The 103,231-nt window shown below is 33.7% G+C and overlaps 6 protein-coding genes, 1 non-coding gene and 4 pseudogenes across 9 annotated transcripts; 4 read left to right on the top strand and 7 right to left on the bottom strand.

Annotated features, from left to right (window-relative positions):
• Positions 1-7,339: 7,339 nt before the first annotated feature.
• Positions 7,340-12,117, bottom strand: LOC120199031 (annotated as a pseudogene).
• Positions 12,118-12,872: 755 nt separating this feature from the next.
• On the bottom strand, positions 12,873-18,498 carry LOC120199030 (E3 ubiquitin ligase BIG BROTHER-related-like). Its single transcript, XM_039200245.1, has 2 exons — positions 18,394-18,498; positions 12,873-13,328 (listed from the first exon to the last, which is right to left on the bottom strand). Exons 1-2 carry the CDS (start codon positions 18,496-18,498, stop codon positions 12,873-12,875), a joined length of 561 nt encoding a protein of 186 aa, XP_039056176.1.
• Positions 18,499-22,665: 4,167 nt separating this feature from the next.
• LOC120199088 lies at positions 22,666-25,190 on the bottom strand (annotated as a pseudogene).
• Positions 25,191-25,797: 607 nt separating this feature from the next.
• Positions 25,798-28,646, bottom strand: LOC120199029 (metal transporter Nramp5-like). Its single transcript, XM_039200244.1, has 13 exons — positions 28,494-28,646; positions 28,328-28,406; positions 28,207-28,247; positions 28,051-28,129; positions 27,863-27,967; positions 27,654-27,763; positions 27,307-27,488; positions 27,077-27,146; positions 26,798-26,971; positions 26,616-26,720; positions 26,396-26,527; positions 26,216-26,311; positions 25,798-26,139 (listed from the first exon to the last, which is right to left on the bottom strand). The coding sequence occupies exons 1-13, from the start codon at positions 28,644-28,646 to the stop codon at positions 25,798-25,800; spliced, it is 1,668 nt and encodes a 555-aa protein (XP_039056175.1).
• A 7,887-nt stretch (positions 28,647-36,533) lies between these two features.
• On the bottom strand, positions 36,534-37,100 carry LOC120199028 (velvet complex subunit B-like). The gene has a single exon (XM_039200243.1). It carries the CDS (start codon positions 37,098-37,100, stop codon positions 36,534-36,536), a length of 567 nt encoding a protein of 188 aa, XP_039056174.1.
• Positions 37,101-41,527: 4,427 nt separating this feature from the next.
• On the top strand, positions 41,528-45,481 carry LOC120199027 (annotated as a pseudogene).
• A 12,378-nt stretch (positions 45,482-57,859) lies between these two features.
• Positions 57,860-60,783, top strand: LOC120199087 (amino acid permease 3-like). Its single transcript, XM_039200292.1, has 7 exons — positions 57,860-57,957; positions 58,793-58,904; positions 58,991-59,224; positions 59,309-59,402; positions 59,508-59,722; positions 59,815-59,954; positions 60,042-60,783. Exons 2-7 carry the CDS (start codon positions 58,793-58,795, stop codon positions 60,693-60,695), a joined length of 1,449 nt encoding a protein of 482 aa, XP_039056223.1. The 5' UTR covers positions 57,860-57,957; the 3' UTR covers positions 60,696-60,783.
• A 4,644-nt stretch (positions 60,784-65,427) lies between these two features.
• Positions 65,428-67,560, bottom strand: LOC120199042 (annotated as a pseudogene).
• A 9,684-nt stretch (positions 67,561-77,244) lies between these two features.
• On the top strand, positions 77,245-77,317 carry TRNAE-CUC. Its single transcript has one exon. It is a non-coding gene; the product is annotated as a tRNA-Glu (tRNA).
• A 924-nt stretch (positions 77,318-78,241) lies between these two features.
• Positions 78,242-80,778, bottom strand: LOC120199086 (tetratricopeptide repeat protein 33-like). Of its 3 annotated transcripts, XR_005523419.1 has the most exons (4): positions 80,482-80,778; positions 79,953-80,091; positions 79,171-79,257; positions 78,242-78,743 (listed from the first exon to the last, which is right to left on the bottom strand). XR_005523419.1 is itself a non-coding variant. In XM_039200291.1 (3 exons), the coding sequence occupies exons 1-3, from the start codon at positions 80,713-80,715 to the stop codon at positions 79,693-79,695; spliced, it is 429 nt and encodes a 142-aa protein (XP_039056222.1). In that variant the 5' UTR covers positions 80,716-80,778; the 3' UTR covers positions 79,278-79,692. The 3 variants fall into 3 exon arrangements, 2 of the variants coding, with proteins under 2 accessions (XP_039056222.1, XP_039056221.1); XM_039200291.1 differs by lacking the exons at positions 78,242-78,743; positions 79,171-79,257 and adding an exon at positions 79,278-79,748; XM_039200290.1 differs by lacking the exons at positions 78,242-78,743; positions 79,171-79,257 and having other exon boundaries at positions 79,755-80,091.
• A 10,470-nt stretch (positions 80,779-91,248) lies between these two features.
• LOC120199026 (40S ribosomal protein S15-4-like) lies at positions 91,249-95,513 on the top strand. Its single transcript, XM_039200242.1, has 4 exons — positions 91,249-91,332; positions 94,171-94,319; positions 94,410-94,467; positions 95,248-95,513. The coding sequence occupies exons 1-4, from the start codon at positions 91,249-91,251 to the stop codon at positions 95,494-95,496; spliced, it is 540 nt and encodes a 179-aa protein (XP_039056173.1). The 3' UTR covers positions 95,497-95,513.
• The last annotated feature ends 7,718 nt before the right edge of the window (positions 95,514-103,231 follow it).

Raw genomic sequence — 103,231 nt, 5'->3', positions numbered from 1 at the left:
TCAATTTAATATATAATTTATATTAAATATTTTTCTTTTAATACTATTTGAATTTACATAATCAATTAAGTGGCCTTAATAGCAAAGGAAAAAAAATTATTTTTTAAAGATTTTAGATTTGAGCAGCTCCCCGTTCGCAAGAGTAAAGATCTGTAATGAAGCGTGATAAAAAATTTTAAAGTTTGCTTTTAATTTAATCGTTTAATTAAAATTTAAAATTTATTTAAGTTATAAATCATACTTCTCATGTCCCATTAAACTTGTCCACTATTGATTTTTTGTCAATTTTTTGTAACTTTGACTTATTATCGTTTAAAATTTGCTATTAATAAAAATATAAAAAATATATCTTGAAAATTTTTAATCAAGTAATTATTCAATATATATTTTATAAAATATAAATATTTAAAATAATTATAATCAAAGTTTAAAAATTTTTACTTCAATCTATAAAATTATATTCTAAACTTATAAAAATTTAGAATTTAATTCTAACCCCTGCGTATGTATTTTTAACTCTAACCTCGAAGTTAATTACATATAGATTTTATTAACAGTGTATGATACAAATTATTTTATACAATTAAATATTATAAACATAAAAAAATATTAATTTTTGTAGATGAAAGGCCACCAACAATTTGCATCTTAACCAATGATATAAGATTTAGGTAGGTCAGAGACCTGAACGTTTTAACACTGAAAATGTTGAAATTAGATGCCCTAACGAGAAAAAAATCTCATAATACTATGTATATATATATATATATATATATGCAAATCAGTGCTAGTCATGAGCTTTGTGATCGGAATTGGACTGTGAGAGTTTCGCATATTCGGAGGGAGCAAAATGGGGTTGTGGATAGACTGGTGGCACTAGGACGTGATGAACCGGTAGGGACTATTTTGCAGTCGGCCCCGTCGGATAGTATCTCCGATTTGCTGATGATGGAGCGGATGGAATCCAGTTGATTGTTGTTGTGATCTGTCCTTAACAAAAATAATATTTTTTTTTTATTCAAGTTAGATTCGACAGTTTAATTTATCGTTAACAGATAAAAATTAAGTAATGATTTATTAAGGAGTAATTCATTCGAATAAATACATGTCTAAGCTTGTGATGAATTTGAGGAGATTGTAGTCATTTATGATACATTGATACTACTTTGGACAATGAAGCCAATTGGGTTTGAGAGTAAATGTTTGTTGGTGTTCATTCATGACATGCATTTAATATGATGCGCAGTTGCTACCACACATTTGATGCATCTCTTTCTTATTTCGGAAAACTAATTATTAACCTTGGATTAAAAATATAATTATAACATTTAAGAGTCAAGTATGCAAATGGTCATCGACTAATGTACAGTGATTTATTAAGTCTATCGATTATTAAAAGTTATAAAATATTCCTTCAATTATAGGTTGTTACTTTGTTGAGTCCCTCGACTATTAAAAGTTACACAATGATCATCTGACTATTTATTGTGTTCCAAACTCATCTTTTTCTGTTAAAAATAGACTATATTCTGAGCTAAACATTAACTTGTTAATTGTGATATGATGAAATATAATCTCAAAGTCTCAAACAAAAGATCATATCATAATCATCATGTTAACTTCCAACTTAAACAATCGTAGATTTTTAAACAGAAAATGATGAATTTGAAACATAATGAATAGTCGCTGATCATTTTTAACTTTTAATAGTCGAGTGACTTCACAAAGCAACATTCTACAGTCGGATAATCATTTTGTAACTTTTAATAGTCGAGAGATTTAATAAAATAATACCCTAAGTCAATGAACCATTTGTATACTTTGCCCAAATTTAAATTCAAATTTTATAATTTTTATTAAACTTAGAGGAAGTTGATTGTGAGAGTCAATACGGTCTAAATTATTCATAATTTTATGAATTATCAAACAAATCTGTAGACACACAGGATAAAAATGAAAACTTTAAATCTGAATATGATTTATGCAATCGATTTCATTTGTTAAAGTTTGTATATTTCACGTCTGACAGAGAAGTTTGAAGGATAAAGTTATTTATATCATATAAGACAAATCTTGATATAGATAAGTTATTATATGTTTAAATATATTTTCAATTGAGGTGCATAAAATTTAATTCCACTAAAAATATTATTTTTCTACTCGCCCTGATATTAAAATGTTTAGTTTGAATTGAATTTAAAAAAAATTAAATGAAGTTTGAGTATTAAAATATGACTTAAATAATTTATTTTTTTAATAATTGGTGAATTAATTTTTAAGTTCAAATGATTTAATCCCTTAACTAAGCATAATAAATATTTATTATACATGAAAAAGAAATATATATATATATATATATATATTGTACATGATAAAAAATACTAAATTAAAACCAATTAGTATAATATATTCTAAATTTAATAGAAAAATAAACATGAGTCTACCCGGTCTGAACCATGTTTTATAAAGGTGATTAGTAAGTAAGCATGTATGGTACAATATGTCAATATATAAATCATATTATTATAAATATTAAAATAAAAAGAAGCATCAAAGTTTCTCTATCTAATTTCTCGTAAATTGATATTTTTATAGGAATGGTCGTAGTCATAGTTGAATAAAAATTGTTTCCTTTCTCTTCAAATAATTTGAATTTCTCTTCAAATAATTTGAAAGAAACAAAGAAAAATGAATGGTGGGTCAAATTTTAGAAAAGCTTTTAATATAAAATAAGTGTTTAAATTATGTATCGAAAAATGTTTTAGTATCTAAATTTTTTTCGTTAAAATAGGTATTTAAAGTTTTAAACGTTACACTTTTAGGTGCTAGACACTAACTGCAGTTAAAAATTTACGTTAAGTGACACATGTTACGTTTTGGTGATTTTGAGAATATATTTAAAAAATTAAAAAAAATTTGTGAAAAAAAACAGTCATCCGCCGTGCAACAGCCCTCCTCTCTCCTTCTCCCTTCCCCTCTCCCTTTCCTCATTCAAAAGTCATCGGTCGGCCAACAGTGGCTATCATCGCCGTAGTCATCATCACTGATGTCAACCTTCGATCAAACCCTGATGGTCTTTCGTCGTAATATGCTACCATTTGATGTGGAGAATAGTTCAAAGTTTTGTCGAATTTTAAGCCATCGTCGTCGTTATTCGTCGATTCCGGTCGATTCTAACGTTCATAAGCTACATCGTCGCCACCATTCGAACTAGAGTGCTATTTCGATCAAAACTCAATCGTTCGACGACGACGACGATGGCCGACGACCGTTTGGGTTAAGAAATTGAAATTGGGAATTAGGGATTTGGGTATTGGGGATTTTAGATTTAGGGATTTTGGGTAACGGTAAGGACGACGATTGATCAATGGGTGGGTGAAGACGGGTGGGTGACCGTCCGGCGATGACGATGGTGACCGGAGATGACTGGCGACAGTTGGTAATGGGGTTGAAATGAGGGATTTTAGTTTTTAAGGTTTCTTTATAATTTCAGTAAAAAGTTGGGTTTTTTATAAATAAATTAATTTTTTTCCTTTTTTAATTAAAAAAGATTTTTTATTATTATAAAAATAAAAATAAACGATAGACACCTAAAAGTAAAGTATGATTGAGAAAATATTAGACACATATTTTTAACGAAAAAAATTTTAAACACTAAAATATTTTTCGAAATAGAATTTAGACATTTATTTTTGTATTAAACTTTATAAAATTAAATCCAAAATGAAATATCTAATAAATAGAAGATTTATTTCCCATCATATTATAGTACTAGTTTTGTTGGATAAATACAAATGAATAAATGTGAAATGAAATCCAACAATTTTGCCTTTAATTGGAATCCATTTTTCAACGCAAATACGCGTCTGACTTGGCTTCGAATTAAACAAATGCTTCGTTTTGAAGGAGATGCTTGGCTATTGGAGAAATAGCAAGAGCTTTTGGCTTACTTGCTAATTAAGGAAGCCAATAACATTGGCTATGGGCTGCTGCTTTTTCCCAATATTTTTGTCAACCTTTGTTCTTCTAAACAACTTCGATTTTCTTTGCACCCATTGAAATTATTGGACCAATCGACATAAATAATGAAATTTAAGATTTCTTTTGAAAATATTTTTCTTTTTTAAAATAATTTGTAAACTTGTCAGGGAAGCTTATCATATCATCTTTCTTTATTGATAGTTAGTTAATTAATAATTTTCATCTAATGAGAAATTTTTTTAATCTAAGATAAAACGTTATGAATTAATATACTAAAAGAAATAAAATAGAAATCAAAGTAACACTGTTATAAAACATTAAAGACATTTTTATCATTATGACTCTATTTATAAACTTTAAAACTTTTATGAAATTTTAAATCTTAAACAATAAACTCTAAAATTTTAAATCCTAATTAAAGTAAGTGACGCTAACAGATACAAATATAAAGTTTAAATTTTCTAGAATATATGTATAAAAAAATATAAAGTGAGATATATCTTTTTGTTGAATATAAATTATATTTAATATTTATTTCCATATTGAATTAATGAATAAAAAATATTGTCAAATATATTTTTTTAACATTGATTGCAACTAATTTCAGGGGATTTATGGAAATTGTATACTTTTAGTTTAGTACACTTAAGAAATAATATCTTTAATAATTATTTTCTTTGAATGGTTAATTAGATTTATTCATTCCACAGGGAAATAAAGAGCAAAGACGAGGCTCAATTTAAAAAAAAAAAAAAAAAAAAAAAAACTCCCTAAGCCTAATTAGAAGGAAAAGAGCACAACTTGTCAAATCCGTCACAGAAGTTGTGAACAAAACACGACTAAAACTCATAATGTAGCTAAACCGAAACAAAAAGGATACCAAATTCAACACCAACTGAATTCAAAGGTACTCACAGCTCGAACAAACGAATATAAACTCCAAAAACAAGAAATAGCTATAAACCTTCCTGCATAATTGAGAAGAGAAGACTGCTGCAAATACCACTGACAACAACGTATTTTACTTCCTACACAACACCCTCGTACCTGCAATCCAACCAACGACTAATCTACAATCAGATTCAATGTGTAAACAAGAATTATACCACCTGGAAAGGCGAAATAACTTGCATGCTTCAAGGATAACCACAGATTCAGCCCCCAATGGATCAGACAACCCGATGGACTTTGAGAGGCCAAGTAAAAAACCGAGCCATTATGATCGCGAAGCACTCCCCCAATCCCAGCAGGCCCAAAGCAATTTGACACTGTCACATCCACATTAAATTTCAGTTCGCCTGAAGGAGGAACAATCCAAGAACCAACTGCAGCCCGACGACTGATTTAGGTTTGAAGGACACAATTGTAGGAGAACGTATGAAGTCGTTGAAGGACGTAATTGACCCTAGCGACCTACTTTTGCACCAAACGCCAATTCTAATTAACGCTAAGTCATAGATACACGATGCCTCCCATTGCATACTATTAAAAATAGCTTCATTCCGAGTTGTTAATATAATCCAAACAATACTCGAAAAATGCTAAACTCTAAAACGGTTTGAGGGACGGTTAAATCGGCAATGAATCCCTCAAAGTCAACATAGATTTCAGAGAACTAGGGCAAACCAATTGAATGTTCCAACAACAGTACCAAGTATGCCATACTTTCCACACGACTATGCACTGGCGAAACAGATGGAAAGTTGTTTCCAAATTGACAGAAAACACATTGACTCGAGGCCAATTTACATACTCCAAGCTTCATGAGTTCAACACGAATAGGGATACGATTCTACACCGCTCTTCAAATGAAAAAGTCCACCATTGGGGGGGGGGGCAAATCTGTTTATACCAAATTTCATATATTGTCCTCAGTATTACTAACCGTAAACAATTTCTCACAATACACTTTTGTCACGTTGTATTATGACGAAGACTCAAACTATCTCACGCAATCACTATTAGTGGGATTCCTCGATCCTAAAGGTAAAACATTCATGAAATTTGCCTAACACTCAACCTCTCAATCAAGTCATTCTCTAAAGTATCACAGACCATTCCTATGAACCATTAGTAAAGTTTCCAAAGTCGCTCACTTTCCCCTCCCCTTTAATGGCTACGGCAAAAATACGTGGAAATAATTTTTTCAATGGGAGAGGACTAGGCCAATAATCGTGCCAAAACTCAACATGCCTTTCGTCGGCAAGTACCATATGTAGATTTTAGGTGAAATAGTCTCTCGATTCTTGGAGAGGGTTGATAATACTCTTCTATACCCACGAAGCATTCCGACTTGGAATCGGATTCGGAGTTAAACATCTCGATGTATCTCCCAATTTTGCATCAATAACTCGCCTCCACAGACTATTTGATTTCAACCCATATCTTCATATCCACTTGTTGAGGAAAGCACGGTTTCGGACGTTAACGTCAATGATTCCCAACCCCTCGAGACTTTTAGGTTTGGCTATATTCTCCCAACTTACCCAATGAATCGATCGCTTGATATTTGATCCCCAGAAGAAGCTAGCCATCATCTTATTCAACTTTGACGCAATTGACACCGGTAGTTTAAATAAAGAGATGCAGTATACAAAAGGTTGGCTAAAACTGACCTAGCCAAAGTTCGTCTCCCACTAAACGAAAGTAATTTATCTTTCCACCCGTCAAGCCTAGATTAGACTTTGTCAAGGATGAGCTGCCACATTACTAAAGAATCACGACTCTATCCATGTGAGAGTTCAAGATATGAAGTCGGGAGTGTCTCTACACCTCATTTGATCCTCTCTGCCCAAGTAGAAAGGAGACTGTTATTGGTATTTATACCGAGCAACTTCGTTTTCATCATATTAAGTTTTAAACCTGAACCGATCTCAAAAATTCTCAACAATCTTTTTGTGTTCATTATAACAAGTTTTGAAGCCTCCAAGAACATCACCAAATCATCCGCGAATTGGAGGTGTGTTACCCCTAATCCCTCAGAACCAACTTTCACACCAATGAGAATACCAATTTTAGAAGCTTTAGAGATAAGAACATTAAGCGCTTCACCCACAGTATTAAATAGAAAATGCGAGAAATGGCAGTCTTGGTGCAAACCCCTTTTAATACTGAACAGTCCTGTTGGAAACCCATTTACCAAGACGGAAAGATAAAAATACATAGATTCACCCACTTTCACCATTTAGTTCCAAATCTCATATTTTGAAGGTAAAGGTCCAGCAACGACAAATCAACCGTGTCGTATGCCTTTTTAAAATCAACTTTAAACAAGACCGCTTCAACATTATTTCTCATAAAAAGTCAAAGGCCTCGTTTTCAGTAAGGGCACAATCCATAATCTGTTTGCCAGAGATTAACGCAAACTGTGTTCTGACTACAACCTCGTTAATACATCTCGCCAATATTCTTGATAAAACTCGGGTAACGATTTTATAGACTATCAACCAGCCTGATGGCTCTAAAGTTGTCTATCTGCGACTGAGGAGCACAATGAACTGGATGCAAGAGGGAGTACCTCGAGACAATCATCAATAATGCCGGCTTTCACCATGTCTGATTTGAGTGATGGGCGGTCTTTCCCCAACTTTATGAGTGCACATACGCTAGCTGATGGTTTCTTTCAGAAACCAAGCCAACAAGGAGATCCACAATGTCATATGCTGCTGCAAGCTCCACCTGCTGCTCATTATCTAACAATCTCTCAAAAGCAGACTCCAGCCTCTGCAGTACTAGCATCAGACTGCATAAGAGAAATAAGGGGCTGTATACATTCGGAGGCTATAGGATCTGCTCTAAATCTAGTATTACCAAAGAGAACAAAACAAAGTTGTGCAGCATTTCTTTTCAATTCCAAAGATGAAGCCGAAGACAAGATTTTGTGTAGACTCTCAAGTGGGTTTCCTTCCATATCAGTCATTAAAGTTGCTTTTGAAGCATTCCCGGAAGTTAACTTGATCAAGGCAACAAGAGCAGCCTCTTGCTCACTCTCAGATGCAGCATACATCATGTCAAGCAATGGTTGTATAGCCTGACTGTCTAATTCAGAATCTATAATGTTGTCAGCATAAAAGATTTGATGGAGAGCCCTCACAGCACTGAACCTGGCATTTTTAGAACCCATGCGCAAAACAGCTATAAGTTGATTCAATGAGCTAAGTGATGCTTCATATTGAATAAGTTCCAGATTTCTAAATAATATCCTGAGCAATTCACATATATCAGCCTCTGTCGAGTCTTGAGGGCTCAAAGACAGATATTTTGTTAAAGCGTCACTAGCTCCAGCTTCACCCATGATTAATTTATTTGCATCACTTCCATCTGCAATGCGGGTTAAGAGTTGAACAGAAACCGGAGGGGCACCAGGCCTATCTGGTATTGGTCTCAAGAGATTCACTAAAAGAGGGAAAAAATTCCGTGCAGTAGAGTCAATTCACACGTCTTCAATTTCAAAAAGATGTTGTAATACAACTTGACCGGGATTTCGTACCAGAAAAAATTCTTCAGTCAAGGTAACTAAATTGGGTATATCTGATTCCAAGTAGCAAATCAATGTTATCAATCCAGAAACAGCACCAGAATTTGCAATAGCAAGACTTATTCCCTTGCTTCCGTTACAAACTAGACAAGCCACGTGAGCAGCAAAATATCTGTCAATAATTTCTTCGGATCTCAGCAGAAAAGCAAGTGAAGGCATGATGCGTGTGGTTGCCGGAGACAAAACAACATTTGCATCTTAGAACAATATAGCAAGAAGAAGGGCACTTATCCAAATGCCTTCTGTATCCTCGAATTCTGCCAGAAAATAAACATAGTTTTCAGCTAGGCTAACAAAATCTTAAGCAAGGTAATCTTAAGTATCAACACGGATGATGTTATGTCAATTTTTTTTAGAAAACAGTGGCTTTAGGAATATGGAAATGTATATTTTTATATATTCAGGACACATGTTCCCACTTCCACCCCACAATCATGTCAGCATTATAGCCTTTCCTCATTTTTCCTCTTTGCAGTTAATGTCCGAAGATACCTTTGTCTGTTTAGTTATAAGTATCTACAGCAATGACATATTTCAATAGCATAAAATATGCCTTATCATTGCATAATAGTTGAGACATAAATGGCAACACTTGAATAAGCTCCTGTGAAAGAAATTTGTAATGGATACAAAAGAGTAGAATGCAGCTGAAACTAATTTACGCTAGTGCAAGTATTAAGTTAATGCCATTGCAATATAAGATTAAGGAGCACAATCTGAAAATTGAAAAAGAAAACCAACTAAAAGCTCATAAGTTTATCCTGGGAGTCCCTTTTTCAGAAATCAATCATGAAAATAGCTCCAGAAAGTGTAATAGTGTTCATCCGACCAAAAAGAATGTAAGAGTCAACAAGAATATGATGTTAGCATCAACTGCAGAGATGTGAATTCTGATTTTGTCAAATATGCAGTATAGACGGGGAGAGAATGAGAGAGGGAGAGCCTTACCAGAGGATTGGAAGCATAATTTACAATCTTTGTCTGATAGAACCTCAAGTCCACCAGCTTCCATTATGGTAATTTTGTTCTTTGAGAGGCATGAAGACAGTACTAACAAAACCACAAAGCAATGGTTCCACCCAAAACAACAGCAGGATTGAGAACATCAAACTCCTCGTCTTCACTTTCGACACAGGCACGGATGTCTTCACTGTGAGAGCATAAATTCCATAAAATATGGGCTGCATCCTCCCTTGCCTTCCGAGAACTTAACTCCAGTAACTGCACCAATGGAGGAATCCCACCAGCAACAGTAATGGCCCACTGGCTGTCATCAACCTGATCAGTCAAGATTGCTAACAACTGTACTGAATGCTCTTGGTGCCGTTCACTGGATAAGCCCAACAATGATATGAGCAACTGAATACCTTCTCGGTTACTAATAGCATCCCAAACACTTTGTCACAGCATAAACTGGTTAAAGAAAGTATTAGATGCTCCTGGACATCAGCAGCAGCGATTGTTATGAGTCCGATAAGCACCCTTTTTTCTTCTGCATGATTGAGCCATAGTGAGAGGTATGTGTTACCATATAAGCTTGCCGTGGCCTCAAGGATACGATCTTGGACTAGCATATTATCACAAGGTCTGAGTAACATAACTAATACATCCTCTATCTGTGCTGCATCAAAGGGTTCCTCATCAAGACAAGTAGTCTGCTTAACCAGCATTAGAGCATAAGCAAGTGCTCCAACAATGTCAGCAACTGGTACATCTAAGCGAGAAGATGGTGATAATTTTCCAAGATATAAAATCAAATCAGACATTCCTCCACTAATATTTGCTAAATCATGGGTTGCACGGTGCTGCGCAGACTGCGTATGCTCTCCTTGCATGCATTCTTTGGAAGGAGCAACAACAGCCCTGATAAGAATAGGAACACCATTTGCATCAACAACTGCCTTCTTTGCTGCACTGAACATTGAAGAAAGGGCTTCCAAAGCATCTGCAGCACTTGAACGGACAGAAGTATGCGTTATTTTGACCTACAAGCCGAAGCAATGCCTTGACAGCTCCAGAACTATAACTCTTGGGATGCTATCACTGAATGCCAACATCAATCTGGCCGAAAAGGAAGCTGCATTGGATTGAGCAGCAGCATTATCAGAAAAGAGAACACCCCCAATTATATCTACTCCTCCAGCCAGCCATAAGTGCCTCTCCAATAGTCATCCTTCTCATTGCAAAGGTTCCTCAAAGCCCCGGTAACAAATCATTCTACCACTTTGTCCTGCTTGTTTCTTGGACTGAGTTGTTCCCATAAAGTTGGCACAACACCTTCTGTAACAAATATTTTCATAACAACATGGTCATCTGAAAGACCACCAAAGGAAACTTCAAATATAGCCTCTGCAGCTGCCTTCCGGGCCTCAGTTGATTCAGACTTCAAAAGCGAGAATAATGGCGGAATGCATTCACCTAGAAGAACCTTCTGCCGTAGGTCCTCATCTTTGCATAACACAGTCAGAGTTGAAGCAACATTGAGATTTGCTGAAGGGGTGCCGCTCCTGAGAATGGATATAAACAATGGCATTGCTTGGCCATGGGAACCAATAAGTGTTCTTGCCTCCTTTCTTGCTCTGGCAATAACCACCACACGGGATGTGATAAGTTTTTTCTCACTTGGTGAAGACGTGTAGACATGCAGTTGCTCAATAAAACGAGCAACTGGAGCCACTGTATCAACAGAATCATTCACTCTATTCGTTTCATTTGATTCACTGGATATAAACAGTCGATTCATTAGCAGAACCAACAAAACTATATTTCCAAACCACTTATAATAGTCAGAATAAATGAAAGTATATCTGACCTTTCAATTAAAACTTCAGAGATGATTTCTGCAATTTGCTTGTTATATTCATTTCTTTATCCCATTCGAATAATTTAGTAACTCACCTAGGGTTAGATGAAGATAGGGGTCCCCATTCTCGCGGTTCAGGGGACAGAGTCTTTGACATTACCAACAAAAGCCACTTTAGCTTGCTCCTCGACTATCTGCAGAATCAGACAAGCAAATATTCAACTAAATTAACGATGCATCGTCGGACGAAAGCCGGAAAGATCGACTTATCCTCCTATATTTCTTTTTTCAGTAATAACATTCGAACATAGTACACCCAATGCTCAGTTTCACTACAATTATGAATTACAGTATCAATAAAGAATTTCCTTAACTGAAAAAATAAAAGGAAAAAATTTAGTCAATTTTCATTTCCCAAATATTAAAACATAACAGCTATAAGGCATGATCACATGACCAAATATCATCCAATTCCATATCTTTCGAAGGAAGTATAATAAAGCTGAATTATCTTAATAAAAAAAAAGCCGAATTATCTTTAACACGCTATAAAAGGAAACAAAAAAAAAGTTACCTTTGCTGAAACTGCAATGCCGAAGAACACTCTTTCCTTATGATCAATCCCAAACCATCTTTCTCAGTCCAGAAGCAGTTTCAGCCCTTTTTTTTGTTGAAAGAAAACTCTTTAATTCTTCACCATTTAACACAGTTTTAGTCCAATGTAACTAAAACCCAGAAAATGCAGCAATCCTAAAAGACTAAAATTTTACTGTTCTTTGCTTACTAAGTAACAAACCCAAAAGCTATGATTCCAAAAATGAGAATCTAGTGAAAACTAAAAATTAGATAGTGACTATTACTAAATAAATGTTGCAATTAAAGAAGGTTAATAAGAGCGTTATTATTCTTATTATAATTTTAGTCAATGGAAATCTGATGACAAAAAAGAAATAGGCATAGTACAGAGATCAAATCACAAAAGAATTTAACAGAATCTAGGGTAAGGAAAAACAAGTGTCTTCCTCCTAATTGTCATCATTTTTAAATTTTTTTTCTATAAAATGGAGAAAAAAAAGGGAAAAAAGTGTATTACCTAAAGGAGGACAGCAAATGAATGCTACCCAAATGTAAGCTAACAGTCGCATAGAGAAACAGAGGGAGTATCAGATGGGGCTGCCATCTATTATTTTATTATAATAAACAAACTGCTTTCTAAAATTATACTTATCTGTAAATATCAAACTCAATTCTCTACACATTCTCTTCTTCTTCTTCTTGTAAGAATCTAAACCTTTTATCTCACTCTAGATTGTTAGAAAAAGCTTGGCATCTCTTGGCTGGATGAAAGAAACGTGATGGAAATGCTTAAGTTTGTGTGAATTATGCTTTAGAAAAGGGTTAAGGGTAATGTTGAAGTATGTGTTTTAGAAGGTGTTATGGACATAAGATTAGACTTCAAAATGAAATATTGAAGGATCAAACTTTTTTTTGAGTGAATTTACAGTGGAAGACAAATTAAATAAACACAAGATCTAAAATGGAATTTCAATGCTACAAATGGGGGCAATTCTTCTTCATTCCGAGCCATTTGCTTATGCAATCCGAGTGATATGGATGTTCACAATTAGGAAGAGCAACTAATCCTTCATTGTCAACGTATTCGACTTGACAAATTACACATCGAACAATTCCATTTTCGTGTTCGATGGATCGAAACTTAAACGGCGTCAAGCACGAAGAAAACTCTTCCTCGGATACCCCTTTCTTCACTACTCCTATTATCTCTTCCCAAGCTATCAATTCTTCGTATGAGAAGTTGCCCAAATCAATCTCGTTATCATCTTCATCGTCGTACTCGGTGTCTTCATTGATATCGTTAATATATCGTCCGTCGAGAAATTCTAAGTCACCTTTAACTTCAAAATACTCATAACCGTTATTGCTTTGATCATCATCATTGTCATAATTACTTTCGATGGTTTCGAGCATCGAAGAAATCCCCGTATCCTTGCAATGCCAATACCCAAAGGGAATCAAGATGGGCGAAGGGTGATTGTTTTGCTGATAGTTGGCTTTCCATCGCAATTATATATGTTGAGGGTAACTATTGTGCTGAATGGGACAATGCTAAAGCCTTCTTCAGAAAAAGGCAATTTTCCTGCCAAATATGTTGCAGAGCAAAATACTCTTTATGATGTTTTTAGACGACGACTTGATGCTATAGAAAACAAGATCGTAGCTCTTGATATTCGACTTCAAATCATAGATGCACTATATTGTTAAAACAAAAATTAATCTGTCAAATTGATTTCTTTTTTTCGGTTAATATGTCTGACATTAATATATTCTTAGTCAATTAATGAAGGTATTATAATATTGGGAATCATGGTCTTTCCTGTTTCGTGAAGTTAAGATAAACACTTAGAGATTAATGATAGTAAAGAGAGCACAAGAGTATAATTCTCCAATTTAAAGATTCTTCTACTATACAAAAGAATAGTATGATTATAAGGATGTGTTCACAAAATTTGACTCACACTTGGTGGCTCACTCAAGCTTAAGGAAAAAGACTTCCCAAGCTATCTCTCTTCTATCTCAATGAGGCTTTCTAACTCTCTTAGTATTTTTGGGTTTCTTGGATGGTTAGGAATGAAGTCTCACACCCCTATTTATACTACTCCACCTCCACAATGAATGGTGGAGATTATTTACATCCAAGGGTGGAGATTAATTATCTAGAATGCTCCACACACTCTGAGAAACTCTACACTCTTTCACTCCCTTCCATATTCTTTCATAAGGTTCATTGCAACAAATTTGTTTATTTGTGACATCTAAAATATTGTCATTAAAACTTACATTTATGTCATTATTTGTATTTTGTGACTTAAAATTTGATGTCATGACGAACGTCACGCTAGGTGTGTCACTAAATGTCAAATGTGACAATGTATATATTTTTGTCACTGTCATTTTATAATTTATATTTAATGACAATTATTTATGTCAATAAATAATATAAAAAATTATCATTAATTATTGGTATTGTCACCAATAATATAATAATTTTATTATACTAATAACAAAAAATTATTGTCATAATTTTTATTATAAAATTTAAAAAAACTTTATTAAAATTTTAAAAATGTGAAATTACTATAAAAACCTTTTATTAATTAAAATTTGGACAATTTTTATAAATTAGGAAAAAGGACAATTTGTTTCTAAATTAAGAAGAATAAAATTGTTTATAAATAACAATAAAGGGCAAATTTTTTATAAATTATAACGATTCGATTAAAATGAAGGACAAAACTTTTTCTCAATTACAATAAAGGCCAAAACTTCTCACAAGTTATAATAATAACATTCACTTTTTACAAATTATAATAAATGCCCAAAATTACACAATCATTACATTTCCATTCCCCATAAAATTTTAAAAACCAACCCCAAATCTCGACCATGTCGCAACTGCCTCTGTATCACCACTACCATCAACCACCGACCACCATTATGAAACCATCTGGAATGGGAAACATATTACCATTGCATATCGTATATAAGTAATATATACAACATCCAATAGAAAATAGGAAATGAGTAATAAAAAGTTAAAAAAACTATAAAAGATGGTTGCATTTATAATTGTTTGATGCCTAACTAATTTTCAACATTAGTAGAAAATCATAATTTATTTTTAAGTATTTTCTATGTTTAAACTTTTATCCAGACTCTACACTAAAAATATAGGCTTCCTTTAGGAATCTTTGAAACAATCACATGCATTATAATAAATGTAATTTGCATTATATTTAGAAGGAAAGGGATCATACCTTTTTGAATTCCATTAAGATAGTGATGAAGCATGTTGATTCTGTTATTCATCATCTTGATCGCACTATGTATACCAGTTATATTAGCAACCACTGCTTCATAAGTACAAAGAGTATATGTGTATTCATTAATTATAGAAAATACAAGTGTTCCAACAAATAAGATTTCACATTTCACATAAAATCCTAAGGAAAATAATAGTGGAAGCTTACATTTGACAGTGAACAACGCTTCGATTTGGGAGGAGGAATCGTCTGAACTGCGAAGGGTTAGAGTGCTGCAATAGGGGTGTATGAAGGGACCTGAGGGGTTCGCGAAGTGCTTCTAAACGTCGATGATTGGATGATCAGAAGACGAACGTTGGCTGGTCCATAAGACAGACAACGACGTCTACTAAGGAAGGGAGGTGTGTGGTGCAAGGAGAGGAAGTTAGAGCTGACGGCCTTAGGGTTTTCTCTTTGAAAACCTAACCAGATGTTATAAGTTTTACATATTATATATATTGTAATGTGGTGCACTCGTCATTAATATTTATTTGGTTTGAAAATGGGTTAAGGTTTTAATTCCTGTAAAGTTTATTTTTTTTTCAATTATAAGTTAAAAGGGGAACATTAGAGGTTCAACCCTTAAGCAGTTTAGAGTTCACATTGATGGTCGAAACTTCTAAAATTATGATTTTTTTTGCAAAAACTTTACAAAATTTCTAATTTGATCCAGATTTCAGAATTAATTTATTGATATGAACAATTTTTTATATATCAGTGAAAAGGGGAAATTATAGGTTCAGTCTTTAGGTAGTTTAGATTTCACACTAATGGCTCAAAATTTCTAAAACTTATGAATTAAATGAGAGTCTTTAAAAGTTTTCCAATTTAATATGAATTTCATAATTAGTATATTATAAATCAAATTACAACCAAATAAATTCTTTTAACCACGATGCTAAGTACAAAATCCTTTTTTATATTTAGTCAAAAAGGACGAAATTAGAGGTTCAGTTCTTGAGAAGTCTAGAGTTCATATTAATTTCCCTAAACTTCTAAAAATTATGAATTGATTGCAAAATTTACAAATTTTCTAATTTAATCCAAATTTCAGAATTAATTTATTGCTAAAAACAATTTCCTTATTTGTTTAATATATAAGTTAAAAGGGGAAAATTAGAGGTTAAATTCTTAAGCAGCTTAAAGTTCACTTAATGGACCAAAACTTGTAAAAATTATGAATTAACCATAAAAAATTTAAAAATTTTCCAAATTAATCTAAATTTCAAAACTAATATATTAAAAATCAAATTTAAACAAAACAAATCATATTAACCTCGATGCTAAGCATAAATTCCTTTTATCGATATAAGTTAAAAGGTATAATTAATGGTTCAGACCTTGATTAGTCTAGAATTCATCTTAATTGTCCTAAACTTCTAAAACTTATGAATTAATCGTAGAAACTTTAGTTTACTAATTTAATCTAAATTTTATAATTAATTTATCAAAAAAATAAATTTAAATCAAACTAATTCTTTTAAGTTGGATTTTGTGGAGTGAGACATACAATTATCTTATTAGTACTCGACTTCGACATGGTCAGCTAAAGATTATTTTCAACGAAAAAAGGAGTTATAAATATACATTTACATATAAATATATAGAACACACTAGTGTGTGAAAACTAATCGGCCTAATTGAAATTATGAGAAAAAAACATTTGAAAAATTGTAACCAATAAGATTTTCAATTAATGGCACATCCAAAATTTTATTAAAATTGGCGCCAAACATTATGTGACACAATCTGATGATGTCTTTTAAAATCATCATATAAAAGATGAGCTATAAAAATGAGTAGCAAATAATTTATTTCGTCAAGTTAAACCTATTTTTGACACAAATAAAATGTCACATTTTATGTATTATAAAACATGACATATCAAATTGTCACAAAAAAAATTATTACTGACAAATTTGTAATGTCACTAATTCAAATTAGATCGTCATAATAATAAACCGTCACTAATACTTCAATTTCATTGGAGACGATTTTACAATGTCACCAATTTATCGAAACGTCACTGAAAAGTTTCCCTCCAATTTTTTTTGGAGGTAAATTTTGGCTCCAAATATATAGTGACGAAAATCAATGATATTTTTAAAATTTTCATAAAAGATATATCATCAATCATCAAATGTGACGAAAATTTAAAAAATCTCACATTTTTAGTGTATTTTGTGACGTTATATGCAACGTCAAATATAAATTTTGTCATAAAATGATAAATTTGTTGTAGTGGTTCCACACTCTTCCATAAGGTTCCACACATCTCCAGAATATTCCAGAAGATTCCACACTCTTCTACAAGCTTCTAGAGAGTTCTATACTTCTCTAGAGTTCTTTGGAATGTTCTAGAAAATTCCACATTTCTCTAGAAAGCTCTAGAATTTTTTATAACTTCTCCAATTAAGGAGAGACCCAACAAATCTCCCCCTCTCGACTTAATTGGGAGGTAGTAGCAAGCTGACACCTTGACAACAATCTTCGAACTTCTTTGTCGGTATTACCTTGGACGACCAACTGAGCTTTATATCGAGGCTTTGAGCTGCCATTTTCGGTCTTGATTCTTCAAGGCTCTTCTCCCTTTTGATAGCTCCACAAGTTCATAAGTATGATTCTCATGCAATGATTACATCTATTCTTGCATGGCTCTTCTCCAATCTTCTTTATGACTCTCACCCATTGCTTCTTTATAGCTTTGAGGCTCCCCTTCATCAGTTAGCATAACGTACTCATCTGTATTATACCAAGTGGATGATCTTCTATCTCTCAAGGATCGTCCCGGCTCTGTGCTGTTGGAGATCTAGATTGAGGCTCTTCTTGAGCTGGTTCATCATAAGTCTCCTGGTTGCTTTGTTCTAAAATAGGTTCATGATCTTCAGTATCATTGTTTTCTTGTGTATTATTATCCTCAAATCGAACTAGAGTATGTTCGGTGTTCTTGTTGTTCGGTGTTCTTGTTGCTTATCAATCTTGGTCTCTCTGAATTTTTTGATATCTTCGATTGTTTGGTCTTCGAAGAAAACAACGTCTCTACTACCGACAACCTTCTTATTGAATGGATCCCAAAGTTGATAACCGAATTCATCCTTAGGTGAACGAAGGTAGATTCATTCCTTCATCTTTGCGTCAAGCTTGGCTCTCTCATCTTTGGGTATGTGAACAAATGTCCTACACCCGAATACCTTGAGATGATTATATGAAGCCCTTTTGCCCGTCCAGCCTTCTTTTGGGATACCCCTGTTCAAGGGAACTGATGGTGTAAGGTTGACAATGTCAACCACTACCATTATAGCTTCTCCACAAAATGATTTGGGTAACTTAACATGAGAGAGCACACATCGAACTCTTTCATCAATAGTTATATTCATTCTCTCAACTAGTCCATTCAATTGTGGTGTCTTGGGTGGAGTCCTCTATAGTCTAATGCCATAATTCTTGCAATATGCTTCAAAAGGATCTTTATACTCATCTCCATTGTCAGATCTTACACACTTGATCTTCCGTCTGATCTCACGCTCCATTAGGGCATGGAATTCTTTGAATGCGTCAAGCACTTGATCATTTGATTTTAACAGGTGCACACACACCTTCCTTGACTGATCATCAATGAAGGTGACAAAATACAATGCACCACCTATTGATCTCTCAGACATCGAACACACGTCGGTGTGTACGAGGTCTAGGATGTTTTTTCTCCTTGTGGGCAGAGAAGATCTTTAGAAAGTAACTATGTGTTTTTTTCAGCTAAACAGTGAGCACAAGGATCAAGTGGTTTACCTTTCACGTCATGTAGGAGTTGTGTCCGAGCGAGCATGTGAAGACCCTTCTCACTGATGTGCCCAAGTCGTTTATGCCATAACTCCACATCTTCAGCGGTGATATTTACCTCTCCTTTGCATAGCTTAGCTTGCATCACATACAATGATCTTTCTTTCTTTCCTCTAGTCATTATTAGGCTTCCTTTGGTGAGCTTCCACTTTCCTTCACCAAAGTAATTTATCAGACTAGCATCATCTAGCTTCTCAGCAGAGATAAGATTAAAGCACATGGCTGGAACATGCCTCACATCTTTTAAGATAAGCTTGCATCCGGTGCTTGTTGTTAGGATGATGTGTGTCTTATCCCGACGATCTTGATCCTGTCTTGATTTCCTATTTGCACCGTACCAAAGTCACTGCTTCGGTAGGATGAGAAGAAACTTCCATGTGGAGTAACATGAAATGAAGCACCAGAATCAACAATCCAAAAGCTATCATCATAAGCAATGTTTAGGATATTACCTTAATTAACGAGATATAACAGATCTTCTTTTGATACTACGACATTAGTACTATTCTCTTCTTGCTTCTTCATTAGACTGATTTGGTCTGGCTTAACATTACCGGCCTTCTAGTCTCCCTTGAAGGATCGACATTCCATTTTCTTGTGGCTCATCCTTCCACAGTAGTAGCATGTAATCTTCGAGTGTGACTTGGATCTATCGCGAGATTGATGCGGATCTCGGCTTTTATTGCGTCCACGAGTTTCATTCCTACCTCGATTCTCAGTAATATTAGCTTCGGGATGAATAGACTTACCTCGTTCCATTCTCCTTGATTCTTCACCGAGGAGGCTATCACTAACGATATCCATAGTGAGCTTTCCTTCCGGAGCTGAATTACTAAGTGTAATAACGAGTGTAACCCAACTTTTCGGTAAGGAACTAAGGAGTATAAGGGCTTGCAACTCATCATCAATTTTCATCTCGGTTTTTGTTAATTGATTTACGAGCCCCTTGAAATTATTTAAGTGTTCAATCATACTTTGACCATCCTTATACTCAAACTTCACCAATCGTCGTACTAAATTGACTTTGTTACGAGGCGTTTTCTTTTGAATCATGGACTCAAGCTTTGTCTATAATTCATAAGCATTTGTATAAGTAGAAACATGCTCAAAGAGGGTTTTATCAATATACTTACAGATCATAGCAACATCCTTCTGATTTAGTAGCTCCTATTGAGCATCACTCTTGCCTTCTATCTTATCTTTGTAGATGATAGGCTCATGCAAAGCCTTTCAGTACAGGTGGTCATCCATCATCGGCTTCCAATATGAGTAGTAATTGGCTGTGCTTGAACATGTCTCCATCATGAGCGACGTTATCCTTCATCTTGAACTACACGAGCTAATTACAGCTACGAATGAACCTAGCTCTGATACCACTGTTGGGAATCAATGTCTTTCCCGTTTCGTGAAGTTAAGATAGACACTTAGAGATTAATGATAGTAAAGAGAGCAAAGAGTATAATTCTCTAATTTGGAGATTCTTCCACTATACAAAAGAATAATATGATTACAATGATGTTTTCACAAAATTTGACTCACACTTGGTGGCTCACTCAAGCTTGAGGAAAAAGACTTCCTAAGTTATCCCTCTTCTTTCTTAAAGAGGCTCTCTAACTCTCTTAGTACTTTTGGATTTCTTGGATGGTTAGGAATGGAGTCTCTCACCCCTATTTATACTACTCCACCTTCATAGTGAATGGTGGAGATTACTTACATCCAAGAGTGGAGATTAATAATCTAGAATGCTCCACACACTCTAAGAAACTCTATACTCTTCCACTCCATTCTATATTCTTCCATAAGGTTCTACACTCTTCTATAAGGTTCCACGCATCTCCAGAATATTCCAGAGGATTCTACACTCTTCCACAAGCTTCTAGAGAGTTCTACACTTCTCTAGAGTTCTCCGGAATATTCTAGAAAATTCTACACTTTATCTCCACATCTTTAATGGAATAATAATAATCTACAAATTGGAGAATTATACTCTTGTGCTCTCTTTACTATCCTTAATCTCTAAGAGCCTATCTTAACTTCACGAAGCGGGAAAGACCGTGATTCCCAACATATTAAAGATTTTAGCTTTTGGTTAAGCAAAATCAATGAATTATTTAGATTACAACTAAAATATATATTGGTTTTATACTTTTAACAAATTTGAATTTTTTATTTGAATATCATTATAGCTTTTGGATTTTAGATGTTATCGATGGAGTTGATTCATATGTGAAACGATTTATTAAAAGATATTCTAAATTTAATTTAGTTCAAATAATTAACCCTTAATACATATAATCGAATTTAAACATCCTTTATGACAAATTTTCCATGGTTAAAATAACTAATTTTGTTTATCAATGAAATCACGGCATATAGAATTAATTTCTCTAATTAAATTAATTTAAAGTATTGTTTTTTTTTCGTTGCCCTTCAATTCCAAGGCTTCGCGTTTACTAATCTGAACCGACACAAGTCGCATATTTGACTTCGATAAAATACCTGAGACTTTACCTAAACGATATCAAACTATTTACCACTTGAATAAACCCTTTTGGTGTATTCGATGTCTTCTTCGAAACAACAATATATATTTTATGTTTCCCCCCCCCCTTTCATTTTAACATTGATTTCGTGTTTACAGCTATTGTATTATAGGTTGGAGTAATAAGGAATGGTCTAAAAACGAGAAATTATTTCATAGATCATTTTCATCACATCATCAATGGTTCCAACCAATTAAATATTTCCACGTCAATTATTTTTTCCATGTGATTTGCACACATGGATTCTATTTACCAAATAAGTTTCTCTATTAATGAATATCAAAATTAAACTTAAATTTAGGGATTGTTTTAGAATCTTTATTAATACATATAAAAAAATTCTCTTTCCATTTAAATTCATCCCCCAAATCTTTGTTTTTACCCTCAAATTCATTAAGTTTTTATAGTTTTCGAAAATAAATCATCAAAAATTTCTCTTTTACTTGAAAAATTCCTGAAGCACCTCTTAAAACTTTTGAAAATCTCAAATTAAAACATGCATTAGTCGGTAGCCAATTAACATTTTCTTGGTATTGAGACAAGCTTGTTTTTGTTTTTCTTTACACATTAGTCATGAGCCACCTACAACTACTTGCTGCAGGATTATTACAATTACAAACGATCAAAAGAATTAAACTTGAAAGGGAAAAAGTATGTATAATGATAACTTGGTTTCTTTATGCTTTTCTTCCATCGAGTTACAGGCAATAGGAGTGGATGAGAGTTTAGGATCATATTGAAAGTTTTGACATGTTTTGGTGGAGAAGACAAAGATATTAAAAAGATTCTAAAAATAATACCTAAATTTAAGTTTAATTTTGATATGCATTTCTGAAGAAACTTATTTGGAAAATAGAACCCATGTGTGCAAATGACATGGGAAAAATAATTGATGGAAATTTTTAATTGGTTGGGACCATTGATGATGTGGTAAAAAAGGTCCATGAAATAATTTCTCCTAAAAAAAAACACATACCAGGGCTAATGTTTCTAACCCATAGTCTCCTGGAAAAGTGCCCATAAATAAAGCCTGAATTCAGGATACAGAAAAAAAGAGAGAACATTTCGATAAAAATACAGCACTGGAACATCAATCAACAACTATCATATTAAGATCAATTCATAGCTGTTCGATTATTAATGTTCGAACATTCGGAACAGTCGCAGTAATGCTTGATGGCGAAGTTCAAATAGTTGGTCTCCAAAGGGCTTTGTTTAAGCGATTTCAGCAGTAGTTTCCATTGTTAACGCAACCATTAGTCTTTTATTTTGGCAGATTTTTTCCCTTTAATATCCCAAAAATGTGATGGTAAGAGGGCCTTTTGTGAAGGTAATTCGGCAATAAACAGAAGCGTCTGAGCCCACCCTGCATATTCCCCATATTTGCTTACAAATGCATCTGCCACACGACTGAAAAGCTTCGGTGTCAAACGAGCACCGGCAAGCTCAGGAAGGAGGTACTTCGTAGCAATCTTGCCCATGAAACAAGCAGAAGATTTCCATGTTAGAAAGCATTGATGCAAAAAATAAGAACGAAGACAAAAAGGTAATTTCCTAGTGCTATTATTACTAACCATTTACCAGTATATAACATGATGCTATACTGATCCAATGCATATTCAAGAAGCAAATTGAAGAGAGGAATGACATGATATTAAATTGTGAATTGAAGGAGGTACTCTTCAAAAAAAAATTGAATTTAAATGACCAGAGGTTGTTTATTCTTATTTCAGCATTATAAATGTTCGTAAGCTAAATATCTAATGCCCCTCGACACAAACAAGCAAACAGGTGTACTTCATACATTGCTAGTATTCTAACAAAATCCCCAGCACTCCCATCCACAACAGAGATGGAACTATCGTGCTTTTAGCACTTAACTTTAACTTCAAGTCCGCTTCATTCAACTCCAAGCCAAGTTAAATGAAAAGCAGCGTGATTTTGAAGGCTGAATCCACTTCATGATAGAAGTTGGTCTTGGATTTAAGCACGACCAACCTCGGTCAAGTTGATGGTACAATGCTCACAAATGCAACATGTAAAACACTATCCCTGCAACACGGTTAGCTACATTCATAAAGAATACCTGCCACACATGCGTATCAACCGGAATGGCATGGTGTTGATCGAGGGAGAAGAGAGCAATACACGCTGCCACTTTTGGGACCGACTCCAGGTAAAGCACATAGAGCATCAATTGCCCCTGGAAGATCCAGTTTACGAAGAGAGAGAAGCCATTCAGCACCTCCATTAGGTTTTGATCGTAAAAACTCAACTGTGCCAGTAACGTACTTGGCCCTGTTCACCCACACCATGAAATCCCCACATGAGGCCAAGATTACAATGCAAAACCCGCCCATGTATGCCAGACATAATGAAATCATTTATGATTTACTAGCAGATCAATTCGACGACAGATATTAAGCATCACATTACTGTTTTCACATTTCCACAACTAACAAGAAACAGAAAAAAAACAACTAAAACACAACGGCAAACATGAAAATAATAATAAGACACACCACTAGTACATGAAAATCTCAAAAGCTACATAATCTGAAATGTTAATTGTTAGTGAATCAAAACTAATATAAATATAAAATACCAAAATAATGCATGAACAAGAGCAAGATATATGAAATCTCAAGTCTACTCCTCTGGCCGCAACAAAATCTAGCAGTGAAAGAAGATTCAAAGTGTACTACTGCCAACAAGAAATCACTATCTAAGGAACTTTAGTAGCAAATAACAACTGTATAATCAACATTAAAGCAGCAAGCATGCAATCAAAGAAAAATACAGATAAAGACACTAAAAGAAAGAACAAAATGATCTACCTGTAACCAAAACCAGCCTGTCTAAGCTCTTCCTCAGAGACAACAGATAAACGTTCCAATGAAGGGAACTCATGAAACTCAAACCCACCAACACTGCCCAAATGAGTGCCCAAAGAGGAAATGAAATCCACCATTTTAGTAATCCTCCCAATGTTATTATTAGATGAGCAAAGGAACTGAACCAAGCACTCAAGTGGGTCCTGCCTCAAAACTCGAGCACCCTTCAAATACTCGGCCAGCTCGGCAAACCTGGAATCATTCTCGGAGAAAACATCCCATAGTTTGGCCAAGGAAATGCCCACGTTGAGAAAATCGAGGAGAGCTAGCTTGGCTGCCGACTCGGAAGGGGAGGAATGGATGAAGTAAGAAACGTCGCCGTTCTGGAGGTGCTTGAGGGATACAAGTGGGGCCCGATTGTGCCGGTATACTGAAGCGGGCCGGTTTGTTTCCACCGGAAGGTTTGGCCGGTGGGGAAAGTGAGGGGAAGGGAGAGTTCGGACTGGCAGAGGTTGAGGGGAACCCATTTGGTGTGGGGTTTAGGCTTCCTGGAGGAGATGGGTGGGGTTTTGGGTTGGTGAAGGGATTTGGGCGGCGGCGGCGAAGATGCCTGTTTGCTGGGGACGGTGGTGGAGGCGGAGGATACCGGTGGTGGTGAAGGCGGTCTCGGTCTTTTCATTGCTAGGGAAGGCTTCAGTGAGTGCATTTGATTTCTGTGATCTTTTGCTCCCTTCCCGGCCTCCCCTTTCCTCCAGCTGTTCTTCCTCACAGCCAAAAAAAAAGAAGAACGATCCTTTTATCGGATTAATTTCGTTTCGGTCACTAGAGTTGGATACGTTTTAGCTTTAGTCATTAAAGTTTTAAAAATCATATTTCAATTACTAAAATTATTAATAAATCACAAAATAGTTAGAATTTTTTTTACCAAAACATCCTCTAATCCTTCAGAAAATAGTTTCAGACAGAAACCCTTTTTACTTTTCCTCTGTTTATAAATTATATCCTCATGAATAAGAAAATAGTTTCAGACAACATTCCTTCATATATATATATATACATATATTCTTTAATTAAAAGCATTTAAAAATAATTATGACTCATATAAGCTACCTTCTTCACCATTTTATTTTGGTCGTCCTTTGAATCTGGAATTGTTAGAAGTATCATCTTTTGCAACAAGTTTGTGCTCATATTTAATGCGCGACTAATGATTGTTGCTGTCCTGCCATATCAAGCTTGTGCTTCAGACATGGCTCCGGCATTTATCAGAAACAGGAAAGATATTGTGTTGCCATTTTCAAATGCAAAAACAACTACCATTTGATGCTTAATTTGCAACTAGGTATAAGTTCGTATTATCTAACTTCATACACAGTAATATCTACTCCGGCAATGGGATGTCAGCTAAATCCTGCCTGTAAGGAACAATGTCTGTTAGGAAGGAGTCACCTGGTTTAGTTAGCCCCCTTTCCATTCGAATTTGGGCATTCAAGTCGACATTCTTTTCGGGTTCGATGTACGTTACTGTAGTATCTTTTCGCAAGGTTAGATAGATGATTGCCATGGCGTAGATTGCCATTAGAGGAAATACTAAGATCCCGATGAACACATTCCCCACTTTTGGCAAATCATTATGAATCAGCCAATCTACAAAAGCCGTCGATAGGTAGTAGATGTTGATGGCAATGATTCCGATCCCGAGAATCCATGAAATCACGATGATCTACAAGCAACGATAACTTGATGTGATCGAACATCGGTCGGCTAAATAAACAAGACATGAGAAGGTTGTTTCTTACAATTATGGAGTTCTTATATGGTCCCATCTTGGTTGAGCTGCTACTGAATTTAAGGAGTGGGATGAGAGCAAATGGCAGCTCAAATGAAAGGATCATCTACAAAATCAATAATGGAAACCACTATCACTTCACCTTAAAACATTGAAATCAAATGGAAATATGTTTGGGATATTTACTTACGGATGCAATGATGATCAGTCGACCGGCACCTTGAGATCCACCAATAATGGACACTATCAGACTAGGTGTAATAGCAATGCACCGTGTCATCAAATTCCTCACCCATTTCTTCATCTTAAGATCCAAAAAACCCTGAAGTAAAATCAATATATTAATTAACATTGATCAGTAGTAACTACTAATTAAGCTTCATAAACACATTTTTTTCCCTCTGTAAAACCTGCATGATAAATTGTCCAGCATAGGTGCCTGTGATGGTAGAGCTTTGTCCCGAGGCAAGAAGTGCAATGGCGTAAAGTGTTGAACTTGACTTTCCCAACACATTCTGCAACGGATTTTTTTCTTCAGTTTTTTAATTGGAAATATTAGCATTTTTTTAATGGCGATGAATTTTAACGAGACCTGTAGAAGAAAAGAAGCAGAATTAAGGTTGAGATCGTTGCAACGACGATGATCATCATCGGAGAGATTATCGGCAGAACAGACACTTCCCGAAACTGATACAACCGCTACATTGATCAAAAACGCCACAAACAAGGCGAAACCACTCTCTAATAGGAAATATCTACAAGCAGCCTGGTCCATTTGAAAAAAAAAACTCTACCTTATTAAACTTGTGTTGAAATTTATTTTGTTTTTATTTATTATATGTTAGTATTCGATTTGTATATTTGGACTTACATTGATGCCATGAACTGAGGTGGGTACTTTTCTGGAGAGGACGAGAGCAGAATGGAGAAACAGATTGTGCCTGTTCACATAAACTCGGAGTTAAAAACAAGTCCAAATTTAAAGATATAATTTAAGTTTGGATCATCTCTCTCTCTCTCTCTCTCTATTGTCCCTATATATAAAGTTAGGCCATGTTTGGCAAATATAAAAAAAGGAGGTGCATAATTAATATTGCTTACGGCATAACGAGGGCACCCAAGAGGGCAATGGCATCACCAGTCGCACCTTGGCCAGCAAGTTTAGGGACAAACATGCCCTTAATGACACCCGATGCTGGAGGCTTTACGTGACTCATTTCCCCAAAGAAACATCCAGCCATCACAAACACCAAAATTGCTATCAGCATTTCCAGCTTCCTTACCTTTTGTTCCCATTCAAAATAAAATAAATTAAAATCACAACAACGTATGGGCAAGTGCAAGTTGACTTGTGACGAAAGGATAAAATTAAAAATTAGGATATTTTTTTATGAAAAAAAATATCATGAAAAATATATGCAGCAAGGCTTATCAAGAAAATTGAATACCCCATATCTTTGCAGGCCAAGGAGGAGGAGAGTGCTTAAACCAGTGCACAGAACTCCAACCCACACTGGGATGTTAAACAGTATGTTTAGTCCAAAGGCTGTCCCGATAACTGCAGTTTATAACTAAATGCGTCAAAGGATGCTCGATTTTTTTTTGTATAATCATCCGTATCCGAATAAATATCGATTATTTAAAAAGAAATTGAAACCTTCAGGTATATCAGCAGCTATGACAGCAATTTCTGCAAGTAACCATAGGCAGTACTTAACCAAAATTGGGTACTCAGCCTTGCACAATTCTGATAAGTGCTTGCCTGGAAAAAGCAAAGAAAGAAACGTGATTAATCAATCATATCAAAATGATGAACGTTGATTAATAATTGGGTTAAGTGATTACCAGTGCTGACCCCAAGATTAGCAGCAAGAGATTGGATTATGAGGGCAAAGATTAATCCAATTAACACCACCCACAGCAGCTGGAAATTCAACATTTTTCTTATATGACTAAAATATTACTTGGTTTTTTCCTTTTCGGCTTTTCTCTTAAATTTACCTCATATCCATGTTTAGCTCCTGCTTGAAGATCAGTTTCCACTGTTGCATGACACAAAATATACCAGAGTCGAAAAAGAAAAAAAATACAAAGATGGATGGAGAAACAACAAGTAACTTACGGTTGCCAGGATCAAGATAAGCTAGCGAGACCAGGAAACCAGGGCCTACATACGACAGAAACTTTCGCCACCCAGGTTTCTACGCATCAAAACATCAATATCACAACAATCGATGATATATACTATATAATATGTCAAATTCTGAAAAGAAATTATAATCAGGAACCTCGTGATCATCAGAATGAACAAAACGTTTAACAGGGAAGGATTGTTGTGGGGTGCGTCCAGGTTCGACATTGATAGCAGTTATGCGGTGGCTTCCTCCACCCAATGGCTGAGGAACTGCAACTTCACTGCCTTGCTGCTGCAAATCTCCCATTTCTCTCTATTTAATCTTCAATATAATGTTTATATATTTCTGTGTGTTTAGGAAACCGAAGCTGTATTTATAGATGGAGATGTAGAATCCATCGAACGTTTGTCATAAAACGGACGGCATAGCAGTCCGTGTTTTTTATTCAAATTTTCGTTTCTTCTCTCCCAGATGGCGATGACACGATGCTGCCTGACCAGTCAATGTCTTTCCCTTTCTAAAGAATGGCTTCTAAATCCAAACTTTTATTTTGCTTCTTCAATCGTTTCATAAATGATTCCAGTTTTGCAATTCTTCTTTTCGTCTCATTTTTCCAAACTACGACTCAATTTAGGTATATTTTTACTATATCACGTGGTACTCCTTTTTTTATTAAAATTTTAAACATGTATATTTAATTTTTTATAATATTATATATTATCATAAGTTCAATTTTTATGTAATATACATAACATATAAAAAATTAACCAACGGGGTTGGTTCAACTAGTAAGCAACTTAAAACCGCTTAATTAAAATATTGGGTTCGAATCCTTGTATATATAGAAAATATACGTTGAGAGACTCACCCACCAAAACCAAGTATGCGACACAAATTAATCTGGATTAGTCAAAACGAAGTCTTGAAATCAGAAGAACTATATATATTATTTTATACCCATAATTATTCAGGATTTGCAAATGAATTGGCTTACATAAATGTTGAGTCTCAACCAATTAAAATTAAACTATTTTTGTAGTCGTTAGCTTTTTTTCAATAATATTTTAGGGTACGTTTGGTATAACTTTTGAAAAGTGGCTTTTAAAAGTGGCGTATAAACTAACTTTAAAGAATGTTGTACAAAAGTACAGTTTAAAATTTAATTGTTTGTGATTGATGTTAAAAAGTAAATTTAAAAGGATGAAATGTCCATTATATACTTATGTTGTAATTAAAAATATAACATTTAAATTATATTTACACTTATGTATGAATCATATCAATTTAAAATATAATAAATTTTAAAAAATATTATTATATATAAAATATATCAATTTAAACTATAACCAAAATACAAATAAAAAATACTATCATAATAAAATTATAATTTTCTCTCAAACTCAATATCGAAAATGAAAACGTTAGAAATCCTAACTTTTGCGCTTAGTTTGAAACAAACATTTCCATCATATTTTTTTTATTTTTTACTCACTTAGTATTTATTTTGCGGTCAAGACAGACTTTTTAATTAAAAGTGCTTTTAGAAAGTTTTACCGATCGAACTCTCAACCAATAATGTTCAAAAGTTTTTTTATATATTTTTTTTGTTTTTATTTAATAGTATGTGGTGATTACATGGTATTATATGTCTAAAATACTTTTAATTATTGACGAAATACACCTTTAACAAACTCAACTGTCCGAACTCGAAATCTTTAAAAATAATAATATTTTCTTTACTACTAAGTCACTCAATTAGGTCTATAGTTAATTTAAAATCTTTATTGATTGACTTGTTGTTCGATAGTAAATAGAGCTTTGGTTTGGTGATTGTGATTGGTTTGTATTTAAATTTTGCATTTATTATTATATTTTTTTGACCAAATTCTATAAAAGAGCTTTGGTTTGGTGATTGTGATTGGTTTGTATTTAAATTTTGCATTTATTGTTATTTTCTTTTGACCGAATTCTATAAAAAAAAAAGGCCTTAAACTATACTAAAAAAATTAAGCTCAGATTATATTTTTATTTACATTCAATTAAGTATTTTGCCTTCCAAAAAATTCATTTAAAATGCAATTTGATGAATAACTTTTGGAGTTCATCGTTAACTCCGTTAAATCATAATAACGCGGAAGTTAATTTATGTTGATTCTTTTGTTGTTGTCAACGTGATGATTTATCTGATGATTTTATTGATGTACTATTGTTCTAAAAGTGTATCTTATTATCAATTTGATAATTGAAGAGTTTTTATTGTAAATTTTTAGACGTGAAACATATTATTTCAATCTATTTTTATTATAAAAATTCACACGGCATCTAAGAACTTGTCATGTAAAACATAATATATATTAAATCTTAAAACAAATCTTTAAAAAATCTAAAATATTGAAAAATTTATAAGATAATATTTATTCAGAATTTTTTAGTTGTTGACAACACATACCATACAAACATAATTGTTCGAACCCGAGATCTTTAAGAAAAATATTCTTTTTTAGCATTGAAGTTGTTCAATGAGTTCATTATAAATATTTTTTAAAAACAAAGAGAATAAAGTAGACTAATATGTTTAATGAAAAAATTTGGAAGATAAATTCAGCAAGAAAGCAGTTTAATGAACTAAAAATACTATTTAACCTAAAAAAACAATAATAATGCATTAAGTAGAATGGAGCAGTTGCGATTAGGGTTGATGAGCATAAACTAGTCCCATTTTTATTAGTGATGCAAAGCGAACAAAGGAAGAAACAAATGAGAAGTACCTAACACCATCTCAGCCAGTTATGGTAACTAGAGATTTGTTTTACTTCAATTGAAGACCCCAATAGTTTTTCTTTTTCTATTATGATTGGACATACATAGATATATTTAAAATCATAATGATTACGAAGGGAAGAAAACATAGCTAATTAACAATGCTATCAAGACTGTCTTCATGCAGTAACGCAGATACTGATGCAGGCGGGTGGTCGAAGCAGTTCAGACCAACAAAGTTTTGCCATAGTATTCACAACTCTATTGTCATCTCGTATAACATAAGAGAAATGTGTTAGCTATTACCTGTGGCGGAACTTGGTGATAAAGTTTTGGGGGGTCAACGTAAAATTTTAAAAAAAATCATAAGTTTAAATTAAAATTTTTAAATTTTTTGAAGGTTTTAGTTTACATTTTTCTAAAAAATAAGGTCTAACTAAAATTTTGAGAGACTTAATGAGAATTTTTCAGAAATTATGGGAGGGGTTTAATCAAGAACATTCAAAAATTTTAAATTTAATTTGAATTTTTGAAAATTTTGGGGGTCCAAATTAAATTTTTTGAAACTTTTAAGGGTCTATATTGTAATTTTATAAATTTTGTTGGGCCATGACCCCCACTAGTTCCTCTTACTTTCCGCCACTGGTTATTGCGAACAATCGAAATATGACAAGAGGGAAGCGAATTGACCTTTAAAAATTTTGTGGTGGAAGCAATCGAAATTAAAACTTTTGCACAAGAAATTTAGAGTGATTCGACTTTTAAACTAAGTCTACATTCACTACCTTAACATTCATACTAAGGATTTCTCGATCCACTAAAAATGTTGACGTTTGAGGATAATGTGTAATCTTACAACAACACACAAGATTTATACCCCAAAACCTTAATTAAACTCTCTCCACAAGAGGGATTACAAATTTAACAAACAAAAAAAGCATCACAAAGACAAATTAAGCACTCACACAAAGCACACTTGAGCAAAAATAAACAAAGAAGCTCACAAGTGTATTACAAAGAATATGACAATTTTAGCTCTAAAACTCTTTCGATGTTGGTTTGATCTTGCAATTGACTTTCTTGTTGTTCCCTATTTGAATGTTAGTGCCTTCCATGTCTTCTAACATATTTATAGCCGTTTGGAGTCGTTGGTAGTTGATTAGAGCTGTTGGATTCATTAATTTTGAGCATTTGATGATCACCTACACATTTGGTATCGATATCGGGTAGTGGGTATCAAAACCGAGCATCCTAATAGTCAAAATTATAGTCATTGAATCCTCGGAATCAATATTGTTCATGTGAGTATTGATACTATTCTATAGATATCGATAATATCGATACCGACACCATGATATCGATACCAAAAAAGTCCACTGAAAAGTCCACAATATTTATAAGGTATGTACCAACTTAATAACACTTATTATTATTTTCCACACTTAAAAAAGCTTGAAAATAGTGTAGGGCAAATTATTTATAAAATCATAAAATATAAATTTTAACAACTTAAAACATTTAAAAATTCATATTATATCAAAATTAAAGGTTGATTCAACCATCTTCCATTTTTTATATAACAAAACCTTTTGAGAGGAGTAAAAATGGAAAGATATTCTATAATTTTACTGACCACTAAAACAGAACAAAATGTAATGACACTACAAGTTTGGATGGATTTGATTTGGATGATTCTGATAGGTAGCTTAAACAAACAAATTCATTTCACTAATTATTTTTTTAATATAATAACTTCTTGTATTTTCTCACTTTGACGTGACTCTTAAATTTGTCGATATTTTTGTTTATTTTTATACAAATATTGATTTTGTTCTTCTATTTCCTAAATTATTAAACTTATTTCCATAAATAATTTACCTCTATCTCTTAATATTTGTCTAAATATGTCCACTTAAAGATATCATAGTTAAGATCAAATATTAAAATGAATAAATTATCTACACTCAAAATAATAGACTCATTGACAATTATCGTAATTGTCAAAATAATTATTCATTTTTTTCAAATGAAGCAAATGAAAACATAATATAAAGAAGAAATGGTCGATACACAGGGACTTCAAAATTTCCAACGTCGAATTGTGTTGATTCATATCCATGAAATTGTAGTAAAAAGAAAAAGGGATTTGTGATAAAAGATAAGTAAAATAAAATAAGTAAAAATAAAATAACAAAGAGTTCAAATAATATTTGAAAACAATAATGATGAAGAATAACATCAAGCTTTGTTTTGCCTCAATTCATTTCGATCATCGAAAAATATTTTACTTTGGGATTCATGTTAGTTACAATCTACAAGGTCCAACTTTTGTAACTTACTTTTATCTCCGATAAACCAATATTCTTAAGCCAACCTTTGAAATTCAATCCTTGTTTGGACTAACTACATCTATCGCAGTCAGCACAAAAACAACTTTAAGCGCCGGAAAAGAATGACTTGGATTATGTTGTCTCAATGAGAATCGAATACAATCACAATTTCCCTTAGTGGACCGTCGTTAAGTGTGTTCACAGGAAATCGAACTTGCTACCAACTGATTCTTCCTCCCAAAAACATCCATACCAACATCAACTTTTTTAAATGAAAGTGTTAAGATTTTTAAAGGAAATGTTGATTGTCAATCCAAGTTTGCAAAAAATTGAGAATGATATCCGAATATATTAAGTGATTTTCAATTCTCACTCAATGAATTGAGTCATCGCTAAGCCATCGACGAATTGAAAAAAAATTAGCTAAGCATGATAGAAACCATACTTAGCATTTTTAAAGAAAGTAAAAACTTAAAGTAAAAAGAACTTTAAAAACCAAAGAGAATTTTATAAAATGAAAAGAGAAAAAAGTACATCTCAAGCTTTACCCTAAAAGGGTATTTATAGTATTCTAAAACCCTAAAGATGAAGAAAATAAAAAGATAATCCAAAATAATTAATAATATCCAAAATAATTCCTAAAGCATTTTGAATTCTAAGTAAATTCAGCGTCAATCCTCTAGAAGTTGTTGAGTGGACCGTCTTCTAGAAATCGTTGTTGATTGTACGTTCTAGATATTGTCACGTCAAATCGCGTATGCCCCAGTTCATGCCCATGTGTCCAACCATGATTCCAGAAAATAAAAACTACATAATTGATCATTTTATTGTTGTTTTTTGAAAAATAATTGCATGCACAAAAATGAATCAAAATAGCCGAAATCAGTAGTATGAAATAAACAACGAGGAAGATTTACCAACAAAATATATGCAAATTAAAACACTCATCACTCATTAAGTATTTAATCTAAAAAAATTAAAGGATAAATTGTACTTTTAGTATCTAAACTATTAGTTTTGATTCATTTTAGTACCTAGAATTTTAGCTTTTTCAAAATCATACCTAAAGTTTAGTTTTTGTTTCATTTTAGTACCCTCACCATTAACAAATTTAGTTTTTGTTTCATTTTAGTACCTCGTTCAAAATTTAATGTTAAGTTTTGAATTTTTTTTGAAAGTTTAGGTGTTAAAATGAACCAAAATTGATAGTTTAGGTACTAAACGCGTTAAGTTTTGAACACAGGGTACTAACGTGGAATGAAAACTAAATGTTAGGTATGATTTCTAATTGCTCCTATTTTTATTACTCTGTTTTATTTTATTAATAATTTTTGTATCTTGACATTTTTTTCTTTAATGTTTATTAATATATAATGAAAAATAAAAATGAATTTACAAGTTAGATTAATTGAGTTAGGAATAATTTGAAAGTTAAGTAATTAAATTAAAAAATTTAAACTTTAATGACCAAAATAGGAGTGAGAAAATAGTTGAGTGATGAATGATGCAATTTACCTATAAAAAGGTGTCAAGTGCAAGTCACCCGTTAAATTTTTAACGGCGATGTACTAAAAAGAAACAAAAACTAAATATTATGTATGCTTTTTAAAAACCTAAAAGTTTAGGTACTAAAACATATCAAAACTGATAGTTTAGATAATAAATGTGTAATTTACCACAAACTTAAATTGATAGAAACTTAAAATGCTATTTAACTTTTACACAAGGACATTTTTATATAATAAAGAAATTAGTCACTTAAGATTACATACGACAATAATCATACAAAAATGTTATAAAACCTAACCAATTTAACTAAAACAAAAAGTATATACGATCATATCTGACGTCATCAACAAACGAACTATAGAAGGGGACCAAGCTATTGAAAGATCACTGACAAACTACACATCAAAGTCGAGTGATGCGGGGAAACTACTAAGAACACAAGTTGTGTATCCAAATTCAATCTGAGGGTCCAAAATAGGGGAAGATCAACATGATAATAAATAAGTGTTATATTGATCAGTTGTGACGATGACAAATCCAACCCTTAGAAAAAAGATAAACGAAAACAACTAAAATGATTAAAAAAACGTGTCAAAAGACAAAGAAAAAATGTATATAACAGTAGAGTTACTAAAAAAAAGAAACCAAAAAAAAAGGTAAAAGTATGATATAATAAAATAAAAGAAAAATAATGAATAATGACGGTTAGACAACCAACCTAAGACAATTGTTGTAATTAATTACAAAGATGAAAAAAACTACAGGGTTGCAAAGAAATAGAGAAAACTAGGGCTGCTTAGGGTTTCGAATCTAATGAAAGCGTAGTTTAAGAGAAAGTGAGCGTATACAATTGTAATTATCCGTAACTATTGTGAGCAATTTAAATTTTATTATATTTTATTGAATTTGCATAATAAATAATCTAAGATGACACATTTGAATTAAAGCAGCAAACGACCATGACTATTTTATATGGAATAAATAATAGGTTCGGTAAAAAGCCATACTCATATTATCAATACCGCACTTGGACCGAGTTGCTTTTATATGGACTTTGCACCACTATTTTCTACCAAAACCCTTCCTCCAAATTGTTACCGATTAATTATTGTGAAATGTCATGGTCATTAACATATTTTTGATAATGGGAGTCCTTTTTATTAATATAAGATAAGTATATAGTATTATTTGTTTAAAGATATGATATTCAAAGTTAAAACCTTAAAGAATAATAATTATTTTACCATAAAAATCATTATGTTCGTACAACTCCATTCGATTTTTTAAATTTATGTATTAAATAATAAAACTAATATACTAGTGTATAAATCATTGAATTATATAATAATATAATGTAGAGAAAGAAGAAAAGGAATGAGAAAAGTTTCACTCTTGAAATTATGATAAAAACTTGGGATTACTTTCCATTTCTCCTTGACATAGCAGCATTTGGGCGTGTGATCGAGATAAATGGTCAAGTGACATACAAGTTCGGCTATCAAATAAACTTTAACAACGCTAGTAACCTTTTATAGGAAAAAAGGCATGATTGCTCATATTCTCGCAAAAGAACTATACAACTCCATTTTTTCTCCTAAAAAAATCCAAAGCCGGCCCATTCGACATCGGTTGCGAGTCGAGGCGATGACCTAATAGATGAAAAGGATGAAGCCGGAGAGCTGTAGAATGGTGAAAGTGACCTTCGGCTTGAAACCGACCATCGTGATCGTATCTCCACGTCTGAAATATAATCGGGTTCGGGTTTGAGTTTTTGGGTCCTCTTCTTGCTTCCCATCCGCCTAAGCAGTGGGGCTGGGAAGCACCCGGGTGAAACACATTCGGGTCGGAGTCGGGTAGCTTGGATGAACCTGAAACTATCGGATCGGGCAGGTGGTGTGGATCTAAAAGAGTGAGTTCGGGGCTCCGGGGATAGGATGTAGTAGGATGCAGCTGGTGGGGGTTTAAGCTTTTGCCGAGGAGGTCCGGGCGGAGGACTAGGTAATGAACGTTGATTTATAAAAGGCGATGCTGGCGGTGACAACAGCGGCGGCGGCTGCCTCTGTTTCTGTTGCTTCTGTTGTTGGAGCTTGGGAACACCGGGTCGGATCTCCCACTTAAAAGGAACAGCTCCAGGCTTTCTGCAGGAATCATCGACTGCCATTTCTTTAACTGAAAACAAATACTGAAGTAAAAAAAAAAAAGTGGTCGTAAAACAAAGTAGTTTCAGTATCTGGAGTGAGTCAAGGTCTCTCTATATATACATGTGTGTGTGAGAGAGAGAGACTGTGAGAGAGAGAGAGATTTTAGGAAAGTATAATCTCGGCGGGATTAAAGGCACGATGGTGGGGTAGATGTCGATGTTGTTGGGTCCATTGACCTATTGGAGTTGTGACTTGTGGTTCAGTAGATGACAAGCTATAGTTTGAATTTTCAATCATAATTTGAAAAACAAAGGCAAAAAGAAGAGAAGAAAATGAATGAGGAACAAGATTCAAACATCTGTCAGTTCTTGAGCTAGACTTTCGGGCATGGAATTCGAAATCAGAGGATGCGTTTTCCCTTTGATTCGGGGTTTTTAATGGTATATCCGAATCCCAGTTCATTATAAATGTGGAATATATATGTATTCCATTTCTTCAAATTAATTCGAAACTAATATAAATATTTTAAAGTCAAAAAGCATAAACGAGGATTATATTTTTAGGCTCTCCAGGCAATCATTAGGAGATGCACTGAGATATAGTGATCCATTCAAAATATATTTGCACATGTGATGATAGGCTATGATGCCTTTGCCGGGCCTGTTGCCAACGGTAGGTAGGATTGGGGGTATTCTTCCCCTGTTTTTGCCTTCATTCAAAGTTCAAATGAAAAACGAACTCAGTCCGAACATTATAATCTTTTCATTATAAAGATAAAGGCACAGCCTTTAGCAGCACATTATAAAAATAAAAATAAAAATAAAAATGTAAAAAGAGCGATCAAAGTTAAGATTGCAAACCCCATGTTGGAGTGAGGAGATTCAAAAAGGATGGGCTCTTTTTGGTTGCATAGCAGATGAACAAAGTTTGAAAAGCCATTTTGTTGCAATTATGTACATTCCCATTATAATCTCTCCTTTTGTCTTGGAAAGCCCCGGCATCCCAGTCTAGGTTGTCCCGCTATCTGTCAAACGAGCAGTGGTGGCATGCATGTCGACTAGATGCTTCAGGCGATTGAGCTAATATAAGAATTACACCAAATCATCGATATAATTTATGTTGCCGGAAAGTTGATGATTAATGTAATTAAAGATCAAAACTAGTGTCATCGGCGAGAGCCTGAATCCTTGGGTGATTTTCCCGATAAATCACCCTTTAAATGTTTATTTACCTGTCTGGTACCGTTCAGACTATATTTTCCGATCTAACACCCTTTGCAGTAAGGCACGCCCATGTAGCCATGCTTTACGTTGATTTGGCGCCACGTGGGGTAAGGCGCACCTCTTGAAGCGCGCCTTACACTGACATGAATACACGCAGGCTAAAGCGCGGCCCCTGAGGCGCGCCTTACGCCACGTAAGATAAAGCGCAGCCCCCGGGGCGCGCCTTTGCTTTTTGCATTTTTAAATCAGTAACTTGTCCATATCAAAAAAAAATTATTTCATCAGTATCATTTATGAACCCGCCAATCTCAATACCAAAACATGGGTTACATCTATGTCAGATGGTGACAGACATCTCAGCCCGCCAGATCTTCCAATTGCTCGCAGAAAATCTTTGCAGAGATTTTTGGAAAAGCGCAAAGAGAGGTAAATAAAGTTCCTGAGTTTTTACAACTTGTAGAGCTTATTACGAAATCTGGCTAAAAAATAAATTATTTATTTAATAGTGTTGAGTTAATCGATCAATGGAATCGGCCAAGAGGGGGTGAATTGGCAATTAAAAATTTGGTGGAAGCTTTTGCAGAAAATTGAAAGTAATTGCACAGCGATTTAGAGTAGTTCGACTTTCTCAACCAAAGTCTACATCCACTACCTTAGCTATCCACACGAAGGATTTTTCAACAAATTCACTAATTTGTTCTTTTTTTAGGACAAAGAGTAACCTTACAACTCCCTCAAGAATTATACCCCAAATTCTTGAGCACACTCTTTTTCAAAGAGAAATACACAAATTTGCAAACTTACAAGGAAAACCTCACAAGGTAAGATGTTTGCACAATTCTAGAACAAGAAAAGAACACTCAAAAAATAATTACAAATGAGCACAAATGGTGTTCTTGAAAGCAAAATGAATATTGAAAGGAAAATTGGCTTGATTTGCACAAACTTGGTGTTTGATGCTTTCTCTCTTGTTTCTCTATGATTTCTTGTTGATCAAAGGCTTCAGAACTTGTTTAAATACACCTTGAATCACTTCTGAACGTTGGGGATGATTAATGGAGATAATATAGCCATTTTAGTGTGAAATCATTTAATAAAACAGCTTGGAGCGTGGGGAGAATCGGTTCCCCTCATAGGGAATCAGTTCCCTAAGTGTAAAATTCAAACATTTCGACCGTTAAACAGGGTGGGAATCGGTACCCCCTTGGGGGAATCGGTTCCCTCCGAGCATTATGTTTTTCTCGGAGCAAAACCATTCAGGGGGAATCGGTACCCCCTTGGGGGGAATCGGTTCCCTCTGAGCAATCTGGAATTTTTGGCTTTGAAATGGTTCGAAATATTTTGTAAAATTGTTTTGAAATTATTTTAAGACTAAAACTTAATTTTACACTTGAGTAAGGATTAAAAATGACATTTGAAAGATTTGGAGTAATATTTTGATGTTCGAATAATTATATCGAATATACTTAGAAAATATTTTTAGAAAATCTAAAAATTCATTTAACTTAATTTGTTATATCGAAATATCAAAATGTTTTCAACAAGTAGTTTATCTATTCTTGTAGTTTTATTTTGGTCACATAATTATTCTTTTTAGATTATATATAATGTTATTTTTGGTACCGTTTTAATCATATATTGTTAAAAGATTAATTGTGACATTGAAAAATAAAAAAATTCATCATCTTAATGGTTTTATCTATTGTTATAACGACAAGTAATTAAAATTAAATTAAAATATAATAATAAATATAATTTAAAAATAATATAATTAAATATGTAGAATTGAATTAAAATATAACATTATATATGATTAATTAAGTTGGAAGAATAAATAATTAATTAAATATGTAGTTTACCTTGAAAAAAAACATATGTTGGTTGAAATCATTGTGTATTTTCATTTAATCTATCAAAATAATAACAAGTTTATTTAATTTGTTTTTCAGGTTGACTTGTGCATCCTCGTATGGTTGCTAGTTCAGTACACCTTAAAACCCGTGCTTGTTGACGTCGTTGGAGTTGATGGAGCCACTTTTAATCTAATTTTAGGTTTCCATAGCCGTGTTGACCATGTCAGATAGTACTATTATTATATACGTAAAGAATGGCTAAATGATGCTGATGAAATAATTTCTTTTGATAATGGACAAGGCACCGATTTAAAAATGCAAAAAGCAAAGGCGTGCCCCGGGGGCCGCGCTTTACCTTACGTGGCGTAAGGCGTGCCCCAGGGGCCGCGCTTTAGCCGACGTGTATTCATGTCAGTGTAAGGCGCGCTTCAGGGGTGTGCCTCACCCCACGTGGCGCCAAATCATCATAAAGCGCGACTCCAGGGGCGTGCCTTACTGCAATGGGTGTTAGATCGGGAAATATAATCTGAACGGTGTCTGACAGGGAAATAAACATTTAAAGGGTGATTTATCGGGAAAATTTTCGAATCCTTGGGATACCTACAGGCTACAGACAGTTGAAAACATAAGTCAAGATGTCAGGGAGGAACAACAAAGTTAAGTTATAGGGTGTTTGATGATATTGGCTGCGGGGTTTTAACACTGCAAGCTTGTTGAGTTTTAACGTGAAAAAATGTATAAAATGCCTTGTATATTCAATCACCAAAATCACATATATATGGATTACAAAGGATCCAGACTGTAACACCCCAAAATTTTGGTTAGTGATTAAAGCGTAAATTTTGAAAGTTTAGTGGCCAAAACATAATATTTGGAAAAGTCCACGAACCAAAAAGGTAATTTTTAAAAGTTAGGTATTCTAACCCCATAAATAAATATTTCACCCCAAGAATGACGTTTTCATGGGAATCATATATTTTATTTGAAATTTGTGTTAAAAGCTACAAAGTGTTGAAATCCCGTAATAATTAGGTAAATCGGATCGAATAGAAATTTTGAGAAATTTTGAAGGATGATAAATTAAGATTAGAAATATTATTTTCACATTATAAAATGATAGAGAATATTATAGATCATTGGATTTGAGAATTAATTTCCATGATCATTATGGACGGTTGGATGAAAATGACAATATTGAAATTTTTGGAAAAGTGCATAGATAAAGTTGTAAAGGGCAATTTTTGGTTCATCTCTGACTTTGGAAGATGATAATTGACATGTGATAAGGTATTATGGTAATTATCAAGTTTCATCAAGGGTATAATTATCATTTCTTGTTAAATGATTTTTTAACTCATTTAAGTTAAATAAATGACAATTGTTCATGAAATTAAATGTAGAAACTTCATGAACTCGTATTCAAGCTCCTCCATGGCCATTATCATCTCCAAGGTATGGAAAATTTTTATTTTTCATTTTCAAACAAATTTCTTAGGTTTTTGGATTAAAACGTGAAATAACAAATTGTTCTATTTAAAGAGCTCTAGCATTTGGTATCAATTTCACATGCTAATCTTGCTTAAAATGCTTAGTTCCTAAATTTGGTAGATGAAGTTAGGGTTTTATGAATTGATTATGGATTTTGAGCTTATTGATGTTGTATAATCATTTCCAAGCTTGTTTGATGATTAAAACCACCTAGTAATACATCTATTACTTCGGCCTAACCCTATGTTTTGGGTAGTTTGTGATTTGGTGAAATTATGTTAGGGGTTTAATTGTAGAAACTTTGAAATGTTGATTAGAGGTTGAATTCATGCTTGAATCAAGTTGAAAACATAAGAATATCTAACCCTAGAAATTCAACCATGATGAATAAATTGGGGAATAATATGAAAAAATTTCTCTATGCTTAGAAATGATATTTGGAAGGTTGTACAAGCTTTAGAATGTTGTTTGGACCAATTTGTAAATTTGCACAAGTTGAGGGGCCTATTTTTGAATTATGATAAATTATGGGATTGATGTGAAATTGTTAAATATATGATGCACCACGCTAGAATTTAATTTTAGAATGTTTAATTTGATGTTATAAGGTGAAATTGGATATTTTGGAAAGTTGGTAAAGTGTGAGGACTAAATCAGAAAAATGAAAAAGTTAGGAACTTAAGTGAAAATGGTGTAATTTTTTATGTTCAATGTGTGAATAAAATTGAGGAATTTTATTTATGTTAATTGAAAATTGAATGGAAGTTAAATGGTGAAGGACCATTTTGAATAAAATAGAAAAGTTGAGATAAATTCTAAAAGAATTCATTTTTGTGGTTAAAATGTAAAGTTAAAAATGTTATGTGAAGTTTTGATGAATTTTGGTAAAAATGAACTTTAGTGGTCAACCTGAAGTGTTTAGGTCAACATAGATTTTGTGACATGAAATTAGTATTGAATGAGTATCGAAAGATTTTTAGGAAATTATTTTCTATTGTGTGCCTATGTTATTAAGATTTTAACATGTGATTAAATTATATATGTTTTGTAAATGATACTCATTTAGATTGTGTTCGAATTCAAGATCAAACAATATTAAATCTAAGGAGAAACTTAAGGATGAAATGTGAATTTCTAAGGAAGATTTGCAAGGTGAGGACAGCAGGTGAGTGCGTATTTAACTTGTACTTATATTATCAAACAAATATTGACTTGCGATGAGCCAGTGATGGAGTTACTATGGTAAAAAAACGACTCTTAAATGTTATGTGATTTGTGATTCATGTATATATGTTCATTTGGTAAGCTAATAGAATTATGAAATAAGCTAAGGATGCTAATTAGGGAAAACTGCCTAGAAATTTTGACTTGAATACATAAAAATTCGAAACCATGAACTGAAGCTCGTAAAAACTTGAAATGAAAAAAATATATATTAAATTTAACTCGATTGAAGCCTCAAAGTTGAACTCAAACCTGAACTTTAAATACATAAAATTTTATACTGGATTTTTTTAAAAAAAAATCAACACATAAATGTTAATATTATTAATAATTTATTTTTTAAAAATAAAAATCTTAATATATTATATTTTTGAGCTAATTACGAGCTTTTCGAGTCGAGTATCAAGTAGTTTGTTTCAGCTCATTAAGAACTCGAGTAGAACTCGAGCTCGAGTCGAGTATCAAGTAGTTTGTTTCAGCTCATTAAGAACTCGAGTAGAACTCGAGCTCGAGTCGAGTCTGTTCGAATCGAGTATTTATCAAAATTTAATTAAGTCGATCTCGAATAATTCACGATCTATCGGGTCTGATTTCCAACCTACATATATGCTTTCTGGGTAAGAAAAAAGACCTGCAAAAGTTCAATTAATAAAAAATCTTTTTGTTTTATTTGCTTTTTTTTATTATATTTACTAGGTGATTAACATAGAATCGACTAAAAGACAAGACATATACTGTGACCGTTTGAAATTTCGAATTCAAAAAACCCACCTGAATCAACACACCAAGGTGTGACTTTTCCACAAAATTACCCACCAATCAAATCCTCTAAATCCGTCCCCCGATTTTGTGCTTCAAACGTGTCAATCGTTTATTGGTTTTCTGTGACCAGAAAACAGCTCCGGATGTTAAAACTCTAAACAGAGTAAGTGGTCCCCACATCGCGCATCTGAGGTACACATTTGAAGATTTGATTAAATAAATAGGCACTTAGGCAGAGCTCTAAAAGGCACAACTGATTTGATTTGCTCCTGGACTTTATTATTTCTTTTGTTTTTTCAGTTGAAGAAAAGACCTTCCCCGGACTTCATGGAGACAATTCAGAAAGACATAAATTACAGTATGCGTGCAATACTGATTGATTGGCTTGTAGAAGTAATTTTCTGTGTATTCATGGAGTTATATGGTTATTTAGAATCCAATTCACCAAGACTAAGCTGTCTGTGTCTTCTGTTGCCATCACCTTCATCAGTTAACATTTCCAAGATTCAATTTCAAATGCAGGTGGCTGAAGAGTACAGGCTTGTTCCAGATACATTATATTTGACCGTTAACTACATAGATCGGTACCTTTCGGGAATACAATGAACAGGCAGCGGCTACAGTTGCTTGGTGTTGCCTGCATGATGATTGCTTCGTAAGAAATAGCACACTCCTGCCTTTGTTTTAAAGTATTTCATGTTGAGACAAATATACAAAGCATGTTTAGTCCAAATAACGTAGGATCGTATGAAATTTTCTAATTTTTTAACATTAGAGTGTTCGATTTATCAGCAAATATGAGGAGATTTGTGCCCCTCAGGTGGAGGAGTTCTGCTACATAACTGATAACACGTATTTCAAGGATGAGGTTTGGCTTGGCCTCTTATTTGAACTACAAGTTCCTTAGATGCCACTTTATCAAATCTGAATATGCCATTGAAGCCTTCCTCCTTAAAACAGGTCCTAGAGATGGAATCATCTGTTTTGAATTACTTGAAGTTTGAAATGACTGCCCCAACTTCTAAGTGCTTCTTAAGGTAATTTCTTTTAGCTCATTATTTTCGAATGTAATTTCGGGTTTTCATGATCTAAGTGCTTGTATTAACTGTTCTCATTGATTTCCTGCATCCAACTCCTTGGTTTGGTCTGGTGTCTGATTAGGTTCCATTGATGCAATTAGAGTGCATGGCCAACTACATTGCTGAGCTCTCTCTGCTTGAGTACAGTATGCTCTGCTATGCTCCATCACTTATTGCTGCAACAGCTATTTTCCTGGCCAAATTTACGCTTGTTCCATCAAAGAAACCCTGGGTATGTGACGCTCATGATTGTTTTCTTATTAAAAAAGGTCACATTTTCTTGACATTACTGTTCTGATCTCTGGCGCATAATTCTACCTTGCAGCGTTACACACTGTATAAGCCCTCTGATCTATCGGAGTGTGTTAAGGATCTTCATAGACTATGCTGTAACAACGACAACTCGGCATTGCCGGCAATCAGGGAGAAATACAGCCAGCACAAGGTAAAAATAATGATTGTTTGCATTAAATTATTACTATGAAAACGCAACATCATGTTTCTTTGCTTGCTTGCATATCTGAAAGCCTGAAATGGCTGCGTTTTATTTTTATTTTTTGGGGGGTGCCACAATACAATTGTGTTGCAAAGCAGTGTTGTCCTCCTTCAATACCTTGGGATTTCTTCCACAACTGAAGAATGCATTTGAGATCAGCAGCAAACATGTTCCACTTCTTTGTTGGATAACCTGTTCCGCTCCAGATCTGTCTGACATGAGTTCACTCGTAGTTCTAATCAGCTGTTCAGACTTTTCTAGGACGCGACCGCGTTGAGCCGCTGAGTCACACGACCGTAATGCTAAGCGGGTTGTGTCAGATATCAAGAAAATCGATAGTGTCACAAAGGGATTCTACAATGCCAATGTTGTAACTTCTACCACATTGCAGCTATTATTAGTCTGCTCGTATTGTGGAACGTTGGACGTGGTGTAAAGTATTTATTATCTATTTAATTTTTCTTAATTTATTTATTTAGTCGTTCAATTATCATTTTGGTTTTGTTTTTGTCACCTAACTATTTTTTTCAAAATCATCACTAATGTAACGTTTTGGTTTAACTTTGATCATCCGCCATTAAAAAAATTATGGTGACACTAACATGTCACCATAAGGTAGTATCATTTTATCATTGAAAAAGAAAAAATATGACACATCAACAATTTTGTAAATTTTTAATGGTGCGTGATCAAAATAAAACTAAAATGTAACTTTATGATGGTTTTGAAAAGAATAGTTGGATGACCAAAACAAAATAGGTAAATTACACGTTTACTCTCTCTCCTATTTCACTAATCATACTTTCAATTTTTTCAATTTGTTCACTGAACTTTTGACATTGAACTTTTTTTATTGCTCACTCGATGATATGGATTATTTTATCATTTTCCCATATGACATGTCACAATTTTATGAATATTTTAATATTATTTAGGATCATAATAATAAAAATTTTAAAAATATTAAATATACATCCAAACCCTAAAATTAAAATTCTCACCCCCACAATCAAGTCTCGATGGCAGCTTGTGTTAGTGCCGTAGGTGGCTATGGTCGCGTTGGTTTCCGTGACGGTCTTCGGTGGCCTTTTTTTTGGTGTTGAATCATTGATTAAGTCGAGGTAATTTTTTCCCCATTTAGTGTTGAATCATTGATTTCTTTGTTGGAATTTTTGTTGTACTTTGGGTTTGGTTTTGAACTAAAATCAACAAATGATTAATTCCATGGTAGTGTTGATTGGTTTGGTTGAGAACCGTGAGAGATGAACAAGAGAGTGAGGGGCAGAGTTGAACTTGGCCGTTCGCTTATGGGAGGGTGATCGTCGGTGAAAGAGTGAACTTGTCAAGGGTGATGGTGGGTGGAGTTGTAATTTGGAGATTAGGGTTTTGGATATAATTTAAGAGTATAATTGTAATTTTCTAATTTATTTTTGTTTTAATCATATTTAGTATTAAAAATATTAATAAAATAAGACATGTCGTATGGGAAAATAATAAAATAATCCATGTCATCGAATGAGTGATAAAAAAAGTTTAATGTCTAAAGTTTAGTGAGCAAATTGAAAAAATTGAAAGTACTATGAGTGAAATAGGGGAGAAGTAAAGTTGAGCGAGTAAACTTGTAATTTACCCAAACAAAACCAAATTTAAAAATATTTCTTATTTTAATTTGGGATAAGTATAAGACAATATTTGTTCAAAGATAACTCTCAATCATTTGACATTTAATGCTCACACCCTGACATTCCTAGTTGTTGAAGCCGGAACCCTAAGAAATAAAAACAATTCATTTACCATCGAAGTCGCTTGGTTTATGCAAAAAATAAATAAAATAAACATTTTAATATTTTTTTAGTTTTTTAAAATAATAAAATGTATACTTTAATTTTTATAAAATTTTTGAGCTAAAATAATCTTAAAATTACGTTCTAATTAATAAAAATGAAATTTCATTTCCAACCCAAAAATTTTCTGAGTTGGTCCACGTACCCTCTTTTGTCATCCAACAAACACGGAAACAATAATTAAGATGAAAATTTGGCAAAATGCAGTTTCTGTTATAAATGGATTAAAATGAAAATTTGTAATCAAATTATGCACAAAGCCAAGTGAGACATGATTCCATGTTTACAATAAATTAAATTTTAAAATTATAAATGTTTAATCTTTAACTTTTTATTAATAAAATAATATAATACAGAAATATTTTAATATAGTAAAATACTATTAATTACATTTAATAGACTAATTTAGTGAAAATATTTTATTCTTTAAATGTTTTAATATATAAATATATCCACAGATCAAGTCGATGCTCGATTCTAAAAGAAACTCCAGATTCAAATTGAAGTATCTAATAATTCATTTTTTATTACAAATTAATAAAATAATATTTTGTATTAATACTAATATTACAAATGATTAGATATCTTAGTATGATTATTCATTCTCCTTCAACTCTTAAATTTAAAATACTTCTTATAATTTTTTAGATGTTATATTATATAATAATAATATTATTAATCGAGTTAATGTTAAAATAATTATCATAATTTTTTAACGGCAATAATATTCTTCATTGACGATAGCAGCCGAAATGAATACAAGTAACAAAAAAATGCATTTATAATTAAGGGTAAAGTACAGTAATGGTCACTGAACTTTTCTAAAGCTTTCATTTAGGTCCACAACTTTTAAAACTTGTAATACAATCCTCCAACATTTAGTCTGTTTGTAATATGGTCCCCGACATAACCGGTCATTTGACGTCGTTACATTGTCGTTAGTACGTTTGCAATATGATCACTGAACTTTTTAGGCGCTTGCATTTAGGTCCCTCAACTTTTAAAACTTGCAACATAGTCATCAATTTCCAAGACATGTAAAAAAATCCAATTCGTTCACGATATATGAATCCCATAATCAACATGAACTTATTAAAAAGAATACGAGCTCACAGGACGCCGAAACCCACAGGTCGAATCAATACAATTCCAGTAAACTAGTACCAACAGTCTCTCGGATTGAGCCTGGCGATTTCACTATGTCGATACTCACAACCAATTCCATGATTTAAAGAAAAACCAAACAAGAAGATCAAAAAAATTTAGCCTAGGACCCTCTTTCACTTCTATTCTGATGGACTGGATATCTTTCATAAGGAGTACTAAAAGTTTTTATTAAGAAAAAAGAAAGAAAATTAGATGGTTTTAGTTCAAAACTAAGATTGAATATCCAGATCATTGACATGCAATTCCAAAAACATAAAAATTTCAACAAAAAACACACAATGCGAGCTGAAAATGGGAAAGTACGAAAGAGAAAAAGCTTACTTCTAGATAGCCCAAAAGAGAAAATAAATACCTTATTGCAAGTGAGGGGATAGTCTAAGAAATAAACTTAATCAGTGTTGCGTTCCAGCAATTCCTCCTCCATTTTTTCTTTGTAAATAAAAAGCTGAAAGACAGAGCACTGCTTGGGTTTACAATTTTACATGGCGGAAAATTGAAGAACAAAAACCAAACGAGAGTGCATGTGAGCGAAAGAGAGTGAGAGGTGAATGCACTATTTGGGATTTCATTATATTTGATCATCTGTTGGAAAATCTTTAACCACAAGGATTAAACGAAGAAATTATTATATGTCATTTATACAAAATAATATCAGCTTTGTTGGTGACTTTCAACAATGATATTTAGTTCATCTTAGTAGTATTTGTCAGCTCTGCATTTCTAACCCCATTTTTTCTCACAAGCATTTCATCGAACATCTATGTTTCACCTGAGATGACATATATCTAACATTACACATTGAATCGTTGATGGTCCCGATAGTCCCTTGGTTGGGTCTTCTCTCAATTGACCCTTATTCAAGTCAACACCTCCACATAATTCAAAGTTAGATTAGAATTTCTCATGCATCCCCGACTGAAAAGTTACGCTGGATATGAGAAGAGAGAAGCGAAAAAGGAAATTCGAAATCGAAAAGGAATTTAGGGTTTAGAATGAAATTAAAGATTGTGTTGCAAGTTTTAAAAGTTGGGGGACCTAAATGCAAGCGTCTGAAAAGTTCAGTGACCATATTGCAAACATTCTAACGGCAGTGTAACGACGTCAAACGGCCGGTTACATCGGGGACCATATTGCAGACGGACTAAATGTTGGAGGAATGTATTGCAAGGTTTAAAAGTTGGGAGACCTAAATTAAAGCTTTAGAAAGGTTTAGTGACCATTACTATACTTTACCCTATAATTAATTGGAAACATAAGTGGCAGTGTGGAGAAAAGGTAGTATTGGTTGTGTGGTAAGACAGGACAGCGCCACCTTTGTTGAAAATATAGGTATCGGAGGAGAGTTGTTAGGCAGTTAGAGCCCCATGGCCACGACTTGTTTGCTCCATCGACAAAAGAAGCATTGGTAGGACAAAAAACACATGTACGCTGCCAAACTTGACCATTGCCCTTTAATTATGATTCTTATTTTGAATTTGTGTCTTCCATTTCCATCATTCATTCTCTGCTCTCAAAATGACTCGACTTGAGCTCACTGGTTAAGATAAACAATTCAAGATATAATTGCAATGGTTCAACCATCACATATATTGAACGTAAATGTACCAAAATTATTTTTCAATTCATCCCAAGACTTCAAAATATGACTATTTATTACAATTTAAAATTTCAGTTACTTTCTTCGTTATGTAAATTTCAACATTGCATTTGAAATTTGTATGTGCATGTCGCCGCATCCTTTAGCATGTCTCGCTCACATAACGTATGTCCAAAGGATAAAGAATTATCTGTACTTTCAATCTAAAAAAATTATACTGATTTAATTATAATAAGGGATTTTAATGATAAAAAACATATTATTTTTTATAAATATATTGAATTTGATCAACTGCTTTCGCAAGATAAATGTTATCAATAATCAAAATGTCTTCTAAACATACACTACCTTATAATCACTTCAGAGTTCGGACTATTAAAAAAATTATACCGACTCAATTTATACATAGATAGATATCTTTGGGGATAAAATAAAATAATAAATATTTTGAATTATGAAAACATGTAATGGGTAACTAAAAGGTCTTTTCCAACTTGAATGAGGATAAAATAAAATAATAAATATTATGAATTATATTAAGAATGGAATTATAAGATTATAGAGAGAGAGGGCTTATAAAATTTTGAGGGGGTGAAAATAGATTATTAATAAAATATACATAAAATATCTAAAATATAAAAAATTAAAATTTTCAAAAGGACGTCTGCTCTAACCCAACCCTTAATCCATCTCCAGTTATTGTGATATAATTCTATACCCATCTTTTATTTTGTTCCCACCGTCATTATACCATACATAAGTAGGCCCGTAAATAAACCCAACGTTCAGTTAAATGTTGGTTAATCGTTTGACGGAAAGTTCATTTAACAATTCGTTTATGTTCATTTATTTGTTAAAAGAATGAATATGAACAAGATTTTATGTTCATTTAATTAAATGAACGAACATTAACAAAAGACTCGTTCGTTCATTTATGTTCGTGAATGTTCGGTAATTCGTTTATTTATGTTTGCTTGGTAATTAGAGAACGTTTGGCAAGTTGTTCCTTTCACGCCCTGCATTCATATAATACACAAATATGTGCTGGCCAATGTATATATATGTACACTGACAAAATTATTTATAATTTTTCAAAATATAAAGAATAAATATTATTTGTTTTGATAAAAAAAAACTTAATTTTCAATCAATGCAACCATTCTGTTTTCAAAAGCAAAGTATTATAACAGACTCGATAACAAGAAAATTTTTTACTAGAAAAGCATTAGCGTTGCTGCTGACAAATTGAATAAAATTTTCAAATCGAAATAATACTCGATCTATCTTTAATTTTTTTTTAAATATAAAGATTAAATTTTAAATTTTATTAAAGTATGAGGACTAATAACATCATAACTTTAAAATATTTAGATATTATTAGTGATATGTGTGCTTTTGAAGGGGGTGTGGGACAAGCACGCACTTATTCTAACCGTGCTTTTCGGAAAGGCAGATGATCTCATTGTTTTGTTAACCTTTAGAAACTTGTGTTTTAAAAGCCAAATATTCAACAATTTCAGCTCACGTTGTTGACTTGAAAATTCTTCAGGTTGGTTTTTATATTTGCGTTTGGTGTGTAATTAATCTTATTAAATTCTTAATCTAAGAAGGAAAGTGTTAGTCGGTGTCTAGTAACAGTGATGAGATCTATGAAAATATATATTATGTAAAACTTATACATTTAACATAAGATAAATTTTATATATTTTGTATTAATGGAAGAAGATAATGTCGCTCTCTTACCATTACTATTATTCCTTGCACAAGTATTATGGATCATCTTTGAAAGGAACGTGGTGCTATATTTGTTTTTAGAAAATATTTTATATTTTATATTTTTATCTTTTATTTCTGTTTTCAGAAAATAGTTTTCATTTACAATTTTCCAAAAATTAGAAAATATGTTTAGTTAGTATAAATGGAAACTTGAATGTATAAATAAGATAGTAAAAATTCATTACTATCTAACTTTTTAAAATAGAAATAAATAAATAGTTATTAAAAATATAAATTAAACTATAATTATTAAAAGATCATTGCATTAATTTAATATGTGAGTTAAGCAAATATAAAATAAAAAAGTTAATAAGAAATTTCATAACACAAAATTTATTTTAGTTTATAATAAGAATATAATGATATTGTATATTGGACATCAATTAAAATTTTTAAAGATACACAAAAATATTGTTACAAGTAATAGTGCATAAAAATGTCATTAAAATAAAAATATTTTTAATGGTATTTGAAGCCTTAAATTTTTTGCGAAGAAATAATTAGTGTAGCCCATGAACGCTTTTTGCACTGAAGAAATTAGTCTAACCAATTAAGGAATAGAATCAAACGTTAATTGTCACGACGCTTATATAACAGTTCATAAACTTATATGGTGGTCTATAATATTGATGTGACAGTTTAAGATACTATTGTGGTAGTACACGATAAATGATGATATGGTAGATAGGGTTAATTGATTTTTTTTTGACAAAGTTTGATGGCATAATTTTATTTTTTAGAAAGTTTAATAACTTATTTATTTTCTAAAATAGTAAAAAAATATTTTAAAAATATAAACAATTATTAAGATGTTCAATATATTAAATATAAAAATGTTAATTTATTAAAAATCAATTTAAGGATTATATTCGGTATAAAAAAGTTTAGGAACTATATTGATTTTTTTTTTGTAAAAGTTTAAGGTTTCATATAAGTCCGTCCTTTTACATGTGTAAAATGTGATATGTTACATGACACTAAAATTTTAGGATCCCCCACTTTAAAAATATATATATGCTAATAAAAAAATATTTTTCCTCAAAGTTTTCTCATTCCTTTATTAATTTTCATGATAAGATTAAAAAAATGTTTTAGTTTTCTCCTTTATTATCTCAATAAATGAATTGTAATCATTTCTTCCTAAAAACTACCACTAAAATCATGATTTATAATGGAAAAAATATTTTAGGGGCCTTATTTTATAATTTTGTTATATTATAAAATATTTTAGGGGGCCTCGTTTTAAAATGTAGAACATGACATCCATATCTTTTGAGACAGGCTTGATTACAAATATCATTAAATTAAATAATTATTGTTAAAAATTTTTGAATCTATGTAAGTTAAGTTAAAAAATCTAGATCTCATATTTTCTTATTTTTAAAATTTCTAAAATAATTTTAACAAAAATACTTAATTTTTTAAATTTTTTATATTTTACTAGTTAAGGCTTACGACAACAAACTTAATTAGACATATTATAATTGTACATAGTTTCTTTTAAATTTTCTACAACTTTGCTCTTTATTCTAGAGGTGAAGCTGGACTAAAAATTAAAAATTTGGGGGCAAAGTATTTTTGTGTTAAAATATATTAAATTTAATTATTTATTCTTAAAAGGGTTAAAATTTTAATTTTCTCATCTAATTAAGGGCTAATGCGGATCCAAAAATATTTTTTAGGGTGGGCACACATAGGCTAGTAATACAATTTCTGAATTAAAATTTTAGGGTAAGTACAAATAAAACTTCAAGATGGACATTATCAATAAAATAAGAAAATGACCAAATAAAATTCGAATTTCAGGGTGGGCACGTGCCCACCCTGACTCTGCCACTAGGCTAATGGGGGAATAGATCGAATTGCTGAAATTTTGAAGGGACTAAAATTGAGTTAAACCATTTAACCAACAGACCATGACCCCTTGCCGTCCGTGACTTCGCCTCCCTTATTCCATGTCATTCTCATTTATAGTTCCAAAATGTAGAAGGAAAATGAAATATTGTACCATCTCATCAATAAATGAAGAAAATGGTTCCAATAATGGCTAGTGTTTGAAAGATAAGTTATTCCATCTCATTTTCATAGTTATGTTCTGGATAACAATATGGATTTTTTCCATTGGGAATCAAGACTTTATAACTTACATTTCTTAGAGTATATATAAAATAAGTAAATCTAATAGCTTTATAAGTAAATTATGCTTGATTTTCAAAAATATTTTGTTTTAACTTTTAGAAAATAAATTATATTTTCTATTTTTTAGATATTGAAAAACTCGTCTGATAAATAAAAATAGAAAAAATATTTTCTATCGTAAAGATATGTTTAGTTACATATTTCCATACAATAAAAAAAAATTCATAATCAAATTAATAATTTATTTTGGTTTCACATTGTTACGTAAAGAATTTAACCAGAAATGTAGAAACTTGAAAATGATCCTACAGGAACTGTTGCATTACCATCTTTGAGTTGTCTGAATCCAACATTTTTGCATTGAATTCCATTTCCACCGCTTAGTGGGATGGTCAAAACTGGCGACCTTTGCTTACCAACAAAACATCAATTTCTCATGTTTTTTTTTTCTGGTGTCTTAAGTACTGGGTTAGAGTTTGAGTATTAAAATTGTTTATCTTTTTTAAAATTTATTAATTAATCAATTGATTGAAATCAATTCAATTTCAGATATTTTTATTGCATTGAACAAAACAATTAATCCATTAACTAATATATCATTTAAAAAACATCAGTTAAACAATTAATTCAAGTTTAAGTTAATTATACAACCCTAAATAGTTTTTAATGCTAGATCCAAGCGTTGATAAAAAATAAAAACAAAAACGTGGGCCTTATGTCCATTCAAAAACACATAAGGGAAGAGCATCGCTTGTTAATGGAGTAGCATCTAAGTACATAGAACTGACTAGCATTTCCGCAAGAGGGACGAGTTTCTTGATAATTTAAGAACCATATACGGAGATATTTTGAGAGCGATTAGGCATGGAGGAACGAAAGAAAGATGATCATCCAAATTTGACGAGAAAGTAAAAAAAAAAAAAACTAATGTTGGAGAATGATAAAAGAAAGTTACTGTTTTACACAAACTATAGGATGGAAGCTGTTGATGGTGATCGGTCAGGATTCAAGTGAGTTTCACGGATATTATTTAGGGTTTACTCATTAAGGATGTAACATTTTGTAACTAGTTTTTATTTCGAATTAGTGTTTGCTCCGTCGTTTGATGCAGAAATCTAAAGTGTTCATGGTGGTTAGCAAACTTGTAAGACTTGATTGTAGAGTGTGATCGCTAGTATGTCCTAAAGTTGTGGTAGTTATTTTCACAATCAATATGTAAACGGTCTAATATATCATCTAATATAAACGGATCATTCAAATATAAAATTTTAAAAAATTTAATTTATTGTACAAACCAAATAATCTTATTATAAATTGATTGTTATTAGTCATTAAGATTTTATATTCGAGTACTACAAATATTAAAAGGATAAAGTATAATAATGGTCACTGAACTTTCCTAAAGCTTTCATTTAGGTCCCTCAACTTTTAAAACTTACAATATAATCCTCCAACATTTAGTACGTTTGCAATATGGTCTCCCAACAGTTATGTCGGGGACCATATTGTAAACAGACTAAATGTTGAGGGACCATATTGCAAATGGACAAAATATTGGGGGACTGTATTGCAAGTTTTAAAAGTTTGGGGACCTAAATGAAAGCTTTAGAAAAGTTCAGTGACCATTACTATACTTTACCCTTATTTTAAATCATAACATTTTAATTAAAATACTTTCTTAAATTATTTTTTCAAATTAGAGATAAGTATAGGTCTAATTGGACTGGATTTTTTATCGATCTAAACTCTATTCAAATATTCTATCTCTTTACCTATAATCCGACCTGATTCGGGTTTAGGGATGAATTTTGTCCAATTAAAATATAGGGACATAATTTTAATTTAGTGCATCATGGGGGACTCAAAATGGGAATTGACCAAAGGGAACAGAAGAAGTTTACGCCAGACAGAAACTCCAAGTCCAGCCGGCCACCGGTTCAAATATATTGTTATTTATTTATTTATTTATTATAATATTAAAAAATGATTTTCATATAGTAACAATGCATAACATTAAATACAATAATTAATAACTTATGGCAATATGTAATGAATTTAAACAGTATTGTCGGAGCATTAACTGTTGTAATACTAGTATTTTTGTAGAGAGTGGAATATTAAATTAAAAAAAAAGACGGCTGTTTTTTCTTCTAATTTAATGTTGAATTAACTAGTTTGAATAGATACTTCACTTGTTTCACTTAATTATAGGTAGGGATGGCATTTTCACTTCGACAGGTTTCAATCCGATTCAATCTGATTAGGTCGGATTTTTTTTAAAGAATTTGGGTTCAAGCCGGGTCATATCGATTTTTTATGGGGTGAGGTTGGGTCAGATTAGATTCGGATAGAGGGTGAAAAAACTCCAACCAGACCCAATCCGAGGATAATGATGTCATTTCCTTAAAAATTATTATTTTTTAATTAAATCATTAATTTATACCGGGTCGGGTCAGGTTGAATTTATACACTAAAAACGGGTAGGGTCAGAGTCGGGTGAAGGATATATACTTTTTAGGCCTAGTCAAGTAGGATGTAAGATATAAATTTTTTAAATCAGATCGGTTCGACAAAAAACCCGACCCATTACCATCCCTAATTATAAGTTTAATAACAAACAAATTACTTTTGCTTTAAAAGTTATAAACATATCATTCAGTTATATTAATATTACAAGCATTTCATCTTATCGTTAAGAATGAAATGGACGTTTGATATAATATGATATAATAATATTTTTAATTCATTAAATTTATATATTTTATTAAACTTGTTCTTATTTAAAATAATTCAATAAATTTAATTATTTATATTTAATATTTTTTAATACCAATGGTAATCATCCTATATTAATAAAAAATTATTAATTTAATTTTTTACGATACTATCAAATCAAACGACTCCATCAAATTAAATTAATAGTTGAATAATTACATTGTGTCATAAAATAGCAACACATTAGTATTAGAATATTATCATACTATAAAAACTATAAAAAACAATATAACATTGATCGGAGAAGAATAAAGAATATAATGATAAGCTTTTTAAAATTTTAAATATTAAATTTATTAAATTGTTTCAAATAAAGATCAAATTAATAAATGATATATATTTTAAAGAATAAGATCGTTATTATATAAAGTCACATCACTATTTTCGTGTAATAATATTTTAATTAAATGATTTATTTATAACTTTTAGAAGAAAAGTAACATGTTTATTACTAAATCCAGAATTAAGTGACCTTAGTTTTAGTTTACCCTATATATATATATATATATATATATATATATATATATATATATATATATATATATATATATATATATAATATCAGCTGCTTTATTCGTTTGTTTACACGTGTAAAATAAAAGGGTAAAGTATAGTAATGGTCACTGAATTTTTCTTAACATTTCATTTAGGTTCCTTAACTTATAAAACTTGCAATACAGTCTCTAACATTTAGTCCGTTTGCAATATTTTCTCCCAACAGTTATGTCAGGGACCATATTGCAAATGGACTAAATGTTGAGGGACTATATTGCAAAAAGACTAAATGTTGGGGGATTATAATGCAAGTTTTAAAAGTTGGGAGACCTAAATGAAAGATTTAAAAAAGTTCAGTGACCATTACTATACTTTACCCATATTAAAATTATAAATATTTAATATAAAATGATTGAAAATTTTCTTTAAAAAATATCGACCCATACGGCAGCCAGCAGCGCTCGTTGGGGATGAAGTTATTGGCATCCTGCGCGAATAGCCAGGGCACTGCCTGACCTACTGTGATTGCATAATAACGCTACCCTTGTTTATTGTTTAGGATTATTATTGCGATTATAATTAAATAAAGCATTTCATTGGACCGTCATTAATTAATAATAAATATTAAATTTGATTTTTTGGGATCGTGAAAAAAAGAAAAGAAAAGAAAAGCGAGAACCTTATTCCCCTTCAACAAGGATGGAGGAGAAGCAATGACCAACAGAATTTGGATCGAAGGTGGTCCTTTAAAGACATTATTATATTAAACTACAAATTATTCTTACAAAAGCTCTTCCCTTCCACTATATAAGCAACCCAATTTTCATCACTTAGACTCACACCCCAAATATTTAAAGCAATTGTTCAAATTTTCTTTTTCCTCCTCTAGTTCTTGTGGTAGGACTTGTCGGCATCTATCCTTTGAGAAGGTTCAGGGTTTCTAAGGCACAATAACGAAGGTATGAATACATTAATTAAGCTCATTTTGCTTTCTCATATAGCGTTTAATTTCTTTACAGAATTTTCAAAGCAGTATTTAATTACTAGTATAATCAGCTAATTATCATTTCATTAATTTGGTGATAACTGGTAAGAAGTTTTAATTATTATTTTAAAAATCTATTGAGTAACTTTAATGGTAGAAAAAACATGTTCTCCCTCAAAATTTAAAGTTTGAACAACTAAGTTTACAAAGTATATATTATCAATAACTGATAAAAATTTTAAACAAATATTATAATATTTTGTAATAAATTAGAAAGTGCAGTTATATCTTATCCTTGAAGAAGCCTGTAGGAGAGTGCCTTCTTTGTGGGTCAAACGCAAAGATTGGCTTGAAATATTTGTGATACTTATTGAAGTTTTTAAAACACAGAAGGAAAGACATAAGCTAAGCTAATATGTTTGACTGAACTGAGTGGTCTGTGGGGCCAACACATTGAACGCGTTCCGGTGCATTTCATTTACACCACGTGCTTCTTTCCTATCTGCAACCGCCCCTTTTTTAAACCCAGGGTAGCTTCTATATATAGGCTCCAACCCCATCCCTCTGTGATCCCCAAATCCAATTTCCCATTATTCTCTCCATCACCCGGGAGAGACTTTATTGCTCTGAATATTTGGGGAAAGTTTCGAATCTCAGTTTCAGTGAATGCCATAACTACACTTTTGATGCACCAGACTTCAAAGACTCAACTTTGATTCATTTATGTCGTGCACAAACTTTGGCAACCAAGTTTACAAGCAAATAAAGGCTTGATTTTTGTTTGGGTTGTTTCTTTTTCTTGGACAAAGATGGGAGACGATGGTGCCGGAAGAAACCACCAAGGTTTCGACCTCTCCATTGATGTGCTTCCACGAAGTGGGTCAAAATGCTACGATGACGATGGCCGTCTCAAGCGATCCGGTACGATTCCATCAAGTTTACTTGGGACTTCCCTTCATCTTTTTATAACGCAAGTCTTGATCTTTCACTTTTTCCGGCTTTGCCAGGAACCGTATGGACAGCGAGTGCTCATATTATTACAGCAGTCATTGGCTCCGGGGTCCTGTCCCTGGCTTGGGCCACTGCTCAGTTGGGATGGGTTGCTGGTCCAATAGTGATGCTTATGTTTTCTTTTGTAACTTACTACACCTCCACTCTTCTTGCTGCTTGCTACCGCTCCGGTGACCCTGTTAATGGCAAGAGAAACTATACTTACATGGATGCTGTCAGATCAAACCTGGGTAACTTTCAGTTCCATTACCAATTTGGGTTTAAGTCTTTGTTTTAATCTTTAACATATTTGTTTACTGCTGTTCATTTTGCAGGTGGGTTTAAAGTAAAGATATGTGGATGGGTTCAGTACTTGAATCTTGTTGGAGTTGCCGTCGGATACACAATTGCATCATCAATTAGCATGATGTGAGTTCCCAACTTCATGTTTGTTGATTTAATGGCAGAATATTTTGTTTTTTTTTTCTTGCATTTATTGGGGGACTAAAATCCGTGCATTTTGATATATAACAGGGCAATCAAAAGGTCGAATTGCTTCCATGCCAGTGGTGGCAAAAATCCATGCCATATGAATAGCAACCCTTACATGATTGCTTTTGGTGTTGCTGAAATAATTTTCTCTCAAATCCCTGACTTTGATCAATTATGGTGGCTTTCCATTGTTGCTGCTGTCATGTCTTTCACTTACTCGACCATTGGCCTTGGCCTCGGTATTGCCAAAGTTGCAGGTATTAACAACATGGGCACTTGAAAATCCTTGTTTCAGTTCTTTCTTCGAAACATAGCCTTTGTCTAACACATAAGGTGTTTAATTTACCAGAAACTGGAAAAATCAGGGGAAGCCTGACAGGGATAAGTGTTGGAACTGTGACTCAAACCCAAAAAATATGGAATAGTTTCCAAGCACTTGGAGACATAGCTTTTGCCTATTCTTACTCGCTTATACTCATTGAAATTCAGGTATGTATATATGTATATATACATATATATACTCATAGGTCCATTACAATTTGTTCAACTTAAAACAATATGGTGATCTTTTTGCAGGACACACTCAGGGCTCCACCAGCAGAATCAAAGACAATGAAAAAGGCAACATTTATAAGTGTTGCAGTGACAACCTTTTTCTATATGTTGTGTGGTTGCATGGGATATGCTGCTTTTGGAGACTCGTCCCGTGGAAACCTTTTAACTGGTTTTGGATTCTATAACCCATTTTGGCTCCTTGACATTGCCAATGCTGCCGTTGTGATTCACCTTGTTGGTGCATATCAAGTTTACTGTCAACCCCTTTTTGCCTTCGTCGAAAAAACCGCGGCCAAGAAGTTCCCGGACAGTGACTTCATTACCAAAGATATCAAGATCCCGATCCCGGGTTTTCGCCCTTACAATCTCAACTTGTTCCGGTTGGTTTGGAGGACGGTTTTCGTGATCATTACAACTGTGATCTCCATGCTACTTCCTTTCTTTAACGACATTGTTGGACTCCTCGGGGCACTTGGGTTTTGGCCATTAACGGTTTACTTCCCAGTTGAGATGTACATTTCACAGAAGAAGATACCAAAGTGGAGCACCAGATGGCTTTGCCTTCAAATTCTCAGCACTGCTTGCCTTATTATCACCATCGCAGCTGCCGCCGGTTCGATTGCAGGAGTTGTTCTAGATCTCAAGACGGTTAAGCCCTTTTCGACGCCCTACTAGTTCAGTATAATCGAACTGGTATATGATCATTTATACCATTCGTGGACAGCATTTCAAAAAGGCGAGGGAAAAGTAATCTCTTGGGGTAAAAAGGAAGGATCATGTTCATATGAAGGCATAATTTGCAGTTGTTAATTACACTAAGTTCAACAAAAATGGAGGCCATTGGTCACCCTCTCCACTTGTAACTTTCCATATCACTCAATCCAAATGCAAGAAAAAGAATATTCCAACACAAGTTGAAGTGTTTTGTGTTTGGAATGATTGAAAATTGAAGGAAAAACGACTTTTTTCCTTTTCCAAACTCCATTAACACCCAAACCATTGGAAGTGCCCATTTCTATTCAGCACAAAAGTCTTTTCTGCATCTTACGATCTGATCTCCCAAAGGATCAGATTCTGGTTGTGCCTATCCATCAACTAAACCATGCGGTGAAACAGAAGCTCACTTTCAATGGCTCTCAACTCTCAATGACTATCTTTAGACAACCAAGGAACATATTGACCCGTTCAACCCTGAGAAAGCCACAGGTGGTGTTATTAATATAAAACGACAAACTAGTCATTGAACTTTTAGGATTCATGCATTTTTAACCTCGATTTTTTTATTCGAGTTGAATTTATGAAAAATTGAAACAAGTTAAATTTATTTGTTCGAATTTTTCTCTAAATTTAATTGTAGTTTTTATAATATTATGGTACATATTGATTTTAATTTAAACTGATTTCTTTATGTTCTTTTTCACATGTGTAGATAAGATTTATAATGTTATTTAATAAAACAAATAACATCTAAAATTATAAAATATATTTATAAATAAGAGGTTTTTAGGATAAATTATCGATGAGGGTGTAAAGGAATAAAAAAATTTATAGGAAGAAAATTTTACAAAGAAGTCAACTAAAGGATCAAATTAAATAAAATATGACTAAAATGAAAAAAATTGTTGTTAATAATAAAAGTTGAAGTTACATGGTGTTAGTGGAGCATGTGGTTTAAATTTGGTTAGAAAGAACTTAAAACGAATGAATAACTAAAGAAATGAGAAAATTATGCAAAATTGAAGATTAAATTAAAAAATATAAAAAAAATAATTTTCAAAAAGAAGAATCAAAGCTACATAAATATTATACAATGGTTGAAAGGAGTATAATTCAAATTTGATTAAAAATGTACTTACAAGAGAAAAATAAAGAGAAAAAGGAAATTAAAAATTAAATTGCAAAACTATAAAATTAAATTTTTCAAATTGATAAACCCGAAATAAAAAATCAAAAATCAAAAATCAAAAATCAAAACTAAAATTTAATTTTACCTGAGTAATTCAAATAATTCAACTCAAATAACTCAAAATTAAAAAAAAAATTAAATCAAGTCTTAATCACCCTTATTACCGATAATAATACAATAATGCCACACTAACTGAACAATTTAGAAACGTGGAATTTGATTTTATCAAAGGACCAAGAGTCAAGTCCTTATCGCGGAAAATGGGTATTGGAAAAAAAAATATTGTGTTTAATATATTTCCAGAGAATTTAAATATTTAAGAAACCAAAAATTAATTTTGGGGCAGTGAAAAAGAGCTTACCCTTTCAAAAAGAAGCAGAAGGCATTTTATGTGAATTCAGAATTAAAAGAACAAAACAAAACAACTATACTATTTTACACAACAAAAATATAAACCTTTTTGTTGTAGAAAATAAATCCATTTGGTGGTGAAAGTAAAGCGGCGATAGTGAGTGGTGAGGGGTGTCGGAGGACTGCCGCAGCCGCTGAAGGGAGCTGTAGGCCCTTCAAGATTAATGGGTTGTTGGTGTATTCATCTTTCCCTATTAATACTAAAATTTGCAACCTTTTCTTTTTCTTTTATTTTCCCCACAGGTTCCTTATTCTACTATTTCGTGCTTTGATTTTCATTTTTATAATAGAATATCTCATAGCATTAATCAAGGCAATAATATTTACGATGTCTTGAAAAATAATTAATTTCTACAAACAAACAAAAATCTAACCACTTTCTTCTTTCTCCTCTTTTCTCCCTCTCTCTTTTTTCTTTACAACTTGTGTCAATTTTATTGATAAATTCAAATTTTTATTCTTTGATTTTATTTAAACAAAGGCGGCACCGATTTTGATGTTAGTTGCCGTCTGATCGCTTGTAAATGTATATGTTAAGGCAAATAAATATGTGCAAGTATACACAATCGATACAAGTAATATAAGGTAAGTGAGTATCGTCTATATAGGGATTGGTCGAAAAAATATATTTTCACCACAACTAGAACTAGCGTCACAAACTAAGTCCTACTAAGTATCGACTTAAGAACTAATATTAATAAAATAAAGAAGTGATTTAACGATTGCAAGAAAGTTTGGTCGAGGCAAAATAAGTATGCAGAATGCTAAAGCAAAGCAAAACAAGTGTTGATTTAAATATAATGCAAACAACCTCACATATTCAGACATATCACAGAGCACTGATGCTAAACCCTTGCATTGTCATCAATTATTTCTAAGTCTAGAATGAATTATTATAACTTGCTAAACTGCCCGACAGGATTACTAGGTATTCTTAGACGGTTGCTATTGTAATACTCCTCAGCGTTAACTATAACCCTTGGTTTGTCAAATTGTTGTTGTAGCAATACCTCCCAGCGTAAACTAAAGGCGTTGTCTATCCTACTCTAGCGTCTATCCCTTTTAGTCGATTGAAACTCACTCATTATCTCTAAGGTAACAAGTTAGAACTCACCATCCCAGATTCATTCCCTTGCTCACGTGGATCTATCTTAATTCTCTCGAATATAAGAATCACTATCTAGACAAAATGCTATCTCTCGATGCTCTTCTATTGCCAAGACATGTTTTACCAATACCCCAGGCGATCTCACGATGCTCTTACAGCGTAAGGTAAAATATTTAAACAATGAGCAAAACAGTCATAAGCAAACATAATTCATCATTCATAAAACATAAAAATATTGTTCAAGCAAAACAAAGTTTAACAACAAGTAAGACATTCATGGTTCTATCAAAGATTATCCAAAATTCAACGTTTAGTACAACCCCAAATAAAATAAGAGTTAAGAATAAAGGAAGAACGATTCCCAAAACCGAGGGCTTTGTCGCGACGATTCTGATCAGCACTACGTCTGCCTTGGTGATCAGCCTCTCTCGAGATCTGATCACCTCTCTGCTAAAGTCTGGCTATGGAGGACACCAAGGAAGGTCGGTGGGTAGACGGTGAAGAAGCTCTGCAGTTGCTTGCTCACGCCTTGGATAAAGCTCTTCTCTCTTCTTCCTTGCCTTGTTTCTTTGTCGGATACAACTGGTTATTTATAAGGAAATATCTCCTAGGACTTTGCATGCTTTTGGAGTTTCCTTAAATAACTGTTATTAAATGTCCAGACTAAAAGGAAAGGCGACTGTTAGAATAATTAAGGCTTGCTTGCCCAGCTTGACATGTGACATAGGTGGTTTCGTCACGCCTGCTTCAGACTTCTTCAGATAAACCTTGCCTCGACGAGATAAATCTGCTCCTCACGTTCTCATCTATTCCGTTGGCCTTTGCAAATTTACGTTGTCACGATTGAAATGTTCTTCCTCTGTAGGTTTCCTACACAAACACAATCCAAACAATCCTTTCTCTTCAGCAGCATCAGTCGGACCAAATAAATCGTGCCTAAGCAAAATTTATCCACCACAAGCTAATGTAAACTATATGCAACTAAAATGTTGTGCATACTCTGTTTAGACGAGCAATAACTTAAGTGAAAAGACTGGAAATTGAGTCTTTTTACGGAGTTATCACCGTCCATCGGTTATCTTTTTTCTTTGTTTTTTATTTTTTAATAAGAATAGTTATGTCTTTGTGACATGTTATATGCCTTTATGGTACGTTTATCTATGTCTTTGTGACACGTTTTCTCTGTCTTTTGGTAGCTTACGGTTTTTTGCCCTTTTTTCGTTTATCTTTTTTTACAGGATTGGATTTGACATTGCCACGACTGATCAAAATGACACTTATTTGTTATCTTGCTGATCATCTTTGCTTTGAATCCTCAAATTGATTTGGATACGCGTTTTGCGCTTGTGGATAGTTTTCTCACGTCGTTTGACTCTAATTTACGATTTATCGATGGTCTTTCAGTAGTTTCATCCCCTTTTATGGTCCAATTATCGATGCATGCAGATTTGTTCGTATCTTTATTTTATTCGAGCATTGGTTTTGTTTTTTTTAACATTTTCCTTTTATGGTCCCTGTGTGATATAGGTGGCTAGTTTTTGTGTTAATGGTTATAGAAAAATGTTCTACTTATAAGTTTACGTTAACGATTATGCTCGTAAATCTTTATTGTAATTCTGAATATTTTTTATTTTTAAAAAAACTAGTGGCTTTCTATAAAAAATAATTATTTTTGGTGAGATTAATAATTGGTAGTGATAATTAAAATTTAGGCATTTTAATTTAAAGGCAAATAGAAAATGATTTTAAAAATTATGTATAATTAAAATTTTGAGTTATTTAACAAATTTGAAATTACGAGAATTATTATCTTATAATTTCACTAATCTAGGTATTTTTATTTTTTATAAGAACTTAAAAATAAAATATAACAATCATTTAATTAAGGCTTAATAAAAAAATAATTACATAAAGAATGTCTCAAAAAATGTTTTAATGCCTAAAAATATTTTTCATTAAAAATATATGTATAAAGTATTTTTTTTGTTACAATTTGCCCCGTGTGAAATTAAGAGCTCACACATGGGACCATGACCTTCCCTAGCTGCCAACATAAGTGGAGTGCATCCTCTCCATCGGGGACATTTAAATCGTAGTCCCTGCTCGTCAACAACGTAACTGCATCCAAATCTCCGTTGCGCGCTGCACAATGCAAAGCATAGAAGCCTCCAGCATTTCGGTTGCCTTTTTCGAGTGCCAATGCAAGCATCACCTTCTCAAACAGATCTCGGTTCTGGTTCAGTTCAGACAATGTAATTGTAGTCTCACCAGATTTATTTAACAGCTTAACATCAGCTCCAGCGTAGGCAAGCAGCCGGAATGCTTCAACATGACCTTTTAAGGCAGCAATCATGATTGCCGAGAAACCATTCTCATTCTGATAATTAAGACCAACTTCTCCACTTCCAATCAGCGCTTTTAGAGCCTCAACGTCACCAGTTTCAGCAACAAACATCAACGGAGAGAAAATCGATACATTGCTTGAATTTGGGATCCTTCGGACCTTGATTATGTCCAGCACTGCTTGCTGAAAACCAAGGAGCCACCGGTTTGAACCGGCAATCGAACTAGCAGACTGACCAGAGACGTTAACTAAGCCAAAGTCCGCACCAGCCCCAGTCAACACTTTGAGACATTCTTCATTCTTGTACTTTGCACAAATCATCAAAGCTGTGTCACCAGAGTTGGCCTTGGAGTTTATATCACAACCCGAATCAATGAGGAATTGAAGGGTTTCTGACAAGCCAAAACGTGCAGCCAAGTGTATTGGCCGGAATTCAGTTTTCAAGGTTTTAACTGGGCATTCTGGGTCTGCGCCACAGCTCAAAAGCACTTTGACAGCTCCTGTACTTCCACAAAGAATCGCATGGTGCAGGAGAGTTCTTCCGTGGTAAGGTGTCTCAAGGGAGAAGTGCTGAAGGAGCATGCGCAAGATGGCACCGCTATCTTAAAAATATTCTACAGCACACCAGCTGATTGCATAGGGCTCAGCCAGTCCTGCACCCACTCGAAACTCTTCACCCGTGGTAGTGTCCCATGACCATGCTCCAAGACTCACTTTAATGTCAGTAGGAGTCCCAGCCTGTTAATGAGCCAAAGTGGTTTATAAGACGAGAACAAATAATAATAACAAAAGTATTATTCAAAGCATGTTACTCATTCTTTGATGCAACTCTTTACACTCTCTTGGGTGATTTATCGAGGATATAATATCTAGAGGAAAACAAACCATAAAGAATACCAGATTCATATTTGATGCAACTATTATTACAATATACTAGTTATTTAGAATCTAGTCATAAAAAATGACTTGAGATTAAGCTTGTACGTCCAAAAGACATTTAGTGCCTATTTTTACATTTATTAAGAGTTTTGAGAGATTTGTGTAAATCACCTGTAGAAGCAAGCGAACAAATGCGACCTGTCGACTAACTACGGCAGCAACAAGTGCAGTACAGTCCACATTTGTATATAAAGAAGGTTTAGATGACTGAAGCAGTTGTGTATGACTTGCATTTGCATCAACACCACACTGTTATTGAGTAGGAGATTATTAGATTATCATGATGAATCTAATACGAACAAATAATATTCAGAATTACATCAAGATCTTAAAATCTACTGGTCCAGGAAGACCAACTAAATAACACTAGCATGGAATTATTGGCTAAATCAACAAGTGCAGCAAGGTCAAGCACCCAACTGACTGTAAGGCATTACAGTGGAAGCAGACAAAAAGCTAATAGCAGCTAAAAGAGAGAATTACGGACATTCTAATGATTAAAACTATTTAAGTGCCTCGCTGTGTTATATTACAGTGGATTTTAGAGCTTTACTCTTATATACTGCTACTGAGTGGTGCATAAGATTAGTGGGCATGATGATAGCTTTACCTTCATGAGAGTATCCACCACTTCCACAAATCCCCTGCAGCAGGCTGTGACGAGAGCATGAATAGCAACATGTGGCCGAATTAGATCAGACCCCATGAGTAGTTCGGCAAGCCTTGCTTGTCCATGGCAGGTTGCCTCCAGAAGAGCTTCTTCGCAAGCTGGCTGAGACGCCCCAGCTTTAAGCAAGATTTTCAGAATCTCATGGTGACTTTCTCTGACTGCTACAGTTGTTGCAAAGCCCTTAAAGAGTCTCTGATTCACATCAGCTCCTACGCTCTAACATATAAAAAGTACACTTTTAGCACATCGATGGTTTAAGTTGGTAAAAGAAATTTAAACAGACATCTTTTTGCAGTTAATTTTACAATCGTCCACATACTTTGACCCAAAAAGAAGGGTCAACATTGCATAATACCCGGTGTATGTTCTTTTCTTACTCCCCTTTTCTTAAAATCTCACAGTGGTCCGTAAGAAGAAAATAAAACAACTAGCATTGCAAGTATTTTGGATTGTTCAATAGATAAAAGAAAATCAGACACAGAAAAAAACAGTAACAAGAATAATTGATAGGTAGAGAAGTGGAGAACGTTCTTCAAGAAATGCATTATGATGTCAACCGAAAATGGGAATGGGGATGCATCATAAATGCGTGTACTGTTTCGTACTTCAAACTCAGACCAATGGTCGGTGACAACTCAGTGTGGGGCTTGCAGAGCATGTTTCTCTAGAATAAATGTGGTAGGTAATAAACTACGAGTATCTTCAATTTGCTTTACAAATTATAAATGTGTTATCCAACAATAAAACCTCTATTGGATTTGCTTTATAAAAGAAAAACTATGTTTTTTTTAGTAAAACAGGAAAGGGGAAGTGAAATATCAGACTTATGATTCAAGTAGGACATTAACAGCTTGAGATTATTTAATTAAATATATTTACATTCCCTATCATCAACTTTCTTTGACACAACTTTTCCATCAAAACCATGAGAATATCATCTAGTTACTAATTACAAATTTCTTATTTATTTTTAGGGTAAATTACAAATTTGACAATTGAACTTTCATAATATTCCTATTTTACTCACCGTACTTTCAAAATTTTCAATTTGCTCACTCAACTTTATGGATTGAACTTTTTTGTCACTCCACCGTTATATCACTAACAGCTCATCGACGTGGAATATTTTAATATTAAACAGGCCACATCAGATTTCCACATAATAATAAAAATAAAAATAATAATGGTAAATTACAAATTTGATATTTGAACTTTCATACGATTCTTATTTTACTCACCATACTTTCAAAATTTTCAATTTGCTCACTCAACTTTAAAGATTGAGTTTTTGGACTGGGTGAGCCGAATGGACGTGTGGTGGCCGAAAAACAAGTTCAAACTGCTTACCCAACAGCGGAAGCGACCATAAGAGGCCAAATCAACTGAGTTTTGGTCATAAATAGGAGAGGACTTCAACAATGGCGGTTGTGAGACAAATGGACGGCCCGAGTGGCCGAAAATTGATGAAAATCAATGGGAGATTTGGTTTACCGATGAACCTTCGACGGTTTCTTTACGACGAACGACATAGATCCTTGATGATCGACCACTAGGCTTTTAGTCGCGGTGGTGTAACACCCCCAACCCGTACCCGACCCGGATACGAGTCTGAGATGTCACATTGACTTTTTAAAACAATATTCTTTCAAAATAACAAAACGTTTGGACTTATATTAAGAAAATACGATAATATACCGTTGAATTATGTTTGTTATAACAGATTTAAGGAAAGAAACATTTTTATAAATAGTACTATATGGTATGAACAATACTGTGAACAATAATGAACAATATCATGAACATTAGTGAACAGTAATGAACAGTACCGAATGCTAAAATTTTCCAGAATGCTACAGGGGTATCGATACCCTGCTACAGTGTACCGATACTCTTGTTACAATAATTTCGGTAAACATGTATAAAACTCATAAAAAGTTAATCTTTCATCACTAAACAGTTACCATTTACTTAAATACGTTTAAAACATTACAAAACTCAATCATATGATTTTACAAAACCAACTAGAGCATATTGAATTCAACTCTTTATTTACATGTCAACCACAATCAATATTATAAAATACATATTATTCAATTCTTTTCTGATCTTATCTTTGGAAAGAAGAACTGGCCTGTCTTGCTTAACTTTTATCATTCTTCCTCTTCTCAGAACCTATGTGTGAAATAATCACACGCTAAGTCGTTGACTTAGTGAGGCATATATAATAAAACCGTAGAATATTTCACATAACAAAAGTCATACATGTATATATATATACCATCATTATCAACATCAACCTCATTATCATGATCTCTACCATTATCATTATCCCATTTATCATATGATCTTATACCTTTCGCTTCGGTATATCATGTAACTCATATATCATTTCACAAAGAAACACACATAACATCATATAATAATATAACCACTTTGGATAACTTTTATGGGCCCATGTACATTATTGAGAACTTAAGGTTTTCGAGTACATTGAGGTTGTGCACTTATGTTGTCATCACAGCTCGTATAAGTCCCACTGAGTGGCATATGAAATTTGTCCCGAAGGACCTATGTATGCCTCGAATGACCTATGTATGTCCCGAATGACCTATGTATGTCCCGAAGGACCTATGAACCCTCGACTCTTGGCATGCCAACTATACCTCTAGCCCTCATGACATATAACATGAGCATTATTATTTATCATTTTACATATTCATATAAACATATCACATATTCATATAAGCTTATAGCTTCGTTCACATATACCTGTAATCATGTAATTTCTTTTCACGTAGTTCATGTCAATTCTTATATTACATGTACCTTTTCTCATGTATCTCATATCATATAATTCATGCTCTATCCTCTTATGTTCACATGACTTATAATGCATACAAATCATATTCACTCATGCCTTTACTCATGAATTCATACATCATACAAATCATGTCATCTCTTATTTTTATATGTTTCTCATTCATCACATATATCACTTTTATTACACTAAAAGATAGACATGTAGTCTTATGTGCCCTATCCATACTATCTGTTCATATAATCTCCTATTACCTTATAAGTAAATACTACTTATTTTATCTCACCTTTCCATTTATTCTCCTAGTTATTTATATTAATTCACCTGGTTTATTACACAACTTATATCACATTTTCATGTATTACACATATCTCGTCACATATCTTATATTATAATTTCATATATAATAACATATATCTATTTTCATGTACTCATGCACACATAAGAATCACAAATCAAATAACATTTTAGGAGTCACTTCTTACCATGGTAACTCCGTCACTGGCTCATCGCAAGCCAATGTTTGTTCGATAACATAAGTACACTTAAATTTGCACTCACCTTATCCTTGCTTTGATTTGATCCTAATTTTTTGATTGTTCCGAAACTTGTTTATGCTCAATATCTACATAAACATAATTTATGAGATGATTATCAGAAGCCTAAACCATATAACTTGATGTTAATAACTTAAGCTAATTTAATGAACCAAAATTCCATTTTTTTCCTTTAGGGGGTATCGATACCCACCCTAAGGTATCAGTACCCTTATTACATTCTAGATTTTTTTCGTTCAAGAGGGTATCTGTACCAATTGAATGGGTACCAATACTCTTTGCCCATAAATCACATTTTAAGCATGAAATTCACTCTTTTCAGCTTCAACACTTCATATTTCCTCCCCTTTCATGTTCTTAACTTACCTATACATGCTTAAATTCATTTATATCCATTTATCTCATCTTAAACCTCAAAATCCTCTCTTCTTTATGAACTTCAAGAATCATACCCAATTTTTAACATGTTTTAAATCCAATTCTAACATTTCATATCTCTTAATTAGATTGATGACAAGTCAAATCCAACTTCCAATTCTTATTATACACTATATTTCAAGATTTCACTCAAGAACTCCAAATCTTTAATCTTCCCTAACTCCTTTATCTTTTGATTTTAAGATAACTTAAGTTTTTTCTTAAGCTTAGTTATCATCTAATGATCATAAATCAATCTTAAAATCAACAAATAATCAACTAAATAGAAAACTCACCTTTGGTCTTGGGTACACGGGAAGAAGAAAGCAAGAAGAAGAAGAAGAGAGTTTCTAAATTACTCTCCCCCCACCCCCACGTAATTCATTCTTATCAAGGGGAAAATATATTTCCTTGTCAAATGACCATTTTGCCCTTTAATTCTTTTAATAGTTACTAAAAAATTTCAAGAAATATTTCTAAATAAATCAATGAACTATTAAACTATTCTACTTTAATCGCCAAATTCTGAAATTTTATAATTTAGTCACTAACCCGTTATTGAGGATGTTATAGGTGGCCTGATGCTCACACTAGTACTGGCTATGACGGTCACCGTCCAACAACGATGGAGATCAAAGACAGGTAGCGGTGGACGATCGTTGGCGATGAAAAGTTTAACATCAGAGTGACAAAAAAAATCAATCTATAAAGTTGAGTTAATAAAATAGGAATTATATGAAACATCAGTTATCAAATTTACAATTTACCTTTTATTTTTTTCTGACCTGTCATAGCATCCGTGGCTTTTAACGATTAAAAAAATTATTCCTCTAAGCCACATTATAACGGCGTAAGAAGTTTAACGACATAGTGACCAAAAAAACTTAATCTATAAAGTTGAGTGAGTAAATTGAAAATTTAAAAGTACGATGAGTAAAATAGGAATCGTATGAAAGTTCAATTACCAAATTTGTAATTTACTCAAAAAATAAATAAGAAAGTTTAATGACTGATTTTTTTAGAAAAAAACTTTGGTAATCCAAATACAAGTTCACTAAAGCTTCCGGGAGTGTAGTTTTCCCTTAAAAAGAATACTAGTACTTTTTTCATTTCTTTTACAGACAGTGAAAAAAAAGGGATAAAGTTTACTGCCAAAGTACAAAATATTTGGTAGTCAATACGAGTAATCAACAAGCAACCTTGTCTGGCTTGACTTACTGAATCTTCCAAATGACCTGAGTTTGACCAACAATATTCTTCTTCTTTACCTTTTGGTTCTTCACTTTGGTCATCTGATCCTGTGGCTATGAACAACTGATGCACAAATACCTATAATCTGTCATTTGACTACTTGTATGACCTGCGATTTCGACACGTGCCAATTGAGTGGTGATATCAGACGTACATCCGAATATGTAGTACATCACCGTGTGATGTCTGATGTTGATGACATCAGAGTACAGCTGGATGTTTTGAATCCTTACTACCGAATAGGATCCTATGGGATCATCTTGGCCCACTTAACTGCATACGATACTGTGGTATTGTACTAGTATAGTATTTGTATGCAGGTTAATGTAGATTCCCTGCCACGTGGCAAATAACTCATTCCATGTTTTATCTGGTACATTATAATATTGTTTCATCTAAACTTAATAATAATGATAGTTAATATATAATTTACATTTTTTGAGCTACTTTTGAATTATTCATATGAAAAGATGATCCCTTTCGTTTTATTAGAAGCCATATATGCAGGCAAAATCATCCAACTAAAGAGATGCCCCCCAAATAGTGTTTATCGTAGTTTATTTTCTTAATAGAATCTTTTATACAATACATTAGAGGAGAAGTTGAAATTATAAAACATCCTCAACAATTCTTTTACAAGATGACATTTTTTTGTCACGCATAGAAATAGAAAGATATCATGTCATCTTATCATTTTTCAGAAAAACATTATATCGTTCAACTGACTTTTGAAATCACTATAATTTTTTCCCTATATGAGAAAATAAAAACCTTAAATGTAACATAGAATTTTTTGTTGTGCCTTATACGAGCATTTTTTTCACATATATATTTTATATGATACATCTTTTCTTGTTAAGTTGAGCCTGTCTCTCCAAGAAGATTCAAGATATAAAATCTAAACAAATGGATGATCCTATAATACAAAACCATTGGACTTGGGCTTTGATTTGATTTTGTTTATTGTGACAGATATCTTCTAAATATAATTATATATAACTATTGATGTGAGTGTAAATGTGTCAACAAATTGGTTGAGAGAAAGAATTTACAAAGAGTTACAGTAAAAGAATCAGATTGAATACAATAAAATTTAAGGGATTAAATCGAAAAAATAAGAAATTTTACTAACTTAAACAAAAGTGCCGTGCGGAATATACATGGGGGAAGGAAAGTGTGACCTTGTAGTGAGAAAGAAACTTTAAGGGCAGAAAGGGCGTCAATATATGCCAAAAGAGCTGCACAGGTTGCTGTCTTGCAGCAGAAGAGACCAACATTTAATGTAGAAGCTGATATGGCAGGTTCTTCACTGAGCTCCCAGGCTTTGCCAAAGAAGAAGTGTCTAGCGCTGCATCTAAGAGCTATACATTTAAGAAAGGTGACAGGGTTAAGTTTGTAGGTGCCACATCACCTTCTGGACTTTCCTCTCTACAACCTGCTTTAAGGTATGTTCTCATATTGAAGTTTATCTTATATTGGTTCTTTCCTCGCTAGTTATGCCATCTACTTGCTATAATTATTGCAATGGATTGATGATCCTTCTCTTCATGTTTCCTCTTTTAAATTTAGTCGGGTCTTACGTTTTTATCTATATGCAGAGATTTTTACGCAGTGATCTATTTGCAGGGATTACTTCCCATTACAGACGTGCATATGAAGACTGCATATAAAGACTGTTAAACTATGTATTTATTTATTTATTTATTTATACATGCATTGCATTTTATTTTTAATTTTCTAACTGCCGGAGGTCTTCCACGGAAGCTGCTCTCAACCATGGCGTTGGGGACAACCTACTACCCTACCTCCCCTTACCCCATTGCATATGGGAATAGAGTTTTGTTGTTGTTGTTGTTGCTTGTTTTGCCATCCAGAGGAGGTTAAATCTCTAAAGCACAATCCCCCTATCCTTTGCCTTTTGGGTTACTCACTTTTTTCCGCTTGAGCTGATGCATACCCTTTCCTTCTTCCTTGTTGGTCCACCAAAACTTTTGGATCACTCTCATGATGCCTATAATATAGTATTCTATTTGAAATCTGTTAAAATATTTCATATTTTTTACATATTATATAATAATTTAAAAATATTTAATTTAACTAGAAAATTACAAAGTAGAATATCTGTCAGACTATTTTAGTGATTAAATGAATAATTATTCTTTTTAGATATCTTAGATTCGAGTAATTATGTCTGTAGTGTATATACACTTTGTAGATTTTGAAAACTTCTGGAATGATTGTGAAAAACTTTAGAAAGATACTTTGTAATCCTTCTCAACCATTAAAAAAGACCTCCTTCAACATGGCACTTACGGAGATAATGTCTTCGACGATGGTTGATTCAGTGACTGAAGACTCTGTCTGATCTCAACATCAACAACAGAGATTGGCCGCCTAGTATTGTCAAGAATCTCCACCCCTCATCCAAATCAAGTGTTGCATGTCCTAAATTTCGTATCGTTCTCGTAAAAGATATACACGAGTACGCGTTTATGTGTATCCTCTGAGTTTTTTTTTGGCGAAGACGACGGGTTTGGATTATAAATGCAATCAAATTGGATTGTATTTAAGTGACTTTTAACAGTATTATGTTGTAGAGCTCAGTGTTGAACCTTTTTTGAGGTTGCTAAGCTAAATTGAAGCTATCTTGGGGGTGTAGCATCCTTTGTTAAAAAATGCAGGAAACTCTTAGCTGACTCAAAGCAAGGGAAGAACTCGTATGATGGCTTCACACCTTCAATAAGGAAATTAGTCTTCAGCTTTGTAACTTGCTTTTATGGTTGTACTGAGTTACATGATCCATGTAAACGTAAATTAGAGTTTTTTGAAATTGGTATAGTGAATAGTTCTTGTATTCCGTGGAAACTTACAAGGAACTTGGGGAGTTCAGCTTAAAGCCATGAATTTGAACATAAAGGTTTATTCCTTAATGATAAATTTTTTTTATTATACCACTTTGAGATTTTTCTAGATTTTAATCAATGCCATATTTAATTACTTGTATTAAATTTAGTGTCAAATTATAATTATCTTTTGATAAACAATTAGGGTTTGAATGGGATTTTAATTAATGCAGTATTCTCATCTATTGCATCTTATATTATTTTCCATCTCCTTTTCAAATTACTCGGGTGATATGACACATTTTTCAGAAATTATAAATACATATGTATGCATGGTTTAATCTTTAAAACTGTTTTTTTTATTTAATTTATTATTAATAAAAGTATAGAAAAATATTTTTAAAATATCCCATCCTAGAAGAGAGTTTATGTTATTTTCTCCTTTCCCTGAACATATATTCTTCCATATGAAACTTCTTGCAAGCTCCATTACCTATCTTCTCCATAAACTGAAATCTCACACAAACTGTTTTCTTCACCTATTTGCATACACAACGCCAATAAATATTTATAGACAAATAGATTGATATAAATACTCCTTGATTTTGCTGATAGTGCCGGAAGAAACACGAAATCAAAGCTTCACCTATTGATATTAATGGTGGTGGTGGTTGCTTCCTCCTATAAAACTTGTATCCGGCCCTAAACAAGAAGGATCTGCAACGGATATTCCAGAAGGTCGAAAAGAACGAGGATGGCTTTGTTATCCTTGAGGAACTCAACTGGCTCCTCGACCGAATCGTGTCGAGTTAAGCCTCCAAGAGCTGGAGCCCTTGGTGGAAAAACCATGTATGAACTAGGATGAAATCTTTTGGTTCTATGATTCCATCTCCAAGAGTATGGTTGAAGAGGAAGAAGAAGAAGAAGATGGTTATGGTTGAAGAGGAAGAAGAAGAAGAAGAAGAAGAAGAAGAAGAAGAAGAAGATGGTGACCTTGCCAAGGCATTCGAGGTGTTTGATTCGAATGGAGACGGGTTCATTCATTGTGAAGAGCTGGAAAGCGCGCTGGGGAGACTGGGATTGTGGGATGAAAAGAGTGGTAAAGATTGCAGACGCATGATTTGCTTCTACGACACCAACTTCGACGGCTTGCTCGACTTTGAAGAATTAAAAAACATGGTGTTACACACCGTTTCTTCTTAGTTTCCAGCAACGATGACAATTAAGGTTTGTTGATGATACCAATCCATAAATCTCCAGCTTGTAGTTTCTGTAAGCACAATCTTATGTATTAGGATTATTGTGTTCAACTTTGTTCATCGTTGTAATATAATACTCGACCAATTTTCATCCTAAACTCAATTTTCGTTGTAGAATATGTAAATGTAATACTTGACTCTTTATTAACTAATTATTTCCATCCACTTAAGAATATTTTTGTCTTAAAATAAAATATAAAGAGTTAAAATGTTCTGAAAAATTAAATAAGAATTAAATTGATTATTTAATCAAATGTTAAGGTTTTTAAAATATTAGAGGTCAAAGTGCTAAAAAATTAAAAATAATTATTTAATTAAACATTAGGAGTATTTTTTTTTTGAGAATACATTTTTGCCTTTTGAAGTCTATATGTTACGTCCATGTATGGATGTGAGGGTGAGAAAAAGAGCTGTCGATGGATAAGAATCTTTTCTCCTAAAGCATTTGGTTGTTGCCAATAAAAAAGGAATTGTATTTTAGTAGTTTTTTCGCCAACAGGGAATCGAAGAAAATACTAGTAGCAGTATTTCTTTTTTGAGTCATTAATTAGTATACAACTTTTTTCAATTTTACATCAGAAATATAATTACCTCTACCTTCTTTTGGGCTTTTCAATTAATCTATTACAAGCGTACCAATTTATGATCTGAATTTTGTTATATTATAAAAATATAATAAACAACAACAACATATCACGAAATCCGTTGTAGTCTAGTTGGTTAGTATACTCGGCTCTCACCCGAGAGACCCGGGTTTAAGTCCCGGCATCGGAAATTTGTTTTTACCATTGTCTTCTTTTTATTTGTTCTTCTCGTTCCCCATATCCTTGCTCCAATCAAGCGGAACTGGAGTCCCACTGCTCCCCTTCATTAATGTTGATTAACCCTTCGCCTCATACACAGTTGATAGTAATAGTTTCGTTGACACGTAGCTCAGTTCCACATCATCTTGTTCCAGGCTGTCGACCCCCTCCATGATTCATACCAATGGACGGTGTTACACCAAGAGCATGGCTGCCGTGGGCGGGACAAATGTTTGCCTTAGAAACATTGATGCATCCATAATAAATAACTTGATAAAACGACAAAACCGGACCAACATTTGAGGTGCGCCGCCGGTGCTAAATATGGTGGCATGTCATCAAGTTCTGTAACTGATGAACCATTGGAGAAAGGGGTCCAGCTCCTAGCAGCAGGGGCTCCAGTGCCAGCACCGTTGCTGTTGCGAGCTGAGGAGTTCGGTTTTAGAGTGAGCCATTGCTACAGGTTAATTGAAACAGCTGTGTTCCTCGTGTCGTGATCGCGGAAACCTCAATGAGACACGTTGGGTGAGACAGATCGAGCCAGGTTAAGAACAAGGCAAGTGGCGAGGACAATTGGATTAATGGATTTGGATGTGGTGGATCCCATGTGAGATATTAGTGTAGAAAAAGATGGCTCAATCACTCGGAGTTGTTGTCAGAGGTGGGCGGTAATCCTTGGTTACTTGAAAGACCCGACTACTACATCTTCATGCATGCGAGAGGGTGGTTGGTTGGCTTTATACTTGGGGTGTTGCTGTTGTTCATCCAGATGTGTATTTAGTGATCAAGGTTCGATCTAAGCTAGGATTGTTTGAAGAGCATAATAAAAGAGAAATACAAGAGAAGAATTGCTTTAGAGCATGCATAATTTAATGCTTTACACCATGAACTTCTCTTCCTTATTCCATCCTTTTTCATTTCATTGTCATTCGTAAAGATAACCTGACAGAGGGATGTTCTAACAATGCCTAATGTTTTTCATACATGCTTTATTGAGAATCTGTACACGGTTTCATGGTTTAAACTTTTAAAGGGTTCCTAGATGCTCGAAACAGCACACCCCTCATTTGCATGAACTTTCAGAAGCTATAATACCGTAGGATATTATGCCTAAAAAGCTTTTTTGTCAAAGCCGACTTCTAAGCAATTCCCAAAATTTTCAATTGTTGTCTCATGGTAAGTTGAACACTCCATCTTGGAGCTAGATCCGGTAACTCTTAACATCAACCCTCCAGTGAGTAACAAAAGCACTTCATCTAAAATCAGGAAGAGTCGGTGCTATCACCTACCAAGTAACGGTTTTTATCAGTACTCAGGCCTGATGAATGAAGCTGCTTTCTTCTCTTTATAAGATGCAATGCAGTTTTCTTGTCATTTTGTGCATCCACAGAATCAGGCTGCAAAAAACGATATGGATTTAGCAAACCCGACCACTGCAATCTAAATAGACTTATCAGAATGGAGTCTCCCTCTTAATTACTAGGACTTACAGAATGGTGAAAGATATAACTAGGAAATAAGTATAAATAGATTTCACAAAGGGACTCATGGCAAAAAACTCAATATTTTGGTGAACAGTTTCATTAATCTGCGTCAGATTGACAATTCAAAGACGACAATATTTCACAAAATAGTTCAGTTGCAGGCTTTGCCTTAGAAATTCCCTCTTGCCTAGGATAAGTGTACAAGGCGCAAGACCAGTTTAACCAAAGAGACATTGGACTTCTAAAATATAAGCAGTAGCTTGAAGATCTGATAAAGAACACCTCCTCAAAATACAAGGCCGGGACAGGTAACCCGGAATGATAAGAATCGAAAATGTACCTTGATAGCTAATGCTCTGTCAAAACTCTCAATGGCATTATCAGGCTCTCCAAAGTGTAATTGTGCTCTACCAAGAGTGACCCATGCCTGAAAAACAAATACAGCCTCATATGAACACTACAATAACAGAAAGGTATTTCGACTAAACATTTTCTTTAAAGAAGCTATTAACAGAAGAAAACATTCAATTGCAATATCTCAGCATCAGCTAGCAACCACCATACATAGAGCAGGCATTGGAAATCTAGGGAAAACAGCTGCCCATGTGGAAAGAAAATCACTTACATGGTTTGATATACAAACTATTTTCCTCATCATTAGCTAAATTTGTGCTCTCTGGTCATCATCAGTTGATGATAGACTAGAAAGTACCAGGGGTAAAACAACATGAATGAGCTCAAATTTTGCATGTATCCAAATCGTTTGAGAAATATGAGTGTCATGTTTATGGAACATAATAATTATAATGGGGGTACGATGTTTCTCAAGGTATGTTACAAAGCTTCTTATTTGACATTGCATTCAGGATACAAGCTTGACATACCTCAGCCCACATGATGATTCCAATTCAGTTGCCCCTGCCAAGTGGAATCCACAGATAAGCAGACAAAAGTTTTGAACAAGTATATTCGCAACACAAACAAGCCATGGCACATTATATGTCCAAACGCAGAAGCATGTTCCTTAACTTCTAATCTTAATTATTTAACGAGCTTTAAATCAAAGAAGCATTTGGACAATGTCACTGAGAAACAACCAAGTGAAAAGGAACCGAGACATACGAGACGCTGCCTTCAATGCACTCCATGCATCCCCAAGTTCAAGTAGAACTTGTGCCTTCTGTTCAAACAAAACTGCGTTTTCAGGCATCAAATTAAGAGCCGCCTCCCACTTCCCAAGTGCTTCACGATATTTCCCGTCCTTCAAAAGAGACTAGCTATTAGAATACATGCATCATACCAAGTATGGAAAAATGAAAACAAAACTACCATTCAGAGCCTAGTAAATAAATCATTTAAGAAAATCTAAGCTCAACTCAACGATTTTTTATTCCCAATTTGGATTAATTCCTCTCATATCATTATTATAATCGAGTCGAATTAAAGGTGGAAAAACACCATGAAAAAGGGTCCCAAAAAAACTAATAATCGGTCAATAAACAGGTAAATTCGTCAAATAACATAAGTAAAGGCAATATAAGATTTTAAATGAAATTCCCGAATTTACAATTCAATCAAAGATTGTGTCTTTTTCTAAACCAAAAATCAATTAATTGAGAACGGGACAGAAAGTAAGTAAAAAGGAAAAAACCTCAGCAAGCTTGTTGCCTTGGTCTTGGAAGGACTGGGCAAGTAGTTTAAAGTCAGAATCCAACGCATCAGCAGAGGGTTTCTCCTGATTCTGAGAAGCGGCGGGTTCTTGATTCTGGAATTGCGTATTATCAGCAGAGGGTTGTTGTCCATCAAAGGGAAGGTTTGGGTAGCTTGCTATAGCTTCTATAGAGCGCTTCTTGTTGTTCTTCTTCTTGTTCCATGTTAGCTTCATCCTGCTTCTTCAACAATTACTTTCTTTTCGCTTCACACTTCAATTATCGAACGTCGCTACTTCCCAAAAACAATCCGGGTCAAAAATTCTGATCCATTCTCTATTCATGTTCTGGATCAAGCCCAACTAACGACTACTTTTTTTGACAATGGATTTTATATTTTAATATTTTTTTTATTAAATATAAGATAATATATATTCTAAAGATTCTTAATTATTTGATAATGTGTTGAAACATCTCTATTTGCATATATTACTACTCGAATTTTAGACTGTAAGAATAACCATCATCCTTTTTAACCATTACAGTAGCTTGTGCTTTAATAATTTTTATAGTTAAAAAATTTAGGGAAGCATTTTCCCATTATCGACAGTAGTTTTCGTCCGAGTGACGTTTTTATATATATATATCTATATATATATATATATATATATATATATATATATATATATATTATATATTATATGATAATATTATTAATAATATTATTATTATTTTAAAGCCCGAAGGCCCAGTTACAAAGCAAATTCAGGCCCGATTACAACTAAATCTGAGCCCGATCCAAATTCAAGCCCAGTAATCAATTCAGGCCCAACAATCAGCAAGCCTGCGAGAAGCCCATCAACAACTAGGTTTTTCATACTTCTCCAGCGCTGTCGCTCTTCCACAGCCGCTCGATCAGAGGCAGATCCAAGGGGCCAGAAACGATCCAGCAGGAACCCTAGGGTATCATTACCACCATAGGGCCTATTCCGGCCACCGCCTCTAGCTGCTCCAACCAGACGACGCTATGTCATCATCGCCTCTCCAGATCTCTCTTGAAGATTCCAGAGGTCACACAAGAGTCGCACAACGCATCACTCTATGGTGAGTCACCACCGTAGGTTCGGTGACTCACCGGGGTAGAGCCATCATTATGAACATCGATCAAGGACTATAAATAGCCCTAACCTGCAAGAGGAACTGTCGCGACCGTCTTTCGGTTAGGCCCGAAATTGGGCTTCGACTTGGATTGATTGGGTTAGAGTCGCCACCGACCACTTTAAAACGAATTTAGGTGGGTCGGACACCATCTTACCTGATCTGCGTTGTACCAGAAACGTGTCGGGTCCGAGAGTCGGTTACGGTCAAGGAAGGATTAGCACCCTTGAACCGCCCTTTCGGTACCCATTAATTTATCGGTTGTCTTTATTCGTGAAAATTTAAATTTAAATTTAAATTTAAGAACCCGATTCGAATTACTTACCTTTGATTAGTTGAAAAGTATCCCTAAAGTTGAAAATATTGTTAGATTGTAAAATGAAAATAAATATGAAAAAAGAAGAGAAAAATATTAATATAATAATAATAAAATAAATATAATAGATAATAAAGATAAATGAAAGTTAGTAAAAAAAAAGAAAAATAAAAAAATAAATAAAAAGGACCAAAATGAATGGTGTTCAAAGATGGAAGGATTACACCAAGGTTTAGCACTTTATAACACGTGGGTTACATGAAGCGAATGCATCAGGGTTTTTTAAACCCATAGGACCAATCCAAAATAAACCAGAATGAAATAAAACCATTAATGAGTTCCATGAAAATCCTCGGAAATCAGTTCCCCCATCCACACACAAATACATAATAGCTAAATCGCAAAATTGAAATAACACTTCTTGCATTTGGTCACTGTAGCACTTTCAAACAATTAGTTCGCCAATGCATTTCCATGGAAAATAAACAAAAAATGCACCTAGTAAGATCTTAACAAAAATCTACGCAATTGACATAGTAAATGGAAGTGATTTGTCCAATAAATAATATAGATAATTAGAATTCTTAGCTTCTAATAAATGGAACTAAAAATGATACGTAGCAATGAAACAATAGAGTAAACACAAACCCATAAGAAAGCTGATTTAAAAGAAAACCTTGACGGAGATCTTGCGATCACTTTGAAGCCTCTTGAACTTCTTGACACGCTTCTTCACAATCTTCTTGGACAGCAGAGGGACTGTCATTTCTTCCTTGAACAAAGACTCGTCGTCGCTTGTGGAAAACCGACCAAGCTTCTCCTCAGACTCCATTATCCATCGGAGGGTTACCAGCTCCAAGTTCACAACAACTGCTTCCTCACGTGCGAACCATTTTCGAAGTTGAGAATATAGTTTGGAGGTGGAAAATGGAAACTTTGAGGTAGACGATGAAAAATGTGGAAGCTTTCTGGTTTTGAAGTGTGGTTACAAAAGTGTAATAATGGTGAAGAGAAAAAAATGAAGAGGGTGGAGTTGATCCAAGCAAGAATCTCAGATCTTTCCACGAAGTAGGCCCCATCCGTCATTGGATTGCATTGAACCACCCTTTGCCATTTTTTCCTTTTTCCTCCCCTCTCCCTGGATGCATTCTCTTGAATTTAAAGTTCATTTGAATCAATAGGCAGGTCCCCACTTGCATTTTTTGAGGAGAGACGTGTAAGGTGGTGGTGTGGGGTTAATGGGATAGTGGGGGTTGTTACATATGGGGCCTGAAAAAAAAATTAAAAAAATATTATTATTAATAATATTAATAATAAATAAATAAATATTTTTTAAAATCTGGACAAAAACGGGTGTCTACAGCTGCCCCTCTTTGCACATTCTTGTGTTAACAAGGATAGGGCAAAGACTAAAAAGACAACAAGTTTTTGTCCAGATATCTCTGATGTGATTGGGCTTCCTAGAATTGGGCCTTTGTCTTCTCCTCGGTTTAAAGATTTCGGCTTAAAAATTCTTCCATAAAGTAGTTCATCGCTGTCATCGAGCTGAATGAAATCAAACTCGTCGGGTCTTTGGTTGGCAGATAGCCCTTCTCGACTTAAGCTATGCTGCAAATGATGTGCCTTGGAGCTGAGCGTAGTCAAAATCAAAGGTCTTTGGTTGGCAAATAGCCCTTCTTGCCTTGAGCTATGTTGCAAATGATGTACCTTGGAGCTGAGTGTAATTGAACTCGAAGGATTTTTTGGTTGGTAGATAACCCTTCTCGACATAAGTTATGCTGTAAATGATGTGCCGTTGAGCTGAGCGTAGTCGAACTCGAAGGTCTTTGTTGACAGATAATCCTTATTTGAGTTGGATATCCTTCGTCGCGAGGTTGAAATCCAATCTAAAGATGGATGATGCTTGTGTGCACGATTCTCTTCGTCGTGAGATTGAAACCGCGGGTGACCCCTTCATCGTGAAGTTGAGCCTGGAATTGGATATCCTTCCAAGTAAGTAGCATTGTTCCGAGTCCAATATCCTTCGTCTTGAAGTTGAAATTGGCTCTGGAACCGGGAAATTGTTTGTTGACAACCAGTCGTCCCTTCGTTGTGAAGTTGAACTTGTGTTGTCTCGAGTCCAATATCCTTCGCTGTGAAGTTGAAATTGGCTCTGAAATTGGGAAGTTGTTTGTTGACAACCAGCCGTCCCTTCGTTTGTGAAGTTGAACTTGTGCTGTCTCGAGTCTAATATCCTTCGCTATGAAGTTGAAATTGACTCTGAATGAAATTTTACTGACAATCAGCCGCCCCTTCGTCGTGAAGTTGAGCTTGTGTTGTCTTGGGTCTAAGATCCTTCGTTGAGAAGTTGAAATTGGGAAGTTATTTATTGACAACCAGCGGTCCCTTCGTCGTGAAGTTGAACTTGCATTGTCTTGAGTCCAATATCCTTCGCTGTGAAGTTGGGAAGTTGTTTATTGACAACCAGCGGTCCCTTCGTCTTGAAGTTGAACTTGCGTTGTCTTGAGTCCAATATCCTTCGCTGTGAAGTTGAAATTGGCTCTGAAATTGGGAAATTGTTTATTGCCAACCAGCGGTCCCTTCGTCATGAAGTTGAACTTGCATTGTCTGGAGTCCAATATCCTTCGCTGTGAAGTTGAAATTGGCTCTGAAATTGAGAAGTTATTTGTTGACAACCAGCGGTCCCTTCGTCGTGAAGTTGAACTTGCGTTGTCTGGAGTCCAATATCCTTCACTGTGAAGTTGAAATTGGCTCTGAAATTGGGAAATTGTTTGTTGACAACCAGCGGTCCCTTCATCGTGAAGTTGAACTTGCATTGTCTGGAGTCCAATATCCTTCGCTGTGAAGTTGAAATTGGCTCTGAAATTGGGAAGTTGTTTTTTGACAACCAGCGATCCCTTCGTCGTGAAGTTGAACTTGAGTTGTCTTGAGTCCAATATCCTTCGCTGTGAAGTTGAAATTGGCTCTGAAATTGGGAAATTGTTTATTGAAAACCAGCGGTCCCTTCATCGTGAAGTTGAACTTGCGTTGTCTGGAGTCCAATATCCTTCGCTGTGAAGTTGAAATTGGCTCTGAAATTGGGAAGTTGTTTATTGACAACCAGCGGTCCCTTCGTCGTGAAGTTGAACTTGCGTTGTCATGAGTCCAATATCATTCGCTGTGAAGTTGAAATTGGCTCTGAAATTGGGAAATTGTTTGTTGACAACCAGCGGTCCCTTCGTCATGAAGTTGAACTTGCATTGTCTAGAGTCCAATATCCTTCGCTGTGAAGTTGAAATTGACTCTGAAATTGGGAAGTTGTTTATTGACAACCAGCGGTCCCTTCGTCGTGAAGTTGAACTTGCGTTGTCTGGAGTCCAATATCCTTCGTTGTGAAGTTAAAATTGGCTTTGAAATTGAGAAGTTGTTTGTTGACAACCAGCGGTCCCTTTGTCGTGAAGTTGAACTTGCGTTGTCTGGAGTCCAATATCCTTCGCTGTGAAGTTGAAATTGGCTCTGAAATTGGGAAGTTGTTTATTGACAACCAGCGGTCCCTTCGTCGTGAAGTTGAACTTGTGTTGTCTGGAGTCCAATATCCTTCGTTGTGAAGTTGAAATTGGCTTTGAAATTGAGAAATTGTTTGTTGACAACCAGCGGTCCCTTCGTCGTGAAGTTGAACTTGCGTTGTCTGGAGTCCAATATCCTTCGCTGTGAAGTTGAAATTGGCTCTGAAATTGGGAAAATTGTTTATTGACAACCAGCGGTCCCTTCGTCGTGAAGTTGAACTTGCATTGTCTGGAGTCCAATATCCTTCGCTGTGAAGTTGAAATTGGCTCTGAAATTGGAAAGTTATTTATTGACAACCAGCGGTCCCTTCGTCGTGAAGTTGAACTTGCGTTGTCTGGAGTCCAATTTTCTTCGCTGCGAAGTTGAAATAGACTTTGAATGAAATTGGAAAGTTGTTTGTTGACAGACAACTTTTCTTGACTTAAGTTGTGCTGTAAATTTCCTTTAAATGAATGATGGCCCCTTTTCGCCAAATTTTGTGAGCCATATATCTTTCGTCGTGGAATTGAAATCTGGCTTGAAAGTGTTAACTGGAAACATACTGCTCATGGTTGAGTTTGTGTCGAACTGGATTTGTTTTGAACTGGTTCTCGAACCTATTTGAAATTGGTTCTAAGATGTCAAGTCGGTTGAGGTGTAGCTTCTTATTACCGAGTTAATCAACCACCATCCTTCTTTGAAGGCACTTGAGAATCGAGTATCCTTCATCCTGAAGTCAAAACTTGACTCTAAAAGCTGCAAAAACGTGTATGCTAAAATGATGAATGTGATGTACCTAAGTATGTTTAAGATGCATGCAATATGAATGAATTATGTGTTATCTTCTGGATAGAGTCTCGTGCTTTGCCTGTCAATCAGGTCCTTGGAATGGATCGTGCCCCATTTACTTCCCGAGCTTTGGCTTTACAGACCTTTCATATCTGAGACTGTTCTGCTTGAAAATGTTTTTCTCCTTTTTCTTGTTTTAGGAGAGAGACATGATAAAAATGTTGTAAAATATTGTTCGCAATTGAATCAAACTGTAAATGTGAGTTCAAAAAATATCAAAGGAATCAAGAGCTCTTTTAATGCTTTCAGAGTTACAAATCTTTGACAAATGTTCAAATGGATGAGTTGGCTTTAGGTTAGCCTCCTTTCTAAGGTTTTGGTAACCCAAAATGTCATTTTTTTTAAAATATCAAAATATGCTTTGGCATTTCATTTGGGTGCGGACATAATGACGCAACTAGAATGACCAATTACTAGACATTTTATTTCGGTCCTCTGAAATCTCCCATTTGTTCAAGATTTGTAGGCTCCTCCAACAAAGGCAGTACGAAAAATATCGGTCTAAAAATGAAATTCTTGAGTGCTCGTGTGTAGTCGACTATAACAGGTGTTCCTTAACTCCCTTAGTCCAACATTACCGAAAATTTCTTGCTCAGATAAATTTGATTTAATTTTCCATTGTCTAGCTAGCTGAATCCATAAAGTCGGGGCGTTTAACCAATTACTTTAGAGGGACAGCTTAACATTATAATCACTTTTATCAGGTTTAACTGAAGGGTTCATCTCATCACAACGTCTTCGGCCTGACAAAAGCAGTGGAGCAAACACCGAATTGCCAAGTGTCCGACAATATCATGGTTTGAATACAATCTATTCATAAAGCCAGGGCTTTCGAGTTTCCTCTGTAACCAATTGCCTTAGTGGAATAGCTCAGTTTTACGGATTTAATTTCTTAAGATTGTCAAGAAGAACCTGTTAAGGTCTAGGTGTTTGTTGAAAGTAAAAAATTTCATCTTTAGAGTTCAATTTTCAAGCAACTGACTTAAACTAGATTCACTTACTCGACTATTCCATCTGTGAATATCATTATCATCACTGAACGTCTTAAATAAAAAGTATAATAATGTCATATGCAAAAGGATGCCCCATGTTGTCCGCACCTTATGAAAGGAAAATGTTATATTGGTTAATTACAAGAGCAGGGTACGGTGTTTGAGTGTATTTTCTGGGTAAAGTCAAATTCCTTGTTTTAAATCATGTTACTTCGTCAAAGATATGTAACTTTGAACCATTTCAGAGTTTCTTAATTCAGATGATATTCAAAGAATTGCAAGTTTGCAAATGTGATTCATTGTTTAACATCTTTAAAGTAACATAAATTTATTTAAAAGTCCTTACAAAAACTTGAGAAAAAAATGAAAAAACAAATTCAAACAAAATGTCTCAAATGATGAAATGGTCTTCCTCACTTGGATGCCCCCAAGTTGTTGAAGTCGATCCGATTCTTGTTACGTATTTTATGTATAATTCTCTTGATTGTGGAGTAATTCTCGATAGTGCGCCCTGGGACTCCGCTATGATTTTCGCAATGAGCGTTCTCATCATACTACATGGGGTACGGGGCTTCATGGATTTCTCTGGATATGGTGACACCACGTGTGCGTCAAACAACTGTTGGTAAAGCTCCTTATATGTCATAGGATCAAAATATTCTCATTTTTGATGAGATATGTGAATGTAAAAATAAGGAAAAATAATGCGAATGTAAAAAAAAATAACAAAATGCACAATATGTCTGAATGCATGATGCATGAAATGTTCAAGGCATTGATCCAAAAAATGTACCTGTTATTATAAATAATCCTTATTGGGGCAAAAGTGTTACGTCTTAAGAGACAAAAATATTTTGAAGGCATAGACCCCGAACAGCTTCTGATAGGTTGACTAGTCTTCTGCCTTCGTCTGTCACTGGTTGAATACCCTGTCAAACCGTTCCGGCTCCTTTGGCTAAAATGTGCAAATAACGAGCTCCTTGCCCCCAAAAGGTCTCGAAGGATTGCATCGCCGGCTTGTTCCAAACGAAAGTGCCATCGGAGCCCTCCACCCAAAGTTTATCGGCTTGTTTCTAGAATTTATCAATAATGATCTCCAGCTTAGCTAGGGTTTCGCCATCTTGATCTCGCAGTTTTCGAAAGGACTCTCCGGGTCAATAACATTTTCCTCGTCTTTCCCCTGCACCCTTTGCCTCCGAGTATTCTTTGACCACGGCTGGGCTTCTGAGCTTTTTATCTCTTTGTATTGTAACCCATTTGTCCATTAATACAAATTATTCATGTTTAACAAACACATTTTTTGTGGATCAACACATCGTTTTAAATGATGCAAACGATGAACACAATAAAAAAGAACAAAAAATAAAAGGGTTAGTGAGGTAAATCAAAACAAAGAAATGAAAAATCCTACCCCACATGATATCTACCCCGCATGCTTTAATTCCTACCCGGACATGATCTCTATCCCGCATGCTAATTTCAAACAAATCCTAACTGCATATTTGTCTAGTTCGCATGCTTTGAACAGAAAATAAAGCAGGAAACAAAGCATCCTAGGGTTTGAAATGAGGTCTTGGGGTGGGCTCTAATTCCCTGCACTCTCCCGGTTTAGGTTCTAAAAAGGTACTCGAGTTCTCCTTGCCGGTGCCCCTTTGGGCTTGCCAGACCCTTAGTCCTAAGCCCATCACAGGCTTATGTGAACTAAGTTAAACTCGAGAGGACACATTCCCTTATGCCCGCACGGTGAATAAATCCACACGAAGACATAAGGTATATGAATCCCGAAGGCTACTTGCTAGGCCCGCAGGGTGAATAAATTTACACGAAGGCGTCGCTTTCACCCCCACTTAAATAGGGTTTGGAGCTCGGGTATAGAGCCTGAGATGAAAACTTTGAAAAATCTGAAATCATTAAAAAATGTTAGTACAACAATTTATTTGAAAAATAATCAAAAGTAAATAACTGGAATCGAATAAATAAATTTAAATTTAAATTTACCATTTTCGCATAAAAAGACAACCGAAAATTAATTTCGGCCTGACTCACTTACCGGTCCCCAGCAGAGTCGCCAAGCTGTCGCGACCGTCTTTCGGTTGGGCCCGGAATTGGGCTTCGACTTGGATTGATTGGGTTAGAGTCGCCACCGACCACTTTAAAACGAATTTAGGTGGGTCGGACACCATCTTACCTGATCTGCGTTGTACCAGAAACGTGTCGGGTCCGAGAGTCGGTTACGGTCAAGGAAGGATTAGCACCCTTGAACCGCCCTTTCGGTACCCATTAATTTATCGGTTGTCTTTATTCGTGAAAATTTAAATTTAAATTTAAATTTAAGAACCCGATTCGAATTACTTACCTTTGATTAGTTGAAAAGTATCCCTAAAGTTGAAAATATTGTTAGATTGTAAAATGAAAAATAAATATGAAAAAAGAAGAGAAAAAATATTAATATAATAATAATAAAATAAATATAATAGATAACAAAGATAAATCAAAGTTAGTAAAAAAAGAAAAATAAAAAATAAATAAAAAGGACCAAAATGAATGGTGTTCAAAGATGGAAGGATTACACCAAGGTTTAGCACTTTATAACACGTGGGTTACATGAAGCGAATGAATCAGGGTTTTTTAAACCCATGGGACCAATCCAAAATAAACCAGAATGAAATAAAACCATTAATGAGTTCCATGAAAATCCTCGGAAATCAGTTTCCCCATCCACACACAAATACATAATAGCTAAATCGCAAAATTGAAATAACACTTCTTGCATTTGGTCACTGTAGCACTTTCAAACAATTAGTTCGCCAATGCATTTTCCATGGAAAATAAACAAAAAATGCACCTAGTAAGATCTTAACAAAAATCTACGTAATTGACATAGTAAATGGAAGTGATTTGTCCAATAAATAATATAGACAATTAGAATTCTTAGCTTCCAATAAATGGAACTAAAAATGATACGTAGCAATGAAACAGTAGAGTAAACACAAACCCATAAGAAAGCTTATTTAAAAGAAAACCTTGACGGAGATCTTGCGATCACTTTGAAGCCTCTTGAACTTCTTGGCACGCTTCTTCACAATCTTCTTGGACAGCAGAGGGACTGCCATTTCTTCCTTGAACAAAGACTCGTCGTCGCTTGTGGAAAACCGACCAAGCTTCTCCTCAGACTCCATTATCCATCGGAGGGTTACCAGCTCCAAGTTCACAACAACTGCTTCCTCACGTGCGAACCATTTTCGAAGTTGAGAATATAGTTTGGAGGTGGAAAATGGAAACTTTGAGGTAGACGATGAAAAATGTGGAAGCTTTCTGGTTTTGCAGTGTGGTTACAAAAGTGTAACAATGGTGAAGAGAAAAAAATGAAGAGGGTGGAGTTGATCCAAGCAAGAATCTCAGATCTTCCCACGAAGTAGGCCCCATCCGTCATTGGATTGCATTGAACCACCCTTTGCCATTTTTCCTTTTTTTCCTCCCCTCTCCCTGGATGCATTCTCTTGAATTTAAAGTTCATTTGAATCAATAGGCAGGTCCCCACTTGTATTTTTTGAGGAGAGACGTGTAAGGTGGTGGTGTGGGGGTTAATGGGATAGTGGGGGTTGTTACACATGGTGCCTGAAAAAAAATTAAAAAAATATTATTATTAATAATATTAATAATAAATAAATAAAATATTTTTTAAAATCCGGATAAAAACGGGTGTCTACAGGAACGAACACAAAACAAGAGACTAAGAGACACGAAACAACAGAGCAAGCATTTACATACAGCAAGTACCCACACGAACAGTAGGGAAAGCGAGAAAATAAAGTAGAAGGAAACTTACCCTTGTCGAAGCCCAGAAGTTGTCGAAAATACCATTTCACCGAAGGTAAAAGTCTAGATCTACTACTACGTTTTGGGGTTGATTTTGTATTTTGGCCACCATGGGTGGTGGCCAGTGGTGGCCAGCGGTGGCGGTCCACAATGGTTCTTGGCTGCCAACCGGTGACCAACGTACCATCGACGAGGTTTTTAGAGAGAACTGAGAGAGTTCTCTCGTTTAAAGAGAGAAGAAAATGAGAGAAATGGATAAGCTTGGCCCTTTTGGGGATGGTCTTGGGCTTAAATACCCTCTCCGAACGACGTCGTTTTGGAGAAGAACTGTTTGTGTAATTCTATAAACGGGTAAAATACACTCGTGGTCCTTCAAGCTTTGTATTCTTCACTTTTAGTCATCGAAATCAGGTTTTGCACATTTTAATTTGGTTTTCATATATTATATATTTATATTATAGTCCCGCAATAATATATATAGGGTAAATTACATAATGAATACATAATTTTATTATTATTTTGAATTAGGTTAATTTTATTTTTGTAATCATTAATTATTATATGATTAATTAGTATTTATACTTTAGGATTTTTGTTTTACATAACTTATAATTTAATCTATGTAATTATAATATAATTTTATAATAGGATTAATAATATTATTTAGTATTTATCTATATTAAATTATTTAAATTTAAAAGAACAAATTTATAATTTATTGTAAAGAAACTAATTAATAAATACCGGTACCAATTTTGGGCGTTATGGGAGTGCTAATCCTTCCCCATACGTAACCGACTCCCGAACTCATTTTTCTGGTAAGCAGACCCAAGTTGTATTATTTTAATATTATTCTTAGGAATTTTATTAAAATAATATAACATTTTGGTGACCAATCTCACCAAACTAAAAGATTGGTGTCGGCTCTACAACTTGGTGTTTCATCTGATTCAAGGAGGATAAACACTTACTTTTTCGAGACTAGTTACATCCCTTGAGGTGTACTATTTGTACTCTCCGTCGCCGGGCAGAGAAACGTCTCGACAGCTTGACAACTCCGCTGGGGATTTTTTTTTTAAAAAAAGAGTCAAACTACCAGTTTATTAATTATTTGTCTTTGCAATAAAATAATAAATTTGTTTTAAGTTTGTTATAATTATTTTTATTATTTTTCTAACTTTTGTTTTTTTATGTGTGTACATATTTAATTAAAGTTATTAGAATAAAGTAATAGGGTGTACATTACTTTATTTCTTGTTATGTTTTTCCTCACTCATTGTGCACTGCATTCATGACATGAGCTAAAACCCCGCTCTTATCCTATTTAGTTTGAATGAGAAACTATTCCCTCGTGTGTTTTTCACCTCCATATAGGATAAGGGACCATTCTTTGAGCTCACACCTTATGTTCCTCGTGTGGTTTTCACTTCCGTATGGACATAAGGAAGTGTGTTCTTCGAATTTAACTTGATCCGAAAGTCTGTAATGGATCAGGATTGAGGGCTTGGCAGTCCAAGGGGACACCAACAAAGGACAATTCGTTGACCCTTTTTACCCTATAGCCAAAACTTAGCATATAATAAAACCTAGAACTGGAGTCTAGGTGGAACCTAACCCAAATGAGTCTTGAAATGTTAGCACACAAGGGAAAGCATGTTGAGTATTTTATTTTATTTAGTATTATTTTATTTTCTGAATAAATACATGCGAATTATAAATCACGCGGTTAGGTTTATTTTTCCAAACAAAGCATGAAACTAGAAAGCATGAGATTAGGATATGATTTTTTTACTGGTTTTTGTACTTTTGTCTGTTCTAAAGGCATATATTAATTTTTCTGTTTGCATTTGCATAATCATAACATACTCAAGGGTGTGGATTCAAGAGTGATTATCAAAACCAAAGGTTTTCATTATGGACAAAGGGTTTCATGATCAAGTAAATTGTAAAGCAGTCAAAGAAGGGTATCTTGAGGAAGCTTTTAAAATAATGGAGGGGTATGCACATACAAATCCTGTTAGATTGGTACCAAAATCATTTTATGGTAAGAGCATCAATAGAAGCAGTCACAGGGGAGAGAGTTTTTATGAAGCTCAAGCCCATTTTTGGAAAAATGAAAACAAGAAATTAAGCACAGAGGTCGAAACCATTAAACTGAAGAGTGATACTAATCACTGGAAAAAGATATACGAGGATCAAGCAAAGAAGTTTTCCCATGACTTGCAAATCGCTGAAGAAATATACAATGCAACCATCTCCAATTTGGAAAAAAGTCAAGCTAAAAACCAAATACTGAAGAAGGATATAGCCAAGATAGAAACTTCATACTTGATCCCTCAGTGTGAGATTAATGCTGAGCTGAAAGCTATCAGAACTCAAAACCACATATTGATGAAAATGGTGGATGGTTATGGAGATCTGGTACAAGAACTTCTTGAACATAAACGTTCTATGATAAAGGAAAATGAGCAATACTGTCTACAATTTTAGAAGATAGCGGGTAAGATTCAAGAAAAAAAAGATGACATAAAGAAAGCTGCTGGCCAAGCAAGCAAGGTAGCCCACAAGCTGGTAAACTTAGCTGGTTTTACAAGGGAGCTGAAGTAGAATGACGATTTGATTCTGGAGCATAAATGAAAATTAACTTGGCTTTTTAATAACACTACAAGAAAATATACCTTTAATGACATACGAACGATGACACATGCTAATTTATGACTTGCAAAATAGGTGTGTCATAAAAAATGTCATGTTTTTTAAAATCTGAACGATTTATGGCTTACAATAATGTGTGTCATATTTAATAGTCATAATCCAAAAAATTTGCAAAAACACAGAGTACACTTTTAATTGTGTGTCATCTGTAAAAGTCATATTTTAATTTTCCCCCCATTATTTTCACCCTTTCCCACTTTTTCCCCCTCGATAACAAAGTTCACGTCGCTTGCTTCCCCATTTTTCAAGTTTCTCGAGATCCAAACACTGTCATAACAATGGTGTTTTTTCCATGTTTTGTTCTCAATCTTGTTTAGGCGGACGTGGATGATGATGTTGATGCACCAAGGGTACCGAAGAAGAGAACGTTCAAGAAGTTCAGTTTCAGAGGTGTCGATCTCGATGCTCTCTTGGATATGTCCACTGATGAACTCGTCAAACTCTTTCCTGCTCGTGCTCGTCGAAGGTTACCATTCGTTATTTTCTCTATTTGATTTTCTTTTTCTTCAATGGCTGTTGATTTTGAGATTTAGATATTTCATTTCTGCTAGTTTAGGTTTCAGAGGGGTTTGAAGAGGAAGCCAATGGCTCTGATCAAGCAATTACGCAAGGCTATAAATATTATTATATTTTCCTTCTTTTTTAACTATGAGGAATTAACTGATACTTTAGAGTTTGTGTGTGTTTTCTTAATGTGTGGATCTGCATATGTTCTAGTGTTGAGATTGAAAACGCAAAATGCCTAAGATTTTGGAGTAGTCTCTCCTAATATTCTTCATAGTGTTATTGTTGGTTGTGTATTTGCTTTCATATGTTAAACTAGACATAGATAAATTGTATTGATGAACATCTACGGTTTCAAAATGCTTTCTAGATTCAATACCTAGTGGTCTATTATTATTAGTAGTTTTCGATATCCACTTTGTTTATATTGCACATCCGGTGATCTGATTTTCTGTGACTCCCTTTGGTAACGGATAACCATATAGTTCTACAGAACAGTTGTTGTTCCCTCTTGCTTGGTTCGCTTGATCTGTGTATATAATGTAGTTCCCTGTTTCACTAGCAACCTTGTTGGGAAGCTTATGATGCCAGGGGATCATGGCTGTAATAGCTAGCTATCATTTTTTGTGATATCACGATACATAAAACTATCATGAAATGATTTTCTTTCTTTCTCCTTTGCCCTTATTTTAGCTAGTGTAGTGTCATTTTAGCATATCTCTGTTGCAAATTTTGCCAATGAAGTAGGTAGCTTTGATGATTCATTGGGATATTTAACTGATTTATTGTTTGTAATAAAAGTTTCCCTTAAACTATTTTTATTTATGATGATCCAAGTAATTTTTGGTAGCAACTTATATCGAGAATACTATTTTGCTGTCTTGAAACAGAAACGGGAGGCTCCACCTGGTGAGAAACCCGAGCCGGTTAGGACGCACCTCCGCAACATGATTATAGTTCCTGAAATGATTGGTAGTATCATCGGTGTTTACAATGGAAAGACCTTCAATCAAGTGGAAATCAAGCCAGAAATGATTAGCCACTATTTGGCTGAATTCTCAATCTCATACAAGCCAGTAAAGCACGGAAGGCCTGGTATTGGTGCCATCCATTCATCCAGGTTTATTCCACTCAAGTGAATGTCTTCACTCTTAGTTTTGTTAGAATGTTGTTCTGTTATTGAAGCTTGATCGGAGTGTTTATTGTTTAGTGTTGTTGTTTCTCTGTTGAGTATTCAAATTTAGAAAAAGACTTCGTTAAGCTCTGTATTTCTTTCTTATTTCTTCTTCCCCTTCTGAACTATTTATTACCATCACCCGGTCTGGCCCAACTTCGAAGTTTATGAAATAATTTTGATACCACTTGTTCCACTTTATTTACTTTATTGATAGATCACACTGATAACCTTGATTTAATAGAAAGAAAGTTCATTTATAAAGGTATGGTAATTGGCATAAGATTTAAACAAACAACGAATTTGGGTATGTTTTAGAGAATCTGACATTGGATTTTAACTGTTCGAAGGGAGCAAATTTTATGTAGCTGATCTCACTAGTTTGAACTTAAAGTTAAGATGTGTACTTTTTGATAGGTTGTTTCTTAACTGAAAATTTATTGTTTCCTTGTTACATTACTTTTTTCTGACGCTCATATTCTACAAAAGTATATATTTTGTATGCTATATGAAGAAGTAATTGTTAATATTTGATTCTCATATGTTTTCAGTATCATAGTTTACTTGAATGCTTAGAAACTTAAATTTATGTCTCCTACAAGCTTGTAGTTATTTTTATTTGAGGAATTTATTTGTTTATGATGTTATGTAAGAAACTATATTCTTAATGCACTTTTTTTCTTTGTTCTGATCCTTCACCTTGAGTGTAAGTCATATATGTTATTTTTGCTCGAAACCTATGATAATAAACATTCTACATTCTCATCTTTAATGGTTTCTTCCTTCTTAACTTTGGGAATCCATTCGGAAGATAGATGCTTGGATGGGATGGGCAGTTGCACTACGTAGTATTTAGTGGATAACCAATACTAGTTTCTATAAAGTTTACCTGACTGAATTATGACATCTGCAAGCCTAGAAAATGGAGGAGTGGGTAGTTCCAAATCTGTTAATGGGATCAATACTTCTCTGTGAGTCGAAGATAACTATTTTCTTCTCTTTGTTTTTGATTTTTTAATTCTTCAAGGTTATTTGTTTCCTTTTTTTAACTAACTTTTTTATTAAATCAGAGAAGCGGAAGAAAAGTTATTTTGGAGGTAAATCACTTAACATTTTCACTTACATATTATCCGTTCAATATCTATTTTGTGGTAAATAAATAGGCTGCCTATTAATTCTATTTTCCTGAGTTTGAATCCACAATAAGTTCTCTGTTAATGCTAGGTTATTTGGAAATGGACTTGTTTTAATTGAGTTCGAGTAAATGAGAATAGTGCTAACATTTTTGCTTTCCCTATGAATTCTTATTTTATTCCTCTAAATGGCTTGGTAATCTTATACGAGATGCCCTTATTGTTGAAGTGAATGGTGTGGCAAACCTTGTTGAATGTTGGTCCACTATATATGGTAGAACTTGACTTTATTGTTCCTTATAGTGTGTGTTAAGTAGTTCCCCTTCTTGGCTAAGGTTTTTAAATTCTCATGTAAGGTTTCTATATATTATAGAACTAATGTGACCTTGGTAATTAGGTTGGTTGTGGTGCTGGAAATGTTGTATTCCCTGTAATTGCTACATACCCAGAGGTTGATCTATGTTGTTCCAAGACTATGTTGTTGGTGACCTTGCTCAGGTTGATCTAAGCACATATCGTTTAACACCATTTTAGTAAAATTAATGTGCTAAGATCTTATAATCTGTTAGTATCTTCTTGTGATAATCTGAGAACATTCTTGGTTTTCTATTTTCAAATAGCCATAGGTGATGGATATTATATTTGTAACTTAATGTGAATATATTGTATGCAAATGGATTGCTTATATATATATATATATATATATATATATATATATATATATATATATATATATATATATATATATATATATATATATTTAGTATTATGAGGCATTAAATGTGATTTAGTTTGATTATTTGTCAATCTACAATATATATATATATATATATATATATAACAATAATTAACGAAATACAATCACGACACACGAATGTGTGTCATCTTTTTTAATGACGCGTGCTTCAATGACACGCAATGTAAGTCATACATACGTTTCATAAATTTATGACACACAAATATGTGTCATCTTAATTTATGACGGGGGTTTCAATGACGCTTAATGAACTTCATAAATGCATGTCATAAATGTGCGTCATAGATTTATGACACACAATTGCGTGTCATCTGAGATTCATGTCGGTGGCTTCAATGACAGGCAAATATGTGTCATCCGCACCCATAGATAACGCGCAATACACGTCATTAAAGGGGTTTTTTTCTAGTAGTGGGAAATAAAAAATTAGGAGAGAAAGTTGTATCTTATATGTAATGATCTTTTAATGTATTAAAAAACCTTTTTTGTGTTCAATGGAAGCTGTTTTAAGATAATCAGTTTTGAATTACACTATTTTCAAACATGCATTTACATTCACATTCATTCATGTTCTGTATAGCATGATAACATGTGTCAATCATGAAAGCATGGGAGTAATCAGTAAAGGATCATGAAGAAATTCTGAAAGTACATTCAAGAATCAGGATAGGTCTCTAAAAGATTGAAAGTAATGAATGAAATATTAGCTCAAGTTGGAAAGATTGAAAGAATCCAAGAACAACTTGTAGAAATCCAACGAAAAATACTTAAAGAAACAAGAATGTTCCAAGCCGAGTCCAGGGAACAGATGACCAAGATGAGGAGTATGATGGTTACTATACTATATGGAGAGAAAATGTTAGGAGACCCTATTGAACATGAGGAGATGAGGGCCTTGGAAAAAAGTCTAGATTTTAATAATGCAAAAATATTGAATGACCAAGAACCTGTTAAGGAACTTAAATTCCAACTCAACTTCAAGGATCAGGAAATATGATAGAGGATATGGAAATTGAAGTTGGTTCAAATAAGAGAAATATGGAACAAGTCCCATTGAAAAATGCTAAAAAATGCAAGAAGGAAAAGAGGATGAAGCATCTCATTCCAATTCCAATTTTATATTCAGAATTGTTATCCTTTTTCTTTGAAAGTGGTCTTGTGACACTCATTCCTCCTAGTACTTATTTGCATCCAAATTGGAAAAATGTCAAGAATCCATGCAATTATCACTCTGGAGATTTCGATCACTTTACAGAAAATTGCATAATGTTGAAATTAAAAGTCCAAGACCTTATGACAGAAGGGTTGTTATGTTTTGAAGATATGAAACCTAAGCTGATTAAGAAAGAGAAATCCTCAAATCACAATTTTTCTCAGGATGTTCAAAGCAAACATTTTCAAGAAAGCAGTAGTAAAGAAACAATCATATCAAGGGAATCTCTACCTTGTTTTCCTTCAGTCTCATGCAACAAATTATACTTCAAATTACACAAAGCCTAGCTTATTCCCCAATATTTGGCTAAACCTTTGATACCTCATTACCCAAGATGGTATAATGAAAAAGTCTTTTGTGAGTATCATGCTAGAATCCGAGGACACTCCATTGAGAATTATGGTAACTTCAAACGATGAGTTCAAGACTTATTAACTCATGGATTTATAGAATTAGATGCTAACAATCTATCCATTTTGATCAAACATTTGAGAATCAACCCCAGAAATGAAGTTGATAATGATAAAACAGGTGAAGTTTACATAGCAGAATGTATTGAAAAGAAAAAAAGGCAAAACCAAGGAATATTTAACTCTCGATACTTCTCTGAAGCTAAAAGATGATATAAAAGTGAGAAATGAAAAAGAAAAAAGAAAGGTAATTCGAAACTGGCCTACAGGTTTAAGAAGAAATGAGGCAGATATAACCTGGGAGACACCTATATTAGATTTTCTGAAATCAAGGGAAGCATAGGGCAATTTAAAGAATATAGTGAATACTACTCCAATTACAGCTACAAGGAGCATCTAGAAACAGGATATAACAATCAAAGAGATTGGTTATGAAATTCTAACTAAGCCCAACTATCAGTCAGGAAAGATGATGATAAGATTTGATCAAGAGATAGATCAGGAAAAAGCAGAAGTTTGTGTATCTAAAAGCTCATCCAAAGAAGCTACATAAAAAATGATCAAGAAATGGGGGGAAAATAGCGACAAAGATCCTGGTCTAATTATACACCATACATCCAAGGAATAATGAGGCAGTGGAAGTTGTTATCTACCACTATTGTACCTTTCATTTTGCAGCACCTTGTTTGAACATGTTTTTGTTCTTTTCTCCGCCTTTTGTAATAAAAATGTGTTGCTTTTAAGGTTATGAGCATTGAATCAATTTTGCAATCTTCCATTTCTTTAAATATCACTGGATTAAAAAAAATCTTTACAATTAGAGTTATACATCTTTGACAAAAGTATCAAGATTAAAAACCAAAAAAAAGGACCTTGACCTTACATCAGAAGAAATGCATCCCAAACACTACCCTTTTACAAATATGAGAAAGATTTCTCCAATGCAAGGAATTAGACAAAAGAGCTTGGTATTTACATATATAAGTGTACAACGTGGGGCATCTTTTGTGACATTGCAAAACTGACTAGATTACTCTTTTATTGATGAGGTTCGATAATGAAACTTTGAAAAATCTAGTTTAAAGTTAGCTGCTGGGAATTGAAATTTGGTAATGAAATTTTCTGATTTCCACCAAACACAGACTATAATAGGTTTTTCTTAAAAAAGTAAGAGTCATATATGCAATAAAGTTATCCCTCTAGAGTAATTGGTTAATAGCCTTGGCTTTATGGATAAATTTCAATTAGCCCAATGAAGGCGAATTTCAATAAAGCTGAATTCAGCTAGCTAAAATGGCAAAAGAAAAAGTTGTTGTAAAGAAAGTTAAATAAAACCTGTTATAGTCAATTTCACACACGCGCACACAGAAATTTCATGGCTAGACCGATATTTTCACACTACTTTGGGTAGAATCAAAGATTTCAGAGAATGAAATAGTGGTATTCTAGAAGGTCTAGTAATTGTTATGTTAGTTGTGTCATTTTGTACGCATCCGATTAAGATACCAAGTCCAGAAAGTAAGGCATGTGACAATGTTCACAAAAAAAAGTGAGAGAGGAGTTACATCTTCACTAAGATGTAGCCATAGAAAATAAGGAAGCCAACCTGAAACTAGCCTCTCAATCTTGATACTTGTCAAAGAACTATAACTCTGAAATAGTAAGAGCTGTTGATTCTTTTGATATTCTTTGAATTTATGCTTATGATTTGATTCTATTGTGAACCTGTAATGTGCCATATTTTACAAAATTCTTTCATTATTTGATAAGAAAGGAGGAAGAACATTTTTAAACAGGACAGTCACAAATAAGAAAGGTACTTGAAGCAAGTTTATTTCTATTCTACCCTTATTGAAAAAAGAATGAGTAAGGCTGGAATGATGAAAAATTTCACATTCTTGAAAGCAAATGGCCTGAGAAATCAAAAGTATGGGGAGATGGACTTATAATATTACATGTGTGACAACCTGCCAAGAAAAGATAATCGCCTCATTCACAAGAAAGGATGAAAGCCTTCAAGATGAACAGATTTGGCACCAAGAGAGTTACAAATACCCACGATAAGACATTATCAAAGTTGGATCATGAGGGAATCATGAGATCCAAATCAAATGGACATTAAGAGTGAACCTTACAACTTAGAATGTTGGGACATCCTGAAGGCTCACATCAGCATGAAATAATGTTGGAGCATTTTAATGCTGGGGCATGCTAAAAGCCTATATTAGACATAAATAATCTATGTAGGGCATGTTGAAGGCCCATTTTAGACAAAAATGATCCGAGTAGGATATTTTTGAATAATCACATCAGTATGAAAAATGTTAGAGCATTTTGAAGGCTTACATCAACAAGAAACAAGTGTTGGGGCATGCTGATGGCCCATATCACCCATGAATATAAGGTCTTTGATTTGAACAAATATTTTCAATGAGATAAAAAGGTATGAAGAATGAAAATGGTGAAACAATGACAGTAGAGTTGATCATACATCACTGTTATGTTCATCATATTATTACATTATCCCCACAAGAGTCATATAAAAGGATGAATGTGTTGTCAAATGCTTTACGAACGGTAGAAAACATAGAAAATGATGAATGTGTTGTCAAATGTTTTACGAACCAGTAATTATGGTGCTAAACCAATGTTACGATCATGTGGTTAACTTAAGATGAAATTTGTATTCAACGCCAAAGATTCAGAAAATGAGTGTTGGAATTTTAATAACAAGAAACTAGTGGAGCTAACTAAGATTAAATCGTATGTTGTTAAATATATTGACATGATATGATATGAATAACATTGTTCGAGATATGATTAGATGTGAAGACATGAAAAGAATTAGGATAAATCCTTCTTGTGAAGTGTTTCAAGAGTTAAATCAGAACACACGTGGCTGATATCCTGATTAATCTCTACTAAGTTTAGTATAGTTACATCTACATTCTGCAAGGATGATAGAATCTCTTTTCAAAGAGGAAAGCTTTATCGGATTTCTACACAAGTTCAAGTAAAGACAACTGGTGTTATTAAGGATGAAATGGGGCAACAAGGCCATAATTCCAAATGTGGCAAGAGTTCCAGGAATGAAACAATTCTTCTGAAGGCAAAAGAAGACACCATGATATAAGTTGATTAGATGATTCTTTGGAAATGCAAGTCTGATAGCATGAGTTCCTATACTGATATTTGAAAAAGCCTTGGAAATGAATGATCAAATGGAAGAAGATCAGACTTTGAGGTCAAATGAAGATTGAATTGACATTTTGCATTCATAAGAACAACATTTGCATAAAAATCATGCATTTCATTGATACATTTGATTGTATTTGCATAATTATGAAGATGCAGAGACAAAATACCTTACGAGTATAAGGTAGAATCCAAATCACAAATACATGAGTCATGTTTGGAGAGGCAAACATCTGAAGAATAAATGAACGCAATCCATACAGATGAAGCATTAATTTTGGGGCATGCCCAACTAACAAGTTGTTTCGAAAAATGAGAAAGCAATTTTCAACGTTTCCCATTTAATCTTTTCCAAAAATGAAATTTTGAAAAGTAAGAAGTTTCTTACCCAGTAAATTATTTCCCACGAATTTGTAAAGCCTCTGGGTCATTTGTAAAGCCTCCGGGTCATTTGTAGAACCTCCGGGTAATTTGTAAATCCTTTGGGTCATCTGTCAGTCTTTCGAGTAAGATAATGAGTTCTTAGGACCATTCGTAAGATTTCCATGAAAAAGTAGTGGAATCAAATCAATATCAAAATTCAATCTCCACGGAAGAGTAGTGGAACATATTTTTCAGCAAAGTATGAAGTCTTCACAGAAGAGTAGTGAAGTAAGAGCAAGAACAAGATCAAAATTTGATCTCCACGAAGAGTAGTGGAACATATTTTTCAGCAAAGTATAAAGTCTTCATGGAAGAGTAGTGAAGCAAGAGCAAGAATAAGATTAAAATTCGATCTCCACGGAAGAGTAGTGGAACGGATTTTTCAGCAAAGTATGAAGTCTTCACGAAAGAGTAGTGAAGCAAGAGCAAGAACAATATCAAAATTCATTCTCCATGGAAGAGTAGTGGAACGGATTTTTCAGCAAAGTATGAAACCTTCACGAAAGAGTAGTGAAGCAAATCCAATTTCGAGTCTGATCTTCATGGAAGAGTAGTGAAACGGATTCTGT

Source organism: Hibiscus syriacus, unplaced genomic scaffold (genome assembly GCF_006381635.1).
Source record: "Hibiscus syriacus cultivar Baekdansim isolate YM2019G1 unplaced genomic scaffold, ASM638163v2 tig00005294_pilon, whole genome shotgun sequence".
NCBI classification, from domain to species: Eukaryota; Viridiplantae; Streptophyta; class Magnoliopsida; order Malvales; family Malvaceae; genus Hibiscus; species Hibiscus syriacus.
Note: the sequence above shows the minus strand (reverse complement) of the source record. Positions and strands in the feature narration are given on the sequence as shown.

Coding starts and splice junctions, on each gene's coding strand:
- LOC120199087 (XM_039200292.1), top strand. CDS start 58,793: ATGGGAGACGATGGTGCCGGAAGAAACCACCAAGGTTTCGACCTCTCC. Junction 58,905..58,990: donor TGGCCGTCTCAAGCGATCCG/GTACGATTCCAT, acceptor CGGCTTTGCCAG/GAACCGTATGGACAGCGAGT. Junction 59,225..59,308: donor TGCTGTCAGATCAAACCTGG/GTAACTTTCAGT, acceptor TTCATTTTGCAG/GTGGGTTTAAAGTAAAGATA.
- LOC120199026 (XM_039200242.1), top strand. CDS start 91,249: ATGGGTGGTGGCCAGTGGTGGCCAGCGGTGGCGGTCCACAATGGTTCT. Junction 91,333..94,170: donor ACCAACGTACCATCGACGAG/GTTTTTAGAGAG, acceptor AATCTTGTTTAG/GCGGACGTGGATGATGATGT. Junction 94,320..94,409: donor CCTGCTCGTGCTCGTCGAAG/GTTACCATTCGT, acceptor CTGCTAGTTTAG/GTTTCAGAGGGGTTTGAAGA.
- LOC120199028 (XM_039200243.1), bottom strand. CDS start 37,100: ATGGCAGTCGATGATTCCTGCAGAAAGCCTGGAGCTGTTCCTTTTAAG.
- LOC120199086 (XM_039200290.1), bottom strand. CDS start 80,715: ATGAAGCTAACATGGAACAAGAAGAAGAACAACAAGAAGCGCTCTATA. Junction 80,092..80,481: donor AAGGCAACAAGCTTGCTGAG/GTTTTTTCCTTT, acceptor TCTCTTTTGAAG/GACGGGAAATATCGTGAAGC.
- LOC120199030 (XM_039200245.1), bottom strand. CDS start 18,498: ATGGTAGTGGTTGACATTGTCAACCTTACACCATCAGTTCCCTTGAAC. Junction 13,329..18,393: donor CTTCATATAATCATCTCAAG/GTATTCGGGTGT, acceptor TGGCATTGCAAG/GATACGGGGATTTCTTCGAT.
- LOC120199029 (XM_039200244.1), bottom strand. CDS start 28,646: ATGGGAGATTTGCAGCAGCAAGGCAGTGAAGTTGCAGTTCCTCAGCCA. Junction 28,130..28,206: donor GAGCTAAACATGGATATGAG/GTAAATTTAAGA, acceptor TTGAATTTCCAG/CTGCTGTGGGTGGTGTTAAT. Junction 26,140..26,215: donor CATATAAGAACTCCATAATT/GTAAGAAACAAC, acceptor CGTTGCTTGTAG/ATCATCGTGATTTCATGGAT.